The following is a 144,179-nucleotide window of genomic DNA, read 5'->3' as shown; positions in this document are numbered from 1 at the left end:
GTCTGAAATAAGGGATAGCTCAGAAAGCAGCTCAAGGGACTAGCTATGGAAGTTTTTCCACCTCCAACCTCTGGACCAAACATTTTACTATGTGCCATGCATGAATAAGCTATGGTGACCAGTGTAGCAAATGTCTCCAACAAGAGTCATGCGGCAGATGTTTGGGGTCAATTAAGTGGGTGAAATAATCAACCTCAGGTGATGAGTCTGAGAAGGCAGAGGGAATGCTGTAGTCAGAGATTCTTGAGATGAACAAGGGGACTGAGGGGTAGCCTTTTAGCAAAGCCTGACAGGAGAATGGGAAGCCACGGAAATGGGAACTTCACAGTAGAACAAAGGCAGTAATGGTGAAGAACTTAGGTTCTGCTTTGTCCGACACACTTAGGATCAAATTCTAAAACCTATATATTTTTGTTGTCTAGGACTTTGACCAGTTACTCATCAGTGAGGTTAATTAATAATATTAATAACTAATAACATTGATCTTAATGTTGTTTAGAGGATCAGTTGAGATGACAGTGGAAAATAATTAGCTAAGTGTCTGGCACACAGGTTGAGGTATCGGACAAGTTATCCAGGCAAGAATCTTACTAGTGGAAAACAATGCAGGCATTCAGATGATTGGACTAAAAACTCACTCTCAGGAATAAGGGAGGGTGAATAAGAACTTTCCAATAAGACCAAATCAAATTTTCTTGAAATGGGCCAAATGTTAGGGCTGAACTAATAATATAGTGGCTAACCCTTGATCTAAACCATACTGATTTTTAATTTACTAAAACCAATAGTAATATCTTTTGAACCACATTAACTAACAGCTAATAAAGTTAAACCTAAGCAGCGTGAGTGTGTACATTTATCCAGAAATGTGCATCAAAATTACTGACCTATATATTGTGTGAAAGAAATGAGACATGTACATAATAGATGACACCACATTATAAGTGGTAGGTTCTAGAGTAGATACAGGTTTGCATTTGAAATCAGTGACATAAGCTTTTTATCTCCCATTTATATCTAAAATTGCTGAATAATATTCCCTTGTGATATATATCACATGTTATTTATCAGTTCATCTGTTGAGGAACACTTAGGTTCATTCCATATTTTGGCTATTGTGAACAGCATTGCAATAAACATGGGAGTGCAGATATCCTTTTGACACACTGATTTCCATCCTTTTGTATATATACCCAGTAGTGGAATTGTTGGACCATATGGTAGTTTTATTTTTAGTTTTCTGAGGGACTGACATACTATTCTCCATAGTGGCTGTACTAATTTTCATTCCCACCAACAGTGTATAAGGGTTCCCTTTTCTCCATGTCCTCGCCAGAATCTGTAATTGTCTATCTTTCTAATACAAGCCATTAATTGGGGCAATATGATATCTCATTGTAGTTTTGATTTGCATTTCTCTGATGATTAGTGATGTTGAGCTTTTTTCGTATACTTTTATGGCCATTTGTGTGTCTTCAAGTGTTATGCAACAATCACTCTTCCCTTCATGAAAGATTTCTCTGCAGCATGCAATGCTATCTGATAGCATTTTATCCACAGTAGACTTCTATCGAAATTGGAGTCAATCTTCTCAAACCATGTCACTGCTTTATCAACTAAGTTTACATAATATCCTAAATCTTTTGTTGTCATTTTAACAATGTTCACAACATCTTCACGAAGAGTAGATTCCATCTCAATAACCTACTTTCTATGCTCACTAATAAAAAGCAACTCCTCATCTGTTCGAGTTTGCTCATGAGATTGCAACAAGTCAGTCACATATTCAGGCTCCACTTCTGATTCTAGTTCTCTCACTGTTTCTACCACATCTACAGTTATTTTCTCTACTGAAGTCTTGATCCCCTCAATGCCATTCGTAAGGATTGGAATCAGCTTTTCCCAAACCTGTTAATGTTATTTTGATCTCCTCTCATGAATCACAAATGTTCTTAATGATATATAAAATAGTGAATACTTCCAAGAATATTTTCAATGCACTCTGCTTAGATCCATTAAAGGAATCACTATCTACAGTAGCTAGAGCCTTATGAAATGTATTTCTTAAAATAATAAGACTTGAAAGTCAAAATTACTCCTTGATCCGTGGGCTGCAGAATGGATGTTGTGTTTGCAGGCATGAAAATGTTATTATCCTTATATTAATCATCATCAGAGCACTTACGTGACTAAGTGCATTGTCAATGAGCAGTGATATTTTGAACAGAATCTTTTTTCTTAAGCAGTAGGTCTCAACAATGAGCTTAAAATATTCAATATGCCATGCTATAAACAGATGCGCTGTCATCCAGGCTTTGCTATTCTATTTCTAGATCACAGGCAGAGTAGATTTAATATAATTCTTAAAGGCCTTGGATTACTGGAATGTTAAATGATCATTAGCTCCAACTTAAAATCACCAGCTGCATTAATCCCTAACAAGAGAGTTAGTCTACCCTGTCCTTTGAAGCTTTGGAGGCAAGCGTTGATTTCTCCTTTCTAGTGATGAAAGTCCTAGATGGCATCTTCTTTCAACGTAAGACTGTTTCATCTATATTGAAAACCTGTTGTTTAGTGCAGTCACCTTCATCTATGATCTTAGCTAAATATTCTGGATAACTTGCTGCAGCTTCTACATTAGCCCTTACTGCTTCACCTTGTAATATTAGTTATGGAAACAACTTCTTTCCTTAAACCTCATGAACCAACCTCTGCTAGCTTCAAACTTTTTTTCTACTCCTTCCTCAGCTCACTCAGCATTTATAAAATTGAAGAGAATTAGGGCTTTTCTCTGGATTAATCTTTGACTTAAGGGAATGCTGTGACTGGTTTAATCCTCTATACAGACTGCTCAAACTTTTTCTATATCAGCAATAAGACTGTTTTGCTTTCTTACCATGCATGTGTTCATTGGAGTAAAAGTTTTAATTTCCTTCAAGAACAAAAGTTTTCTTTGCATACACAACTTGGCTAAGTATTGTGCACAAAAGGCCTAGCTTTTGGACTGTCTTGCCTTTTGGCATGGCTTACTAAGTTCAATCATTTCTGGTTTTTGATTTTAAGTGAGAAACTTTTAACTCTTCCTTTCACTTGAACACTTAGAGGCCATTTTAGGGTTATTAATTGGCCTAATTGTGATATTGTTGTGTCTCAGGTAATAGGGAGGCCCAAGGAATGGCTGGTCAGTGAAGCAGTCAAAACACACATAACATTTATTAAGTTTGCAAAATAACTACAATATTAACATCAAATATCACTGATCGCAGATCACCATAATAGATATAATAACAATGCATAAGCCAAAATACTATGAGAATTACCAAAATGTGACACAGAGACATGAAGTGAACCCATGCTGTTGGAGAAATGTTCCAATCAACTTACTCTACACAGAGTTGCTAGAAATATTCAATTTGTTAAAAAATGCACTATCTGTGAAGTACAATAAAGCATAGTGCAATAAAATAAGGTATGCCTATACAGAGTATCTTTAAGGTATGTTCAGCATACTTTGAAAATACTTCTAAGGAAAATTTGAATAGGTATGTATATTGAATAATAATACAGTATCAATGTTAATAATCTGATTTTGACCTTGTACTCTGGTTATGTATAAGAATATCCTCATTATTAGGAAATACACACTAACATATTTAGAGGTAAAGAGCATGATGTCTGTAATTTACTCATATAGTCCAGAAGATATTTTGCATGTGTGTATGTGTTCCTATGTTTGCATCTGAAGAGAGAGAAAGAAAAAGAGAGAGAGAGAGAGAGAGAGAGAATATGAATAATAAAGTAAGTGTATTAAAATGTTAATGCTTGATATTAAGAACATTCCGATTCCCAATTTGATTAATTCACATTGTATGCCTGTATCAAAACATCACATATGCCATATAAAGATATATAACAGTTATGTACCCATAATAATTAAAAATTAAAAAAAACTTTTTAAATGTTAATGCTTGGGGAATCAGGATAAAGGGTATACATGAATTATTTGTATTATTTTTTGTTCTTTCTGTTCTTATATTATTTCAAAATAAAAAATTTTCAAATATTGGTCAATACTAGTCTCATAATGTTATGTTGACTTAACAGGAAATAGGAAAATAGATGTAAGACTTGTAGCATGCCATATCAGTCACCACATCAATTATTTATGACATGTTTACATTAGTGTAGACTTGTATTAAAGTTATTTTTGAGTCCTCATCAACTTTGTTTGACTTTAATTGATTTTTCTCATAATGATACTTATGTTAGATGTCAGCAAAAGGGCTTGTTAATTTAACAGGAAGAAAATTAATAATATTTCATATATTTTCCTCATTAAGTTCACATTATGGGAGTAATGGTTGCTTTAAATGGGCATAATTAATAAGAAAAATGCACACATTAATTTTAAACCCTATGCCTGTGGTACTTTTTACTTTTCTAGAAATAATTCAGCAATAGCCGCATGAATTTCAATTCCCCTTTAACCATACTTATTAATGATTTCATGCAAACACAATGTAAGGCAAAGGTCATTGGAAGGGGGCATATAAATAGTTTCCAAATTTCTGTGATAATATGACATTTTATCTGTCACAGGCCGCTGTTTGATGTTACCTCGCCTAGAATATATCTTAACAACATAATGCCCTTCATAAAAATGGCTATCCACAGAAGAATTCTCTCAGCATAGTTTTATTTTATCTGGGAAGCCCTTCTATTTATTTTTCTTCTCCATCCTTTCTTTTTATTTTTCCTTTAAATTTCTAGGTAGCTACGTGGGACTCGCCTAGGTAATTCTTAAATGTCATATATAAAATGACACAAAATGAATCAAAATATTAAGTAGATTCATTACCACATTTCTTTAGTACCCATTTTGCTCCTTAGTAATTTTAGTCTGCATTCAGTTTCCAATATTCCATTAAAACATTGTTTCAAATCACGAAATCAAAAGTCCTTTTCTCTGTCTCAATCAATTTTGATTTCTCAAATATCTCAATATGATGTAATAAAAATAAAAGGATTTCACGATTAGTACACCATTGTTTGAATCCTGGACTGGCCATATAAAGAAACTTGATTATATTTTGAAACAGCTCTGTGCTTAGGTTTCTATCTGAAACATGTGATATAATACCCATTCTCTAAGTTGTTTGGAAGTAGTAAATGAAATAATGTATGCAAAACACATAACATGGGTTTAAATCATATAAATTCTCAAATTTTTTTTTTTTTTTTTCTTTGAGACAGAATCTCACTCTGTTGCTCGGGCTAGAGTGCCATGGAGTAAGCTTAGCTCACAGCAACCTCAAACTCCTGGGCTCAAGCAATCCTACTGTTTCAGCCTCCCAAGTAGCTGGGACTACAGGCATGTGTTGCCATGCCTGGCTGATTTTTTTATGTATATTTTTAATTGTCCAGCTAATTTCTTTCTATTTTTTTTTTTTTTTTTTTTTTTAGTGGAGACCGGGTCTCACTCTTGCTCAGGCTGGTCTCGAACTCCTGAGCTCAAATGGTCTACCCGCTTTGGCCTCCCAGAGTGCTAGGATTACAGGCGTGAGCCACTGCACCCGGCCTCAAAAATTTCAATGTTAAATAAAAAGAAATTCATCAAGCAGAAGCTGCTGTAAGCATTTAGAGGATAGTGTTGCCTAGAATGTTCCACTGGAAATGTAAAGCTAAGGTAGTTATTGAAAGGGTGGGCTTTAGTTAAGCAAAGAAAAAAATATATATTCTATGTAGATATGAGCAAGTTATATTTTGGAACTGGTTAATAGGCCAGTTCAGCCAAAGCAGACTTTCAGGGGGAAAAGTCAGGGACTGATTTAGAGAGATTGGAATCTATGAATACTATTAATACATCAAGGAGTTTGCACTTTGCAAAAGGGAGCTATTGAAATCTCCATTTTGACAGAAGGGTGGCTTTATGAAAGCAAAGATTAATACAGATTGGTTTAAAGAAGCACGTGGCAATATGATTTGGAAATTGGAAAATAGTACTCAAAGGGAAATCACTTAGTTAATGACTTATTATGATTGACCAACATGAGGTTACAAGAGTTTGCTTTTGCTTCTTGAGGTGAGAAGCAAAAAGTAAGAATAATTTGATCTGTGCCATATTAAAACCTGATAAAATTTATTATTTGGCTAAATTCTGTGAATTACAAAAAAAGAAATTTCACATATAATTTAGAGGGTTTTTTTGTCTTGAGTGATTAGGATGAAAGAAAACTGTCAAAGACAGAAATTATAGAAATCATGGTGGAGAAAGTTACTTTTGGTTAGACGAAAATTTGGTTTTAAAGACAGAGATTAGGCTGAAATTATTGCATAGGGTCCCTATTGATGATTTGTCCCTATTGATCAAATGAAAAGGGAATTGGATAGTGGATTGTTTCCTGTGGGACTGCCAAGCAAAGAGAAAACTAGAATCTCTTCTACTCAGGTTTTGGTTCCTAAAAGGTACAGAAGATAATTATTGAATATCAATGCAATCTGGATTATTGGCCAAGGAAGATAAATTTGAGGCTCCAGCTTTGGTGGGGCACCCATAGCATTGGGACAAAGAGCATGTATCGGAGGCAGAAACTGTGAATGTCATCAGATGAGGGTCAGCAGGAAGATGTGGAAGGATAGATGGCGTATGCCTAGGGAAGACGCAGGACAGTAAGTGATGCTCCAACAGACATACTGAAACTTATTGGAACTATCACCTGCCTCTTTTCAGTTGATAGGCACAAGGATAATCATAAAATGCGTATGCAAAAAGAGCTACAAACTTGCCCATTAGAATGTTTTACATATGTCACTCTTCTTTCCCCTCCATCAGTACACTGACAATACACCTTTGGCTGGTAAGGCGCGCAAATCCTGTTTTCCATTTTCTACTATAAGCCCTTAAAGCCACAGGGACCTAGTCAGTATAGGCAGAGAGGAAGAGAAGAGATTGGGTTTCAAGTTTTTAAATTAACAGGACTTAATCTCCACAACAAAGTGAGATGGTTCTGATAACAGAGAATAATTGCAAAGTCATAGAATCCAGCCAAAATATCAAAAGGGACTCACTAACAATTGGGTGAAAGTGAAGTCCAACGTGATATATTTGGAGGACAGTTCTTACAAACATACCTCTAATATTAACTGTTTTTTAACAGATAGGGAAGTACTACCTGTATTTAATTAAACCCACAAGTTACTATAAATATTAACCTATTGCCATTTTCTCTATTAAGGGGGCATTTTCTCCACATAACAATTATATGATACTTTAATATTTTTAAGTAACCATATGTATTTTCATGCCACTAATTTAGTGCTCTAGAACTCATAATGTTCACTTTTTATATTAATTTGAATTCCAGGTTTTAAAAAAGTTTAACACTTTTTAAAGTATGTTTGACTGAATATTTTAAGGTCACTCATTTATATTAGTCCAGGGTCTAATAACCTGGACTCTACAGAAATTCTCTAAAGCGTTCCTTTAACATTTACTAGCACCAAACATCTCTTTCCGCTGACCAAGATGGCCTTAATGTTTCCTTCAGCCTCACTGAACTTTAGACAGGCTGTTTCTTGCCTCTAGGCCCCTGGCCTCCCTCTCACACACATTCTTACAGAATCCAGACAGCTTAACCACAGAGGTCTCTCCCTTTCCTTTTCTTAGTGCGTTTAGTTTAGAAAACTTCTAATTATAAATTGTTTCTCTGTCATTTTGAAATGTAAATCATTTTAAAAAGCCTCGTCTCACTTTTACAACCCAGGATGGTCTTTCTCAAGGACCTTGGAGCCATCCCTTTGTAATATAATCATCGAGGAAGATCCGATCTCCCAGTCTCTGTGTGAGAATAGGAGCCTGACTTCAGAGCCTCCTTCTCCCAATTGTGAAACTACTTCCTGTCATGATACAAGCAAGTTTCTGTTGGTAAGGCCAATAGGCAAACACAGATGGCTTATATTCCCCCACACCCAAGCTCTTAAAAACTCTTCAGTCCTTGAATTCTAACTGCAGCCTGGCCTGTCTCTTCCATTACAAGAGCCTTGTATAAAGTCTTCCTTGCCTGTTTAACCATGCCTGTTGCAATTTTTGCTTTGTTACTGCCATCCTCCTCTCTACTGCTCTCTAAATTATGAAGTAAAAAGAACATTAGCATTTGTACATCTGTACGTGAAGAATATATTCAGCCCATTCCAGATCGATTCATGTGAAATCTTTTAAAAAACTGCAAACAATAAGAGATGCCTATTCTATTACATATCTGGTGCTGATATTAATAATATAAATTTAGAGAAGAGGCATTTTTGAGAAGGGAATTACTAGCTACTGTTATCAAAAGTTTAATACTGGATGCTTTACTCCAATGGTACTATGAGTATTTTTTGTTCTACAACATGTGTAGAAATGCTGATTTGACCATTCACTTAGAGGCCTAAACATATGCTCACTAGCTCTAGACTCTCCTTTAGGAGTGCTCCAGGAGTCATGGCATTGCTAGAAAGCTTTCTTTTTTTTTTTTTTTTTTTTTTCCTTTTTCTTTCTTCTTTCATTTATTTTTTAATTTTTTGGCTGTGGAGATTTTAGTGACTTAATTGAGTAGTCTTTTGCTGGCACTTTATAGTTCTAGCTTCTCATCCCACCCTGTCAAACTCTTAGCTCCTCCTATCTAACTAATTTTCCAACTTTTACTCACTGCTTTAATGGGGGACCAGTGCCACTGAGAAGACCCCCCCGTCCAGTGAGTAGGAACTGAGCAAACAGGGATAAATATTGCACATACATGGGAAGTTCATACTTTCAGAACTTTCAGTCTGAAAACAGAGCCATGTGGAATTTATTATAACAGCTAGTATTAATAACTACTAACTGCTTCCTAAGGGCTAGGCAGTGTTCTGAATGCTTTATGTGAATTATCTTCCTTAATCCCCACACCTATCCTATGGAATAATTACTAATATCAGGCCCACTGTACAGATGGGGATGCTGAGACACTCAGAAGTCACAAAGTTAGCAGCAAACCCTGGATTCATTGATTACAACACAATCAAAGTGCCATAACCTTAGTCTTTTCTTTTTGGAATGTTTCATACAGAATTCTTTTTCAGCCTTATCCTTGAAGCAAGTTGTTCATGGAGAAACAAAGGCTAAAGTTATCCTTTAGAGAGTATTCTTGTCACTTGCACATATATAACTATACATTTACACTTCTCTAGGGGAACAAAAACTCCTTTAAGTACTTTCGTCTCCCCTTCTTTCAATTCATCACACATAATGTCCCTACTAATAGGCAAATAAAAGAGTTCAGAATATGGATATGGTTTTATTTTGTCTGAAAGCCTGCCTCTTTTTCAACTCCCTATTTTATCAGAGAAAAAAGTCTAAAAATCCTAAACATTGTTCAAATAAACAAAGCCAAAAACAATAAAAAAAGATAGTTGTACTATGTTATTCTTTTATTTCTTCTTTGAATTTTTTTTTTTTAATTAACCAAAATAATTTTTGGAAATTGGATACATATTCTTCAGGCCAGGGAAAAAAATGGTGACTGTACAATTGGGAAAAGAGCAGAAGAGAAATTTCACATGCAAATGGATTCAGAGGTCACCTTCAGGTAAAGTTGACAAATTAAACTATGATTTGCACATCAGGAAAAATAAGCTTATTCAAAAACAAAAAATTTTTATCTAAAAACAGTGGTTCTTTAGGTTACACTTTTTTTGTCTTTGATCTTTTAAAGTGGATTACATCAATTAATTTATAGCTTTCATTTGCTTTTTGTTTCTATTAGCTCTGGTACTCAGTGATTTCATACTCAATATTTTTAAAAGTTAGCCTGCTTGGGCATGCTGCTCTTTTCCTTCCACATACCAATTTAAAATATTAAAAATAATTGTCAAACCAGAGATAGCACCTCAGAATTTTCCTCTAGCAGCTGACAAAAACATGTTTTCACCAGCAATTTAACAAGGCCAACACCTGGCACATAGATTTTGCACTTGAGCTAACACTCAAAAAACTATTTTTATTGACAAGTTTTCAGAGACTTATATAGAAAATAACTCTGAAAAATCACAAGTGTACGTGACTGAATGACTAAAATTTCTTTTTAAACATGTCTATAGTGTAGTATCTGGCCATTAATGTGGGCATTAATAGCATTTCAACCTAGATAAATCCTAGCAATAGGAGTACTTTGAAAATGGTTTCTTGGGTAAGCACTACAAAGAGATACCGAGTCAATCACCTGGTCTATAGCATATAAAAACTAGTCAAAGCTCAAAACTGGGTCCAAAGTCCTGCTCTCCACCAGTTTTAAGATCTTAGGCAAATTAGCTAATCTCTGTACACCTAGATTTCCTCCTTTGTAAAACTGAGACAATGATAACTCTCCCCTCATAGCATTGTTGTGAGGGTTATCTAAAAATGTGTGAACCATTTAACACAATGTCTGACATATAAAAGAATAATAAGTATTAGCTATAACTATTATGGCTATTTTTCCTATCATTATCACTATCTTCTTGCAAACACTTAGACCCATGACATAATTGTCTATATAGCCTTGGAGCCTTAGCCGATATTCCCATATATTCCTCTCTCCAGTAATCTGACTCTATTTCATTCCTTATTTTTCTCCAAGTGTCTGAACCAACACATACAAAGACAAACACATTACATGCCTACCATGACATACAACTGAATTAGAACTACCAAATCTACCTTCAAATCCACTTAACTTCTCATCTTAGAAGTGTCTTGGAAGATCATAGAGCTTGTATTATATATGATTTGGAAGGTATTTTTAACACTGAGTCCCCTAAATTCTTAATAGTGAGAAGAGGAGACTGTTTTCCAACCTCATAATTTTCATTTTATTATTTTACAGGAATACATTATTAGTTTGAAAACTCAAATGCTAAGCAACATTAGCACTTCTGCTTCCTATATGGCAGAACATGTCCCTAAGAAAACCCTACTTCGGATAACAAATATACCTTAGGATAAAATACAAAAAGGAACTATCTGAGGCTCCAGAGGGTGGGAAAAAAATGAAAGCCGATTTTGAAGAGGGGTCCAAACAAGGGAGAAAAGATCACCATATTGGGTTTTCAATTTTTTTCTGGACCTGAGAATTGGCCATAATTGTGGCATGACATGAGGTGACTGAACCTTATTATGTATTTCTAGTATTTTCTATTAATCAGATAACAGAGTTTGAAGCAACCACAACTGCTAGAAATTAAAAGGGGTAGGGATCTTGGTAAGAAGTGAGCCAAAGAAGGAGTAGCCTAGGTTATACATGTAAACTCTGCCCGAGTTGCTAGATGACCCTTTTTCTCGTCCAGGGCTCCTAAGTGGTCCAAGTTAAGCAGCTTTTCCAAGGGCAAAATTTTCCCTTTTGGTTCAGTTAACATCAAAGATGAGTCTTAGACATAGTCCGATGCTTAGGCAGTTTATTACAAAATGAATAGAAGGAGCAGGCCAATGGCATGGGCCAGATAGAGTCAAGGATCAGATGCCTGACTGGGAAGGTCTTTGTCCACTCTCAGAGTTTAGGGGATTCTTCTTCCTTTCTTATACCTGTATTCAGTCTGAATCAGTTACCAGGTGATTCTTTCATAAAAAGAATTTCATAACTCCTTCCATAAAAGGGTAAACTTCATTTTAAGGATCCTGAGAGTTGCATGTGTGCTGAAATGGTCTTGTCTCCTGGGAATCTGCAGACCAGAGTTGGAAATCCCTAAGTCAGATTCCATCATATTAACCGCCATGTAGTATTATCCCTGTGAGTTGTTTGAGTGGGCCTTATGGCTATCATTAATCTTATAGCCACAATATATCTCTTATAGTATACTACAGCCCTGAAAATGAAGATGCAGTTCTTGCAAACTGCAAGACTCCAAGAAGTTTGCAAACAAGGCTAAAATGAGATATAAGCAGGTGTCACAGCATTTACAGTATAAATCTAACCAAGTTAATTAATTACCTGTTAAAAATAGCCATCACGTTTTGGAGTAATATAACAGAATAGAATCCACATTGGACATTCAACATTGCCATAACAAAACCTAAAATAACTCTACCTATAAAGAATCAAAAGCATTTCATATTTTCTCAAGGGGAAAGATAATTAACAGAGGTCAACTCCAAGATGACCCAAATATTGGAATTATCAGACTAGAACTTTGGAGTAGCTACATAAATGTGATCAATGAAATAAAGGCAAATGCATTCATAATGAATGAACAGAATCACAAGATTCTATGGCAAAATATCAAAAAGTTGAACATTTGTAAAATTGGAGTCTCAAAAGGAAAAAAATATTTAAAGAATTAATGATCAAAATCTTCCCAAATTTGATGAATAATTTATAGCTTAAAGAATTCAGTGAACTTCAAATAAAAGAAATAGGAAGGAAAAACTTACCTAGACACATCATAGCTAAACTGTGGAAAACCAAACATAATATAAAATCTTGAAAACAGCCCAAAATGGTAAAATCGTGAAAAAAATTACAGAATAATAGCCTTTATAAACATAGATGCAACAATCTTTAAAATGAAATCCACCTATATATTTAATATAATCTATTATAATCAATTAGGGGTCTTCCAAGAAATTTAATTAATGTAATTCACAAAATAAAGGAGAACAACCACATTATCATTTCTATAGAAGTAGAAAAATTATTTGACAAATTCATCACTAATTTATGGTAAAAGTTATCAGCAAAATGTGAATAGAAGGGAACTACCTCTACATTATGAAAGGCATCTAAGAAAATTCTAAAGTTTACATCATATTTAGTGGAGGTATACTCAATATGAACTTCCCACACACACACACATACAAGATCTGATATAACTTTTAGTGAACAGGGTATAAAATATTTAGCTATTAAGGCAAGATAAAGAAATAAAAGTAATAAGAATCAAAATGGAAAAAATAAAACTGTCTATTTATACATGATATAATGTTTTTCATGGAAAATCCTCTGAGTTATAAAAACTTACTAGAACTATTAATAATAAGTGAATCAGCATTGATATGGTACAAAAATCACTTGTATTTTACATACAAACAGCAAACAACTGGAAAGCAAAATTTTAAAAATCCCACTTACAATAGTATAAAAAACTAAATAAAATTTATTAAAATATTTATAAGACATCCACACTTAGAACTATAAAAAATTGCTGAGAGAAATTAAAGAATACTTAAATAAATGAAGACATACACCATGTTCACAAAGAAGAAAATGCAATATTATTTAAATATTAGTTCTCTAAATGGATCTACAGATTCAAAGCAATCAGCATCAAAATTCCAGCAAGCCTTTTTGGAAGTTGCTTATTATAACATTTATATTGTGGTGGAAAAGACCCAGAAAATCCAAAGCAATTTTATAAAATAAAAATGAAGTTGGATAACTTACACCAACTAACAAAAAATCATAGCATAAACCTATGATAATCAAAGCTGTGGTACTAGCATAACAAAGGATAGAGAGATCAATTGAAGAATATAGATACCAGATACAGTTGTAAAAATAAATAGTCAAAAGATTTTCAACCAAGATTTTAAAGCAAGTCTTTTCAGAAAATTTTTCAGAAAATTTTGATGGAATAACTAAGTATAGGTACAAAAGAATGAACATCAACCTTGACCTCACAACTTGTATAAAATTTACTCAGAAAGGAGAACATAAAGCGTAAAAGTTAAAACTATAACACTTCTAGAAGAAAACTTAAGAGAAAATCTTCAAAGCTTGGGAGTAGGCAAAGACCTTTTAGATAGCATTGATAAAATAAAATATTGAAAAATTGGCCTTTATTAAAATATAAAGTATTTCTCTTGAAAAGACATTAAGAAAATGAAAAGGAAGCCACAAAATGGGAGAAAATAATTATAATATCACATCTTAGAAAGGACTATTATGCATAATTTATAACTGTTACAATGGACAACAGATTTGAGTTGCAAAAGAAGGAAGTATTATAGAAAGAAAAAGAGGAGAAGGAGGAGAGAAAAAAGAAGAAAAAGAGGACAAAGAAAGGAGAAATTCGAATATTGATTAAAGAAATGAAAAGATGTTTAGTATGATTAGTTATCAGGGAAACGCAAATTAAAACCATAACATGACCCTATTACATATATAATAGAACGTCTAAATTTAAGAAAAATACAAGTACCACATGTTGTTAAGGATGTGGAACAATTGGCACTCTCGCATATTCTGTAAAGTGATATGAAACTTTGAAAAAGTTTGACGGTTTCTTAAAATGTTAACTATGTACCTACCATAAGATGCAGTCATTCCATTCCTAATTATTTTCCCAAAATAAATAAAATCATGTGTTCACAAAATATGTGGACATAGATATTTACAGAAGCTTTATTTACAATATTGAAAAATTGGCAAAAATCCAAATGTCAAAGAACAAGTAGATAAAAATCTCAAATATTTGCACAATGTAAATCTTTTAGTAATAAAAAAGAAACAATGACTAACAAACTCATCAATATAGATATATTTCAAAATGATGCATAATGATGAGCCATACAAAAAAAGAGTATGTACACATTTATTGAAAATGCTAAAAAGTGCAAACTAGTTTATAGTAATTCAAAGCAAATCAGTGGTTCCATGTTTTCCCAATGATAAAATATAGGTCACAGAAGGTTTCATAGTTGAACCACTAAAGAGTTCCTTAAAATCTAATCCAAACATCAATTGCAAGGAAATTCCTTGTACAGGAAAACATTAATACTTTTCTTTTTACCCTTTTTACTATAAGGACTGACAACAAGATGGGAAGAGCCTGCTGAAACTGGATAGCTGGGATAGTTCAATAAATAAATATTGGGAACTCTGAATTTGGATTGGGCCATGACTTGGGCTGATGCCGCGACACATTATGCATTTCCAATTAGCTATACCACTATAAACTGCATGATGGCAGGAAATCTGCTTTGTCTGCGAATAGCATATTTTACTCTCATCATACTATTAGCACTGCCAGGACCTTTCTTCCTCGTTGCTTTTATAACAGTATCAGATAATACCAATCGATAATGGTACTCTTTCCCACTGCTCCCATCTCAGCCTCAGAATCCTCACCAGAGCCTTCTAAGAAATGCTTATAAACCGGAAAGTTTTTGTAATTTAGGATCCAACAGATAATGATGGACGATTAACATTTGCATTTTTCTTTAAAAATAGGAATTTTTTAAAACTCTTTTTTTATTTGAGTTTCAAAACAGCCTTGTGATATATAAAAAGAAAATCTTACTATATTATGAGTGAAATTAAGGGATATTGTTCAAGCTCTTGTGACTAGTAAGTTGCACAGACAGCCCATAGTACCTTTATTCTGAAAAGAACTCCCCTAGCCCCACTCTCAGAATACAATCCAATGTGAAGGAGAATGAAACTATGATGTATTCTACATATACATCTTGATTGTTTTACTAATTTGTTTACTGATTTGTATGTTTGTCTCCAAATAGCCCTAAGGGCCAGGTCCTTGTCTAAATAAATAATATTTATAAATGTTAACAAATAATGAATGCATTTAAGTAGATTTCAGTGAATCAAAAACACAGAATCTTTCTGCTTTAACTAAATAAGCCATTTGAATATAGCAGGAATCTCAACTTGAAAACAAGAAGTCTTTATCCGAGAATTCATAATTATCTTGTTATGCCTAAGAAACAATGACATCAGAACACTGGGGTGGGTTGGACTGCCTGGGGTCTAATTGGATGATGGTCAAAGGAATGAAAACAACCAACAAACTTAGCTTAGAACAATGTCCCAGGAACAGATAGGAGATAGAATTCTGAGTATAACATGGTATCTCAAGTTATTGTGTCATCTGGCACAACACTCACGGATTTATGTCTGACTCCTTCAGAGAGACTGACTGTCAGCAAAAACAAAAAGAGCTAACAAATTTTAAAATGCACACTATTATGACTTTAAAAACAAGCCCAATAATGAAAGAAAATCTTGTGAGATGGTGACAGCCCAAGCAGTTCTGCCTGGGAACTTAGGTAACAGAGTTATCTCCCCTTAGAAAGATGTGAGCGTTTTCTCCTGTTCTCCATGGAGAAGGGTGCATGCTCTGGCCACCACAGAGTGCTAGATAGCATGGTAGTGACTCATTAGACATGTACAACTGTGACTTGGCACAGACCAGTCTGTGCCTGCAGTGCTGACAGTCAGTGACTTGGCAGCAGTAGTGACAGAAGACAGCTTCAGCACCAGCAGGAGGAATTGCAGAGCTGCTTGGAGGACAACACAGTCCAGGGAACCATAGCAAGACAGAAGGAAAACACCACATACCACAGGGAAGCCAGAGGAGAGTGTTTATGTGTATGTGCAAGATTCCCTAAAGAATTCACTTCTCTTTTGATATGGATTTGGAAACCTAAGTTAGGCATTACTGACTTGGTTTAAGTTTTCCTTTTTTTAGCATAACACCCTAAGAAAACACATGCAACTAATTTAATGACTTCAATTCAATTGACCAAGGAAGCCTAATGAAAATCACATCAAAAGTGAATAAAGCTATTGGTTTCATTTACTTTATTCCCTGTCAAAATGGCTACTCTGGTCACCTGTCCTTTCTTAAACTCCAGGTTACGGAGAAATTGGTTTCCATTCAGTAATTCACATTATTAATTGAGAACCTACTATCTGCCCTTTCTAGATTTTGAGAACAGAGTGGTAACCACCACAAATGGTGCCTGTTCTCATAAAATTCACATCCTTGTAGGAACCAAGTAAATAAGTAAATGAATTGGATAATTTATGGTAAGGGTTAGTACATAGCAAAAATAAATTGGATGACATAATAGTGACTGGAAGGTAAGCAGTCTGCTTTGCACTGTATTTGGGTTGAGGAGATATTTGAACTGGACTTAAATGATGAGACAGAGTCAGACCAAAAAAAAAAAAAACAAATCCAGGGGAGATGCATTCTGAGAAGAAAGAGTATCAACTGCAAAGGCTGAAATTCAAGGAAGAAAAGAGAGATCAGCATAGTTGGAGCTTAGTGAGACAGAAGTGAAGAGATGAAATTGAAAAGACTGTTGGGGCAGATCATACTAGGTTTGAGAGTCCATGATAAAACATATAGATTTCATTCTAATAGTAATTATGCCATTCATTTTAAGGTCATTAGGACAATTGCCTTTTTAAATTGAAGATATGCACAAAAATAGCCATTTATCATTTTATTATCAATTATTGACAAGAAAAAGCTCATTTTGCCTTCAGTAAATCCATGTATTTGTAATAAATCCAAGTGAAGGCAATTAAGGTTTCAGTATGTCTTTATAAATTATTAGGTTCCTTATATTTTAGACATTTGAACAATTTGATCGACCAATTGCCAAATATTCACATCTATTATTGCAATGTGAAGTAAATAGACCAAAAGTTGCTGGGTTTGAAAATTCTAGTTTTAATATTTTTTTCTACAAATATAGATATTTGGATTACCATTTGTAATACAAAGAATATTTCAGTTCCATTCCTTACCCTAATAGAACCAAGAATAGTTCCTTGTTCGTAGTTATAGTTCAATAAATGTGTGTGGTTATTACATTAAGTAAAACTATTAGACTTTAATTTTATTTTCTGTCAATAGACAAATCAACCCACACATAAATCTTACTTGTTTAGCTGATAGCACAATTTCTAGAGAGTCATTTTCATAAGAGGAAAATTCCAGAATTCAAAAAAATTTTTAAAGTCTAGTATTGCTTCCTGTTCTCTTTCAAATATGGAAAACAACTTTATAAATTTTGCTTGTATTTCATAGAATTGCCCTCATATTTGAATAACAGTCTATTGAGTTACCTTGGGGCAAAAAAAAAGTGTTATGAAAGTAAATGGTAGTCATATATTTTAATGTAACTATTTTAAAGTATATTTTAAAGTAAAGTCATATGATCTAGAAGCCATTTAAATTGACCTCCTGCCTCAAGCATGAGTAACTATTTTTTAAAATTGAACTCGAGTATTTGTCATATCAAAGTATTATTTAAGTATTATATAAGCCACAAGTAGGGAAATATCTGAACTAGGAAAACAAAATGTAATTTGATATCTAGTATCTCAAACAAAACAAAAATCAGACATTATTATGCCCATTTTATAGATAAAGAGAATAAGACTCAAAAGGGTTAAAACACAAATTAAGAAGCTCATGTTTTTAGCCCTAAAACTCTTATGGTATTTCCAAAAGCATGATTCTACCCTTTGTGCCATTTGTATACTTGTTTAAAATAGAGAATTAAAATAAATTCTCATGTATGTTTAAATGGCATTAATATTTTGTTTTATGGTTAAAATGTTACATTATACAAATTGTACTCTGAAGTTGTACATCACATAGCCTAGATACATGGAAAATGTACTAATTAATTAGCCTATACAGAATTGCTAAATTCTCTGCCTACAGAATTTAGGTAGTATAAAACTGTGATATTCAGACATTATTTATGTTCATTAAGAAATAGTAGAAAAATAATTTTAATGTAGCTTGCTAATGAAATTATACTAGACATTGAAAAATAAATCAGTACATTTAACCCACACATCATGTCAATGCTCTAATCCACTTAATTAGAGTTTTCAGTAAGTCCACCAAAAGGAGACACTAATATAGATATATGCAAACTAGGGGCAAAAGTGAAAATCCAGATTCCCATATTCAATTCATATTCAAGTCCTTTCAAATCACATTCAACCTGTTTTCTTCATGATAATTTCCTTCATGAATCTTCTGCCCTAGTGAAATCACATGCTTTGAACTCTTCTTGTGTCTGCCCCTCTGTGTCTGCTGAACAGATGCCACTCATCCCTCTGTTTGCCTACCTAGATCCTGCCTACCCTTTGGACACAGATCACAAATCACTGCCCTAGCCATGATGTATTTTGTCATATGAGCTTTCTCCTCTGTAACCCAACAGCATTCAAAATCATGTCAGTACTTACATATGTTTTGAATACTTAGTATATTCATTACAGAATGAAAGCTTTCAAAAACGTAATTTTTATAGAAATATAAATATAGCCTTCATTTTTCTATATTTTCATTATATTTCAATTAAAACAAAAATCACTAAATATTTCTCTAAATATACAAATTTCTAAGTTTCTCTCTACATTCTTTATATATTCTTAATATTTCTACATATTTTACTAATTTCATTGAATATAAAATTTCTTGTTTGTTTTTTTCGCTGACATGCTCCCAGCAATTACACAGTTCCAGGCACATATGTCAGGCTCATATAATATTTGTTCTGTCTCTATTTAGAGACTTTGTTGTGCCAAAAGGTAGAAAATAAAATCTTAGTCAATTATAAGCAAAACCGGCAATTTGAGGTTTAAACCTGACTAATGAATTCTTGGAAATTTTCTCATTTTTTTTCCCGGGTTGCTGGGCTCTGTGCAGTGTAGAGAAAGTGGTATCAGGGGAAAGGTCATCATTTATTTTTAATCCACTGATCATTGTGGTCTCCTCACTCTCAACTGGAGTCTGCCAAGATGTTCAGTTTGTCTCCAAGACCCTGTGAGATGAGCTACAGGGTTGGTCCGGGCACTCTGTACCTGCCCTTCTGTACTCAAGGCCTCTTTAAATTTCCCAGCCTTCTCATAGTCACTGAAGTGTTGTCTTTAGGGGTATAAAAAAATCTGTGTGTTCTTCAAATCCTGAGGCTGAGGAAGACTCAGACACATGCCCCCTATCCAATCTGTGATAGTACCTAACTAAGAACTGCATATACTTTCTCTACTGAAAATTCTCACCTCTCTTTACTAATGCTTCTGTCTCTGTCTTCAGCTTTTGAATCATTTCCTGGTCTTTACTATCTGAAACCTATAGTTTTGGATCTAGTCCCTAAAGAGGAAAGGAAAAAAAATGAATAGCTTTCAAGTTGCTGTTCTAAGTCATACCATTAAGTAGCTTTCCCTACATACAACCTGATGCTTTTTGTACCCGTAACTTGAACTGGTAAAAGAAGGGAATGAAGCACCGATTTGGACATAAGGGTTTGCTGAGTCAAGTTATAGGTTTTCCTTAACCTATTTGTTTTTAATTGACATTTCACTATTGTTCCAGTGGCATTGCCTCAAGATAGAAGCCTGTCCCTGTTTCTTATTAAAAATCCTAGTTAGAACATAACAATCCCTCTTTATCTAATGGTTGGAAAGAAAAATAGACCGACAAACAAAGAAACAAGTAAAACGCGTAATTGAGAACTTGGCCTGGTTATTAGGCCATAAACTTACCACAGGTGATACTGAGGCAATCACAGGCCCTCATCCTTAGCTCTGACCACTGAAATGCAACTCTTAAGGGTCCTTCATTCTCATTGGGCCTGGGATCAGGTGCCCTTGTGCTAAACTCAGAGAAATCTTATAATACTGAATCATAATATTTCTCATGCTTTGAAAGTACCCATTCTATAATCCCTCTTCAGTAAACTAGTCTCCTGCTATAATAATAATGCAACAGAAAATGCATGCTATTTATTGGATTCTTATTGTGTGTCAGGGATTATTCTAGGTGCTTTGTATAGACCATTAATTTGATTCTCACAGCAACTTTATCAAACCATCCTTGCCATTCCTATTTTGCACATGATAGAACCAGGTACTGATAAAATGAGTGGTTCAATGTTTTGCCCAAGATCATAGAGCTCATGGTTGGAGAAAAAAAAAAAAAAGATTCAACCTCCTGACATCTAACTCTGTGCTTCTAAGTTCCATTGTGTATATATATACCACTTTGTCTTTATAAATTCATTCATTGATGGACACTTGAGTTGATTTCATGTTTTAACTATTACAAATAATGCTATATTAGACATAAAAGTACATATATCTCTTTGATATTCTGATTTCATTTACTTTGGGTATATACTCAGTAGTAGGATTGTTGCATCATATGGTAGTTCTATTTTTAAATTTTTGAGGAAACGCCATACTGTTTTTCATAGTGGCTGTACTAATTTACATTCCCACCACCAGTGTGTAAGAGTTCTCCTTTCTCCACATCTTCACCAGCATTTGTTATCTTTTGACTTTTTGATGATAGCAACAAGACAACGTCTAATAATTTTGCTGTGAATAAATAAGTTCAAACTCCATGAATCCCAAATACATCACTGATACCCACTAGTATGTCAGTTGAAATTATATAGTCATGATTTTTTTAAATCAGTTTTCTGCTCAGAAATTATATGAGAATCTTTTCCCTACAAAGCCAATAAACTTAATTCACTGAATATTTCTTCCCACAGCATGCTTAAAAGACATATAATCAGTTTCCGTGAGTTGATAATTTTCACTATTTTCAGAGATTTCATCCATTCTGAACAAAAGTTACAGGTGCATTGTTTGCCATCAGTTCTCAGGAAGTAAGGTGTTGAGCACAGTTGCATTCAAATGCATATACATTTTGACAGGGAACACCAGGCTTTTTAACTTAAGTGCCCATCCCTGCACTCTGATCTTGATGAGCCTTTCCCAGTCTATACCACAGCTCACAAATTAATTAATAACTTAATAAAACAACAAAAATTATTTTGTATCCTATTTTCCAATGTTACAGACAGCAACAAAGTGTTTAACGTTTCTCCATTACATATGTGCATATATGCCAAATTAAGTCATCTTCTGCTTAACAGTAATTTAATTCAGCTGTATAAAATGGAATACTTCTCACCCCATCTTTAATTGAAATTGTTCTTTCAATATTATGAAATAGCCAGCAGTGATACCCAATAGAGAATTTTTGCTAATATCCAAATTCCTGGTGTTTCTTCTCTTTTTTTTATTTCCCCCCTAAGAATACTAGTCTTGAACTGCTGGTTTAATTAGCTTCTCTGCAATCTGGGATATGGTATCTGTTCATGCCATGAATGAATTTTTAAAATAAATAATTACTCTTTAAATTTTGTTTAAGTTTTGCTATTCTCCTCCCTAACAGTACAGCAATATTATTAAGGGATAAAATTTAATCTTTTTTATGATAAACTTCATTTGCATACATTCTAGAAAAAACTCAGATGATTCAGCAGGAGTCATGTATAGAAAATGACAGAATTTTAATCGCTTTTCAAAGTTCATAAAGAAATTGTATTTGACAATAGGGTGAATAATTATTTTCTTCCAGTCTGATGAAATCTAATAATTAGATAGTCATTCATTTTCACTGTTTCCTTTTCAATGACATGTGTGAAATTATCACCCATATAGTCACATGTGTCAGTGTTAGGAGACAATTCCCCATGAGTCTCTCAGATTTCTGCATGCCTTCTGAACAAAGGCATTTAGTTTTTGTTTGGGATTACTGATGTTGTCCATTAAGGCTGGTATTACAAAATACCATAGACTGGGTAATTTATAAACAACATAAATTTATTGCTCAGAGTTCTACATGCTGGGAAGTCCAAGATGAAGGGACCAGTAGATTTAGTGTCTGGGAAGGGCCCCATTTCTCACAGATGGTGCCTTCTTGCCATGTCTTCACATGGTAGAAGGGGCAAACAAGCTCCCTTGGGCTACTTTTACAAGGGCTTTTATTCATGAGGGCTCCTCCCTCTAAAGATTCCACCTCTTAATATTATTGCATTAGGGATTAGATTTCAAAGTATAAATTTTGGGAGACACAAACTTTCAAACCATAGTAATTTTCATGGATGTTTGTATGACACCTCAATTCTGCCTGACAATCTGCTGCCATGTTGTTTTTTTCTCAACACCACATCTTTCCGGGAAGAAGTTTTAAATATGGCTTCCACATGCACATGTCCCATGCCTAAACTTGTTGGCTAGAGCATCTGGAGCTAGCCAGGTACTGTTTCCATGTGTCCTTTTCACATATGTAGCTTGGGCTTCTTCATAGCATGGGCTTCTTGACAGCATAGTGGTCTTAAGATAGTCAGTCAGGCTTCTGACTTAGTGGCTGATTCTCCCTCCTATCTACTCCAAGCAAATATTCCAAGAGACCAGAGTGGAAACTGTAAGGCTCTAATGACATAACCTTGGAAGTCTTCATAGAAATCCACAGCCTTCTATTTGTCAAACAAGCGACTAGGGCCACGTCAGATATATAAGAAAGAATTCTTTCATCTTAATGAAAGGAAAAAAAAAATAATTTGTATCCATCTTTACTCTACTATCCCTATATGTATGCTTCTGAAAGTTGAAAAAGTTACCTCAGTAGGATTCAAATGTTTATGATTTAGGTTTAGCATACCAAAAATTTCTTACAAAAGTTTAATATTTCCTCATTTATTTTCATAAAACCTCTCCTTGCTTCCCTCTATAAATTCTTATATTTTAAGTCAATTGAAATCTCTGATGCACTTTCCATATAAATAAATTGATATAAAAATTGACTATGCCATCTTTAACATTTTTCCGGAGGGAACCCTCGAAAATAGCATTTCTGATATTTCCCATGGAAATTTTCAATGTCACAATCCACATTGGTGCCAATAAAAGCCAACCATAGTGGAAACACACTTGGGGAAAAAATGATGAAAGTGATAAAAATGCAAACCTAAAGTTATCTTGTGACTTTAGAATTGTAGCAATGAAAAATCAGGCCACAGAAAAAATGTCTTAAAATTTCACTTTTGTGGAAGTAAAGGTCACAAATAATTTATGAGAAACAAGAAACTAAAAAACTAAATTTAATTAGAGATGCAATGCAATAATTGGAAATATTTAAGAAAAAACAGTAAATGGAAAACTTTTTGAAACAACAAAGATTACGAAGGTTAATGAAGGAGTTAAAATATAAACTTACCTTTATAAATAAAAATTTGAATTTATTTATAGAGAAAAATATGGAAATAGCTCGAAACTAATTTATGACCTATAGAGTCTAGTCTCAATTCCAGTTTTAATTTACTATCAAAATGAACATGGACAAGTCAAAACCTCTTTGATCCTCTTTTATTGCTTAAATTAAATTAAATTAGATATAGGATTATATAGACTAGATTTTCCCTTTTTTGAAAAACTTCCTGTGTTTTGTTCATTTTCTCATGCTGTATATGTATACAGAATTGCATATATGTGTTTGTAATACATATATGTAATGTAATACATATATGTGTTTGTAATCTTTGTAATACAAAATGTACCTATATGTGCACTTGTACAGAGTGTATGTACATATATACATACTTATACACATATAATATATATGCATAATACACCTACTAACATATATATACATATATAACATCCAATGTAGAATACAAATTACATGATAAATATAAATATGAATATAAGGTATATAATAGGCCAATTAATTTATAATTATAAAATAATACATTTATATGATTAAAAATTATAAAGATTACAAATGGGTATATGCTGAAAAGTTAATCTTCCTTCTATCCGAGGCATCCAATTCCCAGAGTAGACTATGGATAATAGTTTCTTACATGTCCTCCCAGAAAGCTTCTATCTGCACGCATGATCACACATATGCACACCACAAACTCATATATGTTTTCATATATTTATAAAATAAATAAATGAAGGTGTGTTTTCCATATCAACACAAATAGATTTACTATACTGTTTTTGTGATTTATTTTTATGCTCTGTTCTATTTCCCTATAACAATATTCTTATATACATATACATACTACTTGCATACATGCTTAAAATATTAGCATTAATTCTTAGAAGGGGAATTGTGAATGAAACGGTACATATTTAGAAATTTGAAATCCATCTCTAAGTTGGTTTCTGAAAAAGTTGTTCTGATCACTATTCCCACCAGTGATGTGGGAGAGAGCATTTTCCCAAAACTCTGACAGTAATTGCATTAGCAAACTTGTAAATCTTTTTTTATTTTTTAGATAAAAGATAATATTTCATCATTTTAATCACAGGTGAAGTTTTGCATATTTTTAAGTGTTTATAAGCTACTTATATTTCTTTTTTATGACATGCCAGTCTAATTCTTTGACTAATTTTCTATCTATTTTAAAATTAATTATAAGATAACTTCACATATTTTATATGTGTGGTAAATGTGTTTTTTTTTCAATTTTAAGTTTTCCCTTTGGTTTTTAAAATATTTTTAAATTTGTTGCTGACTTAGTTTTAAAATAATTATTTACACAATTTTATCTTCTTTTCTATTTGGGAATTCCAAATATATACCATGTTAGGCTTATACTGTTGGATATCTAAGACTCTTTATAGCTCTATATTTAAAAACTATAACTTGCATTTCTAAACTTAGAAAACAGATCTTATGGAGTGACTCTTTCTGAAGTCACAGAAAGGAGTGCAACACATGAAAATCTAGGAAACAAAATTCATCTTAAAGATCTTGAGTGGTGACTGATAAATATGTGTGAGCATTTAGCATCTTATCTTAGCTCTAAATCTTGCCCTTCATTTCATTTTAGTGGCTCTAACAGAAGAGTTATGTTTGCTCTAAACTTCTTACTCTTACCTATGGTTTAGAAATAGTTTGAGATTTCAGCCAATAAATAAGTATACGACTGACTTGATTATATGTCCAGTGTTCTAGGTATGTAAATTGTGACCAAAATATAAGGCCCAGCTTTTTTGTATTTAAAGCATATAAATGCTGATTTGGGGGACTAGATTATAGACACTAAACAACTGGAGAATATTAATTAGGTGTCTCTGAGTCCAATTATAAATATTAAGCGAAGAGAGAAATCTATTAAAGGTAAATATAAATGGGGAGACTATCTTAAAGTTTGAACAGTACATTAAAATATTTGTATTTTGTAGACAAGAATAAAAGTTTGAAGGTAGAGGGGATTAAACAAAAAGAATTAGGAAGAATATGGAGACCAATCTTACTGGATTGGAGATTTTGTGTTGAAGAGTAATGAGAATTACGATGGAGGTTAGGAAGAGTCCTATTCATACAGAAGGAAGGAAAGATCCATATAAGTTTTTTCAGACATTGCATGGTAAAATGAAAGTAGTGTGCTGGCAAGATAAGGCTTACTACTTAGTGTGATATAAACTACAGAAGGAGCTGGAAGTAGGGAAATCTGTTATTGCAGTAACATCTGTGCATTAGATGGCAAATATCTCATTTAAATCAATCAATAGTAGAAATCAGGTAAGATAATAAATCCTAAAGCCATTTAGAGACATTTAGGAATGAGTCAAAGGCCAAAGCCTAGCAGCGTGGCTTAATCTGTATCTATTGAGAAAAATGTCAATTGAGAAAATGATTCAATTTTAGGAAATAAAGGTGTATTTGTTATGTTTTAGGTTGGAAAAATACTGCTTTTTTCCCTCAGTGAACATGTTTTATGGTAGTTGGAATATGACTCACACCATTAAGTAAAAGTTTTGTTGGATTAGAATAGTGGGCTAACCTTCATGAACAGTCAGTCTTTCTAGTTGAAAACCATTCTACTGCAAATAGTTTTAGATGATTAGAAATAATATCTTGGATATTGCTTCCAAGACATTTCTATACAATTTCTTTACCTAAATTGAGTCAGAAGAATCTTTTAGGGAATCTTTACAAGTCTTTCCTAAGGTTGTAAATCTTTCTAAAAGGTATCTTTTTAACAAAAAATATTTCTTCTTCTAATGTATTAAGAGAAATAAGAAATTTACTAAATATTTGCCTTCATACATCCTAAATGTTCATGAAAACATTAGAAAAATTTCTAGCTACACAATATTTCTCTGAAAATCTTGCTCCTCAATGTCCTTTTATGGAAAATTATGCTTGTTTGTCAGTGACCTTGATATCCAGCTTCAAGATTAGGGTTCCTCTCTAAATACCTCTATATTCTATCACTCTAAAACGTCCTACAATCATTCATTGCTAGACATGACATGAATGCAGAGAAACCAAAAGCTACAATTCTAACTTTAGGAACCTATTAAATATTCAACCACTACGTCCTCTTATTATAATGGAATTTCAAAGTCACTTTAACTGCCCATTTTGATAAATGTTTGCTTAATTGGCAGGAACATTTATCTGCCTAAGATTTTTAAAAGAAAAAAATGTAAGCTTCTGATCTCACATCTAAACTTTGTCTCATTTATAAAATTACTTTTGTCAACAATTTTAGGATGACTAATCATCTCACTTTGCCTAGGAATAAAGGAGTTTCTGAGACATGAGACCTTTCAGTTTTAAAATTGAGTTGGTCACCCAGAGAGACTGGTATACGTTGTAATTATGGTAATTCTTTCTGTATATTCTATTCTAAGTGCTGTAGATCTGAATCCTCCTTAAAGTCAATTCAAAACACAATAGGAAGAGTTAGGATGACCACAGAATTAATTAATCATCCAAACTGGAACACTTTTGAGAGTTAAAGGAAACATAATTAATGGCTAACCTAACCTGGCACACTGGGTGTAGAACAGACAAACCCGGGATGTGTAAGCAACTTTGCCAGGGTGACCCTTTGAAATCATAAGTTATGATTTCATATCAAAAACCTTTATGGCTTCCTCATTTCAGTAAAATAAAAGTTTTAGCTTGGACTACAAAACCCTACATGACTTGACTTCTTTACATCTCTAATTTTCTTTCCTACACTCTTCCCCGTGTTCAATCTCTCCAAGCCACATTGATTATTTGTACTTCCTTCAAAGTGCCAGGCACATTCCTACAGTAAGATGTTTACACTAGTTGTTCTTTTTGCCTGGAAAGCCTTTCCATCATTTCCTTTAATGTTTTCTCAAATGTCACCTTCTCACTGAAATTTATATTGACTACCTTATATAAAATTGTTATCTCTTTCCTCTCACTAGCCCAGGCATCCCTCTCTTTCCTTACTTTTATGCCCACAGCAGTTGTCACCCTCTAACATTCTACGCTATTTGCATATTAGTTATATTGAGTTTTGTCTGTCTCTCTGTTTCAAAATAAACTGCCTAGGGTCAGAAAGCTTTCTCAGCCTTGTTTTCTGATTGATCCCAAATGCCTTGAACAAGGCCAGACTCATGGTAGGTACTCAGTGAATATTTATTAAATAAATGAACATCTCTTGTTGGTCTTTTTTTCCACATAATCTAAGTTTAGGCACAGATTTCATCCTGCAATTCATGCAATGGCACAGCCCTCATTTAAAAGCATTTTTACTTGATAAACATAGCCCCCATCATACTCTGAAATCGCTCTCGCTCTGAATGTTTTGCCATCACTTTACTTCTGTTAGTATAAACTATTGACATTAGTATTTTCTAAACTTTGTTCTATAGAACATCAGATCACCAGGATATTGATATTTTACATAGACACACATTTACACACATCTATACACACAAGTTATGTAGTTAAATATCTCTGCTAAATGTTGAAACAAAAAAGTAATATGGATATCCTTAAGTTTTTAAAACACTAATATGCATTATGAATTTGCAAATGGGGGTTTTAGGATATACTATTTCCCAAACTTATTTGACCATGGATTTCTTTGTTTAGTTCCTCTCATGTTGAAATTTCCATGGACATTCTTTGAAACATGCTCATTAGTTGGCTTATATCTGCTGTTTGATCCTATGCATGGAGGAGGACATAGTGAACTAAAAGCTGATGCTTACAATTTAGATCCATGTGGAAATGATTCAGCATGGTAGGTAGGTGTTATGTGCCATTAGGTGCTGAGTGTTTACAAGAGAAATATAAAAAGAGACCTCTAAGGTGAAACTAGGGATGCAGGTTGCTTCTTCAATCTCTCCATTCATGCTTGCTCTGGGATATGAATTATTGTAAGATGAAGAGGACTAAAATTAAAAGAGGATGGCAAACTAGTTACATATATAATATTAAGAAAATATATTCACTCCACATTTAAGGAGAAACAATGTTGGGAAATAGGGCTAAGAGACATGAGAGGTTTCAGGAGTTTCGCAGGGCCTTGCCTTGAAGGAATCTGTGGGTGTGTTAGTTCCCAGACTAGAAGCTGTTTAGCAACAAGGGGGGCATTATCAGAGAACGTCTGCAAAGCAACGTTTCTTCAAAGCTGCAAGCTACCGCTTAGAGCTTATTGCAAAGCAGAGCTCGGTTTGGGCCTGAGGCTAAGAAGCCGATTGAAATGCCTGCCCAGCAGACAATATGTAGCTGGAACTATCTTAAACTTCAAGGCTATTCCTGATTCACTCTTGACCACGTTTCTGTATTCAGAGAAATAGATTAGATTAGTATACAGACTCAGTGTTCCTGCTTTACACATTTTGATCTTTAATTTGTATGCTCAGCTAGGTCTATTCTTAACTTAGGGCTTAAAATGTTTATCTTAGAAAAATTTTGTAGCTGTCTACTCTTATAGACAGAATTAGGCAAGGATCCCTTAAACCTCTGGGGAACCTTGAAACCTCAACAAATAAACTATACACATAATTCTTTAACCAAGGACAAATACTTACTGTAACAATAAATACTGATGTGGTATTTCACTCAGGGCCTCATAGCTCATGGGAATGCTGGAGGACCCCTGACTCCCCCATCACTTTAAACTGCACTTCGTCTCTGTCTCTATTATTTCCAAATCTCTTGTGATGATCCTTCCTGGGACCTGTTTCACTGGGGGAGTAGCTAACTCCTGGCAAAACAAGGCAAAATACCTCGAAAAGATGCCTTTATTCTTTAAATAAATATTTACTTTGAATAGAAATACACTGACACACCAGAGTTTCCATGTGGAATATTGATTTGCTGGGATGGACATCTTTAATATATGCCTTATATTGGTATTAGAAGTCTGTGAAGAAAAAGTAAAAAGCACATGGCAAAATAATGGGTATAATGTGTACATTTAAAAAAAAAAAAGCAAAACAATACATTTCTTTTAGATATATAAAATGTAAGTTAATTGTATAAGTTAAAAAGTATGAAATTGATTATTTTTCTTATGACAAAAAACCATAAAATTTTTGAAAATGGAAAGAATGATTTATTTTTTTTCTGTGATACTCTTTTTATTTTATTTGAAGCAAAATACAATTACCAATATTTGTTAATTTTTGGAGAAAGTTTATTCATGCTACCTATGTTATTCTCTGAACATTTCAATATTATGACAATCTAAAATAAATTAAAATAAAATAAAATCACACCACCAAAAATTAATACCTAGGAAGAAAACTCTAGTTTATCTCCATCAACTCCATTAGTTTTCATAATGTGTGGTAAGTTAAGTGATTTCCTAAATGTAAAACAAGAAGTAAAACATAGACCCTGAATAATAAATCTGAAGGCTTGGCTCCTATTTTAATGCATTTTTCATGAAATTAGGCTTAAACAGTTGATGTGTATTTTACATTATCAATGTATAAATTTGTCTTTATCATTTTCACTGAAGGTCAGTCAAAAACAGAATTGGTCAAAAATTCCATCATAATAAAAAATACTTGGAGAAGGCAGAAGGTTGGTGTCAGCAATGTAAATAGAAAATAAAGTAAATGTGAAAACTCTTCAGATATTTTGTATCAGTTTTTCTATCAAAGAAAATGACAGCCAACTTAGAAAGGCAAACAAATATTGATTGCTAAGAAGAAATTGGAGCCCAAGCTTGATGATAAAGTCGTAAAATCTTCCTAGTTATTTTATATGAGCTCAAAAGTCTTATGATGGGTAATGATGGCATTTGTGAGTGAGGTCATATAACTGATCTTGGTGATGTTAATGCTATATATAGATATAATAAAATATAAAATAGTATACTATATAAGAATGTATTAATACCTATATACATATACACATACATTAATTCACAAGCACACATACATAAGCACACTCTATACACATATAAAGAAAAAGAGAGGAAGAATGACATTGGAGAAGGGTAAAACAATAGTCAATATTAATTGATATTTTACCTATATTATTTCATTTAATCCTCTCAACAGAAGAGAAAACTAGCGGACCAAGGTTTATATCATTCAAGTTCTTACAACTTTTGAGCAATAGCGATAGGATCCAAGCCCAGGAAACTTGAGTTCAGAGCTAAAGTTGTCCAGTAACTTCTCTTCCCATTTTCTAAAGGTCAATTCCAAAAAAGTATTTAGAGCAGTGAGTTTGACACTGATCTCAGGCAAATGCTGATTTGAATATCACATAGATAATCTGTGAGTTCTTGGAGAAGTAATTTATATGGTAGACTGAGCTGCTATGGAAAGGTCTGACTTGCCTGATATAAACACTTATAAATGCTGGACACACAATATAAAAACACAAAAATCCTTATCCTGTTTTCCCTAGGGAATAAAATAGGAACGCTTCATCACAATGTTTATAATGGACATTTTTCTCCCATACTGATCAAGTGCAGCATCCATTAATTTCCCAATTAGCCACAGGTCAAACTTAATGCTGGCACACATATCACTATCAACAGTGTCCCTCTTATGCCATCTTGTGAGATAACTTTCATTGAAAGTCATCATTACAGTTGAGCAGAGAAGTATAGTAAACTGGATTTAGAGAAGTACATAAGCTGAGTATGGTATAATTTCTGACAAGCCAACATGGCAAGTGTAAACTCATGCCAGACAACTTAAGTGTATCAGATTATTCTATAGGACCTAGGGGCTAGGAGCTTGAGTGCTGAGAGTTTACTTCTTAAGCAAGGAGAGGAGTTATAATCTAGAGCCTATGAGCGGAGGGCGTTCAAATCCTCTATAAAATTGTGATTCTCAAAAGATTTTTGTCAGTGAAAATTGGCCAGGAAAAATTGCTAACTTACTGAGGAAAACTAAGAAGACTGGGCTGTGATAGCAAAAAAAAAAAAAAAAAATTTGTAAGTAATAAAAATCCCAGGCTAGCACTAAATGCAAGAATAGTGCCCAACTTTGACACTTGGTGCCCAAGAGTCAAAGCTCTTTCGGGTGCGAACAGAAAGTTGCACAACACGTAATTGCCACAATCCAGGGTACAGATGTGGGAAAAAAGAAAGAAAGAAAAAAAAAAAAACCCTCAAGATGACATGCCCAAAATTACAGATCACACAAGATGACAAACTACCAACTCACCAGGTACTCACAGGAAAAGATCAACAAATACAAAAACCAATGATTAGGATAATAGTAATAATAGAACAATATTTAAAATGTTATACAATGCTTAAAATACACAAATAGATAAGAAAAAGAACACAAATACTCCATAAATTGAACAATACAGTTACTGAAAATTTAAAACTTAAAGAGGTTTCTACTTTTCACTCAGTGGTATAAAATGCTGGAAAGAATGTTGTTCCTACCCTTATAATAAGAAAAATCTATAAAAACTCCAAATTCATAATTTTTCTTAAAATCATCAGAGAGAGAACATCACAAGGCAACCAGCTAACCTAATATCTGGAAAGAAATAGGCATCTGCAGGGAGAGTCAGGATTTGAAATTTTGCTTAACTGGGACAGATATTGCACAATAATAAGGAATAACAAGGGACATACTAATGATATAATGGTCAATTCTCCAAGAATATATAGCGATCCACACATATGTACAGCTATCCACAGAGCCTCAAAACACATTAATATTTATAGAACTGAAAGAGATAATAACAATAAATAAATAAACAAATCTACATTTGCAATTGAAGATTTCAACAGTTCTCCCCTAGCAATTGATAGAACAAGTGAGCAGAAAATTGTAGGGCTATATAAAAGAACACCTGAAGAACACAATCAACCAACTTGACCTAATTTGCATTTATAGAACAGTCCATCTAATAACAACAGAGTACTCATTTCCTTTCAAGTACACATAGAACCGTTTACCAAGATACCATATTCTTTCTGGTCTATAAGGATCATTAAACAAACCACTAACAAATTTAAAAGAATAAAAATCTTAAAACAACTATTGATTTGACAACAATATGGATGATTCTTTAATTCATTTTACTAAGTGAAAGAAGCCAGACCCAAAAATCTACATCAGGGATTCTCAACATGGGCACTGTTGACATTTTGGGCCAGGTAATTCTTTGTTGCTGGACGTTGTTCTGTGCATTGTAGGATTTCTAGCACCATCTCCAACCTCTATCCACTAGAGGCCAGTAGCAACACCTACTCCAGTGTTACCAGTCAAAACATGTCTCCAGACATTGACAAATGTCCCCTTGGGAACAAAATTGTCCCTCATTAAGAACCAGTAGTCTATATATTGCATATTTCTATTTATATGATATTTTGGAAAAGGCAAAACTACAGAGACATAAAACAGGGCAGCATTTGCCAGATTCAGGAAAAATGGAGTGGTTAACTATGCAGGAATTTTGGTGTATTGGGACTATTTTGTATTATAACTATGTTAGTGAATACGTGACTTCATGCATTTGTCAAAACTCACAAGGTTATATACTACAAAGAGTAGTATACTCGATACTGTCTGTAAAGTAAAAACAAATAGCCAGCATGTGGCTGGGGGGTGAAACCCAAATCAAATACAAATAGTGACCTGTGAACCTAAATGTATCATAAGTGAATAACATAACCATATATAAATAAGTGGGAAAGAAAAAAATTAGCTTTAGTTACTTTGGAAAACATATTTTGACTAGATATCTTAATGACCAAAAGAACTGGTATGATTTGAATGTTTGTCCCTTCCAAAGGTCATGCTGAAATTTGGCAGCAGTGTTAGAAGGTGGGACCTCTGGGAGGTGACAGGGCTATGAGGGCTCCACCCTCATGAGTCAGATTAACATCATTAGAATCAATCAGAATTAACATCATTTGGGCCCCCTTTTTTTCTTCTTTGCCCTTTGCCCTCTGCCATGTTAGGACACAGTGTTCCTTCCTTCAGGAGTACACAACAAAAAAACCCTCACAAGATGCCGGGGCCTTGATCTTGGATGTCTCAGTGTCCAGAACTGTGAGAAAATAAATTTCTGTTCTTTGTAATTTACTCAGTCTTAGGTGTCCTATTATAGCATCACAGACAAAGAACAATAAACAAATAGTGCATTCTAGTTAGCAAATTTGTTCCTCACATGCATATGGGTTAGGAAATCTGAAACTAATTTATATATATAATAGAGTTGAACAAATAAGTAAATACATTGCACATAATGAGAGCCTGGTTTCTCAATGACACAGAAAAATATTACAGATACCAAAGTGGAAAGTCTAGAATGAAATCTGTGGTTGTTGGATTATAGGTGTAAGTATCATTATGAATACCTTGTTTTTTAATATTTAAAAAATATTCAGATACAGATATAAAAATAAATGTGTTCTATGCATGTGTGTTTAATCTAAGTTTAGTTTAGAATTTCTGAGAAATTCTAGAAACAATAATACTCCAGTAGCAATGAGCACACTGAGTATTTAGATCTCAGTGTCTGAATAGCATTCTCCAGTACAAAGAAACTTGAGATCCTTGGAGAAGTGGTTGATTCCAGGTCATGCACACAGAAAATACAAAATGAATCCAGAGCATCTTGTTCATTGAAAAGTAACGAAATGATCATAAAAGGATGGGGGCACATTAAAAGGGCACAAGATACTGTGTAAAACAGTTCCAATGACCAATCTAGAACAATGTAAGCAACAAAATAAATAATGTAGTACTAGGTTATATCCCACAGAATAACATAAATAGCCATGTGTCCAACTGATATAAATGTATAATGGGATAAGTAAATAAATGTGGGAGAAGGGATATCTCTACCTTATAGAATAAATACAAATAATAAATGGAGAAGTGAAGAAAATATAGACTAGTCCAGTAATAATTATTAGTGGCAAAATTTCATGCCAAAATTATTATGCAAACTTTTGAGTAGAGATAGGTTGTAAGATATTTGTATAGTGTCAGAGTATCTTCCTCAAGATACTTATTAATACAGAGTCACAAAACCAGTAACTTTACAGTGGATAAACTTGGCATACACAAACATCAACCAAGTGATCAAAGTAAACATCTCCAGTTATAATGACATGTGACATTTAGTACCCCCGATACAATACACAGAAAAGAACACATCTCTTCTGTGATACCCTGGCCAAAAATGTATAAACATTCTAAACAATTATCAATTCATCAATCGAAACATCTAAAAATATCAGACGAGATAAGCCTAAAAAAGGGACATCTGCTCTAGAAAAAAAGGGAATGGTGGAGAGTGGTAATGGCTTAATAGGTGTGTGCCATTTATATTTGTATCTAGAAAACTGAAACCATGCACAACCAGTTTGGTGATGCCAAGCACATGAATGGATCCCTGAACTTGGCTGGGGGGTCAGTACTCTACCCGGGAAAGAATAAAGGTAAGCATTCCTCTCCTCTCACTTCAAAATACACTGGGAACAATATAATAAAAATTATTTTTGCAGGTTTAGGTGTGTATTAATCCTTTTCTTTCCTTGCATCCTTCTTAAAATCATCCTAGTTTAACTCTATAGGACCGCTGATTGTCTACAGCCTTTAGGTGTGTCAGAGGCAGAGAGAGAAGTCACTAAACATAAGACAGAAACTTTTTTTTGTACTGACTTCAGAAGGTGAACAGAAAGTTACCTTCACCTGAACATTCACTTTCAACAATAAGACCCAGTAAAAGAATCTGAAAGTGGATTTGAGTATATTTAATTAGAGTTAAGTTCTTTCAAGGACTTTAGATACTTCAGGTAAAGATCTAATAAAATAGTGTTAGATTGAAGTGTTTGGATATTTTAAGCTCAATAAATAGCTTGCTCAATTATTAAGCCTTGTCCACTTCCTTGAACCAGAATCAATAATCCCTTCATCTACTGGGATCATCTCAACTAGAGAATTTATATAGCATTTATTATATTATGCCCTGCCCCCTCCCTCCCTGTACTTGGTATATAAACCTAATCTCATCTACTAGATTTTCATCTCTTGAGGTCAGAATAGTCTTATTTAACTAAATAATCACAGTACCTTGACCAATGCCTTTTATATATTGGGGGACAGATAAAGGTCTATTGAATAAAATAGATTATAATAGTAGTTTTATTATCTTTTCTGGCAAGAGAATTGATATATCTATGTATATATCGATACTTTTATTTTTAACCTATATCTAAATCTAATCTATATCTACAAAGATATAGATAAAGATGTAGAAATAGACATAGATATAAATATAGACACAATTCTGTATGTGGGTGACTTCTTATATAACTGTTATATCTCTATCAATACACAATATCTATATATGTAACTAAAAGTTTGAATGGTCCTGCCACAATCACAGGTTATAATTCATGTTTAGAGAAAAACAACAGGGTTAAACCAAATGTTTACACATAGGTATTGTGTTAGGGAAATTTTAAATAAAAGATTAGAGGAAACTCATCTATTTAATCATTCACAAATCAATTAATTGGTTCTTTTTTGATAAGTCAGAATGAAATATTTAGTAGAATGTGAGCTGTGGAGGGAAATAATTTCTATGTTGAAATTATTCAAATATATTTGAATATATTCTGATATATTCTTAAAGTCCAGAGGAATATATGGAACATAAAGGAGTCTCAATAAATATTTGTGAAATGAAGGAATATATGAACTCTAAGAAATATACATAAATCAGAAAAAGGTTTTCAACAACTCTGTTTTACTTTCTAATCAGAAGTGATAATTACATATTGTCTATATGGGTTCATAGACATAAGAATTCTTCCTAAATCATTTCCAAAATTTTCAGTAGACAATCAATTCGCTCTTACCCCAGTTTTAGTAAGAGACAGAAGATACTTACCTACAGATACAATCTGATCACTGCTTTTTCACCTAGAGGTGACCAACTTTCGTCTTTTATAGACAAAATGATTGACAGTGCTGACATTCAATTATAACCTTTCTTTCTCATTTGGGGGTAGTGACAGTAAGTTTTCTTTACTCCTAATTAGTATGCTCTGATTTTTCATAACAAAATATAAGCTATAAAACTAAAGAATAGCCCTTCTCTTTGCTCATTACATTTGCATAAATTATCTCTTGAGAATAGATATGTCCTGCCACATGCCAATTTGGATTTCTATAAGTTCACGGATGGAGTAAATACATCACATGCCAAATGGCCAAAAATGGCTAGTAGTCCTGCTCAAACAATTGACCAAGAAACATTGTAACACAGACCATCTTTCTTAGCATGCCTCAAAATACCAGGACCATAAATGAATGGAGACCTGCCAATGGAACACATGCTGCCATTTGGACATTATTTTATATGAAGCACACACAGTGTAAAAAGGGAAACTTGTCATTGGGAAGACTTGATATTCAATCCCAGCTTTGTTAATTACCTTCCATATAATGCTGACCAGGAGGAGCCTCTTGTTCATTTCACTTTGATAATCTGTGAAGAGAGAGGTTGTACCATCTCAATAATCAGTACAAATGGTAAAGATTATATGAATTAATATTTTTTTAGTAAGAAGTCATATGGCTTGTCACATGGACTAGTATATACCATAATAAGTGTCATATTTACACTATAAGGTAAAATAGCTGATATAGGATGTATAACCCATGATATTGGGGTCAATTCTATTAATTCATGTCAACAAATAATTTATAAATGTTTACTGTTTCTAATATCCTTTGCAATGTACTTAATGGTTTACCAATCACTTATGAGTGCAACTTATTTAATTCTAAGAAAAAAGCTGGACAAGTCTGGTGTCACCTCATTCTACAAATGCGGAAACTGAAATTCCAACATGATAAGCAATTTAAATCTGCCCAGCAAATAGGCAATGGAGCCAGGACTAGATCTCAGGTCCTCTGAATCCAAAAGCCTTTTTGATTATAATCCACTGCCTGTGTTCAGTCTTTCAAGCAGTGTTTTTCCACCAAATGAGAAACTGTATCATAGTCAAACGTATTCACCCCATTTTTTAAAAAAAATTTGCATTTGAGGATCAGGGTTATAATAATATCCACATTCTTTCCTACAAGATCACCTGGCAGCCTCTTTCAATCTTTACATCTTCAACCCAGAAGTTCTCACAGATTTACATAGCAATCAGTGGTAACATTAATTAGGATTTAAATCTAATATTTAGTTTTCCTTAAAAAATACTTTAACATTTAGGATGTTTTTAAAAGCATAAACATACATATACACACACATATGCATACACACATATGTAAATATTTGAGACAACTTTTGGAGAACAAATTTGGATGACAAAAAGAAAATTGAATGGTAATTCAGTTGATATATATTAAGATTGCAGTACTATTAACTGTCTTTGGGCAAATCTTTTATTATTTTAACTTAATTACTTTCTCTGTAAAAATGAAGATGATAATTCTTGCCACATGAGGTTTAATCTTCCCTGCACAAAACATTTTGAGAAGATGATGAGTGTGCAGTGGGAACTAAACAAAAGAGAAGTCTTAATTAAATTTAGAAAACATTAGGTTATACTGAATTAAATGTTTCTAAATTATATTTTCCACAGAGTAATTTGCTAATATGAATTATGAACTCTTAACAAGGGTATGCTCTACGTAGGATTTTCTAAATGTTTTTCCCCACAAAACACTGCTTGTCTTTGAGTTTGGAAAAGTTGCACTGCGGTTTATTGCCTCTCTGTAATTGATGCAATTTGTAAGAGAAGCATTACACATATAGTAGAATTTACAGATATTTAAAAAAAAAATTTCAGCAAACTCTCAATTACCCATAGGGTGTCGGTATAGAAATACCACTGCTGCTGTGTGTGTATCTTCACTCTCTTTCCCCACGCTCTGTTGTGTGTCCCAGGGGAAGAAAAGCAGGTTTAGGTAATTGTGCTCAGTTATGACTGAGCATATTTCCCGGATGATGCTTTTTGAAGAAACAACAAAGTAACAATTATAACATGCAAAATAAAAAGAAAATAATTTTAAGAGGAGATAAATACTTCTTTAAATGATAAGGTCAAAATAATCTTCCATATAACTCGTGTACAGTTTAAATATTAGTAATTAAAATGACTTTCAAGTTTATTTTTGAGTTAAGGTTCATCACAGTATTAATCAAAAACCTTGTAAATTGGATTTGGAAGTAAAATTTGCTAACATAGTATAGTTACAGAGATATTTATACCAAGATTTACACATTCAAATTTATCTTACTTCATTGTCACTATGTGTAATTTATAGCACCATTCTAATTGGAAAAAATGAGGTAAGGGTAGAGTCTATCAGTGCAGATTACTGATTTTATCATACTCTGACTCATTCCTAAAATGTGCTAGGTCTCTTGAGTAGAAGATATTTATCCAAACAAATTAATTCAGTACTATATAAGCATCCTTCTAGCTTTAGGAATGATTAACTTCCTTGAAATTTCACCAGCATTATTGTGACTTTGTATACAATTTTTTATCATGAAATTGTCCTGATATTTTACTTTATGTTGGCAACAATCCGTCACCACTACTGTCTCCCAATCTGCTGGATTTATAGCCTGAGGTATATTACTCTTGAAGAATTGTAAAATCAACTTTCATTCTTAAGTTAAATTAGGGGGAAAAAACTTTCATTTTCTAAAGGTCAAGATATTTTTTAGAAAGAAGATAACAGTTTGTATCAATTTCCCAGCATTACATATAGATATAAATAGTCATCATTATTTTTAAAAGTATACTTTCTTTAGCGTATGAGTTAGTGTTATCAGAAACTAGTTGTACTACGTACATTTTGTGTGTGGAGAGGATAAAAGATGCCTTAATGAAATCAATCTTTGGAGACATAAATTCACTTTTACTGAGAAGGTATACTTTATCCTAATTGCTATACAATGTTTTCTGTGCACACTGTCTCACATACAAAACATCAGTAAATTACTGCCTTTGTGAAAATGTAGTGTTTTCAATCTTATTGTAGTAAAGATAGAATGAAGGTGTAGTGATACTACTGTTGATAAATAGAATATATGGAAGGAGAAGAAAAAAAAAGACAATAATAGATCTGGGACTATATATTATTCTGAGGAAATGATAACAGAGGAAATGATAAAAGTTCATCCCCATCATGGAGTTATCAAAATTCCATCTAACAAATAGCTGCTATAATCCACACAGGCGAACTGAGAGTTCATTAGTACCCAAGGAAAAAAGATATTCAGAAGTCTTGGAATATCAGGAATAAGAGAGAAAGCACGGTTGGCCTAGGGGGTCAGATTTAGATGTAGAGCCACCAGGCCTGGTATCTTGGTACATCATACAAATCAGGGACGTCACAGTTCAGGGAAAATGCTGATGAGAGATAAGGACAATTTTTCAGTTTAAAAAGCTATTACTCCTCAAACCTCAAACTTAATCTTGTTCTGGGATTATGACTCTAGTATTAATTTTAAACTCACCTGGTTAGAGACTGAGACTGCTAATATATGTATGGATGAATTTGAGCACAGTGAGTTCAGTGGTGGAAGAGAACTGAGTTTGAGGCCCAAAACAAGAACTGATGGCTGTGGAAAGGCAGGGAGGATTGACATTGGCATGGAATGAATATTAAAGGCAAATTGTATGTTGAAGTATGGTGTACCAACCTTTGTCTAAAAGTAGAAGAATGAACTAAATGATCCCTAGAGATCTTGCCACATACTAAATGGATAATAAAAATAATAGCTCCCTAATTTGAGTCTTATATATGTGTAGTTACATACGCAGAGTTATTCATATGCAGTATAACACTAAGTCCTCACAACAATGATACAAAATACAGACCAGTGTTCACTCATTTTAACAATGTAGAAATTAGCATATAGAGAGATAAAGTGGGGTCAGAGCTTGAATTATAGTCTGTGTATTAGTTATATACTGCTCCATAACAAATTATCTCAAAATTTATTAGCAGAAAAAACAAACATTTATTATCTTACACTTTTATTGGGTCAGGAATCTATGAGTGGCTTAGACGGATGTTTCTGGTTTAGGTTCTTTCAAGAGCCTGTGATAAAGAACGGCACCAGCTGAGACTGCAGCCATCTCAGGTCTTGACTGGAGAAGGAACACTTACAAGCTCACACATGTAGCTTCTGGCCCGGCTCAGAAGATTTGCTTCCGAGCTCACGAAAATGGGACTCTCCCCAAAACTGCCTCAAAATAGGACAACTGGTTTCTCTCAGAGTGAGGCATCCAAAAGAGAGTGAGAGAGTGCACTAAGACAGAAGCCAAAGACTTTTATAACCTAGTCTTGGAAGTGGCATCCTATCACTTCTACCACAATCTATGGTTTAGAAGCACTCAATAAGAAGTCCAAAACACACTCAAGGACAGGGGATTTCAAAAGAGCCTGAATCTCAGGAGGCAAAGATTATCGGGGACCGTTTTAGAGGATGCCTACCACTCCATCTATGTATTAGTTTGGAAACTACACTCCCAGCAACAGCATTCTATCACCTTTCTCTTAATTTTTAAACTCTTAAGATCTCATGCTTGGATTTTTCTAGTTACATTGTCACAGATTTATAATATCATAAGCCAAGTAGTATAGCTATTTCCTCCTTTTTTGCTTAGTTGAAAACTGTCCTTTAGAAAAGATGAACAGCCTTGCAAAAGGTAGCAAGTTCAATCTTCCTGAAGCATATATTTTTTAGTGTGCAACAGCTCCCTGCTATTAAGAAATAAATGAAACTGAGCTTTCATCCTTGCTTTTGAGGCAAGTTTTTTTCCTCTGATACTTTCTTTGTGAAATGTAGATTTAAGAATAAAATCAATGATTCTTCTATAACACAATCTGAATGAATGCATGGTGTCTACTTTCGGAAACCTCAATGCATACACATTTTTAATATTTATTTTACTTTATATAAGTTTAAAAATAGAAAGCTAAGCTACAATGTTCTCTTTTATTTCTATATGTTTGATACAATTGCATTTTGTAAGCAATTAGTTTTTCATGTATTCTAATTTATTAATATAAAACTCATTTTTTTCCTACCAAGTACAGAAGGGAATGAAAAATCAATTCTATAAAGGTAGTAAAATTTTAATAATTTCTTTTTTAAAACAGTAAAGAAAATTCAACTTTATAAATATTTAAATCCTACTTTCCTTTAAAAAATATTGGCTCTAAGCAATGATATTCAAACAGGCTGCTCCATCTCAATTCTCATTTGGTTTATCAACCATTTAGGTTTTCTTTAGAGACAGAATTAATTTCATTTACTCATTTTTTTCATCTTGGAAGTGTAATTCTGCTAGCATTACATATGCAAAACCAAAACGTGAATTACTTTTATTAGTAATCTAGAAAGGTAGGGTATTACAAAACGTACAAGGACCCATTTTATGAAGGTGTATTAGAACTGACTGTATTTTTCAGTTAATTTTTATTTTTATGAAAAAATACATAAACATATTTTTAAAACACACATAGAAGTTAAAAGTTTATAACAAAATGTAGTATTTCCTACCTCTATCTTCCCATTCCATCAATCTTATACCCCAGCAGCAACCCTAATACACCTTTAGCTATTTCCTTAGATATTTAACATTCTTGTACTATTTCTTCAATTTTCAATTTTAGACAGTTATTCTTCAAATGGAAAATCAAGATTTACCTCTTTTGCAAAGCACCCACACCTAGTAGACTGATACACAAACACACAAGCCCGCAAATATACTACCTATAATTTCCTAATGTAGTTATATCATAATGTTTAATTAAATGCATAGTGTTTACATAGTTCTTACTAGGTAAATATTATTAATGGTGAAACTAAGTGGTATAATATGGTTATATTTTTTACAACGTTTTGTTTCCCTTGAAGATAATAATTGTCCATTACTTTTCATTTCCTATCCTATAAATTTAAATGCATTTACAAATTGCTGCTAGCCTGTATTGAGATACATAAATGTTCATTATATACATACATTGCCACATACAAGATTATGGGTAAAGTTTTACCATTTGAGACTGGTTTCTTCAGGTTATTTCACTCAGGGGCTGTTTCATTAAGGTGCAGTTTTTATCTGGAACTGTCAAAATTTGTCAGGACAAAATCCACATAACTTTATACTGAGGTGTACTATGAGGCACTGCTAAAAGTGTATACCCTCAAAACACAGGAATTCAAATAAATTCTATTTTGCACATGTTCCATCAAGGAAAAATGTGTTATACATTTATAATCACATATCCTGTATTATCCATAACATTCCTGGCTGGAGAGAATATCTATTTTTTTCCTAGGTGATGAGAACTAAATGCAATTCTTACAAGGTACACACATGATGATTGGTCAATTTTCTACCAACTAATTTTTGGTTCTGGAAATATCAAATCCTTTGTCTCTGTTCCTGGCCACATTCTCTGGTATTAGCTAAAGAAGGATACATTCTTACTATTCTAAATCTCTGGCTCTGAACTTTGATGTCACCCAGCCAGATAGATTGGCATGATAGTGGGAGGATATTACTAGAAGCCATTCTTACACTGGGAAAGCTGGCAAAAATTTCATTACACATGGAAATGATATGAGTTTTATAAATATGTCCTACTAAATATAAAATACTATGTTTACAACATATCTTCTTGTTAGCTAGACTGAAAAACTGCCTGTAGCCAACTGCTCTGGCACACCTGTATAAGGAAATTTGAGTGTCTTTGCAGGAGGACAGGTGCCCAGATGACATCAGCTAACCAAGCTCTCATCATACCCCTTCACTTGTAGCTCTCATAATAACTGTAGAATGTGCCAATAATGTAACATCCTGAGATAAGGAGAAATTGTCGAGAACAGCACATGCTCTATTCTCATCTCTCTTAGAACAGGATGTCCTGCAATGTTTGTGTTTAGTGATTCAAGTTGGACCTGGTGTATAAAACCCAGGACAGAGTGCTTTCAAAGTCTCTCAGCTTCAGTGCAATGTGGAGCATGAACAGAGAAGACTACATTTGACCTCGGCAGCTTTCTTGGCCCTTGAGAAATTGGCTTGCCACGAATCCTAGGTTTCTGTTGATTCTTGCTGCCTGTGAACAATAAAGTTGCTTTTTCTGCTTTGTGCAAGCATTCTGTCTCACCCAAATAGACCTAAGAGTGCAAGTGTAAGTTGCTATGCGAGAATGCTGCAACCACTGGATCTGTTTTAAGCCCCTGATAGGGTCAAGGACACTTGCAGAACTCTGGAAGCTGGGTTTGTGCAAAACCTTCTGTCAAACAGGAAATCTTTTCAGTCTTAGCCAAAAATGGTTAAACTATCTTTCTCTTCAATGTTTACAAAACCATTTGATCACGTCAACACATTGCTAGGGCCCCTCCATCCACTGAAAGGGGACTATGCAAGCGAGCCTTTCTTAAGCTACAGATTCATTAACTTCACAGTGAATCTACCCTTTGTTGCTTTGTTTTGTTTTAAGCATATTCGCCAGTGCCTTCCTGAAAAGGGGAGCAGGGAAGGTTAACACTGAATCCTGGAATGTCTAAAGGTGTCTTTAGCCCACCTTTACATTTAATTATTAGTTCTGGATGTATAGAACTAACTCTAGGTTGAAAATCATTTTCTCTCAGAACTTCGAAAGTTGAGAAGTCCAATGTCATTCTGAATCAAGCTCCTTCTATGTGAACTGTTTTATGCATTATACATTTTCTTTCTGGGTAATGTTAGGACTTGCTATGGATTCAACTGTGCTCTCTCAAAAGTCATATGTTGAAGTCCTCCCCAGCACTACTTCAGATTATAACCATATTTGGAAATGGGGTCTTTGTAGATGTATTTAAATTAATACATCTGAGTTAAGTTAAATTAATACTTAACTCAATAATTAGGATGGGCCCTAATGCAATATGTTGTATCCTTAAAAAAGGGAAGATTAGAACAGGGAGACACATATAGAGGGAAGATGATGTAAAGAAATAGAAAGAAAATGGTAATCTACAAGCCAAGGAGAGAGATCCGGACTAGATTCTTCCCTCGGCCCTCAAGAGGAACCAAACTTGGTGGCACTTTGATCTTATATTTCTGTCCTCTAGAACTGTGAGACAAAAAGTTTCTGTTGTTTAGGCCACTCAAATTGTGGTACTTTGTTATGGCAGCTCTAGGAAACTAATACAGGACTTTTTGTGTATCTCCAGTATTCTCAAATTTAATTATCATGTGCTTTGTATTTTTGTTCGAGGATCTTGTATAAGATGGAAACACATCCTCTTTAGTTCTAGGATACACTTTTTAAAATCATGTCTTTGATAAGTTGCTAGTCTCCATTTTCTGTTTTCTTTTATCCAGAATTTACGTCTGTATTCATATTGAACTTCTTGGTTTAATCTTTTAATTTTCTAATCTCTAATTTATTTTTTCCATATTACTGTTGTTTTTTTCTTCCACTTTTGAGTGATTTCCTTCATTTTACATCTTAGAACTTCTTGGAATATATTTGTATTCTATCAGTTTAAATTGAAGAAGTCTTTCTTACTCTCTGAAAGTTCTTTTTTTTCATATCATTCTTGGTTGTCTGTTTCTTTTTCTTTTTTAGATTTTAGTTCACAATTCAGCAGATTGGAAATTTGGGCTGGGTCCAATTTGGAAAATTTAATTTGTCTTGGCTGGGTTTACTCATGTATCTGTGATCAGCTCCTGAGTGGGCTAGAGGCGGTCTTTGTTTCACATGCCCTTTAATCCTCCAACATGCCAGCCCAGTGTGTGCACATGAAGCTGGACATGATTTCTGCCCTCAAATACACTACTGAGTGCTCTTTAATCATACTCTTATTCCTATCCTTCCACCAAAATTTTCTTATCAAAGTCATTGCTATGATTTAGACATGGTTTATTTGGCCCCACCAAATCTCACGTTGAAATTTGATCCTTAGTGTTGTAGGTGGGGCCCGGTGGGAGGTGTTTGGATCACAAGAGCAGATCCCTCATGAATGGCTTGGTACCATTCTTACAAGAGTGAGTGAGTTCTCACTTTTACTTCCTGCAAAAACTGGTTGTTGAAAAGAGCCTGTCACTACTTTTTCTCTCTCTCTCCCTCTCTCACCATATGGTGTCTGCTCCCCATCACCTTCCACCATGAGTGGAGGCTTCCTGATGTCCTCATCAGAAGCAGATGTTGGCACCATGCTTCTTATATAGCCTGCAGAACTATGACTCAAATGAGCCTCTTTTCATTATAAATTACCCAGCTTCACGTATTCCTTTACAGCAATGGACGAAGATAGTCACTAATGATTCAATGTTGCTAAGTAAAATTGTCAAACTCTCAATCTTCAACTTACTCGATCTATCAGGAGTTGCTCAAACGGTCCACTTTAAAACAATTTTTAAAAATCCTGTGTCCATAACATCATATTTGACTAATTTTCTAATACATCCCTGAGTGAAACTTGTAAGTCTCCTTTGCTGGTATTCCTCATGGGTACATCTCTAAATATTGATGTGCCACATGCTTCAATTCTCATATTTCTTATTTTCTCTTATTTACATTAAGTTTTTTTGTCATCTCATTCTAGTCCATGTTTATAAATAACAAAAATCTCTATATTGGATAATAAAATTTCCCTGTGAATTAATCTGTTATTCCAGTCAAATTGCAAATTACAAACTGCCAAAAATAACCAACTCCTGAAAAAACAAAAACAAGCATGATATCATATATCAAGACCTATTATAAATCCATATCACTAAAATGTTATTAGCACAATGGTATAATATTGACTAATGGAAGAAGAGGTTAGAAATAATATCCATCAAAATAATTGACACATGACAGAAGTTTATATTGTTTTCAATAAGAAAAGTGCATGCCAATGTATACGTACATGTCAATTTCAGATGGATTATTGACTTAAATATGAAAAGTAAAAATTTAAAATTTTTGGAAGAAAATGTAAAAGCTATCTAAAAATGAGTTTTTTAAACAAAAAAAAATTAAAAGCACAAAAGTTACAAAGAAAATTCTGGATATTTGAACTCTTAAAATTAAAAACTTCTGTTCACCAAAAATTATCATAAAGACAACTGAGAAAGATATTTTCAACACATAAAACTGAGGATTAGTCAATATAACATACAAAGTTCTCCCACAAATAAATATAGAATAGATGAAAGAATTAGAAATAGAAAAATGCCAAAAGCCATAAAGATGCATTTTACAGAAAGGAAAGATGATTAATGAGGAAACATACAAAAATACACTAATCTTTATAGGCAGGGAAATGATCAAATACCATCTCACACTGACAAAAAAGAAAAGGTCTTATAATATCAAATATAGATGAGCATATTCTTCAATAGTCATTCTTAAATATTTTCACAGGAATATAAAATGATATATTTCTTTGGTAAAATATTTGGTATTATCAATAAAACTAAAAACCTGACTTAGGGACTGTAGCCAGAGAAGAGAGCAGGGTTGTGGACAGTATCTTTTCAATATCTATCAGAGCAGATACTTCATAAAATAACATTGTATGTGTTCAGTATAAATTAGCCCACTTTATGATCAGAACAATATCACTGGCAATGGCAGATAATACATAAATCCAGAAAAATAACTTCCACACATAGTTTTAAAATTTTTGAAAGACCTAAATCTATTTCAAAGCTGAGGTTTTCACAGAATCATAGAAGTAATGATGTTTCTTATGGAGAAATATGCAAAAAGGAATTTGAGTTTTGGTCAAGTCTCCTAGATGTTGTGTTTAGAAGTTTCTGAAATAGGAGTTTGTGACTTGAATAAATCAACTCAATGATTCCTGGTTTTATCAGATAACATGCAGGCTGCCTCAGATTCCAAACCAACCTTTTAGGGAAAAGGGACTACTCTACGATCTGATGATTGGTTCAGAAGAAATTGATTTTTTTGTTTTGTTTTGTTTTCTAGTTTAGGTTTTTTTTTTTTCCCCCCTACTGAAAGGTATATTCCTATTATCTTCAACAAGATTTTTTTTTTTTTTAAGGAAAGCCTCCAAAGACATCTTAATAATGTAGGCAGCGATTTTTATAAGAAGTAAAAACGTGAGCCTCAGTATTCTCTAACAAGTTATGCATGTACTTGTTTGTTTTATTCTTAAGACAGTATTTTGTTCTTTTTTTCATAGGGGGTCATTATGAAAAGAAGCAAATATTACTTTCAACACATTTCTCATTTAAAATATTGTCACTGAAATATTTGCAAAACTATAATTAATTACTGAATTTATGGAATTGTACTTTTAAAAATAAAATTAGACAACAGTTTTGAAATTGAGTACCCTACTTCCTCATAACCATTAGGTCAGTCTTAAATTGGTTATTTAAAAAGGAGTATCAACAAATAACCTTTGTATCAGCATTGTACATTTTAGAAGCTACTGAAAATCTAAACATTCCTGTGTTACAAAAACCCCTATTTCATTATGCCATTTACAAGTTAAAATGCACTGGAAAATTCCAAAGTCCTATGTGTGTTTATGTCCAAAGTCTGATATGTATTTTTTTTCAAACATGTATAAAACAGATAATATAAAAAATATATAGCCAAGAGAAAACTCCTATCCATTGCTTTTAGTACAATACCTTTTCTCTATTTGCATATGAGGTTTCTGAATTCTCAATTATACTTGTTTTCGTTATTGACCTTTGTTTTAGCCTTGCTATTCTGGAATTTTTTACAATATGCTAAAGAATATAATATTGGGACACACAAACAATGAAACATTAGCAACGTTTATTTTCAAGTCATTCAAAAGCTTTTCCATGTAAGTAGGCTGGTGCTGATAGAAGGCTCATTTACAGTGAAAATCAATCTATTTTTAATTATGATATCTGAAGTGATACAATCTCTGCCAATACTTTCTACCATAAGTAGTATCTGATTAAAAGTATAGTTTACGGAAGTAGAAAAAGATTGATTTTTAAATTTATAAATATTTTTGGATACCTTCCAGGAAATAACTCCTAAATTACAAAAACAATCACAAAAATAATTTTAATTTTAATTTTGCTCTAGGAATTATTTCCTTTTCAGCATATTTGGAAGGGCTGAATTTTAATGTTTGTAATTCAAAATGTATTAACAAAAGGCAAAGAATTATCTCTAAAGCTTATGGCACCATAAATGTTTTCCTGGGTTGTTGACAATATGTTCTGGTGAAAAGGTTCATTTGTTTATGCATGGAAGACTTATCATCCAAGTTAATTAAGCGTGAAGCAGAAAACATCTTTGGAGCACTTGTCTCTAGGACCTCTTTCATTTCTTTGTGGTGATTCACAGGATATACCGTTTTTGACAGTCACTGGGTTGCTGAAAACTGAATAGGTTTTTAAATTTGAGAAGTTTAATGAGCTTGTTTTCTCATGAGGCCAAAGTACCTAGCTACTAAGGCTACCAGGCTGTTGTTGGTATAGTGAACAGAAAAATTAACAGTTGAGGAGAGCAAGAGCAGAGGGGGGAAATGATTATAGGATTCTGTGTTTTAATTGGGGAATGTATCCGGAGAAGTATTTTCCCTAAACTCTGCTGTCACAAATCCTGTCATCACACCATGAGTCAGAACGGACTCCACCAATGATTCTGCGATTCTGTGATTCCTGATAGTGGCCTTGAAAACTACACAGACAATACCATTTAACATCTGTGAGCAAAAACCCATGTAGTCAAAACTTTTAATTAATTAACATGTCATTTGAAGGCAGAAGCCACAGATAGAAATATCTGAAGCTTTGACAGGGTCTTTGAAAGTCTGTAATAATTAAATCATACACATAATACTTGAAGTTTCACATCCTGTCAATGATATAAAGCAAACCTCCCTCCTTATAAATCCCTCTCATATTTCAATACTTAGTTATCTTGACTTTCTGAAGGAAACATACTTCACAAGATTACACAGGGATTGAGTTTATTCCACAAACTAACAAATACTTAATTTCTCAGGTTTAAACACAATTATTTACGAAATACTTTCTCCTCCCTTATAACTAAAATTTAAGTATCACTTCTTATTCTGTAAAGGGTTGAGTCTGTTATAACTTGTAGTGTGAAATAACTCCATTGGTGAATTTTTTGAAAAACTATATATACTATTATTTTCTACATGTTGAATTTTCAGACGCATTCACATATTGAATTCAGTCTTCAATTAGCTATAAAATCAAATGAACACACAGATATAACAGTTAACTTATAGTGATATAACTTCAAGCCTTTATGGTTCACTCAATAAAAGATATGCTTGCTGCCAGTAAAACAGTGTGACTCTTATAATCAGCTCTGATTTTCTTCTCCTTAGGCATATATACAATCAGAAAAATGACAGTACCATTATTTTCAGAATTTAAAAACAGAAAATAAAGTAATCTGATTCAAAATTATTGTCATAATATTACTGAAATATTTTCAAAATGATTTCTAGGTCTCATGTTTCTTACAGCCAAGGAAATTATAAAATATGGGAAAACATAATCAAATGCATTAAGGAAATGATTGCCTGTAGGATGTCTATATATGGGTGTATAATTATGAGAAATCTTAGATGGCTAAAGCCAATGGAAACAATCACTTAAACTGGGGTGCGTGGGAGGGCAGGGGAGAAAATGTAATAAAGCCAATAAGTCAGTATTCTTCAGCCAACTGAAGGTCTAAAGAGATGTGTGATAAACTACCACTCCTTAAATGTGGAAATAATCCTGAATGCACTTTGAGATATCATTATCTTTAGAACAGATCATGCAGAAAGCCAAGGAATGCAGTATGTCACATGAACATGAAGCAGCCATTCCTGCAGGTCTTCCTTTCATCATCTTAGGTAAGGCATTTGGTCACCCATGCATACAGGCAACTGTCAGCAACTTCAGTATGGGAAACATCTGGACACAGATGCATAGTTGTAGTTACTAAATGTTTAAGTAGGCTACCATGAGTCATTATTCGTGAAGAATATTCTTTACTTGACCTTTGGTTGAATCTTTTCCTGTATGATATTCTTCCTGTATTCTCTCCTCGGTACCTTCCTAAGTTATAATAATAACAATAATGCTGATGGCAAAACTACCAAATTCCAAATTTTAACAAGTTTGATAAACTTTCTACTTACATGAGCAAATTCGTCTTTTTTTCAATCATTTTACCTTGACAACAATAAAATATTTTAGCCTAATATGTGTTTTAAGTATATATTTTTCACATAGGCTTTAACATACAGGAAATATTCATGTAGATAAGTTTCTATTTCAACATGCTTATAGGCTTTTTTTAACTTATATTACCATTAAATGGCCTTTAAACATTAAACTATCATGTTCATTTTCTTAATTTCACTGATTTGTTTTAGTCAATAGAAGGTCTTTAAAACATGTAGAGTGCTACCCTATACCCTAGGATACTTAAAATTATTCTGTAATCCATGTGCATTTTAACATTAAATAATATATTACTTTATTCAGGCCTCTTTCTGTGAGCCTATATGAATTATTTCCCATTTTGGGTAGAAGGCAGTGACGGACTATTTTTTTTTCCTCCTGTCTTCTGTAGATGTTTGATTGGGCAGGAATCAATGGCCTGAGAATTGAATATTATTGCAGCTATTTATATACTTTCACCCCTTACTTTGGTCCTCTTTCTCAAAGCATTGGGGAAGAACAAAGGATTGAATGATTTGTCTTGGGGCCAAACCTCATTGATTGAAACCCTAAAACACATTGAAATCGAAAATTCTTCTAACCAAACTGATGCAGCATTTGAAAGAGAGTGACTATGGCATTGATTTTGAACCTGGAAATTGAGCTCTGTGGCCATTTAATAGTTTCACCTTATCCATAGTCCCTCGAGAAGGGAGGATAGAAAATTATAACTTCCAGAGACTGGAGACAGACAGTAAGCAAATCGATCAGTGTACAGTTTCATATTCCCATTTTCTGAGCATGAAAGAACAGAAATGAAATAAAGGATCTAAAAATTCTAAGAGAAAAATGGAGACTTACTGGTGGGAATCCAGAGGGATTTTTATAAACATTTGTGATTGACCTAAGACATTAAAGGGGAAAAGGAGGTTTGGAGACCTGTATCAGTGACTATTCACTGTGGCTACTCATTAGAAAAGGCCTTGGGACCTTTTTATAATATACCAATGCTCAGACATCATATCACAGAAATTCTGAGGGAATTTATTCGGAGTCGGGCATAGGCATATGCATTTTTTTCAAATCTCATAGGTGATTCTATCCTGCAGTCAGGGTTGAGAATAATTAATTCACATCAGTGGACAGGAATTATCTTAAGATCTTATAAAAATTCAGAATCTGACTCAGTAGGTCTGGGGTAGAAACTGATAGCTCAAAAATCTCCCAGGTGTGGTGACTGCTGGTGTCATTGTCACCCACTTGAGTTACAAAAGCTCCATAGTACTGCTTTATGAATTTTCATTCCTCCTCAAGGGAAGGTACTATTCCAGGTGCTCAGCTTTGGTGAGTGTAAACTTCAGGTTGTATATTTCTATCTTAACTCTAATTTTAAAAATATTTCTTTATAAATTCTACAAATAGATACATTCACCATTTATCTCTGGAAGTTACACTATATTATTCAGACACATATTTTTGAAATAATTCATTAATTGATACGTATTATTGGTTGGGTTTCCAATAAGCAGACAATGAGACTGAAATTAGCATTTGGGAAGTTGTGAAGGAATGTTCCTAGGATCAACAGGTGTGAAAAAGGAAAGCAAAGTAGGAATGGGAAGGAGGAGAAGGAGATAGGTGATGCAGTCTCAGCAAAGGAGGCCTCAGTCAAACCCATGGCCCCTCCTAGTTGGTACAAAGGGGTTGGGCCTTTATACTCCTGCATTGAATAGTCATTAGATGTAGCTGCCCTGCGATGAGAATGTGACTTTGTGTGAGGTAAGAATTGAGGGTTATCTGACAGTAGTAGCACTACCAGAAGCTAAGAAAGTAAGTCATTCAGTCCTATAAAAGGATCTGAGCAGAGCAGCATAGAACCACTACAGTCTACTCCTTATGCTGTTTGGGTTTCCTTATATAATAAATTCTGGGAGTGGCTCATACATGATTATGGTAGGCTACTTTTCCTAAGGAAAACTTATAAAAGGATTATCAGTGGGACAAATGACAGCCATTATCACTGCAGCTGCTGTCAGGACCATCATAACTGACACTCGTCAGCTCTGTCTTCTACCATCCATTTTAGATTCTTCTCTCCCTCAGTTAGCACCTCTGTGGATCTCCATGGCTTACCCGGTAGTGTGACACAGTCCCTCTTTCTGGAGTCTGAGCCCTGAATATTATGTTCTTCTCAGGTTGTGGCTGCTACACTTATCCATTTGCCATTAAAATTATATCAGAGACTATCAAGAAATGGCCAGGTAGATGAGCAAAGTGCCACACGTATTCTTCCCTATTGTATTAATATAACAGCAGCCCTATCTGCTCCTGATAATGAGTTGATTACCCCTGCCAGGATGATGACTCCTCGTCTCAGCTGCTGGTCCCTAAACTGGGGGAGCCCAGACTTCTACATGGATATTATAATTTGTAGTTCAATGAAGCAATTGCTGTGTCCATGATGAACCTGTTTTGTACTTTTGGGAAATGGGACTTCTAAAATCTCAGAGCCCAGAGCACACTTGAAAAGAATATGTATTCTGCTGCTGCTGGTGGTGGTTAGTTTTTGATATCTATATTTATTTATTTATTTTGTCCTGAAAACAAATATGAGGCTTCTGGATCAGAGGAAGACTATTATTACCGCAGTAAGCACACTGCTTTCCCATACCCTATTTTCCTCCTTCAAGGTGATGCGATGAGAACCAGATGGTTAGGCCTGCAAGTGCACAAAAGAGGTCTCCTGCACTAAGGGAGAGGAATTCCAAAAATATGATTCTGGGAGCTTATGTGGGATACAAACTGCCTAGGGGCCACACTCTCCTCCAGAGAGGAAGGAAATCTTTATCTCCTCATGTAAACTAGTCTTCTCTTCTCAGGGAAGAGAAAAGAAAATTTCTTAACTTTTAATCCTTTGGAATGTAAATGGATGGCTGGCATCAGATTTTACCTGCCTTTGAAATATAAACACACACCTCTGTTTTTATATTTCTCTGGGAGAGAAATTTTTCAATCTCTCCTGAGGTCTCTATCTATTCAGTCATTTCTCTTCTATGCTTGTCCTCTAACTTAGATTCAGATATATAAAAACTAGTAAATAATAAACAAAACATTTATAGAAGGGGTTATCTTTGGAGAGAGGGGATCCATAGGGGGCTTCAAAATATTGGTGACATCCTATTTCTAAAGTTGGGCACATAAGTTTCATTATATTTTTTATAGCTTCTATGTATAGAAGCTATAATATATATATATGAGAGTTCATTCTATGCATATAGTTTAAAATATATTCTTATATATTTATGAAATGTTGTGAAATAAGTGGTTAATGAACTCAAAATTTTTTAAAATATCAAGACTAGTTCTCCATTTGTCATGTTACTGTCTATTTAAGTTACCAGCAGAAATCTTGACCACTCAGAGTATGTGTCACACTCTCTTCACATCTCCTAACTTGACACATTCCACAGCTTTCCAGTGCATTCCAATAATTCCTTTGGAACTCATGGTCAATTATCCCCATTCTGTCATATATCATCTCCTTAGCTCAGGAATCTCAAACTATTTTGTAAATAAAGTTTTATTGAAACATTCATTCATTTACATAATGTCTGTGGCTGCTTTTCCACTTCAAGAGCAGATCTGAGTAGTTGTGACAGAGAACATATGGCTTACAAAGACTGAAATATGGTACTTGTTTTTCCATTCTTGGGATACTTCACTTAATAGAATGGGTTCCAACTCTATCCAGGAGAACAAAAGGGATTCTATATCACGGTTATTTCTTATAGCTGAATAATACTCCATGGTATACATATACCACAATTTACTAATCCACTCATGAATTGATGGGCATTTGGGTTGTTTCCAAGAACCACATGTACTCACCAGCAAATTGGTTTCCCTGATCATCACCTAAATGCACATTTGGGAATAACACCAATTGGGCATCGAACTGAGGTGGGGGTGGGGAGAGGGGATGGGTGTATACCTACATGATGAGTGCACTGCGCACTATCTGGGGAATGGACACGCTTGAAGTTCTGACTTCGGGGGATGGGCGGGACATAGGCAATATATGTAACCTGAACTTTTGTACCCCATAATAAGCTGAAATAAAAAAAAAAAAAAAGACTGAAATATGTGTTATCTGGATCTTTATAGAAAAAGTTTGCCAACTTCTGGCCCTATCTGAATCTGGCCTTTTACTGAGACCACAGGTTCTACCTAGCCCTCTCAAGACAAGGCTACTTTTTCTTTCCTTTGTATGTACCTCACAATTAGAGACATCAAAGGGGTACTATTACCACCACTAAATCATGTTTTGTCCTGCTTTTTAATAACACAAGACATCTTAAGTTCATGCCATTGCACCATACACTCCTTTTGATAGCCATTGCACCATACACTCCTTTTGATAGCCATTGCCCTTAAAGATCTCCCAGTCACTCTCCCTACTCCCCTTACCCATGAGACCAGCCCCTGAATTGCTGTCAAGCAGCCCTACCCATGACTGTAAATTTGACCATGCCATCATCAGTAACTCCACCAACTCACTTTGTATTCACCATATATTTAGCATCATTGTTTTTGACCATGAACTCCCATCCTGCCATCTAATTTATTGCACAGTCCACAACGTAATAATATTTCAACTTCACACACTCAATTTACTTTTTCATCCTCCACTACCCACCCCATTCCCATTATGGAAATCTTGTTAAAAATGCAGCTTCTGGTTTAGTAGGTTGGGGTGAGGTCTGAGCATTTTTCATTTCTAACAATGTCCCAGGAAGGCTAGTGCTTCTGATCCTGGGTTTATAGCAGCAAAGGCCTAGATTTCATGGTTTATTATTTTAATAAAAGTTATGGGGGAGACTGATGAGTGGAAGGTGTTGAGCACTTTGAGTTATTTCTGAGTCTGTAAATATGTTTCTCCATTATGTCATTTGTGTTTGCTAATTGTGCTTCTGTTGCTCTTTTCAATTTTATCTCATGGCTTTCAGGAATTATTGACAATTCCTAGATCCATAAATTTACCTCTCGTTTTTCAATCTATTATCTAGGATAGAACTGGAGCCCATTCTACTAAGACTACCTAATTATAAATACCTTAAATCCAATTGATTCCTTCCGAATGTTTGAAAATTATATAAGGCACCAGAGGCAAATTTATACAGGAAACATAGGTTCTTTAAACATTATCTCTAATAGATGCCAGCTAATGTTAAGTTTAAATATGTTAAAATATATTATCATCTATAATACTCCCCATCATGATTCATTCAAAGAAATGTTTACAATGAATCACTGGAATTGATTAGGAAATATGAATCCAACTGGGTGGAACATTTGCGTTTGAGGAAATGCATAATAGATGACTTCTACTGCCATAAGATAAGTTGGAATGATTTTCTTCTGCCTTCTCCTTTTCTGAGTACGGGGCTAATGAAATGTTAGAATGTTCTGCTATGCCCTACCAAGATTCATCACTCACTATTTCAGGTATAGAGAGGGCATTGCAACAAGAACATGTTTATATGAATGGCATGCAAGGATGGTATAACTTTAAATAGACCCTAAGAATTAATATCACTAATTATTACAGTACTAATTAAGTGAATTATCAAAATATATAAGATGTGTAAAGCAATAAAGATATTTTAGTATAAAGACAGAATATGAATAAACTATTTTTAAAAGTACATATCTGGTTGTTTAGAAACATCTAACATTGTACCTTCAATATTAACATCCTAGATAAATTAATTTATAGTCCTTAATAGCATGGGTATTAAATACATGGCATGTGTCATGGTTACCTTAGTTTTTCAAAGATAAAATCTCTGAATTCAAAGAGTGTAAGTAAACCCAATCATAGATATTATATCACATGGCCTTAAGTCCACTTTTAAAAGGGGAGTGGATAAATGTCCTCTGAAATACCTTATAAAGTATTCTTGATGTGGAACAAAATCCAAACAGAATGTTTCAAAAGCTAAGAAAAGCTAATTACTGGTCCCTTTGAAGTCTTTTTTTGAAAATAGCTTTTAGAGCTTGCCAGATAAGCAGCAGCTTGCCCAAAAGGGAAACATAGAAATTATTCATAGAGTTTTACAACGAGGAATATTTCCTAGAAAATAAAAGCTGTTTGGAGAAATTAAAAGGCTTTGGGGAAATAGGCAATAAATTGTAAACATCTTAGATTATGGGGTGAGATATAATATCATTTTTCATTTTAAATGAGAAAATATTATAGTTTGGGGAAGGAATTGAAAGAGTCTTGTCAAGGTGTACTGAATAGAGTTATAGTTTGGCTCATACACAAAATAGTTACATTTAAACATGATATTATATTTAAATTTATTTTAATATATTTATTCTTAATTACACACTTGTGTTTGTATTTGTATCTGTATCTATGTCTATATTCAGGTTTAGAGTAAAATCATTTTCACATCGAAAAACGAGAGGTAAATTTATGGATCTAGGAATTGTCAATAATTCCTGAAAGCCATGAGATACGATTGACAAGAGCAATAGAAGCACATAGAAAAATATATGCAAGGGGCCAATGTAGGAAGACTGTAAGTGGTGTCTCCTCCTGCAGAAAACAGCTGTAAAACCTGGATATAATGCAAACAGCAATTCCTTGAAGACTCTGGAGGATGGAAAGAAGCAGCAAACTCTGGCGGGCAGGTCACTTTTAAAGATTGGCGAGAGTATGGTGCAAGTTTCCATTTTCTGTGGCTTTAATCAGGAAAGTCATGACAGGGTATAATAAGCTGTAGGACATTTCAAAATATTTTATTTCCTTTTATAACAAATTCCTTAATTCATAGGGGGAAGACAACAGAAACAGTAAACTTCAGGGCACTAGGAAAAACCAACTGAATAGAGAGAAACAGAAGACACTAATGCTTGGGGGAGTGGCAGAAAACATCTTGAGCCTAAAACGACAGCTGAAGGAGGGCAAGAGCAATTGTGAAGGCCATAGTCCTAAGATTTAGGGGCACAGGGACTCCCTAAGATTAAGGCTTAATTACAAACTATCAGAAAACACCTCCACTAGTCTATTTATAACCAAGCTAATGAATGCAGAGGCAGTGTTCATGGAGAAACAATGAAAAAGGAAGACTGAAAGCTGAAGGTGGAGCCGACATTGAGAAATGGTAAATTGGTCCCCACCTAATCAACCCTCAAGCAAACTAGTCCTCACCATAAACCAAAAATTTTGCCAGACGAATTTGAAACCTGTGATGCACCAAGGGTAACTATAACAACAACAAATCTCAGGCCCTGTCCAACTTTTGACTACAGTAATTCACTGAAGGCCCCACAAAAAGTATACCCATTTCACTATATCTAGTGAAAACAAGATGTCTTTCAAAAAATGGAGAAATAAAGACTTTCTCAGACAAAAATGGAAAGAATTCATTTGCAGATCTACATTAAAAAAAAAAAAGCAAAGCTTTTCAGGCAGAAGAAATATGATATCAGACAGCAATATAGATCTGCACAGTAAAAAGAACACTAGAATAAATAAAAGTTCAAACAATTATTTTCTTTACTTTCTTCTTGTTTTTAATCATTCTAAAAGATAATTGGCTGTGTATATCAAAAATAGTACAAAAGAGTTGTACATTTATAGCACATGTAAAAATAAAATGTATGCTAACCATAATATTAATACAAAGACTAGGAGGGAGGAATTAGGAATATACTTTTGTAAGGTTTTTACACTACATGTGAAGTGTTATATTATTTGAAAGCAGAATGATTAATTAAGGATGTATATTGTTGATCATATGGCACTCACTAAAATTTTTAAAATTTTTATCTACTTACTTGATCTATTGACAAATAAAGAACACTCTACCCAACAATAGCAGACACATATTTTTTCAAGTTCAGATGAAACAGTCACCAAGATAGATTAAATTCTAGGCTATAAAAAATCTTACCAAATTTAAACGAACCGAAAGTATATACAGTGTTTTGCACTAACATACTTAAGCTAGATATCAATTACAAAAAGCTATTGGACAATCCCCTGAATAACTGGAAGGTAAACACACTGCTAAATAACCCATGCATTAAAGAGGAAGCATTAAAATAAATTAAACTATGTTTAACTGAGTAGAAATGAAAATATAATATATCAAAACTTTTAGGATGAAACTAAAGGAATGCTCAAAGGAAACTGTACAACAGCATTAAGTGCTTATATTGGAAAAGAAGAAAAGTCTCAAATCAGTAATCTATGCTTCCATGATACGAAATTAAATAAGAACAAATTAAACCCAAAAAAAGCAAAAAATCAACAATAATAAAGATAAGAGCATAAACCAAGACAATGTGATATTGGTTTAAAGACAAACACATTAATCAATAGAGCAAAATAGAGAGCCCAGAATCGACCCTGATTGTTAACTGATTTTTTTTTAAAGATGCAAAGGCAAGTCAATGAATAAAGGATGGTCTTTTCAAGAAATCCTGCTTGAAAATTTGGACATCCACATACAAAATTATGTGCCTTGATTCATGTGGTCTACTTCATGTAAAAAGCAATTTAAAATGTTTTGCAGTCTTAAATGTAAACCATAAAATTATAAAACACCAAAAAAATTATAATAGAAAAAACTTCATGGCAGTGGGTTTGGAAAGAAAGAGGTTATAGGTAATTGAGAGCATGGCTCATAAATGAAGATATAAATTATACTTTCTGTCTGGAAAAGGCATTATTGAAAGAATGAATACATAGGCACAGACTGGACAAAAGTACTTGTAAAGCACACATGTTTCTAACACATGATTTATATCCAGAATTTATAAGAAACCCCCACAACTCAAAAATAAGAAAATAAATAAAAATTGAAAAGATCTAAATGGAGAAACTGCAAAAGAAGATGTATGATGACAAATAAGCATTTGAAAATGTGCTCAATTTCATTGGATTTTAGAAAAATGCAAACTAAAATATGAAGTATCACTACACACTGAAAGTATAGAATGGTTAAAAAACAAAACAATTAAAATCAACTGTGAAGATCAAGTGCTGAAAACACCAACTGAAACTCATATATTATTAGATGCAAACTGAACCAGCCAATTTCAAAAACAGTTTGGCCCTTTTTTTTTAAGGCAGTTAATCAAACACTGACCATATCCAGCAATCCCATTCCTTGATATTTATCCAGCAGAAAGGAAAACTTATATTCACACAAAAAGCATGTACTGAAGTGTTGAAAGTCACTTTACAAACTCCAAGAATTGGAAACAACCCACATGTCTTTCAGTCAGTAAATGGATGAAGAAACTGGTGCATCTGTACAACAGAATACCATTCCACAATAAAAAATAAATAGCAATAAAAATAATTATTACTATATAGTCTTCTATGCCATGACTATGTCACAATTTAATTATCCATTTGATTAATGATAAATGTTGGATTATTTCCCGCTGGAACTTTTACAAACAATGCTATTTTAAATACTTATTTACAGGCTAAGTATGCTTATATATAAGTTTCTTGAGATGATGCAATAAGAAAGTTAGTGGATCAGAGAAAATATGTCTCTTCCATTTTACTATAGGATACTAGACTGTTTCCAAAATGGTACAACAGTTTTCACTCCTACAAGTGTATGGACATTTCCATTGCTTCGTATGCTCAGCAAAGCTTCCTATTGTCAAACTTGTTAATTTTTTCCAATATGATGGGCATATTGCTGTATGTCATCACATTTTTTATTTGAATGTCATAATTATTAATAAAGTAGAATATTACTTCAAAGTTTACTTGCCATTTGGATTTTTCCCCTTTGGGGATAAATATTCAAGTATTTTGTTCACTTTCTTATTAGTTATTTAGGAATTTTTTTTAAAATGTTCTAGATACAAATTCTTCATCATTACACATTTTACAAATGCCTTTTATGATTTTGTGACTTGTTTTATCACTTTCATAGTAGTATCTAATCGATTGATGAATAGCTTTTAATTTTCTAATAGTAAATTTTCTAATAGTAAATTTCTAATTAATAAAAAAATTTATCAATTTTTTTATTTCCTATCAGTACTTTTTACTTAAAAAGAAACTTCCCTGCCAAAATGTAATGAAAATGCTTCTATTTTTTTTTTAATTTAGAGTTTTGTTTTTCAGATCTAATAATCTATGTTTTGAATGGTGTGAGGTTGAAGTCCAATTACGTTTTTATCCATGTATGGTTTAACTATTGTTTCAGCACAATTAAATGAAAGGGGTGTTCTTTCCTACTGTGTTTTTGAGCCCTTCTCTAATAAATCAATGCCTGATTACCTATGACTTTGCTTCTAGGTGTTCTAGTTTTTCTTTGGTCTACTTATCAATCCCTGAGTCAAAGGGCATCTACCTAAATCACTATAAATTTATAATCAATGTTGCTATCTTCTCAATAATTTTACTTTTTTTATTTTTATTTCTGTTTTTGCTTTTTGGGGGGGGCGTTGGTAGTCATTTCTTTAGTCATGTTACTTTCTAGTTCACAACTAGATTTATTTAGCAGAAATAAAGCAGTAATATAGCAATGCAGTATTGAATTTCATTCTGTAACTTAAAAGAGAAGACGACATTCACTTCAATTTTATTTTAACTGATGAGTGTGTTGATGAAATGGAGAATTGAGTTAGGCTTGAGCTGAGCATAACTCTGGTCTGAAATGGGGACCAACAGTGGCCAAAGTGATGAGCTGAACATCAAATGGCTGCCACCACAATTGGTAAATCTCCTTTCCCCGTGATTGGGCCATGATCAGCCATCCCTTTTTGGTAGCATAACATAAAGATTAAATCCATACCAACTTGTGCTCCACTTAAAAAACAAAAACAATTGGCTCTAATCTTGGGTCAAAAAAGTCTTCCATATCAGAGTGGACAAATCTTTTCCCATATTTCATGTCAGATAAGTTGAGAACCCTTTTCATAAAACTTTATTGATCTAGAGAAATAAGACTTTATTACTCCAGAAAAATTTTGAGAAGTTCTTGAAACAAAGATGTCTATAGATAGTTCAATCACTAGAAGACAAAATGATGTGGAAAGACCCAGAGAGTATCAAGATTATTAACAATCCCATTGGATTCATAAATAAATGGAAGCTAGTAAGTCCTAAAATGATGGCAAGTATGCAAGGTTCATTAATAATCATTCTGAGAATCTGTTAGGTAGCAAAACAGCTGATAGAGGTTTCTCACATACACAGCTATCAAGTCTCAAATAGCAACAGCTGATCAGATTCTGAAAGGACAGCAAGAAGCAGAGAGGCAGAAGCTCCCTGCTAAGCATTATTCCTTCTGGAACAATAACCCTGGTTAATGAGGTTGGCCCCAAACCAACAGATTTACTACCAATTCAAAGATCGAATGATTTGGAAGCCACCTACAGTGAAATGGTTATCAGAGGGGCAACTGGTTCTGAAAACTTTATTCTGAAATTCTTTGCACTCATTCCTTATTTGTATCTATCTCAAAACATACTAGTACCTACATACCAGTTGTCTCACTCAAAGCATTTCCATTCATTTGACAATAAATTGTGTGCCTACTATGTAGCTAGCAAAACATTCTAAAATCACTAGTACCAAAGAAGAGAAACAGGGAATTAATGGCATCTAGATTTGAATTAACTTTAATGTTCATTATTGTGCAGTATTAAGTCATTGTTTTTAGTAAATGGTTTTGGAAGTCCTACAGAGTAATGTTAATAGGGTTGGTTGTGAGTTAGGACCTAGGCAGGTGCTTGTTAAAACCTAGTGTATATGTGAATCCTTTGGGATCTTGTTAATATTGCAGATTCTGTTGCAGTGTTCTGAAGTGGGGCCCAAGATTTGTCATTTCTAACAAGTCCCAAAATGATGTTGACATTGCTGGTCTGTGGACCACATTTGGAATTCCAAGAATCTAGAATATTGAATGTTTCTCCACACCAAGTAAACATCAGAATAACCTTACATATACACAGACCTCACCAAAGAATATACTGCTACAGTAATTCTAAGGGCAAAAACGTGCTACAGTAAATGCAAGAAACATTTATAGCTTAAAACACACATCTGAAGTTTCTCTCACTTTGCATAATTGCCTTTAAAAATATCCTTAACTCTAGTCTAGAAAATTTACTTTAGCATGTACTATGAATAAATTTTAGAAAAACTTATAAAAGAACTGGGAAAATAAACACCATACACAAGAAAACCTATATTGATGTTCAAATAAGCAGTGTATTTGGAAATTAATTTAGAAACAATATTAAATTGGAAGATAATTTTATCAAATTTCCCATCATTTTACCTCAGCAAGTAACACATAATATTAAAGACCATTATTCACTTGACAAGAAATTATTAAATTTTAGTTGAATGAGGTATTATAAATGAATCTCTTCTCAATTTATGGCCACCTCTAAGTTGAGAAGTGAAGTTGATTTATCAGGGATAATTTATTCATTGATGTTATTTTGTATTCTTTCTACTTCAGAATACAAAATAGTAACCTATCTTAACTGAGATTAGAAATGCCATTTCTTTTTTTTTTTTTTTTTTTCCATTCAGCAAACATTTATTAAGCAATAACAGTGGGCTACATACAATACTAGTATGGAACCAAAAATTATAGGTAGAAATGCCATTTCTTTAGCATAATGCTTATTCAGCAATGAAAGAAAAACAAAACAATTGTCTTGTCTATGTGATTTCTCTCTTCTGATCATGACGATACCTTGTACTTCTCTATGCTATTATTGGGGCAGAATTTTATTGTTAAGTGATGTTTTCTCTGCTTTTTCCCAAACCTTTTTCTTCTTAAACTACTTATATCTTATCTTTAAAATTGACTTTTCTCACCACGTTATAATTTTTTTCTTTCATTTTCATATATAGTTGGCCCTCCGTATCCATGGGTTCTGCATGCATGGATTCAACTAACTGTGAATCTAAAAATTTGAAAAAAAAAAGTATGTATTGAACATGTACAGACTTTTATTTCTAGTCATTATTCCTTAAATAATACACTATAGCAACTATTTATATTGCATTTACACTGCATTAGGTATTATAAGTAATCTAGAGATGATTTAAAGTATTTGGGAGGATGTGCATAGGCTACATACAAAGATTATACCATTTTATAGCAGGGACTTGAATATCTGTGAATTTTTGTATCTGCAGGAAGTCTTGGAACTAATCTGCATGGAAACTAAGAGATGCCTGCTTGTATATATATAAATACTTTATACATGTATTCATATACATATTTATATAATAGCAAATACAAAATATTATAAAATAAAATTAATTTTATTTGAAGAAATAGGTACATATTTAAAGAAGAAAAAATACTAAAGAAGAAAAAATACTAAAGTAGAAAAAAGTTCTCCTATTCACAGGTTTCTTTGTTAAGGTCTTTGTTAACTAATGACATATATACATAACATGTATAAGCAGAGCCAGTGAACATGGTATGTGTTTTCTAAAGGTACAGCTTAAAAGTAATCTCTCTCTTATCTTAGGTTGTTTAACAACATTTACATTTTAAGCATCTAATTTAATCTTTAAATATTAAGCAATATAATTATGTTCTCTATTTGCCACCTGTTAAATTATTTGCTTATATAGTAAAGCTAAAATATCATAAAATATAAAGGAAACATTGGAACATATAACATAGCTATTAATAATACCATGTAATTAAATATTCAATTCAACCTTATTCATTTGAATGTTATATTTCCATATCTAATTTTTGGCATTAAAATATGACAACCCTACTCTAGGAGTCAATTAAAGGAGCAGATCATTTACAAATATTTAAGGACCATAAAAATACACAAAACAAAATGGATAAAAGAAGCACTATAGTTTTTTTCCTTTTTGACTTATGCTAAGCATGCACCAACATTTCGAGATGTTTGTTTGGATTACACTGAATGTAGTGTAGTCATTATTTCATCAGTGTGTTCTTTCCATTGCATACTTTATAGCATCACATATATAGCCTGGGTGCATTTACATAATTATTGAATCAACAAAATTACTTTTAAGTAAATATATACAAACCACTTTAGTCTTTGAAGAATAGTGGTATTTTCATAAACTCTCTTTTTAAAATAATTTTCTAATTTCTGAGGCTCTCTGAATCTCTATATTCTTAATCTCCCTTATTTCTGCACTCAACTATCTACAAATAATGGAATGAACTTTCACCCTTGATGCATGTGAATAATTACCATTTGCATATGGTTATTTTAGAGCATTCTGATATTCAGCTGATGTTATTCAATGCCATATTCATTTCACCTGCAGTGTTTATGGCTCAACACATTATACATTGCTAGCATCAAATAAGTTATATAATACTAATCCATTTTTTCCAATTTAATGAATAATTCCTAGTCTAACATGCTTGGCTAAGTAAAATGTAGCAGTTATTTGACTGTTGGACTTCTCAGAGCCTGTAATATATTAATGTACATTATAATATATCAAGAGGAAGATTTTCCAGCATCTCCTAAATATTTTTGATTATAGAACCTATTGTTTTGTAGAATATCTCTCAAAACTATTGCGTGAAACATAATATTTTGGGGGGAGGTGACATAGAAAACTGTGTAAGAAATAAGAAGATATGCAGATTTTTAAATGGTCGCTCACTTTAGTAAGTATTTAATTGAGTACATATCCATCAAAAAGTACAATATAGCACTTTTATAAGACATAAAATGAGATTAAGAAATGAAATTATTTTCATAAAATTTGATATTGTACTCACAAGACTACAATTTATTCGGCACTATTTAGGAAATACTTTATGAAACACCACATGTACTCAACTATTAAACTAGAACTAACCCATGAGTACACATGTGCATAGAAGGAAGTAAAACTTAAGGGAAATCAAGCAGGGTTGTGGGGGGGAGAAAGAATGGACCTACCTAATGGGTACAGTGAACACTATCTGGATGATGGGCATCCTTATAAGCATGACTCAAGCATTATAAAAATGATCCATTAATATTTATATCCTCATAATACTTAGAAATAAAAATAATAATAATGATAAAAAGAAATTTAGAAAATACTTTGTGGTAGGGACAAGTTAGTGCAGATCTGGTAGATCTGAAGGCATCTGGTTCTACCCTGCAGGGTTTACATCACTCCTAGAGGATTGTGTATTAATATAATGCCGGGCAACATTTTAAAAGACAAACTGGTATCTACTGAAAATAGAGGAGTTAAGATGGTTAAATGGCTCTGAAACTATGTAATATAAAGAAAAGTTAGGAACATTTTCTCCAGGTTAAATATCCTAGAGAAAGAAAATCTCAAGAGACACACAATAATTATAATTCAACTTTAGAAAAGTTATTATACAACAAATGACTCAATTTTAAAAAAATGAATTGATAAGGTAAGATAAATTTTAGTTAAATACAAAATATTAAAATGAATATATACAAAAGTATAAAAAACGTCTTAGGGAAGTATGACTATTCCTGGCACGGGAGGTATTAGGAGATAGACAAATCTATTATTTCTTTCTTAGACTCCTAAAAACAATAAAAAGCCAAACGAAATATTGCAAAGAATACATGGCAGATCTTGTTAAACTTAACATTTTATGACTCTGTGCTACAGGAATGAAAAAGCAAGCTTTCTATTTTGTAATATGGGAAATTTTTCACATATTCTGAGCAGAAGGAAATAAGTTAGTTCATAAACTAGCCAAATTTGGCCTATAGTTATCTAATTTAATCAATGTATAAATACTGAGGAGATAAACACCAAAATCCTACGAAACCCAGTGGTTCTGGGCTCTTGCCCAAATATTTTATTACTTCCTTTGATTCTACTTGCCCTAGTTGGGGCTCATAAAATAATATCCCAAAATGAAGACCTCAGCAGCAGCCTCAGAAGCAAAAGTTTTTCTCTTATCTTCTCCTGCCCTCCTGTTTCTTAGTCCCATTATCCCTGAGGCTAGCCATAGAAACCAGAATCTCTCTTCCCCAAGTTGGCTCATAGAAACCAAAATCCCTTTTGTCAAAAGCCAGCCATAAAAACTAAAAATGTTCTGTGTCAAAACTGGCCATAAAGAAATTATCTGACCTACATTGTTTGACTGTATGTCATAAGACCCCCATTCCAGAAAGGGTCTTGCCCCACACCCAGAAGGAAGGAATGCATGCTCAGAGAGGCCAAGAAGAATCTACACGGACAGGCCTTGCTGGATTTACCCACTCAGTCTATTAGCATTAGATTACACTCTTTTTGTCCACTCATATTTCTACACAAGTGCCTATACTTTGTTGAACCTAAGCATAAAAATGGACAATTTCCCCTGTATCTCTGGGTCTTCCTTCTGAAGTCTTCCGCATATACATGTTGAATAAATTTGTATGTCTTTTCTCCAACTAATCTTTCGTGAGTTAGTTTTTTAGTGAAGCTTCAGAGGACCAAGAGAAACTCTCCCTTTCTCCCCTAAAACGTTTTGTGAAAGAATAACTCATTTCCAGATTTTCAGATTTGAAATTACTATTAATATTAAACTTAGCATCATTTTGAAACACTGGGTAAATGGGAGCATATTATAATTACCTCAAATAACTCCTACATGATAGACATTTTTATAAATGATGTTGGAACAACTGAGTAGCCATTTTTAAAAAACATGAAATAAGATCCTATAAGATAACATACAAGTTCTAAGAGAAAATGTGATAAATTCCTCTATTACCTGAATGTACAGGTAATGTAATGATATAGGAATAGGTAATATAAAGCAAAATACAGAAGACATAAATGAGTAAGTTGATAAATTTGACTACAAACAAATTGGAAAATATATACTTTTGCATTGATAAAACACCTCAAGTGAAGTCAAATATAAACAAAAATTAGAAGAAATTGTTTGTAAAATGTATCACAGGCCAAAGTCTAAAATCTATGATATATAAAAATAAAAAAAATAAAAAAAAAAACAGGGACTCCAACTTCTAGTTAAGATGGAGTAAGAGAGACCAAATTTATCTGAAAAACTGTGAAAAAATGTCTGGCATAATGGCACTCAAAATAGTGGACACTGGACAGTGGAGGTCATGGTGCCTGAGGGACTGGAATGAAATGAAGTGAGCCATATAATTGTTCCAAGTTACATCATGGAGAGAGTTTCTGGGGAGTCATATAGGGAGGAGAAAACTAGGTAAAGGACAGTGGTCTCTCTGGGTTAAAGAGATGGAGCTGAGTGCTCTTTCCACCATGTCAGGATACAACTAGAAGTTGCCAGTCTGCAACCTGGAAGACAGCTCTCAACAGAACCCAGCCATGCTGGCATCCTGATCTCCAACTTTCCAGCCTACGTGACAGCGAGAAATAAATTTCTGTTGTTTTTTTTTTTAAAAAAAAAAGAAAAGAGAGAGAGAGAGAGAGATGGAGCTGGAATTTGGAGAAGCCAAGACAGCTCCACAGGACAATTTCATAAGACAGAGCATGGGAGAGGAGAGAGCTGCCCACACAGAGAACACCACAGATCTGAAGAGGATTCTCTTCTCTCTTCTGTTAAATACTAATCGTGCATTTGTGAGAGGAAATTGAGATCATGGAAAGAATCACCCGAAATAATTATAAGGAACAGAGAACAGAGCTCACACAAGGCTCAGAAAAATTACTGTTTTCACTAACCTGAGTGGAAAAAAACTTATAATTAATAGGGGATCAGTTAGTCCAACCTTTTTGGCACAGGTTTCATGGAAGACAATTTTTCCACAGACGGAGGTGTAGGAGAGGATAGTTTCAGGATGATTAAGCACATTACATTTATTGTGCAGTTAAACCTCTTTACTAATGATAATCTGTATTTGCAGGGCTCCCCAGCACTAGTGTCACCGCCTCAGCTTCACCTCAGATCATCAGGCATTAGATTCTCACAAGAAGTGTGCAACCTAGATCCCTAGCATGCACGGTTTACAGTAGGGTTTGCACTCCTATGAGAATCTAATGTCACCTCTGACAGGAGGTGGAGAGTGGCTGTAAATGCAGATGAAACGTCCCTTGTTCACTGCTGCTCACCTCCTGCTATGTGGCCCAGTCCCTAACTGGTCTGTGGCCCCAGGAGTTGGGGACCACGAAGTTAGAGTATTAAGAAGAATCTTGCCTTATTGGTGGACAAAGATTAATCCTAACCTAAACACAGCTCTAGTTCTGCCTACTAAACAGCAAGACCCAAATGAATAAAGTCTTTTCAAGTAATTTAATTTGTGCCAGAAAAGTCTCAAGAATATGTATAACAAAATAAATTCTTATTATGTATGTTCTACACATAAGAATACAAAATTCACAATGCCTAGCATCTAATAAAAAAATTATTAGGAATACAAAAAGTAGGAAAATACAACCCCAAATAAAGAGAAAAAAATCAATCCATTAAAACTGACTCATAAAATGAAACAGATGACAGAATTAGTATACAAAGAGATCAAAACAGTTATTATGACTGTATTCTCGATATTCAAGAAGCCAAAGGAAAGACTGAATATCATAAATAGAGACATATTAAAAAAAACCCAAATTAAACATCTAGATAAAAAAACAAAATGTCAGAGATAAAAATATACACTGAGTGGGATTAGTGATAGGCTAAGAGTCTATGGCCATACCACCCTGAATGCACCCAATCTCGTCTGATCTCAGAAGCTAAGGAGGGTCAGGCCTGATTAGTACTTGGATGGGAGTGACAGGTTAGATATTACAGAAGAAAACATTAGAGAATTTGAAGACACAGCAATAGAAATTCCTTAAAATGAAGCACAAAGAGAAAGATAAAAAATGGAAAGAAATCTGAAAACTATGGCCTGGGCCAAATCCAACCTTGCCCATTTATTTTCATTTTGTTGATGGCTACTTTCCCATGGTAACAAGTGCTATAATGCCCACAAAGCCAAAAATATTTACTATGTGGTTCTTTACAGAAAAGTTTACCAAACTTTGTTCTAGCCAGTAAAATAAGGCAGATCTGAGAGTGAGAATAAGGCAAGCAGAAATGTAAACTCTGATGAAAAGAGGTTTTGTCCTCTACTCCATTCCTTTTTATGTAGCTTATAAACTAATAATCTGTTCAGCTATTCCCATGTAGTTGTGACTTCAGAATGTCTGGTACTTTATGCTACTTTTCCTCTGACCCTTCATTTCTAGGGATTATATCCTAACTTCATTTATATCCTTAGCCTACAATTATTTGGCTATTCAGATCTCCTTGACTCTTTACAAACAAAAAATGTTTTTAAAACTTACTATAATGAAGGAATTGCAAGAATAACAAAGAGAACCTCATTTCATTACTATCATAAGTATTTGAGCTTATGTTTATTTCTAGATTTTATTCAAATCTTTAAAATTTGTTAGCTAGAATATTCTCACAGAAACACAAGTAGTATAATATATTGCAGGTGGGAGAGGCTAACTGTGAAATCAGAAAACCTAGACTAGTCCCACCCTTTACTATATACTTCTAGGCAAGACACATAATCCTTTCAATTTCAATTTCTTCAAAGGATATATAATGGGGCTGTCATGAAGACTAAAATTCTTAATATTGAATAATACGTAACATTTAGTAGGTATTCAGAAATTACACATTTAATTCTTTTCCATAACTCATCAAATATTGGCCATTTTTTTTGTAAATGGGAAGACTACTGTTGAACTCCTTTTATTATTAATTTCAGAGCTAACTGATTACAGGATTATTTTCAGGGCTATCCAGGCAAGTAAGTAGTATATATTCAAAGACATGTCGACCTCTCCTGAAACTGAGGTTTAAAAAACATTCTCACAACACAGTAGGAAAATGGTCTACAAATCCTGTAAATCTCTAGTTAAGTTTCATTTTTGAGCTTGCATTTATGTTGAATACTTCTGGAATTATTTTATTTTAAAGTGTTGCTTTTTCCTATTTGTAAACATTTAGAACTTGTGAAGCGGACTGAATCTGGGTAATAATAAATAAAGCACCTAATGAAAGATTCTAGAACTGCTAAAGGTGATATTTTACAGTAAGTAGGAAAAAATTAAGGTGAGAATTGTGAAGCAATTTAGAGTTACAGAGAATATATTCATACATTTAAGCATAAAAACAAATTGAACAGATTTTCACAAATAACTCTAAGGAAACAAAAAGGTGACTTATGGATATCATTTAATCAAAAGCCTGTCCTATGAAATCATACTGATTTATCATTTCCTGGCCCTGGCACATGGATTGAAAAAGACAAATAGCTTAGTGCTTTCCTACTAGAGCTCCTCATTGAAATATTCTTACACATAATAAACAGTAAAGAACTATTAAATCTGATCATTTTCTAACACATGAGGCAATCATAGAAAAGTCATTTAAATACGTCATAGTAAGAAGTACTTTTTCTTAATCATATTTCCTCAACAGGCATAAAATATGACAACATATTGCTTTGATTAGGTTCCAAATTTTTCAGAAAGATCTATTTTTAGAGTAGCTAAGCTTTTCAATTCAAAAGCACCAGAATAAACACTGCCTAATGAAAGTTTTTAAAAAATTACTTATTATTGTCTAAAGTAATAAAAAATTAATTGCATTTTTTTTCACATGGGGTCTCTTTTATTTTTATGAATGTTAACAAGGGAAAAACATGCAAGAATAAGACAGGGACCAAATGGCAACCTCACAATCTTTGTTACCAATGCATTTTCTAAATATGAGTGTGTGTATATACAAGTGTGTGTATAAAAGACATATGTGTCAGTGACATGGAATTGATTATATTTTTGTCCCCTACCACCTTTGTAGTTCCATGTTTACTTAGTTATCTCTGTAGTTAAGAATCCAAGGAATGCCCAGGGGGTAGTCCTGAAGTTCTATGGCCCAACCACTAACCTGTGATTAAATTTCTACAGTAGAAATAAATTTGCTCACTGATTTACAGATATTTATTTAGTATTTATTATACATATTTATTTTTGTTGTACAGAATACAAAGACTATAAGAAAATATTTTCTTTAAGAAACTGAACACCCTGTTGAAAAGTTTATATATACATGTATATATTCTGGATTTCATATGTATGTGTGTATGTGTATGTGTGTGTGTGTGTGTGTGTATATATATATATATGTAAATAAAGATTCAGAAAAGACAGCATATACTTAAATGCCTTAAAAAATAGTATGAGTAATAAAGTTATCAAGTATTTACTGAGGAGAGAGAACAAGATGGAAGAGAATGGTAAGAAAGAGTTTCCTTGAAGACATGACACTCGAATTAGTCAACTCTCATAGTCTACATCACTGTTTCTCTCAGATCAATCCCCCACATTTTTGTACCTTGAGCAGTAACAACAGTGAAAACCAGCAGAGAAACCAATGGCCTCCCATGCTTCCTCAAATGAGCCTCCGTCCCGCCCAAAATATATAAATCACTATATAAGAGCATTCAAAGCCAATAAAGAGATTCACAGCATAGTTCACAGGATTTAGCAACAGGGAGAAGAAAATTAGATAGGACAGATGATTAGATAGATAAATAGATAGATAGACAGACAGAGATAGAACACAAATTAGTTGAGATATTTTGAAGTATGATGTAACTATATGGCCATAATAAACCATTATCTTGCTTGAGATAATTTTAAGATCCATAAGTCATTTTAGGTGGATCTAATTAAGATAAATAGAAATTAGAACACTAGTCTGCATTTTGAAACATTAAACTAAAGTAATATGAGTTAAACAATAATTATTTTTTAAAATATTGATGTAAGATAGAATTTGAACAAGATTTAAAAAATAGAATGTTCTGAACAGAACAGAATCTAAGGGTATTGTATTGATCTGTGAATTTTCCCTCAATTTATAATACATAGAATTTATACTTCTAGGTATTTTTGTACACAATCTTTGCCTCAATGTGTAAGACAAACTGAAAGGTTTTCTCTGATAGTCGCAGATTTTTAAAAATATGAATACTCTTACTTTGTCTTTAGTATCAGGATTTAAAAATCATCAATGCTCCTGGGATTTGTGCTTTAAAGACTACCAACATTTCTTACTAATGAGAGTTTGAAAGATTGTAACCTTGGCTACTCCTACTCCTTCAGACATAATGCCCTAATTTTATGAATAATAAGACGTTAAATCATGACATCTTCTGTTTAAAGCAGAGAAGTACTTCCATATTCCAAGGTGAGATGCCAGATCATCTATGTAAAATTATACATAGATCTAAAATATTTGGCAATCCTTGGTCCAACAACCACTTCAAAAGTATAAAAGAAATTAAATGGTATTAATCAAAAACATGGAAATAATTTGTTTGGAGAAAGATGGTAAGGTTCTTTGGCACATTTTCCTCCCCATCCTCTATTTTCATGTGGTAGAGAAGAGGGGATTCGAGGAGACTAGAAAACATGTCTTATGACCCCAGAAGTATGTGAGTATAAAGATCATAGCAAGGATCAAATGGAAAATTATGGCTGGCTAACTTTTCTGACAATAGAGAAGAATGAAATGATAATGCTAGGAAAAGTCTGTCCCACCACAGACACACACACACACACACACACACCAGGTTCACACTCACTTTAGGGCCTTTGCACTGGTTGCTTGACACTTGTGCCTAGAAAGCTCTTCTCCCAGTTTTCTCTATTGGCAACTCCTTCACCTCTCTCAAATGTTTGTTCAGATCTCATTTTATTTTGAATTACAACCTGTTCCCTTCACATACTTCCCATTTTCCTTACCCTGTTCTATTTTCTTCCACAACATCTATCATGTTCCTATATATACCTTCTTAACTATTATACATTTAAATATATATACACACACACATACATATAAATATAATTTATTTATTGCCTATCTCTGCTAATTACACTATAAGCTTTATGAGGGCAGGATTTTTTTTTCTATAATGATGTCTCAAGTGCCTAAAACAGTATCTAGCACAAAGCAGGTGAATGACTAAAGGGAGTAATGGATCTCCTCAGGAAAGAGCAGCATAGAACTGAGACTACAGGGAGGAAAACCAGCAACAACTTAACTAAAACCTTTCAATTTATGATGCTTCTCTTCAACTTTACCTTTTATGAAAATGTCTGGGCTCACTACAACATGAAAGGATAGTACAAAATCTGAAGGGCATCCAGATTTCCAGGGCATCAAAAGTAAGATATATTTGCTAAACTATGCAAAATTAGCCCTGGATCAGCTTACAATATTTCAATATAATCCCTAAGTAGAGGATTTGAAGTATACCCTGGCAAATAGGGAGGACGGAGAAAAGTCCACTCCAAAATTTTTTTTTGGCAAATAGGAGAATTGGATAGAAATTCTTTTATTGAAATCAATACAGGAATCATGCAAATATTCTGTAATGCTAGAAAATTGTTCACATAGCATGCAAAGTACAAATAAAGAATACAACTGGGAACTGCTGAATCTCTGAGAACAGGAAGACAGACAGAGGAACTAGCTAGATGACTGCTGTGAGAAGCAATAAAGAATTGGCTCAACAATGTAGAAACCCACGGTAGGACTGTGAAGAAGACAATTGAGAAAATCACATATAATGCAAAGTAAATGGAACAATTGATGGAAATGGAGTTAAGCAGATATTAGAAAGGTATTAAAAATACTTATGGAGGTACTAAATAGTAAATGATTGACACAGAGATCAACATCAAAATGATAAATGAAAACAACAAATGAAACAGAAACAATAAAAACACATTTTATATTTTATTAAAAATAAAAATATTTTAGAATTTTAATAACATTATTATGAAAAGGAAAACATATCTGAAATGAAAGAAAAATTGAATATGTACACCCAAGGGATTTTCATACAACTAGACAAACTTAATTTATTTAAAATTTTAACAAACAACAACATAGAACCTAGTAACATTATTGAATTCCTAGCATAAACACAAAAATCTTATCCTGGACCAGGTAGCAAACACAGTCCACTTGCAGATGATCTAAACTGAAAATTCAAGATGACCTTAAACTTTTCTTCTACATCATTAGATGTCATGTATTATTATTCAAGTTTGAAGTCAAAAGAATTTCAAAGTTCACAAACTCAAATATATCAAATCTATCTGAAGATATTGTTCAACTAAACTTACTTTGATTAAATAAAGCGAAGATTTTGTCAATGGGAAAGGAAGCCTTGCTCTAAAAGTCCTCGTAATGAACATCAACTTAAGTAAAACATAGTTAAATACAAGTAACTGTCACTCAAAACTCTAATAGGTAAGTTGACTTAGCTTTCCTGTCTCCTCTGCTGGTCTTTCTTCATTGCCTATTACTTCTAGACTGCATGGAGCAGGCACTGTGACGGGCCTCCTTTTAGTGGAACTTGAGGTGTGTATATATGTGGTATAAGAAGGATAGATTTTTTGATATGAAACAGTAATAATTTTGTCCTTATTAGCCTTATGACCATTTCTTTAATATGCTACAGGAGGACATTTTCATTTTTAAAGAAGATTGATTACTTAATATGACCATTTCTATTCTAGAATTACCCAAATGTTGAGAAACTTCATTCTAAATGACCTACATGTGGAAATAACTCTCTTTGTAGACATAGATATAAAAATTATGCTAGGAAAATATAGATTTCTTTTAAAAAATGTTTTTCAAATTTTAAGTCGTTAGTTTGCTGCCTGTCATTATGAGGGGTGTGGGTGTGTCTATATATGTATATTTTCTGCAAAACATAAACAAATAACTCTTGGATGCTTTCCCTTCCTCAACACAGTAATTATATTTGTACTTAATTTTCAGCTTGCTACATATAATATTTTGCCAAATATGATCATTTAGAGTCATTTTAACACAGGCTTAGCATCATAAATATTGACTGTGTAAGAACATCGACCATATTTGCCTAAAATATGAGCATTTTGATCCAAGTACATGACAATTTAAAATTGAAAATATGCAAAAATCTTTCAGTCCAGGATCTTCAGAGGCAGTTGATGGATATGACTTGTCATCATTGCCAGTGCACTAAGTTTAGCCTTTCATTTCAAGAGTTACTCTCTATTTTGTATCAGAGGCTAGTCACTGCTGTAGGCAATCAAGTTAATATATAATAACCAATCTATAAACTCAAACTAGAATGATGATAATTCTGCACAGTCTACCCTCTCTTTCCTCCCTGGTATTTGTTTTCTGGAAATAACAAAACAAAAAAACAAAAACAAAAACATAACAACCACATAACTAATCCCTGACAATACAAAATTCTCCAAAGTCATCTTCATAGTCCTGTAACCATTGATTTCTCCTCCAGGAGGCCTGTAATTACACAGGTGAAAATGACCTTGGAGATCACTGAGCAGATTTAAATTCTTTTGCTCCCCATACTTTGTACTTTATTATAAAACCACCACCTTTTTGGCATGTTTACTGTTTTCAGCAACCTACAGTTAAATTTTGCTATTGGGAAGTTAAGACAACGAGCACCCCAATTGTATGTGAGTAAGTATCCACAGTTAAAACAGGTATTCTCTGAACTTTTAAATAATGTCATAGCTTCCTTCCTGCTTGCTTTCTATCTTCCTTTCTTCTTGTACTTCTTTTTTCTTCCTCCCTCCTTCCCTCCCACTCTTCCTTCCTTCTTTCCTAACTCTCAGACTAAAAACTATTATATGGGCTGAGTAAGTTAAGAATATGTGGGGGAATGGGGCAGTGGCACATCTCTGAGTGTTGAAATCCAAATGGAGTGAAAGACATCTGGAACGAAGTGTATCAGAAACTCTACATTTGTTATTAGAGCTTTAGTGTGTAAGGAGAACATGGGCAGCAGCCCAGTGTGGGGTCTCAGAACCTGAGCAAAATGAGCAAGGTTCCAAGGGGAAGGAGGGAGGTGGTAAGAGGGCATCCTAGTGGCTGGTCAGAGCCCAAGGAGGGTAAGGAGGTACACGTGCAAAGAGGATGGTAACAATGAAAATGAGAGACTGGTTATACCAAGAGTACATCAATCCAATAGCAAATATATTGTGGGTGAATGGAACTATGTGATTCTTATTATTTGAGGAAAGAGTTCCAAATATAGAAAAGGGGGAGACTATTATAAAATGCACCTTGTGATGTTGTATTGGAATAGGAATTTAAGGTATTGGTATGAATAGGAGGCATTAGTGGGAATTCATGATTTTTAAAATATATAAAGAGGCACTAGAATTAGAGGTAATTATGGTTTTTAATCTATCAGGCTACAGAAATCAATATGCACATAAAAGGAAAGGTATATGAGTGAGTGTGTGTGTCCATGAATGTGCTTCTCTTTGCTTCATCGACTGACTAGCTTGGCCTGAGAAGAGCAATACCTCAATGGCAATGACTAGACCAAGAACACAGGTCTTGGTTCCTAGATTGCATTCTTAACTAAAAGGAATCAGAGCCCCTTGAAGAAACGGCTAACTCTAAGCCTGAAGCAGGGAAAGAACCAGAACATCTTGCTGTGACAGAAAGTAAAGAATTGCTTAAAGAATGATGGGGACACAGCAAAACAAAAACAGAAACAACAAAAGAAACAAAAAAATTAACTTAGAAGCCAGCCTGAGTGGTTCAAATTGACCAATTTGAGCGAGAAAAATGAATAATGATATTATCAAGTTATAAGTCATTAAGCAACATAGATATCCATTAGTCCATACTGACCAAAGACAAAAGATATCCCTTACAGAAAAATGTCAACTAATATAGAAGTAACAGTAGAATTAGAATATCACCATTTGACAATTATCATAGCAAAAAGTAATTGAGCCAAAAAAAATGAATATATGCTAAAACTAAGTGAAATTTAGACAGGCAATTGGATATTTACATAGTCTCAAATTACCTCCCCACAAAAGACATGCTAAAAAGAGCAGGTGATAGAATAACTTTACAATAGAAAAAAAAAATTCAATTACCACTTTAATCAAGTGATCAAAATTATCATCGTCAGTAATGGAACAAATCAAAATCACTTGCCACCTGATAAGACACAATGAGTAGACACAACATTCCTTCTATTATACCTCTGCCAAAGATGCAGAACCTGAATCTAGTGATGAGAAAGCGTCTGACAAACGCACACTGAGGAGCACTCTTCAAAATAATTGACCTGTAATCTTCAGAAGTAACAAGATCTTTGAGTGGATAAAGAAAATGTTTTACACACACACACACACACACACACACACACATATCATGGAGTAATTCTCAGCCATAAAAAGGAATGAAATAATGTCTTTTGCAGCAACTTGGATGGAATTGGAGACCATTATCCTAAGTCAAGTATCTCAAGAAAGGAAAAACAAATATTGCATGTACTCTCTAGTAATTGGGGAGCTAATTGATGGGCACACATGGGCACAGAGCGATGTAAAGGGCATAGGAAATCAAGAAGGAGAGAGTGGAGGGGGGAGGGGTAAAAACCTATGTATCATGTATAATGAACACTATTCAGGTGATGAGCACACTAAAAGCCCCAACTTAAGCATTATAAAAGAATCCATGTAACAAAAACATTTGTTCCCCCAGAATATTTTAAAATAAAAAAAGAAAGAAACCACCCAGATTTCTGATATGGTTATAAAATGTAAAATATTATAAATACATCAAAGGTGATTAATAAAAAAAAATAACAAGGTCTTGAAAATCAAGAAAAGACAAGAAAACTGTTCCAGATTACAAGAGGCTAAAAAACATCACAATTAAATGCATTATGTGATCCTTGACTGGGTTATTTTGCTCTAAAGGGCATTATTGGGACAATTGGAAAAAATTGACTGGGGCTGTAGTTTATACTGTAGTAATGTATAAATATTAATTTCCTCACCTTGATGGTGATATTGTATTAATATGGGAAATTCTCCCTTTTTTGTAGGAAATACTAACCCAAGTATTTGAGGATAATGGAGCATCATGTTGGCAATTTACTCTCAAACAGTTCAGGAGAAAAAGTTATTTGTAATAGTCTTGCAACTATTTTTGTAAGTTTGAAATTACTTCAAAATAAAAAGAAAAAAAAATAGTGTAACTCACATGCTCCTCACTATACTTTTCTCTTTCCTTTTGCAGACCACAGAGTAGGTGTCCTTACCTGGATATTAGAGTACAAAGGCTGTATGTGGTTATTTTGCCAATATAATTTCAAGACAAAAAGACATGCCTTGGTGAAGATTTTTTTTCTGTATCATTTTTCAGAATAATTGATTAATGTAGATAAATAACCAGTTATTAATCCTGAGGTATCTGAACTAGATTTCTTGTTGCTCATATGTAAAATTTTTATAGGTAGAGATAATTTCTCATTTCAAGCCAGTGGTCCCTCATAATCATATGCCATATGCACTCTTAGCAAAAGGTTGAGAGGCCACCTTTTTTTCTTAAACCAATAAAGGATAATGAAGAGAGAATATCACATTAACTTAGAATAGATTCACTGTTTCCACAGTCCTAAGCATAATTTATTGAAAGGTTTTTAATTTAATTGACAGTATATATACATAATTCAGAGAAGATGATAACCATAGGATAACAGAATTAGAGATGAAAAATCTCAACATGTTGCCAACCAGAGAGGAAATCATTCATCTCATTGCATTTGGGTGTTCTTACTAAGTTGGATATGAAAATCTCCTACAAAAATAATTCAGAAGCAAAAGATCTATGTTTTAAAATTCTACTAGCAGAAATAGATTTTCAGAGAGGGCTATCATAAAGATTTTATACTGATAACCTCTAATAATTCTAGAAGAGGTTATAACAGATCTCATTAAATATTTAACTCTTTAGGTTCCTCCTTGCCTCAGTTTTAGTCAAAATCAGATCATAGGAACATTCTAGACTCTTCCCTTTATTCGGTGCCCTCCTAATTTATGCCTCTATATTGTAAAATTTTGGATGTGAGGCCAAGTCCCTTTTGTCATTAAATTAGGGTTCTATTTAACCCCTGATACAAAGGAATTGGAGGTTAAAATATGTTACCCTTCCAGTAATATTTGTATTTTGGCAGTCAGATGTGTAATAATATCCTTGGTAGTGTGGAAACCCTTAAAAGCACGACTTGAGTCACCTGGAATGGTCAATCTCTCTTTCCATCAATTATTCCATGTGGATTCATAGCTAACATTTAACATAAATATGATAATTCCTATTATAACAATATAATGTACAGAACATGATAAATACTATCAATATTGAAAATTGTCTATATTTTTTCATAATCTGGACAAATCATTAACTTTATTTTAATTTTATTCTAGTCTTAACTGTATAGTTGTTCTAATAACTTTTATTAATATCTTTATTAATCATCAATAATTTATCATTAGAAATAATAAATTACTAAATAGGACATTTTAGTACTTTTAAAAACATCCTAGTTAGGACATTAAGAATCTGTTAAATAGCTTAGTTGATATTTTCTAATCAATTCAACATTTTGTCATCAATTTAACTATAATAAGTGCATTGATTTAAACGGAAGAATATAAATATCTTCAAAAGGTATTATGAATTAATTTGAAGAAACTTGTGCCAGACATTGTTAGTATACTGGTCTTCAGTTCTCCCCCAGCAAACTCCCAATTAGATCTGGCCAGATAACCCAGTTCTGCCAATGAAAAATGAACAGAAATTAAGGAGTAGAGCTTCCAAAGAAAGCTTTTTAAAAAGTGACAGCCTTGGCTGGCTGACAGATCTTCTCCCTCCCATACCCTTTCCCTCTGTCTTCCCCTCCCCTGCCTACTCTCTTTCCCCTGCCCAACTGTGGACATGATGCCTACAGGTTTAGCAGCCATTCTGCACCAGTGCTGACAAACTTCAGAGTAAAGACTACATGCTACCTGAGACTTTGCTGAATTTGTTTATCAATTCCAGTAGTCTAATGGCAGAATCTTTGGAGTTTTCTAGATATAAGATCATATCATTAGCAAAGAGCTAGAGCTTCACCTCTTCTGCCCCCAACTGGATGCCCTTGATTTCCTTGTCTTGTCTCATTTGCTCTGGCTAGGACTTCCAGCACTATGTTGAATAGAAGTGGTGATAGCACTATACGGGGTCTTCTCTGGTTCCATATAAAGCATAGAATTATTTTTTCTAGATCTGTAAAAAATGATGTTGGTATTTTAATAGGGATTACATTGAATCTGTAGATCACGTTGGGCAGTATAGGCATTTTAACAATGTTGATTCTGCCAACCCATGAGCATGGTATGGTTTTTCCACCTGTTTACATCCTCTGCTATTTCCTTCCTCACTGTTTCATAGTTCTCCCTGTAGAGATCTTTCACATCCTTAGTTAAATATGTTCCTAAGTATTTTATCTTCTTTGTTTCTATTGTGAAGGGTATTGAGTCTTTGATTTAGCTCTCTGTTTGACTGTTGTTGGCGTATAAGAATACTACTGATTTCTGTACATTAATGTTGTAACCTGAGACTTTGTAAAAGCAATCTTAACCAAAAAGAACAAATTGGGAGGCATCAATTTACCAGACTTCCAGCTATACTACAAGGCTATAGTAACTAAAACAGCATGATACTGGCACAAGAACAGAGACACAGACCAATGGAACAGAACTGAGAATGCAGATATAAAACCATCTTCATACAGCCATTTAATCTTTGACAAAGCAGACAAAAACATACACTGGGGAAAAGAATCCTTATTCATTAAATGGTGCTGGGAAAAATTGTATGGCCACATGTAGAAGACTGAAACAGGATCCATACCTCTCACCTGTCACAAAAAATCAACTCATGATGGATAACAGACTTTAAACCTAAGCACTGAAACTATAAGAATTCTAGAAGAAAATGTTGAAAAACTCTTATAGATATTGGCCTAGGGAAAGAATTTATGAAGAAGACCCCAAAGGCAATCACAGTAACAACAAAAATAAATAAATGGGACCTGATCAAATTAAAAAGCTTCTGCACAGCCAAGGAAACTATCACGAGAGCAAACAGACAACCTACACAATGAGAGAAAATATGCACATGTTACACATCTGATAAAGGACTGACAACTAGAATCTATATAGAACTCAGGAAAATCAGCAAGAAAAAATCAAACAATCCCATTAAAAAGCGGGCAAAGGACATGAACACAAACTTTTCAAAAGAAGACAGACTAATAGCCTACAAACATATGAAAAAATGCTCAACATTTTTAATCATCAGGGAAATGCAAATCAAAACCACAAAGAGATATCACTTCACTCCAGTGAGAAGAGCTTTTATCAAAAAGTCCCAAAACAATAAATGTTGGTGTGGATGCAGAGAGATAGGAACACTCATACACTGCTGGTGGGACCACAAACTAGTATAACCTTTGTGGAAAGCAATATGGAGACACCTCAAAGAGCTACAAGGAGAACTACCATTTGATCCAGCAATCCCATTACTGGGCATCTATCCAGTGGAAAAAAAAGACATTCTATAAAAAAGACATTGGCACTAGAATGTTTATAGCAGCACAATTCACAATTGTAAAGATGTGGAAACAACCCAAGTGCCCACAAATACATGAGTGGATTAATAAAATGGGCTATAGATATGCCATGGAGTTCTACTCAGTCACAAAAAACAATGGTGATCTAGCACCTCTTCTAATATCCTGGACAGAGCTAGAGCACATTCTACTAAGTGAAGTATCACAAGAATGGAAAGACAAGCACCACATGTACTCACCATCAGATTGGTATTAACTGATCAACACTTATGTGCACATATAGTAGTAACATTCACTGGATGTTGGGCAGGTGGGAGGGGGGAGGCGGGGATGGGTATATTCACACCTAATGGGTACAGTGTGTACCATCTGGGGGATGGACACACATGAACCTCTGACTCAGGAAGGGTAAAGGCAATATATGTAACCTAAACATTTGTACTCCCATAATATGCTAAAATAAAAAAAATGATTAAAAAAAAAAGAAAGAATATGGTGGGAATCTAAATTTAAATTGTAAATATTTATGTGGAAACATCATGCAAACAATTATTTTTGTTAGATAATATATTAATCTCAAACTTTGCCTGTGTTTTTCTCCCTCCTTTTTTTCTTCTTCCCTCCTTCTCTCCACCAACCCCCTTTTTCTCTTCTGCTGCTCTCTCCTTTCCCTCTGGGCACTGTCTAACTACTGCTCAGGGACATTGCTCAGCTGCAGTGAGCAGTAAGAGTCAAACAGTTTGCTGGCCCTGATCTGAAACTCAGTTGATTCAAATTGTGCAAGAAGTGAACAAGTTTCTTGCATTTCCTTCTAGACCTCTAGTAGCCCTAAAAAAAAGAAAAAAAAGACTACATTCTAAAGGTGGGCAAGCAGAAAAGTAGTATGTGCCTGGATCCTCTGTTAACACTTTTTGAGAGAGAGCTTGCCTTTCAAACTCTCTTCATATTGCTACATGGTTATTAGGTAAATAATTTTTTCTTGTTTAAACCGTGTTTTCTTGGGTTTTATCTTATTTACATCTAAATGTAATCTTAACTGAAGGAATATAAAATGAACAATTTATCATCACACAATCTAATATAAAATAATTAATCCTCACTAGCAGGAAAACAATGACAACGATAACAGAAAATCCACCTAACAAAAGTTCAACAGTGACCTCCATACCTCTTAAACATTAAAGAAAACTTAGATTGAATTTCTCTATCTCCTCATAATTTTGGTTCTTCAGATTTTTATTTTTTAATTAAAGATCTGTAAGTATTCTGATGAGGATTTATATTCCATAGCATAAAATATTCTGACATTTCTTTGTTGCCCTTCTCTTCTTCTCACTCTTTCCTTGGAATTCTCCTCTGGAGCCTCAGATTCTCTCTCAATTAATCAGAGTGGCTTCCTTTTTCCTTTGTGAAACTATTTCAAGTCAATAAACAAGCCTTTGGGACTCAGTTTCCATAACAAGGATTAAATCTATTTTCCCAACACATTGGGTCTTCACCTCAGAGAATTTTTATATATAAATGAAATGCATCCCTTCTATTAATAGATGTTTGTGCATCAGTGATGAGCTATAGTAATGTTCTTATTCTGAGAACATCTACTATTCCCTTCTATCCCCTCATATAGAAGGTGTTAGAATACATAGTTAATTATTTTATTTTGAGAGACTTTTCTGCCATATCCTTTTCTTCAGTTCCCTGCATCTTATCCTGAAAGCACAAAAGCAAGGAGAAAAATCTTCATATCACTGGCAAACCACATTGCCTTTTGAGGAAAGCTGAATGGCCATGCACTATTAGGAAAAAAAATGTAGCCATCCCCTTTACTCATGACAGCACTAAATGGTAACTAAAATCTAGTTTAATTAGATACAAGTAAATAACGGATTAGTAGAAAAAATTAATTCTTCTTTCCAAACTTGAATAATCTGCTATAGCCTTGTGGCATAATCACTCAACCCTCACATTCTTCATGTGATTCAAATTGTAAATGTATTTAACTGTGGTTTCTACTAAGATATTTCAATAACACTGAATAATGGTTACTCTTTTCCATGTACATCTATGCAGTGAATAGCTTCATTAGCATCAATACATATAACATTTATATCAGAGGGAGATACTTATACCTGAAGTTACATATAGAACATGACTAAACTATAAACTAGGTTTTCAGATGCCTTTGTCTGTCCTCTTTGCACTAGATTTGCAGTGTCCCAACTTCTAAATTTCACAGACAAGTAAACATTTCATAAAGGTTTAAAGAATGGTATAATTTTAAAAGCTTTATTTTGAAAATTTAAGAATAAAAATATGTCCTTTATATTATGTTTATTTTATGAAAAATCTACTTTACCATCCTTATTTTTCTCAATTTGCAGCAGATTGATAAAAACTTTGTGAACAAGGGCTATAATTAGCATTTGGGGCTTGGTATGCTAGAATCATAAACAAGATCATACATTGGTCATACATCCAGAATGCATATTTAGATTAAAAATATTAATAGGCTTACTTTCTCATAAGGTTTAATTTGGGGTCCTCAAGTTTACCAGTAGCCTATAGTTATGTTCCCACCACTTAATCCCTGCCTGGATTTGTTTCTTCTGGTAATTATTAGCAATTTCAGGTCTTTCTTTATCATTCCATACAAAGTTATTTTTTCCGAAGAGGAAATAGTATTAATTGGCATTAATTACTGAACAAACATATAAATGATATTTTCAGCTTTACTTTGAGATAGTGCTTTTACCTTGATTTGTCAAGATTTCCAGATTGTATATTAAAATATAAGGAAGGTAAAACAAACAAAAAAACAACAACAAAATTCCAGCTTCCTAAAATGCATAGTATTATAAAATGCATTTTATAAATGTTATTTTATAAAATTTCATAATACTATAAAATTATAGTATATCAAATGTCTTTGTAAAGAGGGTTCTCGTTCACAGACTTTAGAATCAGATATATCTACTTTACATCCTGGTTGCGTTATTTTATGTATGAGTTTGTGAGTTTCTTGTGATCACATTTTAAGAAAAATAAATCCTTTTGAGGATAACACTCCATAATAGTGTTTGATAAGTTGCTTCTAATAGAATGTTATAACTTCAAAAAATTGATCAAAAAATAAAAGATAAGCACTTTGAATTTTAGGGACCATGACAGTTATAAAAATTTGGATCCTGAGTAGGGAAAATTACATATGGTAAAACCTCAAGTGGATGAATGGTTTATAAGGTATTTGGAAAAAACAGGTTTCAAATTAGTTATTCTATTATTTACTAAGCTGTACAGTAGCACTCTTCAAATGTACCCTCCAACCAGCGCGAGTCCATGGACTGTTTGGTATCAATCTGTGACAAAATAAGTACAGATACTGAGAGTGATAACGTGGAAACAATTATGAAAATCTCTCATTCTCAGGAAATAAAATTCTTGCATCTATTTCGTCAATGATCAGGTAACGAATAGTTTGTGTACAGGCACCAGTCTGTGGACAACACTTTGAACAGCACAGATATGCAGTATGTAAACCCTCCTTATGTCTCTATTATAAAACCTTCAGTAAAAGTCCAATTAGCTACTGGTTTTTATTGTTCGTTTGGTTTGGTTCGGTTTTTGGTAGATTTGCAGTGGCAACTTAAAGAAATCTTGATTCTGTATCCAAGTTAGCTGCAAGCAAACTTTTATCTGAATAGAATGACGTAAGTTGTGGAGGATGAGAAGACAAGATACATCTTAATTACACATGCATCAGTGTCAATTATATATGCTTCATTAGAGTACTGGATGAGAATAGTGTGTGAGGGGTGAACATGTAGCCTGGCAAATGTAGGAATTCCACAGATGTTACAAATATTGTTTCAAAATAAAAAAAACAAAGCTCAATATTAATAAAAACAAAAATTTTTGTAAAATAAAACATTTAGTAAAAACTAAAATGCTTATAAACTAACAAAGTCTTTGTCTTAAGAGTAGTAGTATATATTGATTCTTGTTTTCTTCTAAAGAAAACAAGATAGGTAGCAATTCTGACAACCTATGGTGGGCAGCTATATGCAGTTATCTTAGGTTTCACTTTCTCTTTGCCAGAGTGATCTAAGCGATCTACCTGAGGTAACAATATGACATGTGCTGCACAGAGTGACAAACAGAAAGATATCCTACAGACAGATGGGTAATCTTCATGCATTCCTATTTAACAATTACTTAACTGGGAAAAAACTCTACGTAGTTACACGGTATTTTTTGGTTTGCTTTGCTTTGTTTTAGATATCCCTATCGTTCATTCTAGAGCATGCTCGCATTGCCCAGCTATCTATAAAAACAATTTAGGGAAACTGAAGAGATGAATAGGCTTTTTATGTGAATAAAAACAGCACCTGTAGTTCATAAGACAAAATTGCAATAGTTATCAATCTTCATGGATAAAGTGATCTGTAGCTAAGAGTAAGGAAGGGTATTTGGTAGTACTCAGCAATTTTTGTTAGTATAAAAGAATACATTTTTCAGTTTCTAAATATGTAGCACCTATACTGCACAAGTAATTGGAAACCCTTATATATCTCCCTAAATATTTTAAGAGTAAAAGATAGTAGACAAAATAATGAATAACTACCCTAAAGATGCCTATGTTCTAATCTGAAGAACTATGAATATGTTACCTTCCATGGCAAATAAGACTTTGAAGATGTGATTAAATTAAGTCTCTTGAAATGGGAAGGTTGTCCTGGATTATTTGGATGAGCCCAATGTGATCACAAGAATTTTTATAAGCAGGAGGCAGAACTGTCAGAGACAGGAGATGTGATGTGGGAAGCGGAGGTTGGAGTGTTGTGCTGTGAAGATAGAGGAAGGGGCCAAGAGCCAAGGAATACAGATAGCTTCTTGAAGCTAGAAAAAGGGATCGATTCTCTCCTAGAGCCTCCAAAGGGAATGAAGCTCTGCTGACACCTCGGTTTTAGCCTATAAGATCATTTTGGACTTCTGATCTCCAGAACTAAAAAATAATACAAGTATGTTATTTTAAGTCACTTTGTGGTAATTTGTTACAGCAATAATAGGAAATTAATATATTAATATAATAAATCATTACATGAAATGACTAATATTTTCCAAAAAAAATGATTTTTAAAATCATTAGCACCTATAATAGCATTTATTTTAGGGTTGAATACATGATTATGATCAACTCTTCTGTTACCCAACTCATTTTAACCATCTCTGAAATATTTATTTGTATTTACTATGCTATATATTATAATTTCTACACATGAGCACATACAGGAAGCCATCTAAGAATTCATCCACGTAATGTGAAAAAACTCTTAACATTGTATAGGAATACACAATTGGTACTTAGTAAATGGCTGTGAATGTTGTCATTTTTAATAGAGTATTATTAGCTTCAGTTATGTAATGTTTTCTCACAAGATCACATTTCTTATAAAGAACTCTGCTTAATTTTAAAAGGAAATCATTGGTTATATTATATGCTAAAAATATATATGCTTGCCTGCTGTAAACTTTAAGTGTATACATTAATAAAGCAGCAAAACACAAAACCACATCTTAATATGATGCTATAACTGTTTAACAATTATTTTCTTTCTAAGTAACAATTTCATCAAAAGATAGTCTGGAGTACATTTTCATAAGCACATGTCGGTCCTCTGTAGGTACACCTGTGGCAAATTGAATTCTTTTCACCAATATCCAGCGCTCCTTCCTGAAGGAAGATTATACCTGTCACCTCTTTGAAGTAGGTGGTCTGGCTAAGAAAGCGGGAACAGAAGCGCGATAAGCCACTTCCCAGCAGAACCTTTCAGAACCAGCGCACCTGTCACCATGGACTTTGGGCCCTTCTGGGCCCTTCTGGGCAAGGCCCACACAGTGGCTGCTCAGATAGCCTGTGTCCCTGACTGAGGACACTGTGGAGCAAAATCCCTAGTGATCCATGTGAAATGCATCATAAGCAAGAAGGAAATCCTTGTTGTGGTAAACCGCTGAGATTTGAGGACTCTATGATAATCTAGCTCAGACGTTCTCAAAGTATAGTGTGAGGAACCCTAAGGAGTCCCCAAAACCCTTTGGGGGGGGTCCATAAAATTCTCCTTTCCAAATTCCGTAAAATGATAGATTTGTGTGAGTTGGGATTTTCTTCATGTTTATCAACAAAAACAAGATATTTCAGAAAATTGAAAGCAAAACCAGAGGTTAGATTCTAGTTGCCATCTATTAAGCCAGACATTAAACAGATTTCCAAAAAATATAAACCAAAACAATGTCACTCTTTTAAATATTTTTTTTTTTGCTTTGGTAAATATGGTATTTTTTAAATAGCTTATTTATGTTAGCATGTAATGGATTTGTTACTGTTCCTTTTAAGTAAACTAATAATCATTTCTTTTAATTTCTCAGCTGCAATTCCTAATATGGTAAATAGCAATAGATAAAACCTACGCAAACAAAAGCTCTTTGAGGCCATTAATAAATTTCCAGAATGTAAGTCTTTCCTGAAACCGAAAAGTTTATTTGTGTCCCTGATCATGCCTATCTTGAGGGATACAGAGGCAGCCCGCTGTGCTGCCTTCCTTTCTTACTGCAGCTTTCCCTGAAGTATCAGAATAGACATTAAAAAACAAACTGGCTTGATCTGTTACATATGAAACAGAAAGTTCTCTATTCTCTATTCTTGAGCTTTTACTTTGCAAGGCATATGTGGTCTTGGGTAGAAATGAAGTAGCTTTACTTATACTATCAACAAACCTTGAGGCTTAGATTTCTTTCTTTTTTCCCCTATTTGGTCTTGTCTTTTCTTTTTTCCTCTTCTATTTTTATTGTACCTTAACACTAAACCTTCCAACTTGAAAAAGAACTGGGATAGATAAAATTTGAGGCTGAACTAAACCCTCTGGAACATTTCTGCTAAACATAATGACAAAGCACTTAACTGGAAGGCTTTACCCTACAAATAAATATTAATAGCTTACCTATAGTTCAACATTACTGAGTTCGAGTTGGAGAGTGGAAAATCCAAAGCTGATCTAGGATAGGTGTTATGGATGTTGTACTGTGTCAATCAGATTCCCTTTCAAGGCAAAGGAAATTATTTCCCCAGGAGCTGGGAAGGCTGTTGGCTGGTGATAGCTATCAACAATTAGACTCCTTTGGGAATGGCCTTTGACCAGCCACCTGGCCCAAAATCATTCTCACTTCTCAAATCAACCCACATCCAATAACCTGTCCATACAGTTGTATAGAAGGCTGGTACCCTGGCCTCAACTCAGGACAAATCTGAAGGGCTCAGCGACCTTGTGATCACTGCACCACTGTCCTGCCCTGTCTGGCATCCTTCCTCTCCCCTGCAGCTGTTGATCCTGAGAGCCTGCCTGAATAAACTTTCTGAGCAGGGAATTACGGTGTTGTGTGTTAAGCGAAGGAACTAGGCAGATACATAGGGGAGCTTCAACCTTGTTTTCCAGCTACAGGGAGGCTTCCTAATGAAAATGAGTCCTAAAGCTTAGAGCTACAGCACACTTCAGAGCAGCCAGCCAAACCAGAAGAGGAGGGTGCGCATTCCAAGAAGAAGCCATAAACAAAGGCCCAGAGCAGAGAGCACATGATTCATTTGTACTGCCACTTCTTAAAACATTTTTGTAACTACCTCAGAGAAAATTTACTAGAGTCACAGGAGAAGCAATATCATTATTTTGTTTTCAAAATTTGATCCAAAACCTTTTTGTCCCTTGTGCCTATGACATCATTTTCTCCTGTGTCGTTGCTTAGCTCTGTTCTCTTTCTGTCCCTTTCTCCTCCCAAGTCTGCTATGTATGCTAACAAGCTGAGAGCTCCCAACAAAGCATGAGAAGATGGTCTTCTGAGGGTGAAGGCACAGTCTAGCTAGCCATTCTGAGGCTGAGAAACAGGGAGGGCTTCTGCTTTTTGATTCCGGCCTGTTTTAAAAACAGGGAGTCCTCCCCTTTCAGTTTCATCTTTTATTCGACAGATTAGACATCTTTCTCCTTTGTCCTTTTGTCCCCATAGTTATAACTGAAATCTAGATTGGAAAGCCACCAGCAGCTGGTAAACACAAATTAGTATCCTCCTAGATTCACCTGTGGACACCATTTATACATTGGGTAATGAATTTTTTTTTAATTGACTGCAAATGTATTACAAATGAGTATTAATTTTGTAACATTACTTTTATCTACTTATTATCAGTGTCTTGGAATAAAGCTATACAACAGTATTTCTTAATATATATAATAAAGTTACTTCGTAGAGTGGAATGTTTGTTTCTTTGATTCTCTCAAAATTTTCTTCTCCATGAAGGGACATAAAAGCAAAATCTTAGCACATATAGAATATTTTCTAGATCCAGACTTCACTTTGAATGACACATCTTCCACATCAAGGTATTTATATAAGTTTTAAATCTGCTATAATTTTACTCAATTTGGATCTAAAACTACCATTCACCCTACTAACCCATATGGATATGGATACCTTAATTTCAGAATACATCCTTTTCTATTATCTGTCATTTCACTTCCCTCTTAAAATGTCCTCACTAGCTAATCAACAATAGGCATTAAGCCAACCTCATTAGTTTCTAAATCATGGTTCAATAACTGGTTACTATTTCATTTTCTTTTTTGGTACTTCCCTCCTCCAATGTAGACTGATTTTTTTCCCAAATAAATTGCCATCATCTGTATAATATGTTGCATTGTTGTACTCAATTTTTGCATTTATTTTAATTTTTTATTATGGAATATAACAGAATAATGCTGAGGGGAAAATAAAGAGGAAAAATGATGCTTTATCTCACTATTCTAATAATATTAAAAACAACATCAACTACTGCCATATATGGCGTATGTACTATACATTAGGTATTAAAGAAAAAAAATCAAATTGGACCAGATGAACAAATAGAAGTTGATTTTATTCTAATACTATTGCCAGCAATAGGGGAGAGAGCACAGACCAAACCTGGAAGCTCAGTTCTGTTGAAATAAAGAGAGGGAGAGTTTTTAAGAGCTTGGGTATGAGATCATAGGCCATCTGTGTTAATTGGCTTTACCAAAAAAGACAGTAAACTTTCTCTTATCTTCCTGACAGGAGGTAGTTATACAACTTGAAACAAGATAACCCATTGAAGTTAGGCTATCACTTTCTACAGAAACTGGGAGATCTGGAGGCTATCTTTCTGAATGATTACATTTCACAGGGATGGACATGGGGGTCCTTGAGCAAATAGTCCTGGTTTATACAACTGGCAAGAAACTTCTTTATAAGATTTACATTTCAAAGGGGCAAAGAAAGACCATAAAATTGCAAGGTTTTTTTTGTTGTTGTTTTGTTTTTAAATTAAATGCTCTAAGAAATGTTAGGTTGGGGCCTAGAGTCAGGAGGAAGAAGGCTGTACATAGTTTAGTCAAGCTGAGGGAGATATTAAAGCTGTTTTAGTCATAGGCAATGGGTTAAAAAATTTTAATAGTAGTAATAATAATAGTTAACATTATTAAGAGGTAATTAAATGCCAGGAACTATACTAATGATGTTACATGTGTTGCTCCATCTAATCCTATCAACTCTGTAACATAAGGATTGCCTAATTTAGAAATAATGAAACTGAGGTTCAGGGGGTGCTAAGCAATTTTCCAAGATCATTTATCCTTTGAATGGCAGAGCTGGGATTTTGCCACTGTTTGTTTTGATTCCCAAAACTGTACTATATGCTTTTCCCAGTTATCGGTAACACTTTGCAAGAGTCTATGCTGCTATTGAGAAACTATATCATTTGATTGAAATGTTTTGATTTAGAAGAATTAGTAGAGAAAAAAATAGTATTGCTAGTTAAAAAATAAATTTTGAGAAAAATATCAATGGGCCTCTATTACTAGCAAATTATACACGAATGCTAAAAGAAAATTTCATCAATACTTCCCTTGGGAATGTTTGAGAAACTATTCTCATCAGACATTATTGCATGGTAGCAATAAAAATAAATAGGGATAAAATATATAAACTTAATTAGCATGCAAGAGTAGGAAATTCATTTTTTCCAGTGAAGAAAAAGAAAAATTCAATCTATACAAATAATACTTAGAAGATATTTCCTGATTTTCTACTGGTATTGTCTGAGACTTCTTATCCATATTTTCCTCTTCTATAGGCAACATCCTGACTTATGCTAAAATTTAGTCCATAGATGTGAATATATTAACACATACATTATGATCATATAATTATTTTGTCTTCAGATTAATAAAGCTTATGAGATTTATGTGTTCTATAATTATATTTGCCTATACCTCCTTTGCTCTCATTTAAAAAAATTAAAGGTAAAATGTTTTTGTAAATGTTACTTTTCTTGGTGCTGCAATTATTATTATTAACATATTTGTCTTTCCTGAGAAAACTACATTGTAAATGCCATCACACAGTACTCATGGATCTTGAGTACCAGAATGAAATACAGAAAGTCAAAAGCTGTAAAAATTAAGAACCTTTAGAAAATGTTCCATATAGAAAACTGCCTGATTAAGTTGTCTTTTTATGCTTTTAATATGAACCTTTGGTTTGATAAAAAATTATTATAAATAAAAATCCATGAATGGGACTTCCTTGAAAGTTTCTGCATTCAGAATTTTACTCAATAATTCATAAACACAATCTTTCACTTTTGTGATTTAACAGATTCTTTTAGTCATTCCCAATATTTACTTGAGCCATGTATGGCCAAAATCTGATGCTTTTTACAAGTAGCTGTTTTTTTTTCCCCAGGTTTCTGTTTTTCTATTTATCTAACTTTGGAGCCATTCTGAGATGCTTAGTAGTCCTTACGCTCAAGTAGAATAATATTTACTAAGGCTAAATAAGGATACACGGCAAACCAATAACTAAGCAACATTTTATTGCACTCAACCTCTGAGTGTCTGGACTACCTTGTAGTCTGTCAGTCAGAGACCATATGTGATCATCTTTTTCTTGCTCATCTTTCATTTCCACTCCTTCCATTTGAAGAAAAACATAGCACATTTTTTGTTGTCACATACTTTTCCTCTTTTAGCAGTCTTAGACCACTGAACTCTTGACACAAGCAGTTGAAGATTTATGAATTGAGTTTAATTAATCCCTCTTTGCTGAAATGGAGTAGTGTTAAAACTTTGTTCATAGCTTTTCAATTGCTCTTATCAAACCTTCAGGGTTTAAAAAGCCTCGGGTTCCTGATAGCTTAATAGAAAAGAAAAAAAAAAAAAAAGAAAAACTACCACTACATCTTTAGGGAATACAACCTCAGTGTAATACCTTCCATAATCACTTCTGTCACCATTTAATAAGTGAAGTCTCTTCTCAAAGAATGTAAGATACCATTTGTTAATAATTAACATCTATGTTTTCAGTGAAACAATATGTATACAGTATCTGAACAACTTGTGTTTAGAAAGTATTTTTTTTTTCTGTTCTTCACTTTAGTAATCATCTAGCTACTAGTTTAAAAAAAAATTTTAGCATGAATTCATAATAATCAGTTCTGGCCAGATCAGAGTCTATATATTCATAGGGCCTCATCAAATTTGGCTCCAAAAATGGTTGTGGTACAATTCTGAGTGGCAAATAAAATGTCTAGTAATCATTTCCTTCCAAATAGCTGAGGCCAGCATGTTTAATCACAAGTGATTTGCAAACTCATGAGCCATTTTCTCCTTTACAACCAGTAAGTACACATCCACTCAAGAGTTTGTTCTGGATTTATCTGAATTGACCAAGCACTCATCCTGTGAGTGAACAAGTATTGAGAAGAATTTTGAGCATATTTATGATCTTCAAAATAGCATGTAAAGTCTGGTATAGCAAGCTTTATCCACACTCATAGTTTTTACTTTTACCAAGAAATATCCACATGCACAGACAAAAATTTACAATAAGTAAAGAATGAGAAATCTCACACATTAATGTATGTGATCTGAAATGAGCTACCACTAAGCTGATTGATCTGAAATAATAGAGAAAAATGCTTTTATTTATCAATACTGACGTAGAGAAAAACCAAAACATTCAGACCTAGAAATTATTAGCCGAAGAATAAATTCAAAGTGTTGTGAATTTTCAAATTTTAGCTAATATTAACAATGAAAATCATTAATCTAAGTCTCTATGCAATAACTACTATCATGATTACTTTTCCTTGATTTTAAATGCTTAACCAACAAATAGCATCTCCAGTCTCAAAACAATAAATGACAACATTAATACCACTGAATTTAATCTCTTTCTATGATAGAACAATTGTAGAAGATCTGGCTATCCATTTCTGATTAATTTCAGAAATACCATGTGTTCCAAGCAGTGGGATTCAGAACTGGCTACATCAGAATCGCCTTGGAATGTCTGCATATGTTAATATACATACATACACACATACACGCATACACACACATGCATATACAGTTTTCAGAAGGCCATCTTCAGTGATTCTGATCAGAAAAGCTAGCATGGTTGAAAAATCAGTGCTTTTTTATAAGGTCTCCAGGTATGTCTGATTTATATCCAAATCTGAAAATCTCTAACCTAGAGCATAGAGAATTTTTCAGAAAATTTTCTATCTCCTTGTATTGTATTACACATTGTATTATAGAATTTAATATTTCAGTTCCATAAGTAAGAAATAGAAAATATGGCATTTAGATATGTAATCATGGATGTTAGAATTAAGGTTTAGATGTGTTATGTTCAGATTAGTCTTACATAATTAACTACCATTGATTAGGCACTTTTCATGTAAATACTACATATGATTTAAATGCAGTTATTCTTATGGATAAGAAATAAGCCCCATTTTAGTATAATTTCACATTAACACAGGAAAAAAAAGATGCTACAAAATGATCTACAATTGGTGCTAGATCTACATACAATAACCAGGATGTACTACAAAATAAATAGATATTTGAAAACACGAAAATAATGAGATTTATAGGGTCAAATCATTTATACTTATTTTAAACACACACATAGAATAGCATATATATTTTCAATTCTGTGTTTAAATGTGTATAAATATATGAAAGGAAAATTTGATAAATATCCATTAAATTCATAAGACTAGGAAAAATATGACAGTGGGAATATGAAACTAAGTGGAAATAATAATAAAATAAAAACAAATAAAGGGATTTGCACAGACCAATATAATGGCATTTCATGAAATAGAGTAGAATGAATTTAATTTTGTGGACCTTAGTTTAAAATGTTAGGAAATAGTATCCGTAATATGAAAATATGAAGTCTTTATTTCTCATACTATAAGACCTATCTACACTGGATCTACAGGTTTTATTGCTTTAGTGCAATAAAATACATAGCATTTACCATGTGAATTTTAAAAGGGATAGAATGGAATTTTTACAGCTGGCATCAAGAGTTCCAGTCAGAGTAAGAACCATTTTTATTTAGGTCTATCTTGATAGACCACTTTAAGTGAGGCCCGTATATCTCAAGAACCTGACAGGAAAGAAACTGAATCTAAAGATAGCTAATTGACTTTACATAAGAGTTAGCAAGGAATGTATAGTGCTTATAAAAGAAGAAGAAAACAGGCTGGAGGTCTGAGATGGAAATAGAGAAGTGAGGATGGGAGAGCAGGGACAGAATCCTGCAGGAAACATTGCCAAGGAGAAAATGCCAGTAGTGGGGTACCCAACACACAACAAGGAAATTTAATATTCAATTTTAAGGTTGAGATGCTTCACCAAAAATATCAAAAACTGTGACAAACACAACCCTAATGGTTGGTGGTATTTTAAAAACATAAAAATTGGGCTGATTTTTATCACAGGTAAAGAAGTTCCATAAATGTACGTAATTCCAAAAGAACGGGGCTAGGACAAAAGGTGGTTAGGAGATATATCAGTCTGTCCTCTGTCCTTCACTCCCTCGTGCAACCATAAGCCCCCACCCTCAATTATCCCTGGAGAGATTAGGAAAGATTACAGGACCTCCTGCTACCCCATTGACCTGAAAATTACAGGAATGGCCATAACTTTCTAACTGTAATAATATAAAATTTACAAAGTTTTTAACACATATTATTGCATGTGATTCTCGTGTACACTAATTATATATTAGAAAATTAAAATTCAGATAGGATAAATGGCCATGCAATTTATGGCACAATTAGGAAGCTATAAGTGAAAGCTAAACAATGTCACTAACACAAATCTTCTTTTAGGCCCTGTGTTTTTTTAGCTACATAAATTTTCTCCAAACATTATTGGTGAAGAAGTGTATACCAACTTTAAAATAAAAGTTTAGATATTCTATTTTAAATCTCAGTATGTAAACTAACTCTTTAAAAAATTATTTTAAAAACAAAATAGCATTTCCTCTGATTTCTGAACATATTTTAAGTTGTTTTCTTATTATTCTATCAATAAAATTCTTAAGTAGAATGCAAAATGATTCTGCTTCTAGAATAAGCTCTGCTAAAGTCACAGCATAACCCAACATAACTTGACTTTCTAGGACATTAATGCAAAAATACTCCCAAGGGGCAAAATTGAATAAATACACAGAACAACACGGACTATACATGTATTTTAAATCTATATTTAGAGAAAAAATTGGATAAAAGCCTGACAAGTATTTGTCAAATCCGTAAAGCAGACTTATCAAATTAATTAAATCTAAGTTTGACTAAATCAGCAGGTCAATATGATCAAAATATTTGCTTAGTTCTATAGGTAGATACAATCGTAGTGATAGTTAATTTTATCAAATTCGAACGTATACCTCAATACCTTATTACCTATGCCCATTAAGAGCCTGAAGGACACAGCATTCTTTAACAAAATCTACAGAATTTCTGTGAGGAGACAGAATAAGAACTGTGTGACATCTAGTGGCAGCTTTTGCAACAACAGCTGAGAGTTCTAACCATTATTCCATTTGCTGTGCTTTGAATGCAATTCTGTAAGAGGTTAAGTTTGGGCTGCTTATTTACAAGTTCCTCTCTCTTTTGTTTTAAATCATTACTGCAACTATAGGATCCATGAGATATTAGAGTCACTTTGGCATATATCAAAAGAATGTATAATGTTGTTTTCCCAAGCACACTTTTCCATGTGATCATATTCTTTAAATATTTCCCTTCTAAATACACAGCACAGAATCACGATATTTATCATCTCATAAAATCAGTGTTTTTTCCATATTTGAATGTATTCAAAATTATTTTAAAGGTACCATATTAAAACTGAAATCTGATGTTTCATTTTGGGTGCAAGCTATTCTAATTAAACAAATAAAGAAGAGTCGTACCTTCATTATTTATAGATCTTATTTTTAAGTCAACACATTTGTGAACAAAAGTAAATGCATGGAAGGGCTTAGGGGAAGAGTAGTAGGTAATGAACATAAAGAAGAAGTAGGATAAAAACAATAGCTTATACGCATCGTAAGCATATTGTCTATTAGGTAAGTATGATAAGTGATTTACCTATACCAATTAATTTAATTTTCACAAAATCTCTTTGAGACAAGGTATTGTTTTTATCTGCACTTTCAGATGAGAACAATGAGGCTTAGAAAATTAGGCAACTAGTCTAAGGCCAAACAGCTAGGAAGTGCTGAAGAACTGCCTGACCCTACAGCCAAATTTGTGATGACTATGTTACAATGTACATGTAGTTTCAAATCTAGTTTCATTCACTTATTCATTCTTTCCTGAATTTATTCAACAATGTTTATCAAGTGCTTAGTAAGTGCCAATAAACCTTCTACATGCAGGAATATTTCTTCAAATGCCCCTGTGATAAGTATCTTGGGACTAGTGACAAATGACATATTTTTCAGGGTGATCTGGATATTTTTCATTGGGAATTCTAGTAAGTATTTCAAAAAATACTGCATGAATTTTTAAAAAATATTTCCTTTCACTTATCCTTGCAATGTCTTCACCAGTGGTCATCACACATGTGGTGTTTGGACACTGCATAATTTTCCTCCGTGGGACTCTGCTCAAAGGGAGTTTTCTACAAGGAAAAGGGATAATAATAATTCAAGTCCATGCATATGTATGTGTTTGAAGACAATCAGCAGTCATACAAGATAGACCTTTTAAGCAATTTGATGACATCTTTCTCTGACAGTATGCCTCGTTGTCTATTGATAAAGAAGAGGGGGTTTACAAGGTTATTATGGAAGAAAAAGACATACTGAAACTATTTTTATGGGCACTTATTCAACAACTAATTAGATCTTGGATGAAAGTTGTTTCTTTAAACTTGCTAAATATGTTTCCCTACTGGGGTTAAGAATTCCAGTTAACAACTCTATTTATAGCTGATAGAAAGTGTTCAAAGGGCTGCATCAGCTTGCCCCACAGTCTATGTGATTCTGTGGATAAATCACCATGAGTAAAGTCGTGCAATCTTAAAATGATCTATCGCAACTGAAAATCAATATATCAAGCACATAAAATAGTCTAGGATAATTCACTTGCCAAGTAATAAATTACACATGCATATCAATGCCACATGTAATGCAATGCCTCATAAAAATAAGCTTAAAATTCTTAAAATATATGATTAATGAAACTAGCACAGCCTGAAAAATATATATTATACTGCTTACACTAACCAATATATTATACTCAGAGTTTTATGCTTCTGAGAAATGGCATTTACATACACAGTATCAACAGTGAAGATAAATCAGGATTTCTTGCACTGAAGTCCAATTCTTTGGGTAGTGATTCATGTTTCACTTTTTAAAATGGTGATTTACACTAATGTATTTCTCATAAAATATTTAATACAGTCCACAATTACTTCCAAAACTATGTTCTAACCCCCTCTATCAGGATGCCCACAGAAATGCTTCCCAAAGCAATAATAAATTTGTGAACTTTGATATTTTACAATGAAGTGACAATATTTCAAAAACACAGAAAATTTCTGTGCTACAAACCTGAACCTCCTCCTCAGCCTACCCATCTGCTGCAGATATCCACAACTCATTATGTATGGAGTGCAGAGAATTCACTGGTTTAATGTTTTCTGGGATCTGTTCCACTCGACAGTCTGCAATGACCACTGTATTAATTAATGTAACCAAAAACATCTTTTGGAAGAATTCTTTTCAACAGAGAGTACTGACAATATTGAACTTCAACAGAGCCCCATCCTCATGGAAACAGTCAAGGTTAAGAAATCCCTCCAACCTTCTGTGCTCTAGGAAATAGTTTACTGCAGAGAATCCCTCTTCCCCAGATGACCTAGATAAGACTGGAAGATTTCCTCCCTGTTTACTGGCAAGGCCAGATACAGACTCTTCAAATTTGTATTCTTTGTCTCATAAATGAACTGCTGGCCCCCACAGACCAATCTAGACAAAATGCTTGCTGATTTGAACTGACCGAAGTTTAGTCATGCTTCTCTGCTTTTCTAAGGTCCCTAAACTTTGGCCCATCTTTGAGTTTAAGCAAGCACTGGAATGCTTTACAACTCTCTCTTAACTGTCCCTTCTGGGAATCAGCTACCACAAAGAAAGACATTCCCAGCTCACCTGTCCAATTATGCCACTTACTCATCCCACTCCCTGATATCTGGTTATTTCCAGACTTTTTTATTCTTCCCTATAAAAGAAAACTCCTTTCTGCCTGATCTTTGAGAAACTGAAAGACCTTTGGGCAGGAGAGGACTCCTGATGGTAATAGTCTCTTCCCTCTTTGCAGTAGTCTTAGAATAGTCTCTCCTTGCCTAAGTCTGCATTTCTTTTCTTTTCTTTTTTTTTTTTTTTGATAGCATCAAAAATATAAAGAATAAACTACTGCTAGTGAGTGCCGTATATCTTTCTCTTTAAGTTCTGTTACACAGGACATTACATTTTTAATAGTTTTATTGAGATATACTTCACATACCATGAAGTTCACCCTTTTAAAGTGTATAATTCAGAGTTTTTTTTTATTGTATTCAGAGCTTTGTGAAATTATCACCAGTAGGATGTTGCATTTTGAGCAATAAATCAGTAAAGTACTAAGCTACTGTTTTGTCTTTAAAAATCTTGCATGAAAAAATGTATGTAAATACAATTTCTAAACTCATTTCTACTTCCCTTGAGATTGAAATATATGCCACAAACATTTTTAATAAAATACCAATGTCTCTTTTTTTACTTTTATTTTCCAACTTGTGTTTAAAAACAATTTAGTTATATTCATTCACTATTCTACAAATAATAATTTGACACATATTATACTACAGGCACTTTGTTAAACTTTGCTAATTTATTTAAAGGAAAATATAGGATACTATGAGATTCCATAAATAGAGCAATCTGATCTAGTGGGGGTGGGTAGGTGTGTGAAGATTGGCAGAGAAGGATTTCTTGAAAAAAAGTTTGATATGACCTTCAGTTAACTTGGTAAGGGCCAGGGTAAGTTGGTGAATGGTCTCAGAAGATAGATAGATAGATGGTGGCCTGTGTCCATAGATAGGAAATGGCAAACATCCATGGGTCAGAACCTCATGACTGATAGGTCTGGGTCTGAGAGAGCTACTCCGTAATCAGACTGAAGAGAGGCAGGGTCGTATCCTGCAGGACCTGCACCACGTCAAGTATTTGGGTTATATCCCCAGAACAAAGGGAAGCCATTGAATGATTTTATGCAGAACTGTGACAAGATGAGATTTGCATGTTAAGCAAATCACATTGGCTTTAGTGCTGAGAAGAGATTGGAGGCGGACAAGAATGGCTGCAAGGAGGACACTATAGGGCTAAATTTTTAGTCCATCAATTTGTATCACAAACAGTTTTTATCCTAACTATATAATGTTCTTGTTATTTATGATTCTCATCAGAGATAAGCAATATCACAATAGGATGTCCCCAGATTTTGAGTTTGGCAATGCAGATCTGAAAGGCACTATATTTGCCTGTTGGCAGAAAAGCCTTTCCCAGAGCTCCTGTGGGTTGGCTGAATTTGGCAAGTTGTGTGGCAGACCATCTGTGCAAAAATTCTCCGATTTCTCTAGCACATTTAGCTCTGTATCTCAGTTCAGAATAGCCTCAAAATGTGGTTTCATTATTTCATTTCAGTTTCAAGCAGAAGAAAAAGATTTAAGAGCTTCTTTAAATGGTTTATGCTCAGTTAATTTTTTTATTTTTACTCTTTTATTATCAGTTTAATACCTGAAATTGGAGGTGCTAATTACCAACTGATATATGTGAAGCATATAATTTTTAAAATTCAACTTCATCCAAGGTTTCTCACATTAATAATTAAATTGATAATTATATGCTAGGCCTTCCTATTTCTTTCTGGTCCTTTCTATATGTTTGAAATATAACAAATAAGGTATATACTTACCTGCATTTTTATAATGAATCATTATAGACTCATACATTCAATGAAGTTTCCTAAAAATTAATGTGGTGAAGATACTGTAAATAAGACGGTAGAACTACAAAGTTATTCACAAGATATTTCTCAGCTTAAAGAAATAATAGATAAGAATTTCTGAAAGAAAGCTAAGTTCAAGATTTTTTGGTTTTTCTTTGTTTTTACAAAAGAAGCACAAGTTATTCAGCTTATGCTTTTCCAAAGCAAAATTTAAAAATATATTTTGTATGTACTTATCAAATTTGAAATCCATAGTTTAGGACTTAATTTATAAATACAATCCAGTCTTAGGATTTAGAGTATAACTCCATATTTCTAGTTGTTTCTAGAATAAAACACATTATAAGCATTCGAATATATTAAGTTTAATTGTTATCATATAGATAGTGTCTCAAAATTTCAATGACAGAAAAACAAGTATTAGATCATTTCCTCCACCCCACAGTAGATCTTGAGGAAAATTAGTTTTTTTGACTAGGCCTTTTGGTAGATAAACTGCAAATGAGAGAGTACAGAAAAAAAGGGATAGAACCTTCCAAAAAGCTTTGGTTCTGTAAGAAGAAACATGAGCTGTCATAGCTATAACTAGGAAAGGAAGGAGAGAAGGAGAGGCTAGAGACAAGGTCTTTAAAAAAAAAAGAAATAAGAGAGAGACCAGAAAAATAGCTATAGCAGCTGTGGTATAAAGGGAACTTTGGTGAAAGTTTGTCATTTAAAGAGGATTTTTATGAAGTCCTAAAGTGCAAAAGGTAATATAACCTTCTCCTGCACTGCTCCTTGAAAACTTCATTAAAAGCACACATTATCCATTAAGATTTTAGGAGTCAGGTGCATGTTGTGTGAATGTATTTTTTTGTGTCTCTTTGAGAGAAAGAGAGAGAGAGAGAGAGAGAGAGAGAGAATGTTGGGGATGGGGGAAGGCATTATATAAGGTTTCTTAAGACTGACCCCTAAGGAAACCAAGCTGCTCTAAGGCTACATTTCTTTATAAAAGCCTAGATTCAGTAAATATGAAAATTAGCAGAGGTAGGTTAAAAAAAATCAATCCCTGGAATTTAATTTGCAAAAAAATAAATAATTTATTATCAAGGTAAGCCTAGGGAGTGGTTTAAGCCAAAGCCTTTGCACTCAGAAACCACAGTTAGAAACCTTGCTTTCTCTCTTAGGATGCAGTGATCTTAGTCAAATGATTTAACTAGTCAATTTTGGCTTCTACAAAATGGAAATGATAAAATGATAAAACCAGGCACATAAGGACTAAATTGAATAACAAATATGAAATCCTCAGTACAGTGCTTGGAACACAGCAATTGCTCAATAAATGGTGGCTTTTATTATTTTCATTAACTTTCAAAAAGAATAAAATTTTTTCAGATGCATATGCTGCTGTAAGACTTTATCTTTCCTTAGTAATAAAATTTTGTAAAAAAATAGATTTTAAAATAGCAGAGTACCTATTTTAGTATTATATCAAGAAATAGGTAACAGTTAATGCCTACGTACTGATTTAAGACAGAAGATACTTCATTTTACAAAATAGATATATTACTATATAACTATATGTAAAATGTATTAATATTTTGTAAAATTTATGTACATATATAGGTCAAAGGCTGTACACACACTGACGTATAGACACACACACAACATTTAAGAAAATAGGCATTTTTGTTGTTTAAAAACATCCATGGTACACAAATCATTACTTAGTCCCCCAAGCTACTTCATGCCTCTGTTTCCTCACTCGCAATAATATCAACTACTTCTTTACAATGAGACATAATTGCTCTTAAGTCCCTCCATGTTCTGCACAATTGATTTCTGATCAGAACCCATCCTTCCTTCCTTTGATGTCAGAGAAAGTTTTAGAGCAAATTTTTTACAAAGTCAATCCTCTATTTTGTAGCAGTTCCCTCTTTATCCTTCATTCCCTGTCCTGCCCTTTTTCTTTCAGTGAAATTTGTTCAATTTATTCTCTTATTCTTCTCATTTTTCATTTCATGAGTAGTGGGGAGACAAATAGTTTCCATCTCTTCCCTAAAATAATTTAAATTAAAAATATTTTCTAATTTAAAAAAATCACAGTTAATCTTCTCTCCCTTGTTTACATGGAAAACGACTATTTAACAAGTGCTACAGAATCTATGAAGACCCTGTGATTCCATGAGACGGAGTTAGAAGCCATGTTCTCTGTATTCCCAAACCACTGTGTGCACACGTATTTCCACTATCCTCTCTCTGATCACTTTTTGCACCAGTGTCCTGAAGCATTTCATATCACCTACTCTTCCCTGTTTACCTTCTGTCTATCCTTTTCTTGTGCTCCAGCCCCAATGTATGGAGCCTCAAACTCCCCTTCATTTAAGATTAGATGATATTTCCACAGAAATGATTTCACCCTTCCTTGTGTAATTGCTCTTGGATGTTTGTATATGTTTTCTTCCATTACACTGATTAGAACTCCTTGGCAACACTAGCCTTATGTTTTGCCTTGGACCACATAGAAGGAAATTAGATAATTATGGCCATTAAAAAAGCATAGTTTAATGCTCAGTGTATGTATATTTTTTTTCTTTCTTTCTAGAATATAACCTGTTTAAGGCCATTAAAATTTTGAGTAAATTAAGACTCAATTCCAAATCCTGTTCTCTTTCTTTTCTTTCTATTCACTCTTCTGAGATAAGATCATCTATGTTTATGGCTTCGATTATCTTCTATATACAGATGACTCATAAATTTATATTTCTAACTGAGACTTCCTTATAAATACTAGACCCATATATCTAACCAAGAAATAAACCTCTCCTCTAAGACGCTACTTTATATCACCTCAGAGATACGTCTTAAACCCAACTTCTCCAAAACTGAACTCATGAACAGTACTCAAATGTGGTATATACACACTATGGAATACTATTCAGCCATGGAGAAGGATGAAGTAAGGTCTTTTAAAACAATTTGGATGGAACTGGAGACTATTATTCTAAGAGAAATACCTAAGAAATGGGAAAACAAATACCACATGTACTCACTCTTAAACTGGTACTAACTGATGAGCACACATGTGCACAGAGGGAAGTAAAATTTAGTGGAAATCAAGCAGGGGGAGGAGATAGGAGGAATGGGTGAAAACCTACCTAATGGATACAATGAACACTATCTGGGTAATGGACACACTAACAACCCTGACTTAAGCATAACAAAAGTGATCCATGTAACCAAAAACATTTGTACCCCATAATATTTTGAAATAATAATAAATAAATAAATTTTAGAAAAATTTCCTATACCTAATCCTCTCTCAGTGTTAACTATTTTAATTAATGGCATTTTGATTCCACTAGTTAAATAAACCAGACAGTTTGGGATCATATTTTACCCCCATATGCATCCATCACCAAATTCTATTTGATTTTACTTCCTAAAAAAAAAAAAACAAAAATCCATTTTCTTTCCTTGGCATTTCTTACTTAACTTTTGTGCCCACATCCACTCTTGCTTATTAATAAGTTCTCCAGAATTATCTTGTGGTCAGGATTATCTTTTCAAAGCACAAATCTAATTAATTCACCTCTTTGCTGAAAGCATTTCAACAACTTTTCTCATTTCTCAAAAAAATTAAAAAATGCATGTACATCCATGTTTATTTCAGAGCTATTCACAATTGCCAAGATATGGAATTAACCTAAATGCTCATCTATAGACGAATGGGTAAAGAAAATGTACATATATATATATATAATTTTTTTTTCCACAGAGGACTACTATTCAGCCATAAAACAGAATGAAAACTTGTCATCTATGGCAACATGGATGAACCCGTAAAGCACTTAAGTGAAATAATACAGGTACAGAAACACACGCACCACATGATCTCACTCATATGTGGAATCTAAAAAAGTTGATTTCATAGAAGTAAAGAGTAGAATAGTGATTACCAGAGGTTGGGGAGGAGAGGGCGTAGGGGTAGGGAAGGGGGACCAGGAGAGGTTTGTCAGGGTAGAAAGTTATAGTTAGACAGGAAGAGTAAGTTTTGGTGTTCTATTACACAGAAGGGTGACCATAGCAAATAACAGTATAGTGTATATTTCAAGATAGCTAGAAGAGAAGATATTGAAAGTTGTTACCATAGGAAAACAAAAGATAAATGTATAAAGTGTTGGATGTGGTAGTTACCCCACAATTTGGTCATTAGACTGTGTGTATATGCATTGAAATATCAGTGTACTATATAAATAAATATGTACAATTATGCATCAGTTATAAATAATAGATTACATAAAAGATTAAATAAAAACATCAATATTTATCTTATAATTTTAAAAAGGTCTGACTCACTCCTCTCCAAGCACACTGGCCTTCTTTCACTCATCTTACTTACTCTGCTCCTAAAAGTCTTCATCTTTGCACATGATATTCTCCTTGCCTGGAATGCCCTTCCTCATTCCTTACATACCTAGGCAATTAGTGACTATCCTTTGTATTTTCACTTTTGTGTCATATGCTCTGAAAAAACCTTCTTAACATCTTTGATGAGGTCAGATTTGGCTTTTATATTCTCTTATTGCTCCAAATATCTCTCCTTTATAGCACCTGTTACAATTGCATTTTTGTATTTACTGGAATTATTTTTTTCCTCGCCATTGTTTTCCCAAGCATAGTTTCAGGCAAATAGCAAGTGATTAATATGTATTTTTTCAATGAATGAATGAAGAGTGAATCAACATATCTAATTCATATTATATAGCCCCAGTGCTTTCTAGAGTGCTGTATACATGGTAGGTTCAAACACTACTTGAGGACTGCATTAAGGGACAGGGATAAAAATAAAAAAGAAGCATTTCATAACATGATTAACATATCTCATAAAAATGTTCACTGTAAAAAGTTTACTACATATTTGACTTGCTTAACTGCAAAATTAATAAGATAGACTTATTAAAACAATTTTAACTTTTCTTTAAATAGTTAATAGCAATAATAGCTTTTAAATGCTATTAACTATTTAAAGAAAAATAATAATATTTTGTGTTTCCCACCCACTATTTTAAGTGTGAAAGCTAAGATCTTGTTCAACTATCACTTCATTTGTGAAGCCTCCTGATCCCTTCAGGTAGAGTTGGATGCTATTTCCTCTGAGTGTCTGCTTACGTCATTAAATCATCTACCTTCAACATCATAAAGCTATTTTTAATAGTTGTAGAAAGTATTCTGATTAATCAGGAAGTACACTGATTTTTATTAACCAATAAAATCAAAGGAAAAAGGTAAGATGCCATTAGGAGTCAAAGAATAAACACAGTTTCAGCTATTCAGCTGTCAGTTCATTTATTCAATTGCTGCCCAAAAGATATTATTCTCACCTGTTACATAAGGTCTCTATTCTCTCTGAGCTAACACTATTATTCAATCATTCATCACTGTTTTGTAAAAAAGAGGAAATAGGATCAGAGGAAACAGAATGGTGTCTATTAATTCATTTTTACATGGAGTTTTGTCACATGGGCAATTTTAGGTATTATGATATTCTATATGGTGAAGACATTTGTTCAAAATTCTCAGCTGAGGAACTGAAAACCTTAACCGTCCTTTTAAAAAAATACATTCACGTTCTAATATTCTTTGTTGTTAAAGAACTGGGACTAAATTATGCTTTACTAATTGACCATGGGGTATGACTTCAAGAACTTAAGTTTACTGAAAAGTAATTTAATTAGCTTAAAAACTTATAGTCTTATAGCCATGAATTGTGCTGATTTTGGTTGGTTAACTTAGTCTATGTTTTAAAACACATAGCAAGACATCAGTGGCTTTGCCTCACCTGAAAATTGACTTAAGACACAGCCTGCTAGTTTTCAGTGAATCAGAAGTAATTGCTTGCTAAATGAGCTTGAGAGCAATGCTACATCTTGATTAACCGTTCTCTTCTTTTCCTTTTGTAACATTGCTCATTAACCAATATGCTCCTAAATAAAGAATTTTGCATAAGACACAAGGCTATTTTACCTGTTTTATTGCAATCATCTGAAGTTTTATTCAATGATTTACTTGAAGTATTGTTAAATTATTTACAATAATTATTTTTCATGTTTTCTAGAAAGTTTCTAAAGTTCTCTAGAAGAAAATGTGATATTATCAGCATATTTCCTAATATGAGTATGACCTTGAAAACAGAATGTGGTTTTCAAAAATGCTGTGTGAAGGAAATACTCTTTGAGTGTAAAATTCCAAGCATATATTGCAGCTGTAATTCTGCTTAAGTCCATGTGATGAATTTATCAGATGGTTTTCACCTTTGAAAAATTTACTTATCTCATGTGAGTAATTAAAACCTAAAGTTATGTTTTACTTCCTAGGATAGAATAAAGAACAAAGCAATTATTGTTTGGCTATAATGGATTCAAAGCAAAGATATAAAAATAATCACAGAGACTCTGAGTAAAATTCATAGCAAAATAATCAACATTAGGAGTTGACTGGCAAATTCTCCATCTCCCATATGAAGACTGATATATACTTTTATCAGGAATATTTAAAATTTTCTTTCTTATAACATGTGAGGGCATTCTAGCCTAGAGTAGAATTACATTTGCATATAGGGAAAATTCACTACCTAAAATTCCTGAAAATACGATTTCTAAATGATTTTCAAACATCTTTTTTGCACTGACATTTTAATAAAATTAAGCATATGCTGAGAGAAAAAATTGCCTAATCACAGAATTGAAACATTTGAGGAGGAAATGGGAAGGTGGAGTCCAGTCTCGAAACATGCTGATCAATATCACATATCCACAGTACTGAGGCTGGTGGTAGCTTTTATTCCCCATTACTGGTATGCTTTTTTTAAAGAATTTTGTAACTTTTCCTTCAATTTTTAGCCATAATTTTTCTGTTCAGGCTAGAAAATCAGATATTTACCCTGTTTTCAAATTCCTAGAACATATTCTTAATATTTCTTTTATTATGTTTACTGTATTTCTTCTTTTGTCAAGGACTACAGTGTTGACACAATTAGCTGGGACTTCATACATTACTGTTAGAAGTTTCATCTCACAAAAATTCACACCAAATATGTAATCTAAAATAAAGACTTGCATTTTAATAGTTTTCCCCATATAGCAATTAAAAAGGACTTAGTTCAGTGCAATTGTCTAATGGTAAAGGACATCTTTTAGTTTTATATCTAATTTGCCTATATGTAAAAGGCATCTATATTTAAGGCACATGGAATACAGTATACTAATATTATAAAATAAAATAATAATTTTATTTAAATTATATTGTCTGACTTTTTAAAATAGTAATCAGCCAGGTGGCCAGCAAACCACTTATTTGTGAGTATATAAAATATACAATTTATAGGGCATTATTAAAGGCATTCAAAAATCTATCTCTTGGAAATGATCAGTCACATGTGCAAAAACACACCCTAGACCTATGAATAATAATGTCCCCAAATTAGAATAGTAAAAGCAAGCTGCTTTTCCAGACATTTTCTTTTGTGATTTAAGAGATTTGTATCTTAACCTCTCTTTGGGGTATCTATCTACATATAGCTTTTAGGTAAGAATAAAGTCCTGGTGACCATGGGCTTTTAGCATACAGCAGATATTCAGTGAGTGCTTTTTAACTGAACAAGTGAATAGATTAGTGGATGAATAATCCCTCTTGAAAGGTATTTACGTAGTCTCCTTGCTTTCAGGCTTTTCCCTACCTCTAAGCCATTATAAGAGTACTGCTAGATCTATCCCCTTGATACGATTTCACATCAGGTTTTTTCAAAAAAACTTCCGTAGTTCCATAGAGCCATAAAATATGATTTCTAGCATGACATTCGGTGTTCTCCACAAAATGAATCCAGGTTTCCTTTCCATGTGTGTTTTTCACTATCCCCCTATCCTAATCCTTGATCCACACAAACTAATCTACTCACTGCCTCTCAAACTCTTCCAAGTTGTTTTCTTCTCTATCTTCATGTTTTTTTCACACAACCTTTCAAACTCTAATCATCCTTTAAAGAATTGCTGAGATCCTTAATCCTCAGCAAAGTTTTTCCTGACATCCACAACCAAGGCTGTACTCAGGAGTGGTGACTAAAAATCATTGCCTGAACCCTTTGCTTTGGAATTCCTCAGGAATGGAAGACCCAGACCCACGCATACCACCCAACACCAAGCCCACATCAAAAGAGGTGGGGCTGGCCTGTTTATGCATTCAACTAATCTCCCCTTCTCCACCACCACCAATACCCACTCCATCAGCAAGTCTTGCCTGCTCTGACTCCAAAATGTATTCTTTCCATCCACTTCTTAACCTTTGCTGCTGCCCCTTAGGATGATTTGCTGCCATCTCTTGCGTGGACAGCTGCAACAAGTCTCCTTGTTTTGACTCTGACACTCACATATTCCCCGTTTCTCTCCCCTGCCACCCCCGAAAATCCATTCTCCACATGTCAGCCAAGTTGTTTTTTAAAAATATAAATCTCATAGGTTTACATATAAAATTTCCAGCCTCTAGAAACTTTAATACTACAAAGATTTCCCAACATATTTAGAATAAAAAATGAACCTCTTACCATGGCCTATAAGGCTATACATAAACTGGTCCCTGACTAGTCTCTAATTTCATTTTCCACCTTTTTATCCTTATTCTCTACGTTGTTGTTACATGAGCCTTTTCCTGTTCATAGAATATGGCAATTCAGAGTCACCTTGGGGGATGTGCACCTTCAGTCCCATGGACCTATAATTTTCTACCCTCAGATTGTTACTGAGCAAATGGGCTCACTGCCCAGTGCACACAGAAGTCAATACAATGTGGCACTGGCTTTTGAGAAACAAAAGGCTTATTGCAAGGATGACTAGCAAGGAGAGAGGAGGTGGGTTCCAATCTGTCTCCCCAAATTGGGGTCTGGAGCAAGTTTACGGGCTTGGAGGGCAAGGGAAAGGATTTAGGAAAGCTGGTTTGGTAAGGTCTGATTGGAGGGTTTCAAATTTAGCCATTTATGGTAAGGTATGTTGAGGCTGATTGTAGCCCCAGATCTTCCAGACCAACAAACTCCTTGCTTCTGAAAGAATTCTGGAATTCAGGTTCTGATCATACCCTGGTCTTCCTGGTTCCAAGAGGAGGAATCATTGGTTCTGGGTGTTGTTAGAGGTCAAATATTTTTCTATTGTGCACGCCCAGCCTAAATAACTTGAAGCTTTGGCTCTGTTATACCTACAAGGTAACTCAACATTTTGTTATTAATAGAGTGAGCCAGTTTGGGCTGGTCCTGTGGTTACAAGATTATCACATGGCTGGCTCATTTTTGTCTTTCAGGTATCAGCTCTGATGTTACTTTCTCAGAACAGCCCTCCTCAAGCAACATTCCTAACACACACACCACAGCCATTTTCTCTCATATCCTTTATTTTGGAGCATTTACTACAATTGACGTAATGCTATGCTGTTTACTCATTTGTTTATTTCTTCTTACCTACTCTGACTAGAATGCAAGTTCAAAGAGAACCAATATACTATTCACTTTTGTATCTCCAATATCCAGTGTCTTGTTCACTTCTATATCTCCAGCATCTAATATAGAACAATGCCTGTCATAAAACAGTGGCCAGTTAAAAATATGTTCTGGAAAAATAAAAGGAAATAAAATAATAAATTAAACAATTAAATAAAATTATTCATGTAAAAGCAGTTTATATACTCATAAAATTACATTAATGTTACAACTGTCTATTTGACACTCAGCTGAGTGTTGCCTTGTGGTAGTTATAATATTATTTTATTTTAAATTCCATCATTTATTCACTCATTTTTAAATTATGAAGTGGGCACAATGTGCCCTGAGGGATAGAGCAGTAAACTTCATAGATTCACTACAAACATCATGGAGGTGAGATGCAGTGGTATCCAGCCTAGGTTGAGGTGGAGAAGCAGTTAGGAAGGGCTTCCCAGAGAACATAACATTCAAATGGAGGCCTCATGGATGAACAGGAGGCAAAAAATCAGAAATCAGGTTGCAGGGAGAGGTATAAGAATATGTTATTTAACTTCTTTATCTCCCATATTACCTAGCAATGTTCTTCAAACCAGGACTAGAATATAAATAAAGCAGAAACATCACACAGGCAATAAACAGTGGTTTCCATACTTAATCTCTATTCCTTAAAGGGCCAGGATGGTGAGGGATGAAGCAAAGGGACAGAATGGGAAAATAATGTTAATGCCTGTTACATAACAAATACCATTCCATCAATTTTTACATCAATAACATTATTTTTGCTCTCTCAGCATCCCTGTTTCAAAGGCTCCTAAATCATTGACTTTCCTAAGTCATACTATGGCTGAAGTTCTAACCAGGTCTATTTTGACTCTCTAAAATCCATGTTTCATACTAATATGTTCTCTGACTTGGTCACTGTGGTTCTCAGTCCCGGCTGCACATTAGAATCAGGAAGCCAAGACCACCTTCCCGTCCAATAAAATCAGAATATCTGGGCATGGAACCCATGCTTCAATGGTAGTTAAAGCTACTCAGATGATTTTGATATGCAGCCAAGTTTGAGAATCACTGGTCAAGGAAAGGACAGAACACCAGCCAGTTTAATTGATTCATTTTGGTTATCTCATTCATATTTCTGCTTTCAAGCAGGATACCGCTTAAACCACAATAGGCAAGAAGGATGATTCTATTCTTTGGCATGACTTCTTTAATGCATTAGTCCTGAAAAGTCAACTGTGAAGGTTAAAACAGCATAACTAAATAATTAAGCTGCTTTTGTCTCTCAACACACCACGTACTGTGTCTGTTTTAATAATTCCTGGCTCCACCAGCATATGCTATCAGATTTAATTCTCCATGGTCTGGCACTACATATTTTTAGTAACCTTAGCCTTAGAAAGAAGAACAGAAGGAAGTTAACATCATTTACATAACTACAGAAACATGATTTATTTAAGTTTGCAAAAGAATATCACAGGGGAGTTCATGAAACTTAAAAATTCATTTTCTTTTTATTTGCTACAACAAAACATTAGTTGGCATTTAACAAAAATGTGGTTGTATATATTATTATTAGATAAGGCATCCACAGCTTCATATAAAAGGAGTTAACATTGTTGGTAGCCATTGTTCGTTCCCAAATGAAACAATATTCTCCCATTGCCCTAGGCTACAAAATATTTTTCTGTCTTAAAGATAATGTGTGACCCTTGTCTTAGAGTTTTCATTATGAAATTTAGCACTGCCAGCATTAGACTTTGTAAATAAATGTCTGATTTGAATGTCCTTTAAGACCCTTGAGGTAAAGCGATGAGTCATATCTTAGAAAAATATTTTATACCAATCAATAGATATCTTGATCTTGGTTCATCATATTAGTTCATATGACTAATAACTACTTAGCACAAAGATCACTGAAAATTAAAGCCATATGATGTCATTATGTGACCCTCTAACCCAATGATTCCTCTTTCCTCTGTGTTATACACATACTCAATCATGGACTTGCTTCACTATTAGGAATAATTAGACTACAGACAGGCTAGCATTTACATTTATCTTTAAAAACATGGTTTGCTTAGGAAGTCACTATTGCATATCAGATTGTGGAGTCAGCAGGGTAGAGATAGACACAAGAGAATAATTTTAAGAGCAATTTTACAATGCTTATAATATGGTTATTTTATATTTATGAATAAAATAACATAATGATGATAAATAGTTGGTTTAATATCCTCATTAGGGAGGTTCTGGTATTTACCTGAAATATCTTATTGGCTACCAGCTTAATCTAGATATAGCAAAATGTAACAAAAGTACGTTTAAAAATATTCTAATGTGGACTTTCTCCTAAATATGAACTTTTACCCTTCCTAACTTAATCGGAATGTATAAGTTTTTAGAAGTATTTATTTTATAAATTCAGTAGTATAAAACATAACGAGAGCAACAAGGTTAATCTCAAATCATACTTTTAAGATATCAAAATTACACTGACCTTAACCATTTTATAGCACACTGTCAGATGTTGACAAAAGTAAATACTCCTGACTTGTCACCTAATATTTTAAGTTATATGTGATTAAGCACAATTTGTCCAAAAAGTGACAGGTCAGATTTTCTCATGATATGTTGAAAATGTAGAACTGCTACATTTGATCTGTACACTGTGACACTGACTCAGACACGAGGAAGGACATAACTGATGCCATCTGTCTCAACCTAGAGAGAAAGAGTCTCAGCATGTAGTCTAGTGTAAATTTTATGCTAATGACAAAACAGTCTGTATTGACTTTTTGTAGTCAATTTCACAATATAATAGAATTAACTGCACACATCTCCCTCTTATTCAGCACTATTTGTTCATTCATTTCTACAACATGACTCTTCTGTTGGTATTTTCTACCATCTTATTGTATCCCTTGTCAACTTAAAAATTATGAGATTAATACATTTGGAAAGGAGAGATTTTTATTTCCTATGAAGGGTTTCAACCTGCAGGCAGGGAAGTGGAGCCTCTAGCCAAGGCTGAAAGCAGACATGTGGAAGGAGGAAGGGTGGGACAAAACTTTATGCCAAATGGGTTGGCTAGACATATATATTTATCAGATTATAGGGAGTGATGAATATTCATGAAGGAGGTCATGTGGCTGCATGGTAAGCAAACACATATGTTATATACATCCCATATTCACTTAAGGGTAGAGACTTAACATGGAAATGCAGTAAAATTACTCTATACCTCAAAAGGTAAAGCCGAGGACATCAAAGTGCTTTGTGCACAGCCTCAGTAAACCAGCCAGAACCAGTCTGTGGTCAGTGGTCACTTATCAGGAAAGAATGCACTGTGAAACTCCTCAGCTGTCATGTCCAAACTGCAAAACAGGAGGGGAGTCTGGTGGTAGTGTTAGGTGGCTGATTTAAGCCCACACAGGAGTGAGTCTTCCATTCTTTGTTTTCCACAGTTTCTGTTTAACTCTTAGGAAAGAAATTTGGCATCAGTTTGTAAGGAAAGAAGTATATTGAGGCATGGCTAATCTTCATCTTGTCATTGCTAGGAAACTTAATTTTTATAGGTTTTCTAGGGTCTAACTGGTGAAGGGGGTCGCTCCATTCAGTCTGTCAAGGGGGCTTAGGATGTTATTTTTATTAAATACCCTTATTTCATTTACTGACTATACTTTAGATATGTGGTGTGTGTATGTGTGTGTGCTCCTTACATGATAGTATTTTTCTCTGAATTACATAAGCTACTTCAATATGGACTTCCTTTTTAGATAATTTGCTGTTCTCAATTTCTTTTGAAGTTATGATATATTTTTAATATTATCAAAAACAAAAGTGTTGAAGTTAAGAGAAGTTCTTCTTTGATTACATTGTTTTTATGTGTGCATTTGTGACATACTAAGAAATATATATTAGGTATGTCCCCCACCCTATTTCCTAGCACACAGCTCTTGAAATTCTTGGAATCTCCAAACTATAGAATTTATTTTCATAAGCTAATGAGATCAGTGGCTCTGAGCTACTGGATAGCCTCCAGATGAGGGCTGGTTTCCAGGGAAATCAACCACATGATTAAAGGGTTAGAACCATAAGCCCTAATTCCTGACCTCTTCCTGAAGGGATGAGGGGCTGAAGGTTGAGTTGATCACCAGTGGCCAGTGGTTTTATCATTCATGCCTACATAATGAAGCCTCCACAGAAACCCAAAAAGATGGGGTGTGAAGAGTTTCCAGGTTGCTGAATATATGGAGGTCCTAGGAAGGTGGTGTGCCTGGAGAGGGCATGGAAACATCAGGCCCAATCCCACATACCTTGTCCTATGTACCTATTTAACTGGGCTGTTCATCTTGTCCTTTACAATATCCTTTATAATAAACCATTAACTGCGTTTCCCTGAGTTCTGTGAACTTTCCTAGCAAATAATAAAACTCAAAGAGATGGTCTGATTTACAGTCAGTTGGTCAGAAGCATGGTGATAACCTGGACTTGTGATTGGCATCTGAAATGGTGGAGCATCTTATGAGACTGAGTCATCAACCTGTGAAATCTGACACTATCTCCAGAATAGCATGATAATTGAGTTAAATTTCAGGACACCCAGTCGGTGTCCACTCAGAATTGGAGGTTGCTTGGTGTGACCAAAAGTGAAGAAGTACCAGTGTGAGTTGTGTTAGACTATACAAAAAAACAATTTGTTTTTTCTATAGAACACTAAACTTGTATCAATCTTGTTTTAAGCAGCAGGTAACAAAGCCAGACACTGGAAATAAAAATACAAGTAAGAAGACACAGTGGTGAAATAGAAATAGATCAACACAAACATATACACGATAGGTTTAAAAAAGTGTTACAAGTGATTAACTAGATATATCAATGACCTATAGTGGTGGTGAAAAGAAGGTAAGGGTAATTCTACCTTTGTAATTCTACAAAGACATAGAGATTTCAAAGAAAGACTAAAACTTGCAAGCAGAATAGGTATTCAACTATTCAGCTGACAAGTAGGATGTTATAATCATACAGAGTAGTTTTAACAAAATCAGGATCTGAAGTAGTCTCACTGAGAGTGGTAAATCCTCATAGCAGGAATGTAGATTATGACTCTCTGGACTGGAGAATGAGACCAAAGTGGCAGCCGGGAGGTGACATTAAATACAGAATTGAAGCAGTAGGAAGGGCAGTAATTGTAAAAAGTCATGTATGTTATTGTAAGATGTTTCACCTCCTGCTGTGGAGAATTATAAGGCATTGAAGTATCTTAAGTAGAATAATGATAGAATCAGCTATTTCTGGCAGCAATGCAGAGGGAAAACTGGATTAGAGTAGGGTTCTAATGAAATGATCCAGAAGAAAGATCTAAATTTAATGAAAGTTGTGAGAGGAATAGAAGTTAGAAATTAGAGATATCAAGGAAATAGAAATGTAGTTCAGTCACCAAGGGGGAATGGGGTGGGATTCTTAGGAGAAGAAAATATTTATCATGGCACCCAAGTTTAGCTTGAATGATTGAATGATATTTGTAATCCTTGAGATAGGAAATGAGGAAGGAGGGTCATACTGGAGGGAAAGATAGTGACTTTTTCAATATATTGAACAAAAGATACCATTTGTAGGCCCAAGAACTGTTCCAGTAGATAATATAAACAGCCTTCCATGGTTTGGCAAGTTAGGAAGATAATTTAATGAAGGAAGTGATTGATGGTGCCAAATGTTGCAAGAGAGCTGAGTAAGATGAGACCCCCAGAAGACGTATGAATTTAGCAGTTAGTTGGTCATCAGTACCTTTTCTGGAGCCTCTTTGGTGGGGCCAAAAGCCTGACCATGCCAAAGTGAGAATGAATTAAAGATGATAAATTGAATATAAGTATAGGAGACATATTTTGAGATCTTGTCTCTAAAGGGAAGGAATCTAAAGGTTATCTAGAAACAGGTAGAGGGTTGATGGAGAGTTTGTTTTTATTTTTGTATTTGTTTTTATTTTAATAGGAGAAACTTGAACATGTTTTAGTCAAAGAGAAAAAAAACAGAATAATAGAAATATTGAAAATAAAGTAAGAATAATAAAAATTGCTCTGCTGAGACCCAGTAGATTTGGGGAAGGGATCAGATCAAACAGAGATTGCAGGGTAACGTCTTTATATGAGATTGCAGGAAAGGATGTTAGGATAAGTACAGATAGTAAGTAATACCTGGAGGAAATGTAAAGAGTTTATACCAGCTAGCCTTAAAATTCTAAAATTAAAGACTTTTAGGCAATTTATTTTATTCTGGCTTTAGTATACAAAAAATTTGGTTTCTAAAGGGAAGCATCTAAGTACATACATTTTAAAAATTAATATTAGTGAAAAATATTTATGAAATGTGGTTATGTAGTACATGAGTGTGTGTGTCTGTGTGTGCACGTGCATGTGTATGTGTGCGTGTGTGTGTGTGTGTGTGTGTATGTCCAGGGATGGTGCTAAAAATACTACAATATACAAGCCCCCCCACAGCAAAAAATTATCCAACCCAAAACATTAATTATGCCAAGGTTTAAAACACTTATAGAATGTATGGAAAATAAATGTTTAGCTTATTACAGTATACCATCATGTATTATACTATTTTACATCTAGTTAAAGAAACTTACGATATTATGCTTCCAATTCACTCCTACCAGTTGTAGTATTGTTATCATATATTCTAATTCCATGATTGTTATACATATACATATATTATTATTGTTTTTGCTTTAAACCATCCATTAACTTTTTTGTGCATGATAAGAACACTTAACATAAGATCTACACTCATTGCAAATTTTTAAGTCTACAACACAGTATTGTTAACTATAGGCACTATGCTGTACCATTAATTCCTGGGACTTACTCATCTTGCATAAATGAAACTTTGTTCCCTTCAAATGGTATTTCCCCATTCTCCCTTCCCCCAGTCCCTGGAAACTACCACTATACTCTCTGCTTTCTTGACTATTTTAGATTCCTCATATAAGTGTCTTTCTGTGACTGGCTTATTTCACATAGCAATAGTGCCGACCACATTCATCCAAATTGTTACAAATGGCAGGATTTCCTTCTTTTTAAAGGCTGAATAATATTCCATTGCATGTACATACCACATTTTATTTACTCATTTATCTGTCTTGACTATTGTGAATAATGCTACAATGAGCATAGAGGTCCAGATATCTCCTTGAGATCCTGATTTCAGTTCCTTTCAATCCAGAGGTAGGACTGCTATAACATATGGTAGTGTCCATTAATTTTTTTAAAAGTTAATTTATCTCTGCTTCTAAAGTACACATTATTTGAAATATGTAGTTACAGTCAAAGGATAAATTTTTAATTGTCACCAAAGGCTTGTTTAAAAAATTGAAGCCCAGGCAGTGTACTGATTTCTATTGTTCTCACTATCATTACTGTTCTGTACACTAGCATACTGGTGGTCTGCACCAATCATTAGTATAGCCAATAAATGAATCAGCTATCCTGCAATCCGTGTATTTCATCTTTTAAAAATGACCTGATGTTTTCTACAATTCTCTTTACAAATAAGAATTTGCTAGCTTATGCATCTTTTAAACTGTGACATTTTCCTTGAAATATACAGTGTTCTACTAAGTTAAATATTGAGACCGTTTAGTATTTTTACCTTATGCTTCTGGTTTTAAAAGATTTATATGTTATGAGTCAAAAATTTAAATTATACTTTTATTATTCACGATGTGCATTTTTATTGATTTTGGGTTTTATGCAAATTCTCTTGCTAATTTTAGTTTACTACTAAACACATTTCTTTTATTGAGTTTATATTTGAAAGTATGAGAAAAGTCAACATTTAGAAGAGAAAAATAGCAACTCTATTGAACTAAGTGGAAATATAAAGTCATAGAATTTAAAAAAAATTAAAGCATGCTCCCCTTTATAAGAAGTAAACATTCAAAATAGCAAGGGAACACTGTTAGGACATAACAGCCTAATCTATTGCAAAATATGAACAGACCATTTAATTTCCTTTCAACACAGGAATTGAATCTTAGTGAAACCTTGTGTATGCCATGCTTCTTTCTATTATAATTCCAGCAAGGTCATCTTGCTAAGAATCCACTGAAAACAGCTTTGTTCCTTAATATCACAGACTCCTTCTTGTATGACCAAGATAGTAACCACTTAAAAATCAATCCTGGGAATGATTATCCTTTGTGTATTCAATCTACATTTTACTTTAAAAAATATTTTTCTCTATGCCAATTTCCTTTGCCTTTAATATGGTTTTAGTCTTTCTTGTAATCTCTGACCTACAAGACAGAAAGCAAAAATTATCAAAAGGTCTAGAATAACAGCTCAGATCAAAAAATAAATATTTTTCTTTAACTATGAACCAAATAGTTTAAATATTAGAATTTCAACTTAATGTTCCTCCAACTCATTATATTTCTTCACTGAGAATCTTAAACTACTCCAGTATTCAAGTGAATCTTTTTTTTTTTTTTTTTTTTGGTGTACATTTATGGTTATTTGAACAAAATCACATTTCCATTTTTCTTATCCTAACATCATTTTCTCTTGGCACAATATTATATTTCCTTCAAAGTATTTTTACCAAACATTTAAAGAGCACTTAATATCAATCCTTCTCAAACTATTCTAAAAATTTAAAGAGTAATAAATACTTTCAAACTAATTTTATAAGGCCAGAATTACCCTCATGCCAAAGCTAGACAAGTAGACTACAAAAAAAAAACTCATAGACCATTATTCCTGATGAACAGATGCAAAAATACTCAATAAAATACTAGCAAACTGAATTCAAGAGCACATTAAAGGGATCATTCATCTTTTTTTCTCTGACACCATCATGGTTCAACATACACAAATCTATAAATGAGACACACTACATAAATACAATGAAAGTCAAAAACCATATGATTATCCCAATAGATGCAGAAAAAGTATTTGACAAAATTCAACATTCTATCATGATAAAAACTCTCAACAAATTAGGTACAGAAGAAATATATATTAACATAATAAAATACACATATAACAAGCCTATAGCTAACATCATATTAAATGGAGAAACATTGAAAGCTTTTCGTCTAAGGTCCATAACAAAACACGGATGCCCACTCTCATCACTTTCATTCAAAATGTTCTGGAAGTCTTAGCCAGAGCAATAAGGCAAGAAAAAGAAATAAAAGTCATTCAAATTGGAAAGGAAGCAGTTAAATTGCCCATGTTTGCAAATGACATAATGTTTTAGAAAACCCTAAAGACTCTACTGAAAAACTGTTAGAATTCATAAATAATTCAGTTATGTTGCAAAATAGGTAAACATAATAAGTAGCCTTCCTATACATTAACAATGAAGTATCTGAAAAAATAAAGAAAATAATCCAATTCACAATAGATGCAAAAAATAAAATACTTCAGAATAAATTTAACCAAGGCGGCAAAGATCTATACACTGAAAACTGTAAAACATCAATGAAAGAAATTGAAGAAGACACAAATAAATGGAAACATATCCCAAGTTCATTAATTAGAAGAATTAATATTGTTAAAATGTCTATACTACCCAAAACAATCCACAGATTCAATATAACCCCTATCAGATGTCTAATGACATTTTTCACAGAAATAGAAAAGACAACCTTAAAATGCATGTAGAACCACAAACAACCTGGAATGACCAAAGCAACCTTGAGCAAAAAGAAACAAGCTGGAGATATCACATATCTTCAAAATATACCACAAAACTACATTAGTCAAAACAGCAGGGTACTGGCATAAAAACAGACACATAAATTAAAGGAAAAGAATAGAGAGCCCAGAAATAAATCCAAGCATTTGCAGCCAATTAATGTTTGACAAAAGTGTTAAGAACAGAAAACACAATGAGGAAAAGACAGTCACTTTAATAAATGGTGGCAGCAAAACTGGATATCCACATGCAGAAGAATGAAATTAGACCCTCACCTCACACCATATACAAAAATTAAATCAACATGGATTAATAACTTAAAAGTAAGATCTGAAACTATTAAACTACTAGAAGAAAACATAAATGGAATGTTTCATGGCAATGGTCTAGACAATGATTTTTTTTGGATCTGAACCTAAAAGAACAGGCAACAAAAGGAAAAATAGGCAAATTAGATTAAGTTAAACTAAAAAGCTTCTACACAGCCAGGGAAACAATCAACAGAGTGAAGAGAAAATCTATGGAATTGGAGAAAATGTTTGCAAACCATACAGCTACAATATACAAAATATATAAGAAACTGAAATAACTCAATAGTAAGAAAGCAACCTTTTTTTTTTTTTAAATGGGCCAAGGATCTGAATAAACATTTCTTAAAAGAAGACATACAAATGGCCAACAAATATATGAAAAAAAATGCTCAAAATCACCAATTATTAGGGAAATTCAAATTAAAACACAGTGAGATATCACTTCATACCTGTTAAAATGGTTGTTATATCAAAAAGACAAAAGATAGCAAGTGTTGGTGAGGATGTAGAGGAAAGGGAACCCTTGCACACTGCTGATGGGAATGTAAATTACCACAGCCATTACAGAAAGCAGTATAGAGGTCCTTCAAAAAATGAAAATAGAACTACCATGTGATTCAGTAATCCCACCAGTGGGTTTATATCCAAAGAAAATGAAATGAGTATGTTGAATAGACATCTGCATCGCCATATTCATCGCAGCATTATTCACAATAGACAAGAAATGGAATAAATGTTAATATCCATCAACAGACAGACAAAGAAAATATGGCTTGTATACATAATGGAATGCTATTCCACCCTTAAAAAGAAGGAAGCACTGCCATTTGCAAACAACATGGATAAACTTGGAGGACATTATGTTAAGTAAAATAAACCAGGTACCAAAAGACAAATACTGCATGACCTCATTTATCTAAATCTAAATCTAAAATAGTGTAACTCATAGAAGCTAACAGTGGTGGTTATCAGGGGCTGGGACTGTGGTGGTGGGGGTGTTAGGGAGATGTTGGTGAAACGATACAAAATTTTACTTAGGAGGAATAAGGTCAAGACATCTGTTTTACACACGATGACTATAGTTAATAATGTATCATGTTCTCAAAAATTGCTAACAGAGTAGATTTTAAGTGTTCTCACCACAAAAAATTGATAAGTATATGAGGTAATGGATGTGTTAATTAGACCAATTTAGCCATTCCACAATGTATATATATATTTCAAAACATGTTGTACATGATAAATATATGTAATATCTATTTGCTAATTAAAAAATAATTGAAAAAAGTGAAACATTATTTTAGAAGGATCTATTCAAATATTGTCTTTTTAAAGGATTGTTCATATTATTATTATTGATTTTATGGGTGCTATCATCTGAATGTATATGTCCCCCCAAAATTCATATTCTAAAATCTTATCCCCCAGTGTTACGGTATTAGGCAGTGAGGCTTTTTAGGTCATGAGTGCAGAACTCTCATGCATAGGATTAGTGCCCGCATAAAAGAAGCTCTAGAGAGACCTCTCATTCCTTTCATCATGTGAGGACACAGCTAGAAGGCATTGCCTGTGAACCAGAAAGTTGACCTTACCAAACACCAAATCTTCCAACACACTGATCTTTTACTTCCCAGCCTCAAGACCTGTGAGAAATAAATGTCTACTGGTTTATAAGCTACCCATTTCGTGGTATTTTTGTTATAGCAGCCCAAATAGGTTAAGACTTAGGGTTTTTTAAATATATGTGCTGGTTATAAGTCCCTCATCAGATGTTTACAGACATTTTCTGAGTCTGTGTTTTCCATATTCATTTTATTAATGACATATTTTGCTGAAGTGTTAAGGCCATGGGATATCCTTATGAGAAAATTAGAAACGAGACTTTTTTAAAGTATAAATACATCTGCATATTTAAAGTCAAATAACTAAAAGAAAAATTAGTTACATCACGTTAGTGTCAAAAAATTAAAGAATGAGGGCAGGGTTGTGAGCAAATATTTTAAGTATTTGAGGAAGAGAACAGGTGGCTATAAGAAAGACCACAAATGAGAGGTACTATCACTACAACTTGAGCTTCAAGGTGAGGAGGAGATGGTAATAATGTATGGAGCAAGGACAAGATGGCCAGAAAACAATGTTCAAACTGAGGGGAAGTTTACTGTGGCAGTGAGAATAGAGGAAAAGAGCAGGTGAAGAGTCTTCTCCAGAGGAAAGTGAGAATCTTAAGGCCAGCAAGGATACTCCACCTAGCCCCCTTGCTCCCTTTTATACTTTCTGTACTATAAGGAATGACAGTCCTCAAAATCTCAATAAAATTTTATCTCAAAAATTTATCTCAAAATAATTGGAAGTGGCAAGTCATTAAAAGCCTAAAGCAGTCAGATTTATCAGCAATTTAACTCAGTAGCACCAGGCAAGTAGAGACAAAAGAGGTGGCTTTACACTCCAAGAAAACTGTGTAGATGATGAAAGTTAAAACCCAGAGTTAGACTAAAAATACCAATTCCTCATACACTCTTTTAGCATCTTTAAGTGTTCATCACTGTACTAATCACAGTGGGCTTACACAAAAGAAACATAAGAGCTAGGCAATTTCTACAAAAATGAACAATCTCATTGAGGAGAAAAGCCTTAAACATATGATCTAATAAAACAGTAATATGAAAGCAGCTATGATGAAAGGCCAAAACCATTTTCAGTGGCAATAACAGTTTCCAAAGAAAAGAATTATTGGCTAACTTGGACAAGCCACCATAAGCTTCTGGAAAAACAGACAATTGGTTATAGCTGTGGTTGGGCACTTTGGAGGGGAGGAAGACAAAAGGAGGAAAATGGCAGGGGAAATTATTCTCTTGGGTTCTGTCCCTTATCAAGAAAAGTGCTCTTTTTCACATCACTTTTCTGAGGTAATTGTTTAGTTAAGCATAAACATGAGGTAATGTTTTGCCTACAGAAACATTCCCAAGCAATTTATTCTTATCCAAGACTAACCCTCTTTCTGTATTTCAATAAAGAATGCTCTTTTATAGACTAAAAATGTGTCCTGAAACCTTGAAAAATAGTCCTGGTGGGCTACAGCTGGTGAAGAAGAGAGATTGACTCTCTTCTTGCTGGTTGTGCAGCTTTATTGCTTTTCATTGTGAGGTGTGTAATTAAATCATGTGCTGTAAAGCACTATACCATTCAATGAAATAAAGTGTCTTTACACAAGGTGTTTTATTTTCAGAGTGAATTTGACCATTTTACTCTTGGCCAATTGAAATGAATTCTGAAAAGGATAAAAGGAAGTGGTTTCTCTTTCACTATGTTTAAGTTAAAGACTGAATTTCATTATCTATTATTTGAACATACGCTATTTATCTCTTTTTTAAGATACAATTTTTTTTTGAGCACCAACTATGTGCTTGGCATTCTGGAAGGTACTTTTTGTATAGTTTCTAATTTAATTCTCACAAGATCTTTGCAAGTTAAAGTACAGAGAAGTTAGAAAATGTCCCTAATAGTACACAGCTGCAAATTAAAATTCAAGAATTTAAGAAATGTCTCCCAATGCCAAGTCTGACTGAGCAGTAAATGACAATTAAGTGCAATGCATTATCCTGCATTGCATCATAGATCAGAGAAATAATATTTTTATAAAGAACATTATTAGGATGATTGGGAAAAGTTTACTTTATATATAATGTTACATTTCCTGTGTTTGTACCGTCATTTATAAAAGAATTATTTTTATTCCTGAAAAATGCATTTATTTTTTTTTAAAAAAGTATTTACAGGTTTTTTTTTTTTTTTGTTAATAGCCATCCTAACAGGTGTGAGGTGGTATCCCATTGAAGTTTTGATTTCCATTTTCCTCATAAATAATTAGGATGAGGATACTATATATGTCAGTTAACCATTTGTACACCTTCTTTGGGGATATGTCTATTCAGATCCTTTGCCCTCCCCCCTTTTTTTTAAATCAGGTTTAGTTTTTTGCTATGTTGTAGGAAATCCTTATATGTTTTGGAAATAAATCCCTTATCAGACACAGGTTTTCAAATAACTTCTTCCATTCTGTTGACTGTTTTTTTTTTTTTTGGTTTGTTTGTTTTGTTTTGTTTTTGCTGTGCAGCAGCTTTTCACTTGCAATATGAACTACTTTTACCTATTTTTGCTTTTGTTGTCTGTGTTTCTAGGGTCATATCCAAAAAAATTATTGCCCAGATCAATGTCAAGAAGACTTTTCCCTATGTTTTCTTCCAGGAGTTTTATAGTTTCAAGTCTTATTTAAGTCATTGATCCATTTTGAATTGATTATTTTGTATAGTGATTGTTGCATTGTGTTCATAGTATTGAGTATGGTACCCAATTTCATTCTGCTGTATGTGGATATCTAGTTTTCCCAACACAGTTTTTTGAAGTTGCTTTCCTCATTGTATATTCTTGGCATGCTTCTTGAAGACAAGTTGATCATACATGTGTCGATTTATTTCTGAGCTCTTTATTCTGTTCTATTGGTCTGTATGCCTTTCTTTATGCCAGTACTGTGCTGCTGTAATTACTGTAGTATATTTTAAGATCAGGAAATATGATGTCTCCAGCTTTGTTTTTCTTTCTCAAGATGCTTTGGCTATGCTGGGTCTTTTGTGGTTCCATATGAATTTCAGGATGGTATTTTCTATTTCTGTAAAAATGCTATTCAGATTTTGATGGGAATAGCATTCCATCTGTAGATCACCTTTGGGTAGTATGGATATTTTAACAATAAGTCTTACAATCCATGAAAATGAATTAGCCTATTTATTTGTGTCCCCTTATATTTCTTTCATCGCTGTTTTATAGTTTTCCATGTACAAGTCTGTCACTTCCTTGGTTAAGTTTATTCATGGGAAAATGGGGAGTGCACCCATCCAAACATTCCTTTTTAGTGTTTGAAAAGACTTTGTTCATTGCTAATTATTGAATAATGTAGGAGAAAGATTTGTGATATTACCTTCATATTTAAGGTAATGGAAATACTTCACATTGTAAATATTTCCAGCCAAATGTTTCATAATTTAATTTCCTGTTTTTAATATTTTCTAGCATAATATTGAAATGTTCTGCAAAAAATATCCATTTTGTAATCATTTTACTAGAGAAAGGCTCCATATTTTAGAAGTGTCCATTAATCCCTTGTGTGCACATAAAATAAATATAGTTCGGCCGGGTGTGGTGGCTCACGCCTGTAATCCTAGCACTCTGGGAGGCCGAGGCGGGTGGATTGCTCAAGGTCAGGAGTTCGAGACCAGCCTGAGCGAGACCCCATCTCTACTAAAAATAGAAAGACATTATATGGACAACTAAAAATCTATATAGAAAAAATTAGCCGGGCATAGTGGCGCATGCCTGTAGTCCCAGCTACTCGGGAGGCTGAGGCAGTAGGATCGCTTAAGCCGAGGAGTCTGAGGTTGCTGTGAGCTAAGCTGACGCCACGGCACTCACTCTAGCCTGGGCAACAAAGTGAGACTCTGTCTCAACAAAAAAAAAAAAAAAAAAAAATATAGTTCCTGTAGCTATATTTCTTGTTCTTAAATTACAATGAAGGATATGGTACTAATTGAAAAACAGAGAAATATTTATTTTATGGTACAGAACATTTTTCTTTTCTCCTTAGAGTTATATTCATCACTTAAAAGAGAAATATGTAAAATTAGTGATGTTATAAAATAATATTCACACAAAATCATTTTTTCAAATAGCGTAATACAATCTTCTAGTTGTTTTAGTTTTTCCAGGACAGGAGAAGTCTTCATGTGAGCACCTGGGCTTTGTGAAAAATCCAGCCAGGAATTCAGACCTTTCCATGGATTGTGCCCCCTGAAGCACTATGGCTTCAGCCAGTCTCTTCAACATGACATTCCTGGTCAAAGCTCCAAGTAGTTGCCTAGATTCATGTGCTAGTCATTGTGATCAGTGTCCTGCTCTTTGTCCCCAATTTACCCCAAGTGGTTCAGCCCTCCTGGTACTCCCAATGGTTCCCATGGTATAGGACTAGGGTGCGCTTACCGTGAAGCTTCCCAGACCAGTGGGGATATCAACTGTCCACATCTCATCTCAGAAACTGTGGGTCTAGAGAAACTCTCTGTGAGTGGCATTATGCTGGCTTGGGGGAATAGCAGCACAGTGTAAAATGACAGATTTTCTTGCTTGTCATGACTTCTCTCAATTCTTTTGACCCTGAAGTTTTTCTGCTTCTCCCCCAAGTTCTGGTGAATTTAGGAGTGGTATTTTTGTCTTCTAACAGTTTCTAGTTGTATTTTTGTGTGGGGAAGTGATGTTAGGGGATCTTCTATTCTGCTACTTTACTGATATCTCTCCTAGTTTTGACTTTTTAAAAATAACACTAATTATTGTTAGTAAATACTAGTGCTATAAATATACCAGCTTATTAGAAAATAAATTCATAAGCTTTGGAATAATATGTCAACAACATCTTAATAACTCAAGATATTATAGATTTTTCTCACCAGGTACTTGTTTAGTTCAAATGTGATAAATAAAAACTCTAATCAAAACGCTTTAAATGATAAAGCACAATTTTTGGTCCGAGAACAGAAAAATGAATAAAATTTATACCTGGGTAAGAGTAAACCTGAACTGATGATTAACAATTTCACTAAGGCCCCAGTGTTTCCCAAATTTCCACTCTGCCTTTTACATCATCAGCTTCATTTTAAGGCTTGCTCCACTTATGATCACAGGATGACATCCAACAGCAACCAGTTATCTGCTTAGGAAGCCAGAGGGAGAATGAGTGTCTTTCCTTAAACTAGTGCTTCTCAAATGCTATTTACATGTGAATCACCTGAGGATCTTGTTAAATTGAAAATTCTGATTCAGTAGGTCTTAAAATTCAAGATCCTGCATTTCTAACAAGCTCTCAGATAAGATTAAAGCTCAACTGTGGACCACACTTTAAGTAGCAAAGCCTTGAGCCAATGGTTTTCAATATGTGGCTCTCCAAACAGCAGCAACAGCATCACCTGGGCAACTGTTAGTAAAGAAAATTTGGGGGTCTCACGGCCCCAGAAACTCTAGGGATAGAACCCAGATATCTGTATTTTAACAAGTCTGCCAGGTGATTCTAATGCACATGAAATTTGAGGACCACTAACCTAAATCAGACACAAAAGACATGGATTTACTCTTTACTCTTAGAGAAACAACTTAGGTCACTTGGTTATCCCTTGCCAATCTTTGTGACAAGGTGATTACCGTGTACTGATTCGCTTCAGCCTGATATATTGATTCATTATTCCTGAGTCAATCACTGGGGCAATGAGCAGGAGACAGTTCTCATTAGGTTTTGCAAAATACAACTGTCCTGGTAGCTGGAGGTGAGATTTATCCTACCCAAACTTCATGGTGGCAACACAATGGGAAAAGGGAGAAATTGTGACTAGGGTAAATAAACTAAAATTTCCATTACAAACCCATTGAGAATAAACTGGGCAACAAGGAAACTGATTGAGAGCCAAAGGAATTTAGTAAGAGTCTACTAAATGTGTTAGGTTCCATATATGAAGCATTAAACTAGGCTCTGTAAGGCATGACAGGAAAGATGAAGTCTAAATGAATACATGTGGATCAAGGAACATAACTATTAAATGTTATGATAAGTAATACAAATAAATACATAGGTTTTGGAAATCTTGATTTTGTTTTTCTATGGGCAATAAGAAGCCATAGACCTATTTGTACAAGAAACTAAAATCTTTAAAGTGTTATTTAAGGAAATTTAGTCTAGTAGTGATATGTGAGAATAATAATAATACTTATTAAGAACTAATATATGTTCAGCACTTTACTCATTCAGTAAATATTTATTTTTTTGTCAGGCATTATTTTAGGAACTTGGGATTCATCATTGAACAAAACAGACTAAAAGCCTTGCCCTCAAGGAAACCTCATGGAAAATTTAATGCATAAAATCATTCAATTCTCATACCAACTTTATGAGACAGACATTACTATCCATGTTTTAAAATGGAGTCAGTGGGAAAAAAAATTAATTTTCCAAGGTCCCACAACTAGTAAATGGCAAACTAGAGTACAGAAGATAAATTTAGAGGAGAATACCAAGGCAACTAAGGCAGTTACCCAAACTATTCAGGAAGGCCTAGTCCAAGGTAGTGCCAGTGAGAATCACACAGAAATTGAGACTGGTGGGGTAACTCATGGAAACGTATTTTGTGGCTAGAAACACTAAGAGATCTGTATGTATTATCTCCTTTATCTGATTTAGCAATATGCTCTCTTAGTATCTCCATTTTATACATGGGGACATTGACATACAAAGTATTTTGTGTCTCCTAAAGGTACATAGCTTATGGGTGATACAGAATAAGGATTTGGAAAGAGATAATCTAACACTAGAGCCTGGATGCTGAGCCATTAGTAGATATCCTATAATTAAAACTTTCACATACAGAAATACAGAAAAGCACATCTGAGTGAACTTGGATTAGTCTCTAATGCCCAATCAAAATTTTTTTTTTATTTCAATAGATTTGGGGGATATAAGTGTTTTTTGGTTAGAGGAATCAGTTGTGGAGTGGTGATGTCTGTGTTTTTAGTGTACCTGTTTCCTGAATAGTGTACATTGTACCCAATAGGTAATTTTTCTTCCCTATCCCCTTCCCAACCTCCCTCCTTCTGAGTACCCAATGTCCATTTTATCACTCTGTATGCCCCTGCATACCCACAGCTTATCTACCACTTATAAGTGAGAAAAGGTGGTATATGATTTTCCATTCCTATGTGGCTTGGCATAACGGCCTCCAGTTCCATCCAAGTTGCTGTGAAAGATATTGTTCATTTTTTTTATTGCTGAATAGTATTCCGTGATGTATTAACACCACATTTTCTTTATCCATTCCTTGGTTCATGGAAATGCAGGTTGTTCTATAGCTTTGCAATTGTAGTTCACCCACCAAGTCAGCATGTGGTGCCTATTTGTAACAGCCAGCTGCAGCAGGAGACCACGGGTGTGTGCTTGGTCGCAGTTTGCTCAGGTGGTGGGTTGATCTGTGGACTGGCTGATGTCCTGTGTTTCCTGCTCAGCCACCCTGGGGAGGAATTTCTGCCAAAATCTTGTTCCTTCTTATTCTTAACCCCAACTTCTTCCCATAGGATTTCTGGTAAGTTCTGGCACTCTTACGTCTGTTTTTACACGTGGGCTATGCCTAAACACCTGCATCTTTTTCTTCTAGAGAGAACTGATGACTGATGTCTCTAATCAGCCATCTTGAACCTCCTTTCCCCTCCATCAAAATTTAAAAGCATGGTGATATGAATGAGATAATTTATGTAGTCTTACTCTAAGTATGTATTAGATATCTTAATACTTCAAACTTAAACTCATACCAACTTCATTATAAAGGGAAGGTAATTTAAAATTAATGCACATTATTTAACAATTTGAGTCATTCTATTCCTTCTTCAAGGAAGCCATGGTTTAGTAAACATTTATTATGGAAAGAAAAAATTTTGGTTGACAAAAATCAGAGAACTTACAGGTACACTGAAATACAATTCTCTAGAAGTCTGTAAATAATGTACAAATGAAGACTCTAGAGAGTTTTATAATAACATTTTATCTGTGTACAATGCCTTCTCTTGAAATATCTCAATAGACTTTATTATGAATCATAATTATAATCAAGCTTGAGAAAATCCCTCTGAGTTAGTTGGTATTTTTGTTTTACCATTAGAGATAGTAGGAGGAATATTAATTTTTTAAGGTCATTCAAGGAATCAGAGGCTGAAGTAGGAATGGAATAAAAGATTTCTACCTCAAGTCATCTGATAAGTATCACCATGAGCTTATAAAGGGTTTGGCAAAGAAAAATAAAATTTCAGAAAAAATCATAATTGAAAAAAGAAGTGTACCACTGGGAGGTCAAAAAAAGCAACTCTGAAAGTTTTAATTTGTGAAGCTAAGAATATTCCTACCTCCTCTAAACTCCATGTATCTCAGTAGCTCCATAATTCAAAATAACAAACAAATTAAAGGAAAAAACAAATCCTAAATTGCACTTCTTCTAAATATGCTATTTCTAACTGAAATACCAGTGATAGCAAGAAAAGTTTTATTTCCATAACCATGAGGAAAATAGTGTAGGTGGTATTTATTAATATAAATTCCTGGAAGTAAATATATAAACTGATAAGTTGTTTTCCAACTTGGAATGAAATAAGCATTGCAATTTAAAACAAAAATAAAATTAAATATAAAAGATAAAATTTAATTATAGAAGATAAATGAATTTCATTAACAATTCACATCAATACCTAAAAAATAATTTTAATTTGGTTCCATAATTTAAGTAAAATAAGAGCCAAGGATTTGTTGCATCTAAGAAATAAATATTTCCTATAAATGTAGGATAGTTATTTGTTTTTACTCAGTCTGATCTACTTAGTTGTTCCTTTAATAATTCCTTTACTGGATATGTAAGTGGACTAATGAGGTGAAAAATTATTGATAAAATTGAATTGAATGAATTTGTACGTTTCTATAACCCTATGCCTTGACTTTACCCATTATATTTTTAAAATATACATATGTTGAAAATAAAGTTCTTTTACTCAAATCTCACCAAAGAATGAAAACATTAACACTTTTGTACATCTAAAAAAAAGATACAAATCCAGTGCATTTAAAAATTAACATAAAAATTCACAAAATGTTTAACATTCATACATTCCATATATATTTAATTAAATTTAGAAAATTATCCTTTAATGCATTGCACATGGTATTACCAAGACATTATTCATGTAATGGAGTTTAGAGATGATTTTTTCTCTAATTTTCTCAAAAGGTCAGACTTGTCTAATTTCTCAGCGTTAGTTGGGGCAAAGTCAAGATGAACACCAAGGTTATGACTTTTTGTATCATAAATAATAAGCTGTTTCTTTTTCTTTCTGCATAGATGCTTATAAAAAAAAAATAGGTGTCATCAAATCACCAGTTATATATTTTTCCCCAAATGATATCCCAATTTTGTGCAGCAATCTCATTTTAACTGATGAAATGAGTGTCATATAATGAAAGTTCATACGATGAAAGGAAATTCCTGAGAATAAATGTGATTACTATAACAGTACAATGTCCTAAAAAAAATCAAGAAATGATTCTTAAGAATTCTCTAAATAAACTCATTTTTAGCATAAAGTCTTTTCAATCCTCGTCAATTTGTAATCAATTCAATTTCTCTTGACTTTCTTTGAAGTACAGAAAGTCAAGTGGTTCTCTGCAAAGCCCATTTTTACCCACATGGTATGGGTTTACTTAATCATTGCATTAACAAAATGCTAGTCATTCAACTTTCAAAATCATGCAATGGTGCCAATAGAAAACACATTTTAATTCATCAATAAACAGAATAATCTTAGGTAACTTTTACTGAGCAATTTCTATGTGAGAGGGACCATGTTAAGTTTTCATATGGTATTGAAAGAGTGTTGTGTAGTGGTAAAAAACATTGGTAATGGAGCTGGTATGCCTCATTTGAATAAAATTGACCTTATCATACTTATAGTATTGACCTTATCATACTTACAGTAAAAACATTCCATGTTCAAATAAATCCTTAAATTAGCTGAGATACTTCTCTAGATCCTCAGATGCACTTAATTACTTTTTTTTACTTTTTCTAACTCTATGCTTCATAATTAGTCCTTGAAAAGATCAAAAACAACATTAAAGTTTGGTCACTGCAGTGGGCAGAATTCCAAAAGGGTCCCCACAATTATAGTTCCAGCCCCCAGTGTACATGCCCTATGTAACCCACTGCCCTTGAGTATAGGTTATGTCTGTGGATCATAAGGTAGGATATCACTCCTGTGATTAGGTTATTTTATCTGGCAAAGAAGAAGAGATTTTGCAGAGGTAATGAAGACCTCTAATCAGTTGACTTTAAGTTAATTAAAAAGGAGATTATCCTGAGTGGGGCTGACTTAATCAAATTAGCCCTTTGAAATGACTAGATGCAGTGGAGGGATTCCAGAAGTCAGAGTAATTCAGAGCAGAAGATATGTGCTTCTGGCCTGGGAGAAGTGAGTTGCTTCTTTAAGAGCAGGCCATGTGGCAAGGACAGCCTCTCAGAACTAAGAGTGGCTTCTGGCCAACAACCAGCAACAATACTAGGACATTAGCACTGTAATTGCAAGGAACTGAATTCTGGCAACAACAAGTCAGATTGGAAGAGGACTTCCAGCCTCATATAAGATAATAACCCTGCCTGACCCTTTGATTTCAGCGTGATGAAACCCAGAGCAGAGGAGCCAGCTATTCATACCCACAGTCCTGGCCCATAGAAACTAAGAAAATAAATTTGTGTTACTTTAATCTACTAAATTGTAGTAATTTGTTACTAAGCAATGGAAACTAATACAACCAGTAATCTAATTTTCTACATAGTTCTAAAACATTAAGCTTCGTTTGGGACCTGGGTATACCTTCATTCTCATCTATTAAGTAAATCCTCAGGGAAATAATTGTGTGGTTATAATGTAGGTAGCAAAGGCTTCTACAATAAAAAAGGTTTTATGAAATTACATTATGTCTCCTTATAAGAGTGTACACTTAACAAAAAATAATAATGCAGTTATTTTATGATAAAAATTTAAATAGATAATTTAAAATATTAATTCCATGCATTTTGCTTGATATTCTTATTGGGAAAAGCCAAAAGGAATAGAAAGAACCAACCCTAAATGAGTTTATAATCTGACTGAGAAGAGGCAATTAACTTAAAACTTAGAAAGTGGCTTCACATACAAATATTAAATAATCATTCTTAACTCTCATTGGCATCCCTGTTTTGTTTTGCTCAACTCCACTGTGTACTAGAGGAGACAAGCACTTGTCTCTTAGCCAAGGTGGCCATGTAAAACAATTCTATCTGTTGAGATTCAAGCAGAAATTTCTGGTGTTATTCTGTCTCTGTTTATTCCTTTCTTGAATGTAGACTTCATACTTCGGAATGTGGCAATCATCTTGAGAGAAAGGCCAAACAAATTTACAAATATGCACGTTTACACTTATTTTAGGCAGAGGACAAAAACAATCTATTTGTTGAAGATGATGCTGTTTGGATATTTCATCACTTACAGCCAAAGTGTTCATAACTGCCAAATCTCACAATTTCAAAAGATGTTGTGCATTCATACATATAGTAAAGCCCACAAGTCTCAATCTATTCGCACTCTAAGTTGTCACAGGTAGAAGTACAATACAGAATGGGAAAGCCTCCGGCCCATTCCCTGATTCCTCATTTCTTCATCTATGCATGCTAAACATTCAAGGCTCATTTACTTTATTGTAATCTAAGCTTAAAAAAGAATGGAAGACATCACAGAGGAAAACTGATACATAAAACATAGCTCATTATACATTTTTTTAAAAAATTGAAATGAGAAAAATCTTCAGCAATAAATTTGGAAAACAACTATTAATTGTTTATTTTTTTTTTAACCCTTCATTGTTTCAAAACAGGATTTGAGGTGGCTTCTAGAAATAAATACATTATTACAACAGGTAATGATCATAAATTGAAAGGGTGAAATTGATGAAATATGTAATAATAAAAATACAATTAGAAGAAAATAGTCTATGTAATAATTAATGCTAGTGTGTAAGTTAAAACTCTTAGCTTCTTAAAGAAATAAAAATAGCACAATCATCCTCAGTATCCATATCCAGTAAATAAGAAATATATCAACCATTCAGAAGCAGCACAATTTTTCTCATTTCTGAGATCTGAGAGATTTTCTGTCAGTCTCATAGAAGAAACACTGGACAATGCTTGTATATCATCTTAGGGTGTACACATTCATTAAAAGCAACAGCCCATTCTTAATAGTTTTCTCCAAGCAATCTAAGAGGACTGTTTAGCATATAGCTTTTGCATATAAAGACCTCATTAAATCAGTAAACATTAAAACCTTAAAAGAATGGTGAACAAAGAATATTAATCTTTAATTTTTACATTGAGAATAATAGATGGCTTATATGCAGAACATTAGCCATACTGGTAATCAAAGATATGTAAGTTAATGTAAGAAAACATGTAGCTATGCCTACAGATTTTAATAATAATAACATATATTAACTATTGTAAAATTTAAAAAGATACATTCAGTGCCTGTTGCAGAGCAATGTTTATTCTTTGGGATGAATAATTTGCCATCTGAATTTAGGAGCCTTAATGTTCACATTCTTTGACCGACCCCCCCCACCCCCTCCCACCCAGAAAAAATCACATGAGGAAACCTATTTACATCAGTCTCATACATAATGTTTTTGTCTCAAACCTTCCATTCTAACTTTACCTCCTGCCTCATTTCTGCATGGATTTCAAAAATCCTTGAGATTTAGTCAAATAAAGTCACTGACAGAGATGTGGGTTAGCACATCTAATTTAAAAACTGCAAATGATGTCAATGTGGAAATTCATTGAATGTTGAATACAGAAGTTTAACCCCATCATCTTAGATGAGAACCTAAGATTAAGGGAATGTATAATTATGAAAATGGCATTAGCTAGTAGCACAGTAGAACTGAGACCAATTTCTTTGAGGTCCTTGTGTTCTTTTCACAGAATGATGTAAACAAGGATGGCACATATGACCAAAACCAGGAGCTGATTTTAGCCTTTCCTTTATTAAACAAGAAAGCAAAGAAACAGAAAAAAGACCAGAACTCCCTTTACTCCATTTGCTCTAACTAATCCAACAAACTGTTTTCACTGATTCACTAATTTCTTCTCAACTCACTCTGATTATGCTTCTGCGACTTTGAAATTGCTCTTTTCAAGGTCACTAACAACTTCCATTTTGCCACATCACGGTCATTAAAGAATGACCTTCTGCTTGATTTCTCAGTAGTATTGGACACAGGTGACTACTCTCTCCTTGAAACACTCTCTTGCCTTGGCTTCTGTGGATACACACTCTTCTGGTTTTTTTTCTTCTGCTTAACAGAACATTTCCTGTTAGACTGGTGAATAAACAAATAAATGAACTTCAAGTAGGAAAAGTTAGAAAGACATTTCAGAAAAGGAATGGTTTTGAACTGTTTGAGGCATAGATAGAATTTTTGGAAGCAGCTGCCAGATAGTACAGAATTTCATTTGGAGAGATTTTTTCATATTCCAGAGCAAAGAATAGAGAGATCAGCAAGGATTCAGTGTTTAACTTTTGAATTTGTGTTTGTTATTGGTTAATTAATTTGATTTCTTTAAAGGAAGATATCAAAAATATTCTACTTCATTTCTGAGTCCAGAAAAAATTAAAATGCTTTGAGATAGTACAGATATACCTTGAACCTTCTTTAATGTCAAGGAGAAATGCAAATATAATTGCACTTTAGCCAATTTTTATTATTTTTCCCCAAATGATACAATAAATAGTTCAGAAATGCTAAATTTTGTGCCAAGCAAAGTAGTAATTACCATTTCATTATCTTATAAAATGAAAATTGGAAGATACTATACAAAGGTCTACAAATACTAGGAGGTAGAAATATACAGAATGCTACCTACAAATGTTTAAATTAAAAATAAACTTACACTGCATGTCTGCTTCTCAATTGACTCACATACCACAATAACTCAATGAGTCTTGCATCTAGTAGTTGGTAAATATGTAATGAATCATAATAAGTATAGAGAAGAACACTTGGAAAAGGTTCCACAACACGAGAAACCCAGTCTTCATTTTCTGGCAGTAAAACTTTTCAATAATGAGAGGAAAATCCTCACCATTTTTAGAATTGTTGCTTAAATGAAGAAACTGTTTTTGATTAATGAATTCAAAGTACTTTGAGTCCAACTCATCTAACACTTGTCACTGTGGAAGATACTGGTACAAGAATAACTATTACCCAGCCATTTGTATTGAAAAAGGCAAGGAAAAGGGCAAAGTATATATAAAATTTCAAGGCATAAACTGTTTAGATTGAGCTTACTTTTTGGAAAGACTATCTTTTTATTAAATGTAAAGTAAGAGTCTAAGCCTTTAAAAAATTGCAAATTGAAATAGTTTTCCCTATTGGGCACCTGAGATGTAGGAGGTAGTTGATAGGTGTCATATCAAATGAAACGATAAGAGATAACAGGTTTCATAGTAGCAACAGAAGTCAGCCAGTGGTAGCATGTAATCTCTAAGCAAGGAGGTACCAGCCTGGGTGAACTCAGCTCAGTGATAAGAAGTCAAATGAGGCAGGCAAGATACTGGTCCTCTGATTCTTCATGAACATCCTGGCAAAACCTGTTGCCTCAAAGATGCTGGAAACAGGCATCTTTGGGTTTTGAGCTTCTCCAAATAGAGTATTTGGAGTGAGGAAATCCAGGGATCTGTGCTCAGGCCATATTCCTCCTTTAATGCCCAACAAATTATACTTAACAGTTGCAAAATGACTTACAATAACTTATGAATGGGAATGATCTTCGAAAATGGTTATGAAACATGGAAAGATTATAAATGATTTGGAAATTCTTAAAATTAGTGTCATTTAAAGCAATAAAAATGTAGAGTAATGCCCCCCTCAATACACACAAATAAAACAAAGAAAGTCATTTTACTTTTGATGGATCTAGTCCAGTTTTGAAAGAATTTGTATAATCTCCTTCTTATGACCTCTATTCTTAGTTTCCACTCATTATTAAATAGAGAATTGAAAATTTATTGTCATGCCATCCATAACCCAAGTAATATAAAGACTGATATTATCAGTGATAATAAAGCAGGTTGTATTATGCATGAGTTTAGAGTGGGTGATAAAAGACACACATAGTACAGAGAGCAGTCTCTAGATACCACCAGAAAGGGCTGGTGATGTCTATCACATGTCACAGATTAGCACATTGCACATTTACCACTGTTTCTTGACTCCTGTAATCTTAGGCACCTGATTTTATTAGCACATTGAAAAGGGCTTCATCTCTCAAGAGGGGACCCAAAAGCTGAAATGATTAATACATAAAGTCATACTGCTATTTAATTGATTTACAATGAGAAATATGCCTCTCCTAGGGGAGGGTATCATTATGACAAAGTCACATCTAGACAAAAGCCAATTTCTACTCAGGTGGTTCCTTGTCAGACATTAAATCAGAACAAGGGAGGAAAGACTAACCCAGGTAATTATAGCATCCACCTGAGACTCAAATGATCTTGCCAAGGGGACTGGAATACTGAAAATCTCTTGAGTAGGACTCCCTTTCCCTAGATAGTAATTGAATGGCCACTGCCAACATCTTGATGAATGATTTATGTTTTTTAAGCCATAAATGAAAAATCTTCTAATTGATATTCTTTCTTTAGATATATAATATTTTATCTAGTTAGAATCTAGACTTATTTAAGTCTTTGTGTCTTTCAGGCTGTGCATATGTATCTTTTCAGATTGTGTGTTCATAGGTGTCTGAATAACTCTCAAAAGGCAATCTTATTCGCCTCTTTAAGAGGTTCCTGAGATGCTGGGCATTGTTGCTCACATCTGTAATCCTAGCACTCTGAGAGGCCAAGGTAGGTGGATTATTTGAGGTTGAGAGTTTGAGACCAGCCTGAGCAAGAGAGAGAACTTGTCTGTACAAAAATAGAAAAATTAGCATAATGGCATGATCCTGTAGTCCAAGCTTCTTGGGAGGCTGAAGCAGGAGGACTGCTTGAGCCCAGGAGTGTGAGGTTGCAGTGAGCTATGATGATACCACTGTACTCTATCCTGGGCAATGGAGAGAGACCTTGTCTCAAAAAAAAAAAAAAAAAAAAAAAAGTTTGACTTCTAATTGATAACTTCTTAGTCAGGTTTTAAAATTGTAGAGACATGTTCCAGGGAAAGCCCTGACTTTTTTCATGTCTGTCTTATTCTATTCAAGCTACTATAAAAATATCGTGATATAAGTGGCTTATAAACAACAGAAATTTATTTCTCACAGGTCTGGAGGCTGAGAAGTCCAAGATCAAGGTGCTGGTTCAAGATTCAGTGTCTGGTGAGGGCCCACTTTCTGGTTCATATATGAACCTTCTAGCTGTGTCCTCACAGAGTAGAAGGAGCAAGTGGTCTCTTGAGCATTTTTTTATAAGGGTGCTAATCCCATTTGTGAGGGCCTCTGTCCTTACGACCTAATCACTTCCCAAAAGACTCTACCTCTTAATACAATCATCTTGCACAGTTAGGATTTCATCATATGAATTTTGGAGGAACACAAATATTCAGATCATAGCAATGCCCTTTAACTCTTACTTATTGTCATGGACTGAATGTTGGTATCCCTTCAAAATTTATATGTTGAAGTCCTAACCCCCAAAGTGATGGTATTTGGAAATGGGGCCTTTGGGAGGTAATATAATTAGGGTTAGATGAGGTCCTGAGGGTGGGCCCCTACAATAGGATTAATGGCTTTGTAAGAAGAGAGACCCAGAGACTTGTTCTGTCTTCCTAATCCCCACACCCACACACAAAGAAGAGGTCATGTAAGCACACAGTGAGAAGGTGGCCATCTGAATTTCAAGGGGGGAGTCTTCACCACAGGCAGATCATTCTGGCACCCTGATTTCAGATTTCTGGCCTCCAGCATTGTGAGAAAATTAACTTCTGTTGTTTAAACCCTCCAGGCTATGATATTTTGTTATGACAGCCTAGGAAGACTGGTATACTTATTCATTATATTTCAGTCTACTATCTAATAAGCAAGATTCTTCATATTAATTATAGTATTTAAATTCTTCTTAGGAGTAAATATAAATTTAATATTCACTGGAATTTTTTAAATCTAATGAGTAAGTTTCTTCATTAATTTTGATATTTTATTTTTTCTTTCTAATAACTTGAAGCTCAATATTTATTTTATTATTCCTATTTTATTGATATTGAATATGAAGATCAAAAATGACATTTAGATAACTTTAGGACTCAACTCCAAGTCTGACTCCAGGTCTTAGGCCATTTCCCTACATTAGGTGAAAAGAGCAACGTTATGGTGATTTTAAATAATCCAGCAGCTGTGTGGGGTAGGTTGGAAGGGAAAGTGCTTATCCTTAGAACAATACTACTTTTTTTAAGTATCAAATGTCTCCTTTTATTTGTGCTATGTAGATATAGCCATCAGTAATACTGACTGATTTAATTTCTTTATTATTATTATTTTAATAGACTTAGAGGGTACAAGTGTTTTTTGTTACATAGATGAATTGTACAGTGGTGAAGTCAGGGCTTTTGGTGTACCCATTGCCAGAATAGTGTACATGGTACACAATAGGTAATTTTTGATCCCTCAGCCCCTTCCCACCTTCTACCCTTTGTAGTTTTTAAAATCCATTACATTACTTTATGACCATATATACCCCTCATTTAGCTCCCACTTATAAGCAAGAACATGGGGTATTTGTTTTTCCATTCCTGAGCTATTTCACTTAGGCTAATGGTCTCCAGTTCCATCTAAATTGCTACAACAGATATTTTTTTTTTTTTTTTGAGACAGAGTCTCACTCTGTTGCCCAGACTAGAGTGAGTGCCGTGGCGTCAGCCTAGCTCACAGCAACCTCAAACTCCTGAGCTCAAGCAATCCTCCTGTCTCAGCCTCCCGAGTAGCTGGGAGTACAGGCATGTGCCACTATGCCCTGCTAATTTTTTTTTTCTATGTATATTTTTAGCTGTCCATATAATTTCTTTCTATTTTTAGTAGAGATGGGGTCTCGCTCTTGCTCAGGCTGGTCTCGAACTCCTGAGCTCAAACGATCCGCCCACCTCGGCCTCCCAGAGTGCTAGGATTACAGGCATGAGCCACCGCGCCCGGCCTACAACAGATATTATTTCATTCCTTTTTATGGCTGAGTAGTACTTCATGGCATATAGGTACCACTTTTTCTTTATCCATTCTTCAGTTGATGGGCACTTAGGTTGATTCCATGTCTTTGCGATTGTGAATTGTGCTGCAATAAACATTTGCGTTCAGGTATCTTTTTTGTAAAATGACTTCTTTTCTTTTGGGTAGATAACCAGTAGTAGGATTGCTGGATTGAATGGTAGGTCTACTTTTAGCTCTTTGAGGAATCTCCATACTGTTTTCCATAGAGGTTGTACTAGTTTACATTCCCATCAACAGCATATAAACATTCCCTTTTCAACGCGTCTGTGTTAACATTTATTTTTTTGAGTTTTTAATAATGGTCATTGTGACAGGGGTAAGGTGGTATCTCATTGTGGCTTTAATTTGCATTTCCCTGATGAGTAGTGATGTTAAGCATATTTTCATATGTTCATTGGCCATTTTTCTATCATCTTTTGAAAAAAATCTGTTCATGTCTTTTACCTACTTTTTGAAGGGACTGTGTGTTTTTTTCTCTAGCTGATTTGTTTGATTTTTTTTGTAGATTCTAGATATTAGTCCTGTGTTGGATGTGTAGTTTGCAAATACTTTCTCTCATAATGTAAGCTGTCTATTTACTGTGTTGATTAGTTCCTTTGTTGTGTAGAAATTTTTGGTTTAATTAAATTCCACTTATTTATTTTTGTCATTGCTGTCTTTGCTTTTGGGGTCTTAGTCATAGGTTCTTTGCCTAGGTCAATGTACAGAAGAGTTTTTCCTACATTTTCTTCTAGAATTTTTATAGCTGTCCCAACCAGGGAATTTCAGCCTTTGGGTCTCTACATCCCTGGATCCACAGCCAACACTTCCCAGGACCCACTTGGACTATAGCAGACTTGGGATGGGTCCCAGGTAAACTGTGAGTCTCTCAGAGCTTGGGCATTCAGGGTGGGCTGCTTCCAGCTGAAAGGAGAGTGCAGCATGTCAGAGGGTCCCTTAGAACAAAAGTGACCAGGGCACCAGTTTCTCACCCCCATTCAGGGCCTTCTCCTCCTCCCCTCCCCCACTCACTGCTGCTGAAACAGCCATGGCTGTTTCTGCTCTATAACAATGAGGGTTTCACAGGGGACAATTAAGCCAGGGCACTTAGGAGTAGCTGTATTGCCTCTTACAGAGCGCCTATCATACTTAGGTTTCCACAGAGCCTGGGGCTCACTCCTTTCCCTCTAAAAAGCCACAGCAAGTGCTTTGATGTGCTTCAAGTACAAAAACTACTGCCTCTGCTGAGGGAGGGTGGGGATAGCAGTCCTCTCCCTGCCCTGCTTGTCTCCTCTGAAAGGAGCCTACCATCCCTGGAGCAAGTCCCTGACAGAACTACACCTCTCATGCTGGAGAATTTATTTCAGTCACAGCCTACAGCGGTCTGGTAGATCAGCACACAATGGATTGAACAGCCTCTATCACCTCTGCAGCAGCTGGGCCAGGATGGAGCTGGGAGTCTGGGTGCTTTTGTGTTCCCAAAAGACAAAGACCACTGTCACTGCAGAGAGAGGGAGAGATGTGAGTGGCTAAGGCAGCCCATAGCTGCTTGTCTCTGCAAATCTCATCAAGAGGGGCCCACTTCTGTCACAGGCTCACAATGCATTTGCCCTTCTCCTGCCTGAACGTTCTTCTGGACCAAGAGATCACCCCATCTCTCACTATCTCAGCTAACACTTACACTCAGGTATGCTTGAAGGTAAGTTTGCCAGCTCAGTCTTGGTCTAGTCCCTTCCAGGACTCAAGAATGCCATCCAGGAGCATGTGGACTGGGGATTACCTAACCTAGTCTACCCATCGCTGGCACCTGAACACTTTCCCAGGGGTCTGAACTCCAACCAACTCAAATTGCCAGTGACACCACAGTGGGTTGCTACCTGTGTGAGCCAAAAGGCAGTATACCTCTCCTTCACACTAAGCAGCAAAGTGCTCAGCAGAGAAGAAAAGGTGAACCACAAAGCTATCTGATTTAACCTACGGGAAGAGCTTCCAGATGAAAAGCGGTGAGCATAAGAACTCTGGCAACATGAAAAAAAAAAGCTGCTTTCAACACCCCCGAAAGATCACACTAGCTCTCCAGAAATGGATTCCAACTACAAGGAAATCTTTGAAATGTCAGATATGGAATTCAAATTATGGATTGCAAGTAAGCTCAATGAGATCTATGATAAAGTTGGCAAACACCACAAAGGAACCAAAAACCAGAAAACCCAAAAAACAGGAAGTGAATGAAAACTTCACTAAAGAGATAGATATTAAAAAAAAATAATAACAGAACTTCTGGAAATAAAAGAGTCAATTAGGGAATTTCAAAATACAGTGGAAAGTTTTAAAAATGGTCTAAAAAAGCAAAAGGAAGAATTTCAGAGCTCAAAGACAAGGCTTTTGGATTACCCTAGTCAGTGAAGAATAAAGAAAAAGGAAACAAGAGAAATGAACAAAGTCTCTGAGAAATATGGCATTATGAAAAATGCCCAAACATAACAATCATAGGTATTCCTAAGGGAGAAGAAGTAAAAGCAAAATGCACGAAAAACTTATTTGAGGGAATAACAGAGGAACATTTCCCAGGTCTTCCTAGAGATTTAAATATTCAGATACAAGTAGGTCATTGAACTCCTGAAAGATTCATTGCAAGTAGGACACCAATAAGGCACATAGTCATCAGACTGTCCAATGTAATTGTGAAGAAGAAAATCCTACAAGCTGCACAATGAAAGCATAAAGCAGTGTACAAAGGAAAACCTACCAGACTAAAAGCAGATTCCTCATCAGCAACCTTACGAGCCAGAAG

The sequence above is a fragment of the Eulemur rufifrons genome, chromosome 2, assembly GCF_041146395.1.
Source record: "Eulemur rufifrons isolate Redbay chromosome 2, OSU_ERuf_1, whole genome shotgun sequence".
NCBI classification, from domain to species: Eukaryota; Metazoa; Chordata; class Mammalia; order Primates; family Lemuridae; genus Eulemur; species Eulemur rufifrons.
This window is presented reverse-complemented; position numbering follows the sequence as displayed.